Genomic DNA, 117,163 nt, shown 5'->3' with positions numbered 1-117,163 from the left:
CGCGCCGCGGCCCCTCCGCGCCGGGAGGGCTCGGGCTCCGTGCAGCCCGCGGGTGGCCCCTTCCCTTCCCGTCCCTGCCCCCCTCGGAGGGCTCGTCGCCCGCCTGTCCCTCGGGGAGCGGGGCTGCCGCGGGCGGGACGGCGGCGCACGGGGGACGGCAGGCCCGCTCCGTGAGGGGAAGGGCGGCCAGAGCCGGCTGGCCCGCCCGGTGGCTGCGCTGGGAGTGCCGGAGCTGGCTGGGCAGAGGGAGACAACTCCTGCTGCGTGCCCTGACCTCGGGGACGGGCTCCCGGTGCCCTCACGGATGCCTCGGCTGCCACCTCTGTGAGCTGGCTTCAGGCTCGGGGTCAGGGCAGCGGCCCGCCCAGAGGCCAAGGTGTTTCGACAGCGCTGGTGTAGTGCTGCTTCCAGAAATGTTCCCATCAGTCCCTCAGTGATCTATCGACTCCACCAAGCATGAGCTGTGGTTCTGCAAAACTCCTGAGGTGGCAAAACGTGGCGTTCCTAAAAAGTGGCATTCTCAAAAAGCGGCGTTTCCCGAAAAGCAGCGGTCCTGCTCTGAGATTCCCCACGGCCCCCTGGGGCCTGTGGAAGCGCTGGCGGGGCGGGCTGGGGTGGTGACATGCCAAGCGTGAGCTGTCAGTGTCTTTGCTGAGCCCCTTTCACATGGGGCTGCTTCCTCTGCAGCAGCCAGAGGGGATGGGGGCTGTGAGCAGCTGAGGAAGGATGGCGCAAGGGGCGATGAGTGAAGGCAAAAAAAGTTGGTACAGCCACACACGGCTTGCAGTGCAGGCATTCTTTCACTGTGCTCTTCCACTGTGCTTTTCACTGTGCTTTCCCACTTTCTCAGTAGTGACTAAGCCAGGCAAACGTCTCCCGTCAGTGAACAGCAAACTTCATCCCCAGGCAAGGTGCAGGGCAGGCAGGAGGGACGTGTGGACTGCACAGGGCTGTACCTGAGAGAGTGGTGAGTGGGGCTGCAGGGAGAGCGTGGAGACAGTCTGAGCAGAGTTAATCCATGGCTGAGTACAAGGGGGAAAAAATTTAAATTATTGCTTAAAAGCAAACCAATGTAAGTGGCTTAAAGAGGATAGGCACCTACATGGCAGGAGGGAACATAACCATGTCCTGTGCATTAAAGCTTCAGGAATCTGGACTCACAAGCCACAGAGGGTTTTTCCCTCCACCGATGCCCATTTTAACAGTCAAATCATGCTGACAGTTACCTCCTGTATTTAAGAGCTTTGTGTAATCCATTTACCCTACCCAGCCCCCCCCATGCCCACCCAGGTAATTTAACCCTTGCTGGCACCTCCACCAACCACTTTAATTTCCAGACAGACTTCCAGTGACTTTTTTCTTCACCACGCAAGTTCCTGAACAATACAGCAAGACGCAGACATACTCCAAGGGCAGAGTTAAGGTTGCACAATTATCACATGTAGGAAGTGTCATTTTCCCATTGCATCTGCTGTTTTCCAAACATTTTTGCTCTTTTAGATTATAGCTGTAACGTTTGCTTTGGGAATCTGTGTGGGAACAGGAACTTGGCAGTGCTTGTGGGGTCTGGTAAGCAGAGACCTGGTGCGCAATCACTTCCAGACCTTGGTGACAATGGAGAGTGTGGGGACAAGAACAGTACCATTCTTGGGGACAAGGTCAGTGGAGAACATGAGAAGCACAGAAAGGCAGAAAGCACTGAAATTTTGACTTAGGCATGGTCCAGCTTCCATTTTCTGCCACAGGTGTTTCCCTTAGCTCCAGTGTTGTGTTAAGCAGAGTGACAGCCACCACAGGCATAAAGTAAGTTTTTGTGGAAACAGCAGGGAGCTGTGGCCCATTTTTAGAAAGCAGTTTATCTCCTCAAAAAAGTTTCAGGGTTGCTGTTTTCATAGCAAAAGTTGTTTTCTTTCCAAAAACCTGCTACATCCTTCGTTATCAATTCCCCTGGAAACCTTCCTTCCTTGACAAATAACGTCACGTGTTAAAAACTTGGCAAGCCAAGCACAGCATGACTTCATTCAATCCCATGCATCCATCAGGAGGTGATCGTTCCCAATTTGTTAAACACCCTTCAAGCCACAGTTTGGGGTCTCTTCTTTCATGGAGGGTTCTGGAGGAGTGCCATGGCCACCGGTGGGCTGGTCCAGTCAGAGCTTTTGGGATGCTGTGTCCTGCAAGCAGCATTTCCCTGCTGCCCTCTCCAGACACCAACACACCAAGAAATGAACCACTGGCAGAAGTCAGGGCCGAAAATATAGTCAAACTAAAGGGCAATTGCCTTGGTGGGGGTATTCCTTTCACACTCTGCTATTAGCACAGTGAGTTATCCTGCCAGCCTCAAAATTCACTGAGGTGGCACAGGTAGTGCATCCCTCTGAGCATTTGAGGATTTTTAATGGAGTTTGGGCTCTCATGTCCTCACAAGGCAGCCTTGGGCAAGTTATTTAACACTTCTTAATTCCAGTAGTCTGGATTTCAAAACTGTAGGGACTGTATTTTCTAGGCTCCCACATGGCACAAATTTTCAGACTCATTCCAGCTAAATGGTTTGAACTTCACAGTGATGTTCAGCAGGTCCTAAATCCGCCTGAAGGAATTCCCACCCTTGCCTCCAGAAGATGCCACTTTCTCATTGCTGCCAAATGTGTGTTGTTTGAGAGTACTCTCATCTGCGAGAGGGCCCTGTTAACCCACTTCTTCGCACCCTTCCCTCACCATGTGGATTTTTAATGACAAAATCCTTGTAAAGAGACATGGCAGTGGGGGAAGGCAGGTTCACAGCACAGGCCACAAACCTCTTGGGCCAACCTGGCAGCCACAACCTATGCTGGGAGGTCCAGAGCAAGCTTCAGTACATTCTTTATATCTGTATGGAGATGTTGGGATGAAACAGATGGAGCTTCATTCCCCCCCTGCAGCTCAGCATTCCCCTCACCCCAATGGCATCACAGCTACTCCTACTTCCCTGCTTCAGCTCTGAAAACAGGCAACAGTCCAAACCCACAGGGTGGCAGTCCATACCCCTCCCCAGAGCAACTGGCCAGAGATGCTCCGAGATGCACTCCTGAGATAAACACCCTGTTAGCAGCTCCTTCAGCACAGTGAGACCTCCAAAACCCGGGGTGCCAAGAGCTCAGGGGTAGTTCCCTGCACCTGGACCATCGGTATAAAAGGATTTAAAAATAAATGGGGACGCTGCATCCAGCCAAAGTCACCATTCAATGCCAAATATAAATATTAACTTGAGCTTCTCAGCCCCCTTGGTCACTGTGGTAAATACACATTTTTGTAATTTTGCATCAGACGTGCGTAATTTCTCAGAAGTGGCTGCTGCCCTGAACAGCCCAAAGTCTAACGACTAGTAAGTGACTTTTCTGTGGATTTAATAAGGAATTTGTTATATAGGAGTTGGAATCAGGCTCAAGACACAGATCTCTCTATTAGTTTACCCAGACCTAAAAGGATCAGAAGTGATGCTGCCGCTCTCCGGGGCAGGGAAGTTGCGTATCACCACACAATTAGCACCTTTTAGTAGAAGTGGGTAGAAAGGGAAATTAGCAATTGAGGGTAGAAATGGTGAACCAGCTACACAAGAGCGCCTTAACAGCCAGCATTCATTTTGCTGTGTCCTCCTGAAGAGGGTTAAATGCGCTTAGCCTCCACAGGTTTCCAGCATGAGGAGAAACCGTCCAGGGGTGGAAGAAAAAGAGGCTGTGTGAAAGCTGGCAGACTTCATACAAAGCAGCATAATGTTTGCCACGCATAAGAGCATCCTTGGCAAGGCAGGCAGGAACCTGTGCTCAGAAGCCTGGAAGTCTTCACCACAAAATAAAATACCAAACCAGAAAACAAGCATTGCCCAGAGGCACTGGTGGCCAGCATGCTGCACCCTCTCTTGCTTTCAAAGCACAGCGTTAACTGCCATGGGGTTCGAGTACCAATGCCAGAGACAAGTCAGGAGGAAACTACTCTTGGAAATCTCACTTAGCACTTGACAACATCTTTGAATATATGGCCCAGACTGAGTTCATAAGCCTTTTGGGAAAAGCGTTGTACTAGGGATTGTGTAAACGCAGAGCTGGCTAATGGATGGCCCTGGTGCAACACAGAGATGTATGCATGCTCCAGCAAAATTTACTGAATTAACAACCATTTGGGCTTACTACAGGGACACTCAGAGACTCCACTGATAATTGGGGGGGTGGGGAAACAATAAGCAGAAGTTACCACACAGTGTTCCATTTTCCAGACTTCGGGAATGAGTTGGATGCAAGGTCAGATGGGCTATTTTTAGTTGTGCTGGGAGCACAGGCATAGCAAAGTGGGCAAGGGATGAAGCAAGAAGGAGCTGGAGAGATAATTGGTAGAGGTCCTCATAAAACTGCCTAGGGATGAACATTACTTGACACTTCCTTTAGTGACTCCATTAGGAAAAGGAGGGATTGTGCTTATAACCTGAAGATGAGAATGTCACACTGGAAAAAGAGAGCAACCTTTGAGGGAGCAAAATGGAAATGGGGTGAAATATGCTGCTACTGACTTTGATAGCTGGCTGCTTGTAATCAGCCTTTCTCACCTGGAGCAGAAGTTCATTGGTGTGGCACGCAGGAGGAAGAAGATCTGCCTCAGGTGTTCAGATCTGCCTCAGGTGTTTGAGTGCCACTGGTGTGACTTAGCTTCTGGAAAGGCCAATGCCCAGCAGGGGTGTCAGAAGTACCAATGAAGAGACAAGGAAGCATTTAACACCACTGAACAGTGCACAGGAAAGATCTTGTTGGAATTCTCCAGACAATTCTCCAGTTTAAGACAAAAATACATTCAAGCAGGGACAAGCATGGAGAAGAGTTTCTAGGATGGTCAGAGGAATGGAAAACCTGTTTTATGAAAGGAGTCTCTACAAACTCAGCTTTCTCAGCCTGGGGAAACACAGGAGGAGATATGACCACTGTAAAATACACTGGGGAAGGAGGCAGCACATTGCAGCAATGAAAGTGCTCTTAGACAAGAATGAAGAGCGCAACTGATCCATGCTGGACATGTGGGATGGAAACTAGACATCTGTTTCTAACCTTCAGAGGAACACGGAACAGAAACAGCTTCGCAGTGGGAGGAGCAGAGGCACTCAATGTAAAGATGGACCTTGATTATTTGCAGAAGGAATCACCCGGCGGAGCAGCTCACAGTCCCTGTGATCCCTCTGAGGTCAGACCCCGATGCTGTCACCAGAGTCCTGTCTCTCCCTTCTCACCCACCCACACCAAAGAATCTTATCTGGCTTGTTCCCAGCTAACTGATTCCAGTAGATGTTCTCTCTAAGGAAGGGAAGACATACAGGGAGAAGAAAACTCTTCATCCAGCTTTTGTGCCTAGAAATGGATTTCTCAAACATCCTGGGATCTCTGATTTGCTTCTAAATTTGGTATGTGGGTTTTTTCCTCCCAGAAAACTTAAAACTTCCTGTATTCAGCAAAATAAGGGTATTTTTAAAGTTTCCTTTTTTTTTTTTTTAATCTATTTTTAGATAGTCTTTCATGGTTTCTTTGGAAAAAAAGTTGTAGAACTGAATTAGCAAGTGATCAAATGCCGACTATCAGGAACTTCAAACAGCAAGCCAAAAACTTTCTATCAGAAACAGCCTGCCGAAGAGCAAGGAGAAAAAGGATCTGAAAGATGAGGAGCAATATGCAAGCAGCAGCCAGTGCCAGGAATCTCCAGGGTCTGTAAACCCTTAAAATGCCAGACAGACTGGAGTGAAAAACAGCCTGAAAGGTAGAGAAGCATAAAACACTCTGCATGCAACAGCGTTAAATATAAAACTCAGCTGAGTAGTAAAGAAAGCCAACAAAAACTAGAGGCTCTAGCTAAGCATCCTGCATGCTGTACTCTACAGATAGCAAAGGCTGTGCAATTTAAATCTGTAATCCCTTCCCAAGCAAAGAGGCTTTTGCAACAGCGCAATCTGGATGTCACCAGCATATGAATAGGCATCTTGGGACTGATCTGGAGAGCAGAGGTCAAAGTTTAGTGATGTATGTACTTGTCTCCCTAATGGGTCTTATTGATTATTAACCATAGAAACAAGCAACATCTCCAAACCTGCCTCCCCCTTTGGGCTAGATGCTGGCAACCAAGAAAAAGCACCGTGATCTCCTAGGTCCACACTGTTTGTAGAACACTGAAGCCTGTGATAGGGAAACACACGAAGTTGCGGGACAGACTGGTGAAACCCAACAAATGGAAAATGGTCATTAGATCTGTGTAACATCTGCATAGCAGTGATATGTGGGAGCACAGTATCAAAAAATAACTCCTGATAAAATGTATTTAAAAATATTAGGATGACATGAGCGAGGGAAGTCAATATTGCAGTTCAATCACCTAAGTGAATTATGCATTGTGGAAGGGGCTGGAAAGTCCCAGAACAGGTAAAGTCAAATTCACAGTTGTGCAACCACAAGTATTTGAGCCAGGCACCTTAAATACTGCAGTGAAATTGTCCTATCTGTGATACAAAGTGGTGGCAGTCCATTGCTATGTCCACAGCACAAACACCATTTTGTTAAAACATCTTCAACAGGAGAGCAAAAATGGAAAAAGCACAGGAGGATGGGACCAAAAGGACCAATGCTATGTATTCCTGCCACAATGAGCACTGCAGTGGCAGCCAGCCAGCACGGTGGTGTGAGCAAAGCCAGCTCAGGTAGGGCACTGGGAACGCCCTTGGGTGGAGACTAAGCTGATAAATAAGCAAGGTAAGGGTGATTATCAGATCTCCTCAAACTTCTGAGTTTGCAAGGTAGAGCCAGAGAAAGCAGGCTCACTCCGGAGACTTTGGTATTCCCACTTCTAGCTGCTGCCAGAAACTGGAAGTGAGGAAAAAGTGGGGGGAAAAAACCCAATCAGCTCTGTCTGTAGTATTTCAGAAGCTCAGAAGCCATCCCATTTTGGTTCAAGTTCAGGAACCAGCTCAGGCAGCAGGGAGGTCCTGGCTCTCTGTGGAGATGTTTGTCCACCTCCATAAGCAAACACAAGGTCACTAAGGCTGGTCCTGCTGATGTGCAGCCTGAGATCTGGTTGTCTGTTCTGGCCATCCTCATGCTCACCCCTCTCCCAGATTGCAGATTGAAAAGGGGCAGAGGAGTTTGGCAGGGCTTCCCTGGACAGCAACAGCCATTTCCCACCAGTGACTCCTGCTCCTGGCTCTGTGGGATGTGCAGTTTGCTAGCAGGGCTTGCATAAATCTGGTTATCCTGCACAGCCTCACTTTGGAAACAATGAGTCTGCACACCTGAAAAAGCAGAGAAGCTTGGGAGTATAAAGCCAAGTATGGACTGTCATGGATATTGAGCCACAGCACAAACCAGAGCAGCAGTAGCTGTGTTACTCCAGTGGAGCTGTAACAACATGATCCCAGCCCCTGTCAGGAATGTTGTTGTTCAATACACATCTAAGTCACACAACAGCAACAAGCCTGCTGCACCCTCAGTTTCTCCCAGGTACAGCAGATCTGGCTTGCTCTGGGGTGTGTGAAGGCACCAGCTCCAGGCAGCCAGAGATGCTGTACTCTGTGCAGCTGGCATTGGGATCAGCAGCATCTGGGGGAGTGCAGCTACTCACGGCTCACCAAAACAGCAACAACAAAAAAGCCTCTTTTCTCATAGAGTACAGCTGATTTCCCTTCCTCCCATTCTCTTAACAGATGTCAGAAAAAAGCATGAATGGCTGCAGCTCTGTGCTCAACTCACAGATTTCACACTTGCTGCAGAGCTGGCCTTCTGCTTCTGAACCTAGTTCTGGAAGGTGTTGCTTTTTCAAAAGAAAAATAGAGAGAAAGGGAGAAAAAACCCTTAAACACTTAATAGTAAACTCCTTCAAAAGAAAACTTGCTTCAAGCCAAAAAACATTCGCCAAGTTTCAACTAAATGTGGATTTTCACAACTCTGCAATAAACACCTCAATATGGGGGTTTCAAAATGAGAATGCTGAGACAACTTTGCTCCAAGCAGCTAAATATATAATATATATATAATACATAACTTGTTTTTTTAAAAGAAAAATCCAGCTACCCCAAGGAGACATTTTATGGTGTTTCAGTTACATATACATATAGAAAAAAAACCCAACCAAACACAGAATAAAACAAAATGAAAAGCTGTGGATTTGTGAGTTGCCCATCATTCCAGTCAGGCAGGAACAGGACTCTCCCCAGAACCAGGTCATAGATCTGGATGCTATTGGAGCAGATTAACCTGAGAGCACTACAGGAAGGAAGCATTTCCAGGTGAGAGAAGGGGTTCACTGCAGAAATGCTCTTGCAGAACCTACCTGGCCCTTTTACCTCATCCAGACACCAGCCAGGGTTCCCATGGTGTCTGTGACTCTGAGCCCCACCAGAGTGGTGCTCCAAGTCATGCCCACTAAGGCTGTAGGTGTCAGAGGAGAGCCAGCAGTGCTCTCCAGTGACAGGCAGGGGTGGAGTGAACCATTTAACATTCCCGGGGCTGGAAGAGTCTCAGTTCCTGACCACTCAGATGTTGAATGGCTTTTCCTGATGCATAAGGTGGGATCCCAGGGAAGCAGAGCTCTGGGTGTGAGGGGTGAGCACATCCATCTCTTCTCAGGGCCACGTCTGACTGTTTTGCAGACAGCCATTGATTGTTTTGGAATTCACCAGAACACCCTTAAATCCAATTTAGTCATTAAAGGAAAAATACCCTACGAGTGCCTTATGGCAGCTTTGCAGCCCCGAAGGAACCTACAGCTTGTGAAGGGACAGAAGTGATCCAAACCAAGCTGCCATCGTGGTGCTGCCAACCACAGCATCCCTGCAGAGAGGAGCAGTGGGACTCTGCTGCCAGGGGACCAATGGCCTTAGGCTGGTTTTAATTCTTTCATTCTTGCCAGCTCCCTCGTGCTGTCACGCAGAGGACGGATTGGGAAAGCTGCAGCAGGAGCACAATCCACATTTCCGCAGGGAAGAGACTGTAGTTACGACTGCAGCCATGAGTTAGCTAAACTTGTCCAAATAAAGGAGGGGGGAAAGCTACTTATGTTGTTTCTCCAGCCTCAGAGCAATATACTTCCCTAGGATCAATTCATAACAGTTTGTTGTGTTCAGAGCTAAAATTAATCTTACACCACGAGAATGAATTAAAACAATGAAGAGCTTCCTGCATTCATTGCTAAAAAATTAATCTTCTGAGAGCTTCCTTTTCTACTTTCCAACTGGCCACCTTGCTTTCATTCAAGGAAAGTCTGAGTAAAAAAATGTAAAACTGCTTCCAGGTGGTTTTGGTTAAAGCAAACAAAGAGCTGTGAATTGTGTCAGAGCCTGGTTTCAAGGCATGGCAGAAGGTGGAGGGTTAGCCAGAAAGAGAGAACCACCACTGCTGAGATACAGCCACTGGCCTAATTAGGTGGAATAGCTATTAGTGATTCCACCTAATTAGATAATTAGATTAATTATCTAATTAACTGAGATTGTTGTTAGACAAAGGCAGGTAGAGCTTCAGAGGTGATAAGGAAGACATCAGGGCAAGGTTACTCTGATTTATATTGATTCCTTTAACAGTTCAAGAACTCCCCTGGTTCCCACATTTATTTACCCAGTCTTGCTCCTCTAGGGTTGTTTTAAAGTGATTAAAGCAAGGAAGAGGGGGGATGTCCTTTTACAAAAAGAGAGGAGAAAAAAAAAAAAAAAAAAGGATGTTTCACTGCAAGTCTCCCCCATGCTACTGAAAATCTGGGATTTGGCAGAGTGGAGAAACCAAATGTGGCAGGGGAACGAGAACTACCTGTGCTCCCTCTACTTCTTGTGTTTGGATCTTGCCGTGCATCCTCCCCACAGACCTTTCTGGCTACACAGCGTGTTTGTCTTTGGGGAGAGAGACAACATGTGAGCTAATGATGCACCAACACCGAGCGGGAGCTGTGGCTGGCAGCTTTTCCTGCATGGCTCGCTCTGTGCTGGCAGTGCTGGTGGGAACCACAAGCCAATTAAGGAGGCCTCGTTGCGGTAGACGTGGCGTAAAAGGAGCATTAGAACATCCTGCCCCAGAGACCCGGCAGTCCTGGGTACCCAAGGGCGAGCGCAAGGCAGGTTTGCAAGTTTAATAAGCCAAGTGCTCCTCGCTCAGGCGTGAAGATAATATTATGCCAGGCAGACCCAGGTGGAGGAGGCAGAACCGGAGCCTCTGGCTTCCACAATTTCAGCCACCTGCTTTGAATTTCACCACCACAGACTCAGGCCCACAGTGCAGCCCAAATTTTAAGAGGCACAAGGGGGCACGCAACTGAATCCACCCTGTCCTTCCCATCCTACATCTATTGTTAGATGCATCAAGGAATTTGACCCACTTTGGGAGTTTCTGGTGGTTTTTCGCATTCCATTTCTCCTTTCTTACATTTTGCACTTGTTTGTCACAGCCCCGGCTCTGCTCCCTGTGGTGGATGCTCAGATTACTGGAAAAAGATCCAGCTGCTGTATCCCACTGTGTTTAGAACTTCTAAGCTCTGAGTGGATCCAGGACACTACCCACACTGGGTTTTGGGGCATCCTCCTTTCTTGCTGAGCTTCCCTCCTCCAGCTGGCTGCTTGAATTCAGATCTTACAGGCTTTGTACACTTGCTCACACCAAAAAACACAAGCTTTGCACACTATGACATAATCCTTGCAGAGGCCCATAACAAATGCAATCCCAGGTGGTCTTTCCCCTGGGTTTTGGAGCTTGCCTGGCCCCGGCTCACGCTGCAGAGCACAACAGCATTTAGTGCTCTGGTGACTAGGATGTCCTCAGCACAAGGGCCCTTTGGCTCAGCTCCCTGCAGGAATCCTCACAAATCAGCCATATGGCAGAAGAAAATGGTTTACACACCTTGTCAGGAGCTCAGAGGTGACTTAGGGTTTATCTCCTCTGGCTCTGGTTGATCCCACAGATACACCAGCCCCTTCCCACAACAAATGCCTCCCCATCTCTGCCTGACTCTGCTGCACACCTCTGAGGTTTCTCTTTTGTATGCCCTCCTATCACTTGACTTCTTCATTCAGCCTTAATACCTGTGTATAATAATAGCTTAATAACTTTATAATAGCTTCAGCCTTTCTCCTGGGAGGTACAGAAATAAGCCTGTCTTTCCTAGTTGCAGACACTATGTTAACAGATCTGTTATTGGTCACACCAGGACCATTAGAACTCTCAGCACCTATTGCCCCTACTCCAGTGTATGTGCCCAGGCATCCTTTTTGGCAAGATGCTCTTCCAGACCACAGCAGCATCCCATGGAAAAGCTGCAGGGTGTCACTGCCACGGCAGTGCCTTGGGTATCTCATGGGGCTGTGCAGGCTGTGCCCTGCCAGGTGTGGTATGTGGGGTTCCCACACTCCCTTCCTGCACCCCAAAAAGCCACAGAGGCCACAGCCACGATCTCAGGCAGAACTTGCTGTTTCCTGACAAAACAGCCACGTCTCCACGGGAGCTAAAGGGTTGCAAACACGGACCAGCCACATCCCTGTGAGCCGTCGGCCATCTGGTAAGAGTATTGGAGCGAGGGACTTTCAAAGCCAACAGACACTTATTTTGCAGAGCTTTTCCACTGTAGAGAAAAATCACAAAAATTTCTATTTTGTTGCGTCATAATCCTGGTAGCTAAGAGAGATTTTTATCAGTTTCAACAAACTCTGGAACCCATTTCAGACCTTGGGGAAGGAGCACTCTTCAGCCAGCCATGGGATGTGGTGCCCAGGGAAAAGACAAGTCTTCAGGAATCCTGGAGGGTCATGTCCCCTCTGGAAAAACTTTCCCCAGTGGTTTAGGTCTCCTTGGAAATCTATCACCAATGTGCCGAGGCTGTCCCCCATTATCCAGCAGGACAGAGGGAGACCACAGGCTGAGAGAAATGAATTTAAAGCAGATTTTCAGTCCCTATCGCAAAATCTGGCTGTTCTGCTACAACAGTAGTTCAACAAGTTGCAGGAACCAGGCTGCAAGAAATCAGGCAATAAAGCTGGAGGCTGATCATCCACAGAATCCAGCAGCAGTAATGTGCTGATCACATTTGGTGCTGAAGGACCCAGGTGGGCAGTTATTTCATTTTTGGGGGCTTGGAAATGGACCAGCACATCTCACTGGCATCCCCAGAGCTCACACCCCCAGAGGACAGTAAATCAGGGAACGGTGCACAGGCAGTACATTGACACTCCTCGGCATAAATATTAATTTTCACACTGTGGTCAGGTTCTGTGAGTGTGGGGAATTGGTGTGGCAATGGGATTTTAACGAGGTCTGGCTGCGATTAATCCCTTTCTAGGCAGTTCCTCTAAAGACTCCATTCCTTGCTCAGGAATTACAAGACTAAAGTGAACTGTAAGAGACCACAGTGAACACACAGATGAAACCATCCAAGGATGGAAAACAAAGGTACTCGCTGGAAATTATTAAAACAGCACAAAAACATGGAACTTACCCAAAATGGAAGGCACATTGGAATGAGTAAGAAATATCATATTGCAATTAATGCAGTGCAGGACACGAGAGCAAGACAGAGCCTACCTATGAAACAGCATTCCAGTACTGGAGCAAAACCTGTGGCCAAGCCTGGCAAGCGTGCTGGGGGACACCCATCCTGGCCTGGGGCAGATAGGAAGCGGCAGCAACCCGGACCGGGTGAGATAAAGCAGCACTCTGTAAATAAACTGAGATCGGTCACTCAGGTTCTTACATCACGCACCCTCCCGCTTTTACCCCTGCGGCAGAGAAGATTCCCTGCCCAGAAGGCAGCCTGGCTGCTGCCAGAGTACGCTGGGAAAAGGGAGAGCGAGTTTGCTTTGCAGGGGAAGCAAACGCCTTCCTCCAGCCGATCTCCATCGCTCTTTATCTGCCCGCAGCTGCTCGCAATCTGGCCCCGCAGATAAGGAAGGCAGCGCTCCCCATCCTTCCCGTTCCTCCAGCCGGTGAGGTCTGGCAGCTCCGCGTTTTCTGGAGCTGGGGACGGCAGCGCCACGTGGCAGGCGAGAGCATGGCCAAGTCCCACGGCTTTGGATGGAAGGTGCCACGGAGTGGCAGCTGTCCATGGGGATGTCAGGCATGGCAGAGCAGGCACACGGGCTCCACACACATCTGCTCCATCCCACAGCCCTCCTGTGCTTCAGGAGGGTGCTGAGGGCAGGGGCTGCTCTGGATCCCTTCCCAGACCCATCCCTCCTCTCCATCCTTTTTGCCATCCCTTTCCCAGCTGTAGTAGTAACTCAGTACCTTCCTTCTTCCAGCTCTGTCAAGTGCATCCACTGTAAAAGGGCCAAATTCATCCCAGGTGTCCACACAGAGGCTTAACTGGAGGGACGCTTGGGATGGATTTAGCCCATTACACAGCGTGTTAATCATATTACTGCAGAAATCTGACGCAGTTCCCAAAGCACAAGCCGATGAATCCTCCTGGAGCCCAACAGGCCTCGTTCCAGCATGCCAGAGGTTCTTTTATTCATTAATCATATTTGCTTAATAACCTTGTATCTCTCCAGCGGAGGGAACTGCCAGGCTCACAGAAGGTAATTGTGGGATGGCTCTTCTGGAGAGCTGGAAGTACTGGCATTTTCAGCCCGTGTGTGTGGCACAGCCCTGGAGTAATTTCCCTCCTCATCCTCAACCACAAGGGCACGGGGAGAGATGCGAAGCCCTGCAGATGCTTCACACCCTTATGTCAGTGCTTCTCCCTCAATCTGGCAGCAAAGTTTGCGACAGCAAATTTATGATCTGGGTCTGAGCTGCTCTTGATTGACAAGCCCCCACCAAACAGCAGCAGCACATTTAGTGCAGGTAATTACTGATGATGTCAAGGAAAAAATTGCAGAGAAGATCCTGTTCGCAGCCTGTTAATTGTAACTGTTCCTCTCGCTAAAAGTTTTGATAGGTGTAATCCATCAAATATGCTTTATGCAACTTTGTAGTGCTTGACTAAAGGCCGATTTTATTGCTTTAGCAATCAATGGGGGCTGCACTGTTGGAAGCAGAAGATCCCACTGGTGTTTCCCCACCTCCTGTATCAGCACCCGGTGGAAGAGAGGAAGGTGCTGATTCCAGAGCCTGTTTCTCTCTGCTGCTCACTCGCTCCATGAGGTATCTGCTGCTGTCGTCCCAGGAGCATTTTTTAGCTCTTGTAGACTATTAAAGCCTGAGATTAGTGTTCGTGTTGTTCCAGCATGTGGTCTCGCTTTGTAGCTGAGGTTCAGGAACTGCCCTTTTATTAGGCTTGCTGAGAATCAAGCTTTTTAAATATCCTGTGATTATACCACTGGAAATCTTTAACTGGCACATTTTCCAAAGCCTGTGCTGTTTGTATGTGGTTTGTTTATCAATCATCCCAGGGCTCTCCATCCCTCAACACACTTGTTTCCATACAACATTTCCTGGGTGTCAGTCCCAGAGCAAGGTGGAGTGACACCCCACTACAATTCCCAATCTCCAACGCATTTTTTCCCCACTGTTGTTCAGCGAAAGGATTCCCAGCTGGCAAATTCTGGGGCTGGAGCATGGAAGGAGTGCTATATTTGATTGCTCATTCCTGTTCAGTGTTGTTCACCTCACCCACAACTCAGTTGCCGCCCAGCAGATGATGCACCATCCCTCGAAGGGCCAGGGGCTTGTAGGGGACAAGCAGTGGCCATCTGGCAGCTGCTGCTTCCTCCTCTTCCTCCTCCCAGATGAGCAGTTTCACATCAGCAGTCTCATGGATGCTGTTAAACTACAGCCTGGGCCAGTTTTAAATCAAGCCCAGATGATCCCTCTCCTCCTTCCAAGGGGTGGTAAATCCCCTTCAAATCCCACTGACCTCGGAGGAGCTGGGGAAGACCCTCAGCCTGGCAAGGTGCAGCTTTTACCAGCGCTCCCTGTGCTGCCAGCACTGCCAGCTGCTTGTTAATCCCTCCGGCGAAGGACTGCCTGCATTCCCGGTTTCCAGCTGGAAAAATGCGAGAGGACAGGCGCCCAGGGACAGCCGGGCAGCACACGTGAGGGGTGCTGCTCGGGGCACAGCAAAACCCTCCTCTGCTCCTCCTCCTTGGCTCATCCCACCGGAGCAGCACATCCCGCTCCAACGCAAAGCAGAAGTGACGCTGACGGAGGACGACGGGAATGTCAATGCTCTTCCCATCAACAGCACAGGGAAAACAGGGAAAGCATATGTGTGTGGAACTGTGTCACTCTTCTTCCTGAAATGCACTACCCCAGTCCCCATTCTGGAAATAGAAAGTCAGGGACCTGCTGGTACATATGTATGGTGGGAAAGAACTTGGAAAATTCAATTTAAATGCTTTTAAAAAGTGAAGGGAAAGCCTACACCCTCCCAAGACAAGGAGGCTAAAAAGTGCTTCAGCTACTGGGAACAGCCACAAATACAGGCTGGTTCTGGCAGAGTCATGATATTGTTTAATAACATAGCTGGAAAGCTGATTGCATGGTTTAAAAGCAGCCTTAATAAGAAGTAACTACAAGAATGTTAGTTTTGAAGTTACAGGATTAGGAGAAAGCAGACTAGTCTATGCTGTATGTTAATGGCTGAATCAATGCATTAGAACAGGAATCTGCACTTGGTCTCACTGTATAAACCTGCTCGATATTTCAACAGCCAGATATTTTTGCCTTGGTTCTCACAGAGAAAAATACACTCATTTATTTCTCTGAAATACCATATTATGATGGATGCAACTGCCAGGTTACAGCTAATGGATGTAACATGATGGAAAACATCATTATTTAGGTGTGGGAAATTGTTCTTTAGGAATCTGGTGTCTGTAGCAAACCTGCACTCCTTGAACCTCAATTCCACAATGCATTTCAGATGTGGATTTTAAGTGACTGTTTCTAATTAGTGTATCACAAAGCCCTGTCAAAATACCTTTTGGTGAATGGCAATAACGTGTGCACAGGATTTTTAAACCCTGTCTAGAGAGCAGCTGTGGAACTCGATGCTTGGCTGAGCAGCAGGAGCACAAACGTGGTGACCACCCCCAGCACTCGTGGGTGCTGCTGCTCCTGTGGCACTCATCCCCCCACGTCCTCTTACAGGGAAGGTGCCTGGGGACACAGAAGCTGGCAGTGCAGATCAGACTGCTAACATGACATCTGCAAGATGCTTCTTCCAAGAGCCCTGCAGCTCCCGAGGGCCCTGCAGCTCCTCTCTCCCACAGCACGGGTACCCAAGGGCCACGCTGTGGGGGTGAGATGCCTGGCACTGCTAAGAGACATTGCCAGCTGCACAGGGAAACTGGGAGCTCCCCAGTGGCACATGGCACGGGGGGAAGGCGTTTTCTACAATTTCCCACAGGAAAATGAAAAGGAGCGATCGAGGAATGTGAGTGCAAGCATTCCAGCTGCTGCGGTGAAAATTCATCCCTGGTTTGGGATTTCCCCTTGCTGCCTGGGGGTGATGGAGTCAGCCTGGTGTAACACCTGAGGAGAGCTCCAGAGCCAGCCTGTGCTGAGCTTTCTTTGGCCATTTATTCACAGTCCAGCACTGACTCACTGTAATGTCCCATCCACTGCCCAACCCAAGGGTCACAGGTCACAGATCCACGAGCCCAGCAGCCCCAGCCCCAACACACTCGCTCACAGTTCTGACACCATTTCCTTGCAGCAGAAGAAACCCCTCTCTGCTCCCCAGCAAGGGCACAGCTATAAACATTTGCAGCTGGCTCCCATCAGCCACACAGAGGCGAATGCTTCAGGTGTTTGATAAATGCTCCTTGCTTCCTATTAATGCTTCTGCTGTGTATCAAAAGAGGCATTAAACCTGCCTCTGCAGCCCTAGCAGGGGCACTCCTGATGGTTTCTGCTCTGCTGGAATAACACGCTTTGCTACTTCAGTGCTCGTTTGTGCTCCCGGAGCTGCGCAGGCAACTCCCACTGAATCAGGGCTGTTCAAGGGATGGGCTTCTGAGCACTCTTGTGGGTGCCTTAGCCAGTTTGAGAGGTGCCAGCATCCAAAGGCTGGGTGCTTTGTGATGCTGCCAGATCATCCCTGTGCTCAAACAGGAGCGAGACTCCAGCTGCAGTTAATGTGGGCTGAGCCTTTCTGGTCACTCAGGCTTGGCTGGCACCAGAGGAGCCACCAGACCTGGCTCTTACCAGCTCTGCTAGCATTGAAAAGGCACTGGCAATATTGTCTCTCGTTAGCTGATTGAGAAATTAATGCTAATCACCTCGCACCAAGCCTCCATCTCCAGCCATGTTGTGACTGTTGCTGTCTTGTGTACAGTTCTCTTCTGCTTCTGCAAAATTGCCCCAAAAAGCCTGGTCCACGCGGAGCTTCAATTGACCACAGCACAAAAGAATGAAGCAGCAATAATTATTTTTTTGGAATCCCAATCTTAGATCATTTCTAGCACCCACTATATAGTTTTAAACAGTTGGCAAAGTCCTGACTGTCAGAGAAAAATTCACCATGCTGGATCCAACAGCCCGAGAGGGGAGGCTGCTGCTGCTCTGTGCCCTCAGCACATGCACAGCATAGAGCCCACATACAGAGAGATACACTCATGTACACAGCTGGCCACACACCTCACAGACAGCACTCACACTAATGGGGCCAGCACCGATGGCCTCATCCTGCTCCCCTTTCTGGCTGGGCAGGGTGGAATTCCACTGGTAGCAAGGTGGCCCATGGACCCCCTCACCTGCACAAACCTTGCCAGGGAAGCTGTCATGCTGCGAGCCAGCAGAACCATAGACTCACAGAATGGTGTGGACTGGAAGGGACTTTTAAAATCCTCTAATTCCAACCCCGTGCCATGGCAGGGACACCCTCCAGTAGCCCAGCAATGAGAAGGCTCAGTTGGCTCACGAGCCAGCACACAGCCCCTCGAGTTATCCTCATTAAAGCTGGTACCTGTTGCAGAGCCAGGCTGGAGGGAATTGCATTAGGCTGTTTATGGATGAGAGCAGAGCTGCAGGGAGGAGGAGGAGGAGGGGGAGGAGGGGGAGAGCTGTGCCGCAGCCACCGCAGCTTGCCGAGCAGGGAAAGCCATGCCAAGGGGCAGCTGGGGAGCCACAGCCACCTCCCAGGGCTGCAGCACCCACATGGAGCCAGCCCCTGCCAACAGCCCTTGTGGAGGGGGTCCCTGCCCCAAAGGAATGGGGAGACCCTCTCCAGCAGGCCCAGCACACGGGTCAGGGCATTGTTCTGGCCACGCTTTTCTCCAGCCCGCACAGAGGGCTTGCAGCTGCTGGGGGCTTTGTTTGGCTTTTTCTTCTCTCTCTTTCATGGCTGGGAGCTTATTGTGCATTTCCAACAGCAACCGAGTGACCCAGGTGATAATTCAGCTGCCACTCGGCCTGGCACCGGCACAACTTGGACGTGTTTCAGACACCTGGCATCACGCAAGGAGGGAGGGAGACAAAGGGATCGATACCCTCTGCCCCAAAGGCAAACAAATGGCATCGATTAACTCCAGCGGCCATGGAGACTTGCAGGAATTATCTGGGATTCAGCAGGTCTCACGGACACAAACTCCTCCACGTGTTTCTCTCCGTAGGGAAGTGGTTTCATCCCCCTGTGCCTCCTCCCCCGAGCAGTGCTGTGGGGCGAGTCCCCATCTGCTCCTGCTCTCAGATGTCCCAAACCCTCCACAAGCACACACAGGGGCAAGAGGCCCCAGAAACCTGCCAGCCCCCCTGGGATCACTGCTCAGAGACAAACATTAAGTAGAAAACAGGGGGTTTTTGCTGCAAATAGCAACGATGCAGTTACAGGATTTGGAGACAGATGTGCAGAGAGGGAAGCAATCCACGCCTGTAGCTGCCAACGCCTCATTTCAGCTCCAAGGCATCTCTGTGTGAAGCAGCTGATGGCTCTTGGGATACACACACAGCTCCCAGCAGCATGGTCTGGGACCACAGGCTTCCCTGGAAAAGGGCCCTGGGGTCTTTACACCACATTCTCCTCCTGGGGAGCTCAGCCTCAGGCTCCCCCCTCAGCCCTCCCCTTGCTCATGGTCCCTCCCAGCATTTCCTGCAATTCATGACTCCAGGCTGCTGGATGGAGGTCAGGAGTTAACACTCTTCTCTAAACTAGTCCCTCTGAACTGAACTCCCCTCTAAATTTTGGAGGTGCTGATGTTCCCCTGGCAGAGCTCAGTGGGACCTCCCAGCCAGGCAATGAGCAAAACTCCCCAAATCCTGCCTGTGAACAGTCACAGCCCCCTGAGAGGGGGACACTGCTTTGTGGCACAGAACCTCATCCTCACCAGTGCACTGGCAGCCTGCTGCTGCTCTTGGTTTGTCCCAGGGGCTTCCCTCAGAGCCGCTGTGCTCCTGTTGCCTTTTCCTCTCCTCTCCCTTCACCCTTGCACTGCTCTTCTCGCTGCCCAGCTTGATACTCAGCCAGCGAGGACATAAGCCACTGATAAAAGGCTTTTATTTATTATTCAGCCATCTCCAGGGTTTCAGTGCCACAATGCATTACCCTACTTCCCATATCCATTATTTATTTCCTGGTTCAACACAGGTAAAGCTAAAGTGAATGTGAAAGATGTTTGAAGCCCATACACAAAAGATTAATCCAGCCCAGCTTCCCCAAGCTGAAATCCCTTCTCTGCTCAAAACTCGGACTAAAGATGAAATCTGGCTCCTGCTGAAGCCAAAGAGAGTTTTTAATAATGGATTTCAAGGGCTCAAAGCCTTCACACATATCTGAAGGAGGAGTGCTCCTGGATGCAGTCTTCTCCTCCCAGGTGGGTCTGCCCCACCACCCCTGTGGTGCTGCCCTCACCATCTCCCACACAAATAGTTCTGAGCTCACAGTGCTGTGAGACCAAAGCATCTTGGGATCTTGCTACTTCTTTCTTTTTTTTTTTTTTTTCCTTTTCCTTTTTTTTTTTTTTTTTTTTTGGCATTGAGAATTCGAAGGGAAGCAAATTCAGGAACCGGAGATGTTCCCGAGCCCTCGGGTCACAGCCTTACTGCCATCTGCAAAGGAAGCAATCGAATTTCACCTCAACCCCCGTAAAGCCCAGGCTGGCGCCGGGGCCATCCCTGCAGGATGCTGCCCTGCTCCCACCTCCCCGGGCTGGCCAGGGCTGGCACCTGCTCTGGGCACCAATGCTGAGCTCCCCTGGACAGCATTTCTTCAGAGAACAACAGGATTTCTTTGGATAAACTGTGTCTCCAGGAAGGAGGGGGAGGAATTTTATCTTCCACACCTCAGTCCCAAGAGGAGGGTGAAGAAAGATCAGCTGAGATTATTCAGGCATTTATATTCTGAAGAAAGCCAGCACTCCAAGAAAAGGCAACAAATCCTTTAAAAGGCAGGGGGAAATCTAAAAAAGGAAATGTTCCCCTTTTTTTTGTGCAAAGGATTGAGAAAGTCAGAGCAGGCAGGCTCACAACACAGCCTTCAGAAATGCTTTGCCATCCCTAGACCTACAGCCTGGGACATGGAAGGGGAACTCCTCAGCACAGGGTGGCTGGCTTCCCTCCCTGCCTTCTCCCACCCCTTCCCACCTGCTGTCCCAGCAGGCCCATGCAGCTGGGGCTCCCCAGGCAATGTCCCTGCCAGGCTGGGCTCCAGGGACCCCACGTTTCCATGTCAGCTCATGCCTCACCCTGTCCCTGCCTCCTTGCTCCAGGACTGCCTTTAGGATTCTGACTTCACCTTTTTAGCCCAGGTTTCAGCTGTGCCCGGCGGCAGCAGGGTGTGGGAGATGCCCCACATTGCACGGGGCATGAGCATCCCAGCACCCTCCAGCTCCCTGCTGTTGGAGTCAGCTCGGAGGAGCGATGCCCCTCGGAGGGCAGGGACACGGTGCTCAGCGTCAGGAATCCAAAATCCGTGTTCCCCTCGATGCCCCTGCCCTGCTCACCCAGGGCTTGCTGGAGAAGCGTGGCAGAGGATGGAGACCTGCTGGGCACCTCTGTTCCCCACCTCTGCGAGAGCCGGGTCAGGAGAGGATGCTCCCCCTGCCCCTGCCACCCCCTTCACTGTGACAAAGCCAGCTCCGGGGGGCTGCAGCCCTCCTCAGATATGCAAGATCTCCCAGGCAGGAGTGTTGATACAATGATTAGCGTGTTTGTTATGTTAAATACCACTACTTAAACACGCGGTGCCCTTCAGCCGGCGCTTGGGAGCCCGTGTCAATATTGGCTTGGGAGCAGCAGCAGCAGATAAGCGGGAGGTGAGGAGTCCTTTCCCATGTACCACAAACAATGCCTTCCCCGTAGCTTTCAAAGCTTCTTTGATCACTCCCCACAATTGTCTTGTCATCAGGAGAGGACTGTATATCTTTATAAATAACATCAGCTTTGATGTAATATCGCTACGTTTTCTCCTAATAAAACGGCCTCGATTCAGCCCAGCTCTGAGTAAAGCCCATAAGTATTGCTTTTCCCTCCTTAAGAGCACACTTAAGTCCCTCGGAGAGCACGGGAAGGTGCACACATGCCCAGCGTGGGGAGGATTCATACACGCTGCAATTTGAACGTGCACTTAAGTGATTTACTGAACTGCAGCGTTAAATGGGAAGCAGCGATTTCTTTTAACTGCCTATAAATACCATAAGTTCTTCTCATAGCTGGAGCTACTTTTAATGGCTGGTGCTTAGCTACATCGAAGTTTTAAACCCCGTGGAAAAAAATAAAAAATAAGCCCTATTCCAGCACATGGCTAACACAAAAGCAACATTTCTTGTCCATATGGAGAACATATTGGCTGAACTGTGCTATGAGGCGACCTTTATCTTCACTCGTGAGATGAGACCAATTAAGCCGGAGGTGGCAGTGCTGCCGGTGAGTTATCACTCTCCTTCCTCGGGCAGATAAAGGTCAGGCGTGAGGCGATGGGATGCTCCTCCACCACGCTGCCTCTGCTACCTGTTGCCCTGAGACAGCTGCGGATGCCCACCGGCTGCTGCTCCCTGCATGGCCCGGGGGCTAATTTCCAGCTAATTGGGAGATTTTCGACCCCCTCCCCCCCCAACCTGAGCAGAGGGTCTTTAAGTGTATGTGTATACATAAATATATAAAAATGCATATATACACCCCCTGGCACTGTGCACGGCAGAGCTCCAGCCCGAGCAGCCTGAACCAAACCCTCCCTGCAGTGCCAGGGGTTTCTCCCCCCGCTGCCAGCCCCGTCCCACCGCGGGGCACAGCTGGGGACGGCGGGGCACGCGGTGGCCTTCGAGGCATCCATCAGCACAGCCGGGTATCACGGCCGGGGCGCGGGGCAGCCACCTCCCCCCGGGGATGAATTACAGAGCAATAAACCACGCTCAGTCTCAGCGGCAGCGTTTTATGCCTGCCATCAATCAGGAGACACAAACAGCTCTGTTCCCAGCAGGACTGGCAGAAAGCGAGGCAGAAGTGGGATCCTGGGGATTTACGGGGTGTCCTGGTCAGCATGGGAGTGCTGGGCACCTTTGTACCTGTCTGCCCAAAGCAAAAAATTCAAATCACAAAGTAAAACCCCAAATCTGTCAGGAGGAGCCGGGGAGGTTCAGGAGCTGGGTCCAGGGGAGGCTTTGGCAGAGGTGTTGCAGGTGCAGTTTTGCCATCTGCTCAATAGTTTGATCTCAAATTGATGAAAGAGCATCATGTGAAAAAAACCCCAGCATTCTGGGATTTGAGGTTTTGGAGGAAGGGAATTGAATATGTGTGTTTGGGGCTCACAAACCCTTCAGTGGCCATTAGATACCTCAGTGCCTTGTTGAGTATGGCCCTAAACATCTGCTTTCCCATTACTTACAATTAGGAGAAAGAGCAAAATCCAAGCTGGCTCATTTAATGCCTGTATTCTAAGCACAAACACCTGGACAGGGAGAATATCTTCACTTGATACCTGCTCTCTGGTGAATTTGCATTTTCCTATTAGGCTTGTTTCTCCGGTGGAGCGGAGCAGCTTTCTGAAGCATCCCAAGCATCCCAATTCCAGTGCTCTGGGGCAGCCAGCCTCTTGTGCAGACCTTAACCAAAAGGAAAAGGCAATAAAACTACAGACCCCAGCTCATTCTTCAAGAGGAAAGCTCAGATCCCCGAGCAGCACAAAGTCTGCAAACCCGTTTCACTGGGGTGCAAAGGTTAAAACGAGCCGCAGCAGCGCAGTCACATCTTAACCTTGAAGCCCCTCGGGTCGTGCCCCCTGCACTCCCTGGGCAGAAGCGCGGCCTGGCTGGCCCAGGTGAGCAGCAGAGCAGCTCCTCCCGTGCCCCAGGCAGATCCTCCCCCGGCACTGGGAGCACCAGCCTCACACATCTCCACGGGATCCCAACGCGCACCTTGTTTCCTGCAGGAGACACTTCAAGGACATGGATAACAAGGGATAACGACACAACAAAGAACCATTCAAGTACTTATGAAAGGGCTGTTCCCTGGCTCCAGGTAGCTTCTGTAAAGCCATCAGTTTTAATGAGTGTTTTGTTATTACCTAATGTTTCAGGACCTTAAATTTTTCCTTGCTCTGCTAGGAAAGTTTTCCTTGTTGTATAGATGTTTTTCCAAGCTAAAAATAGGACTATCTTTTTACCAATCAAGTCTGTCTGGGATTATGTATTCAAAGAGCGTGACATAGAGATGTGGAATAAAGGTTTTATGAATCACAAAATTGAATTCTTTAGGGGCTGGCAGCATTTTTCTGAATAAAACAACAACTTAATGTCCTACGTGTTGTACTTTATGAACTGGGACCTAAACTTATCTTGTACAAAGGAAATTACAGAGGCAATCATGGGAGGTCTTTTATTAGTATTTCTTCTCTCCCTGGCACAGAGGAGAATATGAATTGATTGTCAAAGATTTTTTAAGTGCCTTTGATTGAAGAGATGATCTCTGATAAGCTGCTGGAGGAAAATAGAAGCCAACAGCTGCTCCATTTACCATCACTTAGCCTCCAGCTCTGGCAGTTTGCTAAATAACTCTTTTACATTCACAAACGCATCTCTGTGTCACGGCCGTGCCACACACACCTCCCTGTCCTGTTAGTGTGGTGGGTGCCAGATATTCCACGGGGCTGCAGGAGAAGTTACATTGTGATGCTGGGAACACACCCAGGTCCTTCCCCATCTCCCCAGCCTGCATGCTGCCTTTTTCCAACAGTGCTCCATCCCTTCTTAAGCTGGGAGAGAGAGAAAATCATTCTTGTTTTAGAGCCCAGGAGAGAAAATAAGCCACTGGTTGTCCAGGGCATTGTGTCTAGCAGATAATTAAAACATCAAGACTGAATCTTTGCTGTTAATGAATTTTGAAGGGGTTGCTGATCCCTGCATAACTCTGCCACGTGTTCCCCCCTGCGTCTTCCCCTCACAGCTTATTACACCGAGCCATTGTCAGACCCATCTCATAACTCTGGTAGCTGCTTATTGCCATAAATCACCTTTGCCCATGCCACACAATTTGTTTTTATTTTAACACCTTCACTGCCCGTGTACTTCCCGGGCTATGCATGGATCACAGCCTGCAGGTGCCCAGCAGGAGGGCACTGTCAGCTCCCCTCCCTGCCCAGCCTTTGCCTTCCCCGGGCTGCCAGACTGGGACAGATGTGGGCATGAGCTGCCCCAACCCGTGCCAGGGTGCTGGGCAAGAGGCAGCACCAGACTCTGCTGCTCAGGCTGCTGGTTTTAGGGAGCCACAGCCGAGATCTGCTCCCTCCAGGGAGTATTCCCCAGGGAGACCCTTTCCTGCTCCATCTCATTTATAAAATTAACCTAAATGACCTGCGGCTCATCCAACAGTGCCAAGTGCAGGGTGCACATCTGCAGCCCCCACCTCTGCACATGGAGCAGCCCTACATGAGCACAGCTGGGGGAGAAGAAGCCTCTCAGGCTGCTGCTGGTGACTCCCCCACCCAGTCCTTGACAAACAACTGCCCTGGGCACAGGATCACCCCGCAGATGTGGGAGCAGGGCTGGAGCAGGGAGCGGGGCAGCAGCCCCACACTCCCTCCTCACCTGGCTGCAAAGCCTGACCCAAGAGAAAAATTTACATCCCACACCTCTCCTGCAAGAGGTGCCTCGAGGCACCAGAAATCAATCCCTCTGCACAGTTTTATTACTCAGTTCAAAGTGCAGTCAGAAGATGTCCAACACATTTCCTCCTCCTCCCTCCCTCCCTCTGTCTAAAGGAGAGGAGGAAAATTAAGTTGCTGGCTGCTGTTGGCCCCATCCCTGCCCCGGGCACTCCCGAGCTGGCTCAGCAGCACTTCCACACGTGTTGCAGCCTGGTTTCTTGGCAGCCTGCATTTGATGCTATCCTGGAAAAAAGGCTCTGAGAAGCTCACAGGCTCTGCATTTAGCACAAGCACTGCCTTTTCCAAAGGAAACACTTAAAGGGTTGTGCAAGAATAAAGCTAAAAGGGCTTGTAATTAGTCAGAGTTGGGCAGGGGCTAAATTAGCCAAGCAAAGTCATTACCCGCCTGAGATCTTCACTGCAAGGCAGCAGAGGATGCACACACATCTCTTCAAGGTGGTCTGCTAGGAGGCTTTATTTATCCCAGAAACCCCCAGTGCCCCAAATGAAGCACAGCTGCAAACCACTGGCCCTGCAGAGCCACCACCTCGTCCTGCTGCAGCGCAGGAGGAGCTGATGGGAGCAGATAAACCCTGCTCCAAACTACCCTGACCCAGCCTGGCCACATCCTGCAGAGGGCTTCACTCCCTCTGACCTCCCTCACAGCCAACTCCGGGGCTCTGGGGCAGATGGGAATAAAGCAAGGATGCACTTTGGGGTGCAGCAGCCCTGGGGGGCTTTGCCTGCTGCCCCCATCATGCCCCAGATGCTGCGGCTTTGAGAATGAGTGCAAGAAATGGTGGTGGATTTTGGCCATCGCTCCTGATGGGGCACTTGCCAAGGCAGAACTGACTTTTTCCTTCTGCCACAAGGCTCTTTCTGCTGGAAAACATCCCTTGGACAATGCCTGGGATCGAGGGATCAGAGCAGGATACACAAAAGATACCAGTTTGGGCCAGAGCATTGTGATCAGACCGTGCTGGGAGCGTGGCTTTCAGGGAAACCCCTCCAGCCTGAGGGGAATGGAACTTTGACCCACTGCCGAGATTCCTGAGCAGGAGCAGCCATGGCAGGGCTCTCCAGGATGGCTGGGGGCAGTGGGGATGGAGGAGCCAGGACAGGACTGCCCCCACAGGTCAGAGTGGCCCTTACCTCATTTTCCTAACAGAAGTGGGGAGGAGCTGTTTGCACCGTGGGTAGGTGTGAGATTACTGGACAGATGGAGGGAAACTGAGGCAGCACTCTCTGCAACACAAACAGTTCCCAAGGCGCTGGAGGAGCATTGCTCCAGTGTCCTGACCCAGACAGACAACTCTCCTGGTGGATGAACCTGCCTGCTGCCAGAGGCCAGCCCTGCAGCTCAGGGAGGCACTGTACCAGGGCCAGAGCTGCCAACACTGTGACACAGTGGCTGTGGGACACCCCCAGCTGTGCCAGCCAGCACCCAAACACTGGAGATCCAATCTCCTCCTGGGGGGGTCTCTGAAGCACAGATACAAATCTGTTAGAAATTGATTTCAGGATGCAGTTCCACCATAACTGATACCATAAATGTGGAATCAAACAAGCCCTCCTGCTCCCTCCGCACTGGCAGTGCTGCTGGCCAGGCAGGATCCTGAGCTGTAGTTATAGCAACAGGCACCGTCCTGATGGCAGCAGTTACACAACTCCCAGCTGCTCCTCAGAGAGTGCAACTCACTGCACAACCCTCTGAGCAGCAACAGCCACAAAAGCCCCACAGGCAAGGGCTTGGGTATCCCTGGAAGTGGCCAAGGCCAGGTTGGAGAGGGCTGGGAGCAGCCTGGTCCAGTGGAAGATGTCCCTACTTGTGGCAGGGGGTTGGAATGAGGTGGTCCCTTCCAACCCAAACCATTCTGTGATTCTGTGACACAAGCCCCCTTCCTGCAATACACCTGCCTCAGGAGCCTTGGGAGTTCCCCAGCCACTTTCACACTGCCACCTGTGTGCACAGCCCCCCAGAAAAGCAAAACACCATGTGCCTCCTTTGCCTGCAGAGGCCTCAGAGTGTTCAATCCACATGATACAGAACATCTCCAATGCCTGCTGCTGCCCCTGGGAGTAACACTTTCTTTGGCACCCAGGGAGTGTGGGGTCAGCAAGGCAGGCAGGATCTGTAAGTGACACTTTGCTGATTTCCTCTTCTCCACCACACGCAGCCAGGCTAAAGAGCAATTCTCTTGCTCAGACACCCTGCTAGAAAATCAATAGTCATTTGGTGATACTCTGGCACTTGGCTGGCTGCATCGCAATGCCTTGGGAGGAGCAGCTCCCATTTGCCAGCCTCCCGAGCAGGCAGAAACCAGCAAGAGTCAGACTGGCCTTGGGCAGATACTCTGAGGCCATTTGAGCAGCACAGCCTGATAAATCCATCCAGACCTTCAGGAGTCTCATTTTGTGCCTGTCCAAGGGGCTGCCCCAGCCCATCAGATGGCAGAACTGGAAACATCCCCTGGGCTCTCTGCATCCTCCCCATCCGGGCAGAGCACATCCCACTGCTCCCAGCACACCCATCCTGAAAGTCCTGGAAAACAGGGACCACACCTTGCATCAGCCTCACTAGAGCCCTGGGAGGTTTAAATGTCAGATTTACATGGAACACATCCCAGCCTAGACCAGCAACAGGTGGCCCCAGTGTGGAGCCTGGCTACCTGGAGCCTCTGTGGCAGGCAGGAGAGCAGGCAAGAAGCATCCCAGGACCAGGAGAAGCTCACGGATCAGCCACAGGCTGACCCAGAAAGACTACAGAGCACAAAGCACAGGTACCAGCTTATTTACCTCACCTTGGCTTATTTACCTCCAGAAAGAGAACAGGAATTACAGAATTCAGTGCTAGAAGCAGGATCACTGCTTCAGGGCTGGGAAGTGCCCCTGGATTCCTGAGCCAGTATGGGACCAGGCTAAAGCAATGTGATTCTGCTCGCTGGCTTGACCAGGGAGCCAAGAGCAAAAAAAAAGTGGGCATCAGCTATGGTTTAAAAAAATCAGGAAGCATAAAATAGCTTTGAGCTGCTTGGAACCAAACCCAAAAGCTGATGGAGCGGATGGCATCTTTGTTTAATGAGGAACAGAAATTGCTCTTTTCTGCAAATCCAGGACAGCACCAGCAGGGCTGGATTTCAGCAGGTTCCAAAGGGCAGCAGACACAGTACTTTAAAATGATAAATAAAATGTAATAGCCCGACCTCAGGAATACAATTGTCTGTTTTCAATGCTCCCCTGTTCCTTTAATTCTTCTCCATCAGTGCAGATATATGAACTGCCAGAAATCCCTGCCTCCTCCCCATCTGTGTGGCACAGCCACAGCACAGGACCTGCTCGGGGTTCCAGCTGCATCGGGAAGCAGATCTCTCCCGGAGAGCAGCAGGGGAAGGACATGACTCTTTCCCCTGGGCGCTGTCTGTGATAAGAGGAGAATTAAGACTGCCAATCTATTTCTAATGGAGAGGTTACGACAGGGCATTTTGGAAGCAATTGAAAGGTTGGTAAAGGGGCTCAGCCAGGAAATGTATGGAGTCCCATTACCTTTTATCTTCCGAGCACATAAAGTTTGCAGAATCTCTGTTTAGGTTAGCAGGAAAGCTCTGCAAGAATTATATATGCTGCCCACATGCTTATCAAGGAGAGCGAGCTGTGCTCTATCAGCCAGCTGTGGGGCTCGGCAGAGATAAAGATATCCCCCTGCCCAGCAGGGACTGGGGATAAATCATCCTGTCCTCGCTCTGCCATTAGACCTAACCTCTGCCTGGCCCCTTCCAGCCCTCACACCACTGAGCTGCCACAGCCAGGGCCAGGGAGCGTGCCTGGGGCTGCTTCCATCACCCTGGGGCTCTCCCTGCAGGGAGGGAAAGCAGGGAGTGCTCAGTTTACAGCGCAGCTGTGAATGCCTTGTTCTACAGAGCCATCGGGACTGCGGCTTAAATATGTGCACCAGGAAAACCAGTGTTTGGGTCAGCTGGCTTTCAGGCTGGATGCCCAGGCTGGAGTCTGAGGGGCAGCTGGGGACCAGGGGCTGGCTGGGCAATACCTGTTTTTCTGCAGAGCACCATCACCAGCTGCATGGGTGTCACTGTTCCTTTTTGCCTTCAACCTGGCTGCCCATCAGGTCCCATGGATCCCAGGTCCATCAGCTCCCCCAGCACCTGCTGCTGCTCTGCTCTACCACTGGACACCATGGAAACATTTGGCTCCACCACACACATTTCCCCCCCGAGACCTTTGACAGCCCCAGACCCTCCATGAGATGCAGAAAACCACATGGGCCAAATGAGATATTCCCAAAATGGATGATCCCAAATAGCCAACCTAAATCTCTCCAGATGTACAGAGATATTTAGGATGGATATTTGGGAAAATTTCTTCAGGATGGTCAGGCACTAGAACAGGCTGCCCAGGGAAGTGGTGGATTCACCACCTCTGGAAGTGTTCAAAAGAGGTGTGCACGTGGCTCTTGAGGACATTGGTTAGTGGCGAACACGGTGGTGCCGAGCTGACAGCTGGACTCAATGATCTCAGAGAGCTTCTCCAAACCAAACAATTCTGTGGTTCCGTGATCCTCCCCTATTGCTGTGGCAAAGAGGGTTTGCCCCAGCCCAAAGCACTGCTGGCAGGGTTGGCACTGTGCTCGGTGTGGAGGGGGGACAGCGGTGACAGCCTCGGCTAGGGGACAGTGGTGACCATCTGGGCTGGGGGACAGCAGTGGGGGACAGCAGTGACCATGTGGGACAGTGGTGACCATCTGGGCTGGGGGACAGTGGTGACCATCTGGGCTGGGGGACAGCAGTGACTGTCTGGGCTGTCAGAGCAGCCCAAGCTCCACGTGGGCGATGTCACCGCCAGCACTTGGGGACTGTCAGAGCCATGAAGGCAGCACAGGGATGTCCTCAGGTGCCAGAACCTGCTGCAAATCTCAGGATGTGCATACAGAGAGAGACAGCCACCGCCTGCAGCGTGTGTAACTCCACAGTGTGGGCACAGACAGCGCTGAGGGCACTCAGAGCTGCCACGGCCACCCAGGGAAATCTGTCCCTTCCAACGTGTCCAGCAGCGATCACGAGGAGTGTGCTGCTCAGGAGGCTCAAGCAGAGCTGGCTGGCCACAGGCTGCTGTGTTTGCCATCAGCCACCAAGGCATGAGAAGGAGTGATGCACATAACCCACGTCCCAGAAGACTCATTGGTTTGTTTAAGCACCGTATTTACACCCGGAGAAGAAAACTGCCCGCGAGAAGGAGAACAAATTAAAATTCAATTTCGTCTATACCAAATAAACGCTCTCATCAGTGGGAGGATGGTAGAGATATATTGGTACTCACATAATTCCTTGGTGGATTTTATGGGCCAATTGATAAAAAATATTCTCATGAGAGCAATGCACATTATTTCTAGAGCTCCAGTATTTTACTAGCGAGGCAACGTAGAGCTGGGTGATTTACACACTGTGTGCAGAGGGCTGCCCCGGCATGGGCAACAGAAGCACAAGTGCTCCGTGGGGAATTCTCCCCTGGAATCAAGGCACAACGCCTCTGTTTGGCCTGTGGGGAAATGACAGCCTAAGCCAGGATTTTTGTGGGTGTCTGTTGTGGGCCAAGGTGGCACATGGAGCACACAGGCACTGTAGTCACACCTGCAGGGCACTTTCTGTGTGCACAGAGCCTTTCCTTACCCATCGTCTCAAGGGCATGAACAGTTAAATAAAAGCGAACAAACATGATTTTTCTGAGCTCAGAGTTTCTGGTTTCTTTGAATCCACAAGTCCTGTCTGTGAGGAACAGAGCTCATTTAGTTAATTTGTGTCATCTACATAGAAAAGAGCACTCTGAAGCTCAGACTCCGGAGCACAAACTTGAAACTCACAGGAAAACTACCCCGAAACTTGGAAATCAGGTGCTTGACTGATAAGAGCATTTTTGTATTTTACTACACCCCTGCTGTCTGCCCCTGCTCTGCTGCCCCTGGCACATCAGCAAAGGCCAGGACTCCAAGGAAATTTTTCTGTGGGATTCTCCTCACCCAGCTCAAACTCTCCACCCAGGCACAACCTCTCACCTCTGGGACAGGGAAGGAGACATGGCTGTGACAGAGGGCTGTGCCAGGAAATATTTACTGGGCTTCAACATCCACCTGTTGGGTTTTTTTTATTTATTTATGCACCTTTGCATTAATATATATCATAGCTCAGCCAATGCTTCTTGGCATAAATTTTAATAAAATAATCCAAAATGGTTAAAGCCAAAACTGATTTCATTACTTCTGACTGTACCAGTCACTGTAATCAACTTTGCCATGTTTTAGGCCACTCAGCAGGTTTGTCTCTGCTCATCTGTACTGACACATGTAGCTATTTTATTAAAATCTAATCCAACTACAGAATAAATTAAAAATCCAATAGTAATAATGAGGTCTAATTAAAGATAAAAATCTGTTGCCATCTTTCTAGATTGAACTGTCTTCATTTTACTTCATAGATTTGTACTCATGTCAATCAGCTCATCAGGCTTTTCTAGCCATGTAGACAATTTCAGGGGAGGGACAGGGGCCCTGGAAAGACACCCTGGTGATGGTGACATGACCTGAGCACTGCTTGGGCAGCTTCAAGTAATAATGCAGCATTTGATTTTGCTGATTACATCTTGGGTTTCTTGAATCAAATCTTACTTTCCAAAAGGCATTTCTGTGGCTTCAAGCTGTTCACCATGAAACAGTGATTTTTGGTATTTATTGGGTATTTTCAAAGGCAGGAATGGCTGCTGCATCCCTCAGCCAGAGATACCAAATTTAGCATCTTGTGGGAGGCAGCTGGTCACAGTTTGCAGGGCTGCCTTGGGGGCTGCAGCCTCTGTGTCTGTCACGAGAGAGCTGAGTGTTTGCGAGCTGGCAACATTTGGGTCTGTCAGATCTCAACAAATTGTGCAGGTCCATGTGCAAAGCAGACCCAGCAGATCAGACACTCAGGATTTCCAGGCAGACCACTGGGTTTGAAATCAGATGTTGCTGCTGTGTCAGCGTGGGTCCACACTTGTATTCTCCCTCTGGCCTCCCCTTCCTTTCTTTAAACTGCAGGAGTAGCTTCTCAGAGCCCCCAGACTGACCCAAACTGTGAGAAGACACAAGGATGTGACCAGACACTTGCAAATTGCTGCAGTGAGCAGCAATCAGAGCCTCCAGTACCAGCACCACATGGATTTGCACCAGTTCCCTCCAACACGATGTGCCTGTGCTGCCTTGTGGGACTGGGGGACTTCTCTGGCTCCCCAAACTACAACAGACACACATAAAAACACATCCTAATCAATAATTTATTACACTGAGATGGCAGCATAATTAAGTAACCGGAGGGCTTTGGGCAAATATCTGGTAGCATAAGGTGCAACGGGCTTTTGGCACGGGTTTTATTTAAACACGTTGGATCAATTTGAATCAATCTGACATGTACACACTTCAGGGCATGGCTAGTTTCAAATCAATTAAACTCCTTATGACTTTATGATTAGAAACCTGAGGTTAAAAACATTAATATAAAATCACAGTTTATAAAGTGAAAAGTAAAATCCCAGCGTAATGTTTCATGAAGATCACAGGAATCATTATATAAGCTTCATTAAACAAACAAGGTAAGAGTAATTAGGCTGTACATTGAGCACAGCAGTTAAAAAAAGAGGAAACTATAATTAGGAGGTGATGGCTACTTAACTAAAGATAAGGAAATATGGAGAACTGTGCAATTTCAAACAAAAACACAATTGATTTCCTCGTGGGATGGTGCTTCCAAACGAAACCTTCCATGGCAGAAGCTGGCTGGAGCAAATAGATGCAGGACAAGCAAGCAAAGAAACTGAAATTGGCCTGGAAAGAGAGAAAAACACCACATTAGGCAGCAAAGTTCTGGTAGTTCTGGTATAAAATAGTGAATAAAATCCTAATTTGTATCACAGCCACAAGCTGTGCCCTGATGCTGTGACTCTGCAGGGTACTGAGCAGGTGCTCGGGTCTTCCCTGTGTGGAGAATGTACATGTAAGTCCCACTAACGTACATGTACAGGAGTAAAACGTGACCATGATCACCTGGACTGATGAGGAATGGTTCAAGGTGGGTGTTCGGGAGCATTTCTAGGGGAAGGCCTGCCAGTAGATTTTGCCCTCTTGGGCATTTAGTGTAGGAATTGCCAAATTCAAACATACCATCTCCTACTAAGACAATTAACAGAAGTCTCACAAGAACAAAATCCTTCCAATGAGCGTTTAGAGCATGATGATTTTGCTGCTTCTCTGGCTTGGCACAAGTGATCCAAAGAGATCCAAACCATCCCCAGCATAACTGCACCCTCAAGCAGATTCAGGCCACCACATCCTTCCAAACACTGTGAGAGAGACTGTAAGTGATTCTCCTTCAGAAACACGGATAACGATGTTGCATGTGTTTTATCTGCCCTACCCAAAACATATCTGTTAATACAAAAAACCTCTGTGGATGAGAAAATGGAAGGGGCTTCCCAGCAGCTCCCTCTCTTACCCGTCAATCCCTTCTGAGGGCACTCGGCCACAAGTGCCAAAGGGCAGCGTCCAAAGTCCTCAAAGTTATCAGGAGAACTCATCAGCCTCAGTGAGCTTTGCACAGGGCCTGGTGCCAGCAGATCTCCTTCACTCTTTGTTTTCATGGGGTTGAACAGGGGAGGCCCACGCACGGCTGTGGGAAATTAACCTTTGCTCACCCCTAAATGGATGTTTCTGTAGTGATGTGGAGGAGCTGAAGAATAAAAACGCAAAATCTAGAATCAAAGAATCATTAGAAGGGACCCTAGAGATCACTGGGGACAATCCCAACTGATTCCAGGCAGAGGAAGGACTTCCAGCAGCCCCTGCCAAGCAGGCAGCCCAGGTCAGGTATTGTCCTCTGTGTGGTGGTGTCACAGGAAACCCAGTGTGCCCAGTGTGCCCAGTGTGCCCAGTCTCACAGCCAGGTGAATAGCAATCTTCTCACATCACAGCCCAGGTGTTTCCAGGCAGCCCAGCTCCATGTCCTCCTCTCTCCATCCTTCTCCTTGGAGAGCCCCTGCCACCCACCCAGGCCCACACAGCCCAGTGTGGGATGTCTGTCTGTCTGTCTGTCTGTGGCCAGATGGATTCACTTCACACATAAAGGCATCTGGTCTCCTCCTCCTCTCTCCTCCAGGCTTGCTGGGGGCTGCAGCACCGGGTCAGGCATCATCCCCTGCCTGGAGGGGTCTGAGCAAACACAGGACCTGGTTCCCAGCCACACACTCAGCCAGGCCACCAGAGCCTCCCAAACTCCATCACAGCATCCCAACAGCTCAGAAAATAAGGTGTCAAGAGTTGAAACAAACCCCAGATCTGCCACTTTGAACTTCTTGGCAACCGGTTCAGAGCCTTTGAAGCTGCATCCCGCTCCCACCTCCCTCCCGGTTCAAACGCGGCCTGCACGCCTCCCTCAGCTGGCCAGCACATCGGGACAGCACATGGACGGGCAGCTGCAGCACCCTGGCAGACCACCAACACCACAAGAGACCCTCCAGCACCCCAAAAACCCCACCAGCACTTCACCAACACCCCAGGAGATGCACCAGCACCCCAACAGACCCGCGGGCACTCGGCAGCACGAGCTGCGCCTCGAGGCTGTGGGGAAGGCAGAGCCTGGGGGTTATTCAGGGAATTAATAAACAGAAAGAAGGGATGGGCCACTGTGGTGAGGCATAAGGCCCCTGGGATCAGACCCCAAAGGGTGAGGTATGTGAGTCAGGCCCCACAGCCGTGACCTGGGGTTAGAGCACGGGGAGGTTTGACTCGCTGCCTGAGCCCTGGCCGGTTCCCTGGTGGGTTTTGGCTTGGTTTTCAGGGGTGGGATGAATCACTTCTCCACGCTTTTCCTCCTGCCTGGAAAGGTGAGAAACTGCTAAAACCCAGAGAAACCCCTGAAGTCGGTGATATTTCCTGTGGCTTTGCTGCAGGCGCCAGAAACCATCTGACCCCGGGGAAAGGGCTCCGTGTGTGCAAACGGGAGGAGAAAAACTGGTTCTGTCACACAGGTGCTGGGGCCATGGTGGCCGGGTGACACTGTCCAGCCTCCTCCCTGCAGAGGACAGGGTAATTGGCCTTGAGTACAACTTGGGGGGCTCAAGAAACCCCCTTACCTGGCTGTGCCACCACAGGGATCTGGCGTGGGGAGTGGGACGGGAAGGGGAGCCAGCATGGGAGGATTTTACGAGCTGGCACAGGGCAAGTGGCCAGGGACGCCTGAGCGCTGGCCAGGAGCCAGCACGACGCTCCTGCATTTATTAGGGGACCCGCTGGCTTGCCAGGAAATTACACAACAGTTAAATACTTTATATGCTGCACTAGTTTATTAAGGAACTGCTTGAGATTTTTTCCTAGAGGGACCGTTCTGGAAATGATGATGCTGCGAGCAGGAGCTGGGCCCCGCGATGTGGCACAGGCTGTGACACAGTGTGAGGCTCAGTGACACACTGCTGCTGTGCTGCTGCTCCCAGGGAACAGGAGGAAAAAGATTCATATAACGGGGGATCTCTCCCAGGAGTCTGCAAACAAATCCAGAAGAGCAAATCCCAGCAGGCAGCTACAGTTTCACATCAGCAAAGTCGTGGCTGCAGCACAGGCTGGCAAACCCGTGTGGGTTTTTAATCTGTGAGTGTGGGCACTGGTGGGCAAAACCCACAGTAGGATAAATCCCACAGGAAACAGATGCTTGTTCCATGCCTGGAATGGACAGGTTCCCACCAGGGCTCCCTGTGACGGCACCCCTGGCCTGCTGTGCTCTCTGGAGATGGGATCAGACCCCACTGTGCCTTCTCAGGTTTCCACTAATTTTCCATGGCTGCAAACCCAGCTGTGACTCAGCCTGGCCTCACACTCCGGGCAGGCTCTAGAGGCTGCCAGGATGGTAAATGCCAGCACAGAAACTAATGAGGAATCGTCCCTGCAGGTGAGGAGTGACTCAGGGGCAGACCCGGGGCTCACAGGTGCCAAAGCCAACACAGATAAATGACAAACAGTAAACCTTGAGACTAGAAATGAAACAATGCACTGAGTGAGAAGGTCACAGAATGGACTGACCAGAAAAGTCATCAAGGATGTTGTAGATAAACAAAGAAAGGAGAAAAATAATCCTTATGGCAGTGAAGGAGCGCTGGGCTCCTGTCTGACACCACGTGCTGGTGGCAGAGGGACTTTGCAGAGGGACATGACCACAGCCAGGGGGTTGCACACCCATCCCTACAACCCACCCAGCCCCAGGGAGCACCCAGGTTTTGGTCAGTGGCCTCAGGCACAGCAGCAATTGTCTGCAGGGACAGGGAGGGGAGTGCAACCTTTTCTGATTAGGCAGGATAATCAGGGAACCTGTAACTGCCAGGGTGGCTCCGACAGGGAGCTCCTCAAAGGAGGGCATGAAAATCAATCACAGATTGGATATTATACAGGAAATTATCTGAGACTGGCTATTAGGAAAATGTTCTTCACTTGAAGGGTTGTCAAGACCTGGAACGGGCTGCTCAGGGCGTTGCTGGAGTCATCATCCCTGGAGGGATTTAAGACATGTGGATGTGGCACTTGGAGACTGGCACTGGCAGTGCTGGGTTAGCAGTTGGACTTGATGGTCTTAGAGATCTTTTCCAACCTAAATGACTCTGTGATTCCATGAAAGTTGTCTCTGCCAACACAAACCAGAAAGGTGGCGCGTGGCAGGAAGGGCACAGCCATGACTGAGGGAACGGCAGCCATCCTGCACCTCCCAGTGAGGAGCAGCAGAAAATGAGTTTTCCATGGCCACAACAACTGTCAGCACAGTGTTTGCATCTCATCGATCACCTCTGGAGAAAACAGGGACGGCGAGCGTGCTGACCTTTCCAGGGAAGCACCGCGCATCCGCGGGCCGGCCGCTGCCGAGCGGGAGCGCACGGCTTGGCTGTTATCCTGAAAAAAGGACTTGTCTCACTCCCCCCGGCCTCAAGGGCACAGGAATCATGTCCCCCCAGGACTGGAAAAGTGGATTTCCCCTTGGCTTTGCCCAGAATTCAATGCCTTGCTGCACAGGGCCTTCTCCCAGCACCTGCTCCCCTGAGCTCCCGGACTCCTCTCCCTTCAGCTTTGAAGACAAGGTTGTGGGAGGTGCTCGTGGAGCTCCAGAGGGCTCTGCCCTCAGCCCCCTCTGCTCCCGGACAATCCAGGCACACACAGCCCAGTGGGCACTAGATCATGTACAACTGCTGGAGTGTCACCAGCAAGGATGTGGCAAGCAGCAGCTATGGCCACTCACCCATGAAATGTAAATTTAATGTAACTATTTGCAATGTAAAGTGCTTTGCACTTTGAAAAATACGCTATTATTTGTGCCTTTTATTGGAGAGAGGGGGGAAAATATATTCAGAAACAGTCTCTTGTGCATGTTCAGTTCTTTCTGCCTCCAGAGTTATGGAGTTTATATTGAAATTTAGCAGCTGTGGGATCCCTGGACCAACAGTGCCATCACCACTAAATCATCTCTTATTTAGCTAATGCCCTTCATCGCTCGCACTCGCCTGCAAAAGCTACATCTGGAATAGAAAATTACCTGCCAGGCTCCCAGCACTGGTCAGGAAAATTCCTCCTTCCTTCAGTTCCTCCAAAATGCATCATCCCAATAATACCAACAATGTATTTGTAAATATTTCAGGACTAGTGGGTTTATTTTTAGGCAGTTATAATATTTTCCTAAAAGTCCTTTCTTTTTTTTCTGGTTCTCATTCCCCTTACCAAAATGTCCACCTCCAAACAGTGAAATCCATTGTAAAGGAATAAATGCATTAAAGACTGTTTAATCCAGTCACAAAATTTTTATTCTATTTAATAGTATGATAAAGACTCAACTTCCTAGTTAATATCATGAAGGAGCTATTTTTTTAAACTGTAGCTTTGTAGTTATTAACAAAACAAGAAAAAAGTGTTCACAAACAGAAATACTTCAATTAATTCAAAATATCATGGGTTGGTTTTGTAATTTCCTGACTTTCAAATACACAGAATCATAGAATTAGAGAATGGTTTGGGTTAGTGGGTACCTTAAAGGCCATCTAGATCCAGCTCCTGTGGCAGGTGGCTGCAAGGGACATTCATCAGAGCAGAGCCACCCCCAGCCCAGGTGAGCTGCAGGAGTTCCCTGCATCAGCCTGGTGGCACAGAAAATTGAAGATTGATGATGGTGAAGGAGATTTTTATCATTTAGTGAGGTAAGAGGCAGAGATAAACACTCCTGGGGGCTGCAAGGCTGGGGGGAGTGGTCTTCCACCTCGTTAGGTTTCCAGAAAGCTCCATCTGCTGTCACTGAGGGCTGCACAAGGGGACGTGGTGGTTTTCCAGGGAGCTGGCTCCAGAAGAGAGAAAAAAACTTAATCCGAGCACTCTCTTAAGCCACAGCCTTAGTGATGACTAATAGGGGAAAAAAAAAAAAAGGAAAGGGAGAAGAGGAAAATATGGGTCAGTAAAAGCTGTACAGGTGGTTCCCAGAGCAAAAAAATCCCAAAACCTTATTGCCAGATCTGCAATGCTTCTGGCATAGGAAGCCAAGGAACAGAGCTCTGCAGGGCAGCAGAGAATTACTATGAAAAACCAGCGTTTTCTGGCTTAAATGGGTGAAAATTGGGAGTTACCAAGGTAAAGGCTAAAGCAACAACAAAGCAACAGAAATATTCATCCCAGAGAGGCAGATTGTGCTGAACTGACCCCAAACATGAGGGTGGTGGCCCAGGTTCCCTCCCTGGGTGCAGAGGTGACACCTGTACATGTGCAGGGTTTTGGGCAGGGCAGGCTGGACTTGGGGAGACCCTGCTCATGGAGCCACAGCCTTCACCCCCAAACACTGGTCCCAGTGGGGGCCAGCAGAGCTGTCACTGCAGGGACTGCAGGACTCAGACACCCAGTGCTCGTGTAGGACCTTGCAAGTGTCCAGGGCAGCTGTCCCCAGGGATGACTGTGGGCAGGGAATTGGGTCAGGCTTGGGCTCAGCTCCCCTCACCCCACAGACCCCAGAGAGCTGGGGCCATGGGGTCCCAGCACATCCATCATCTCCTGCCCAAGCTTCTGCCACTTTTCTGCCCGGTTTTCCTTCTCATTCAGCACACCCAGGGATGGGTTAAAACCTAAAGCCATTTATAGTAATTATGCTGAAGGTTGTCTACAGATAATGCAGCAAATAACACTGGATTTGGAAAAAAAAATCTCCACTCTTAGCTTTAATAAAAGCATTTCAAAGCCCTGGAAGGTTATTTATAGGGTGTGTAAATGTAACTGGAGGGGAGGCAGAGTAAAGGGAGTTCAAAGGGTGTCTGTGAAAAGAAAAAAAACCCACTGTGTTATTGACACTGCTTCCTGCTTTCTCACACTCAACAACCTTCTTAAAACAAACTAGAGGAAACAACAACAACAAAAAAAAAAGCTACTGAGAACTATTTGAGATTAAATGATACTTTTTGACAGCTGGTAGGAAAGGGACTGATTCTGCACTCATGCCTACAGTAGCATGCTGCTCCCAGCCCTGGCTGGCATTGTAGAAACATCTGAAAGCCCAGAGGGAGCTGCAGGTCGGGGCTGGCAGGGACACAGGGATGGCAGGGACACAGGGATGGCAGGAAGATGGGGACAGGGGTGGCAGGAGGATGGTGGCTGTGGGAAGAGCTGAGCTCTTTCCTGCAGCATCAGTGGGCTGAGGTGCTGCCACAAGGTTCTCCCTTGGACCATCATCCCCCAGCATCACCCACGGCTCCAGGGGTATCTTTGTGGGGTAAGTGGTTTTCACTCCTCCAGGCTGAGCTCGCTGCTCTCCATCTCGTGAGGACCCCAATTATTTTGGGATGCAGCTCTGGCCTCCCTGCTGCACTCGCTGCCACTAGGCTTTGGTGGGAGACAGCACCAGCTGCTGGGGGCTGCCCACGCAGGCTCAGTTCAGGATACGTGGGAGAAATTTTCCTGGCAGAAACTTGGCTTTAGGCAGAAATAAAATCATGTAGTGCCATCGTTTCCTCACGGCTTTGGAGCATCCGTAGGCTGAACAGGGTCAAGAGCAAGGCTGAGGTCTGCCCTGCAGACCTCAACTTCTCCAAGGAGCACCTTCCCACTCCTGATCCCTGGCCGTGCCTGGCCCTCAGGAAAACCACCCCGTGCACCTGCGGAAAGCCCTCGGATTCCTCCTCCAGCAGCTCGCCTGCAAATCCATCCACAGCATCTTCTGTGCAGGATGTTTCCAAACCCAGTGGCTCAGCCCTTTTCTTCTGGTCTGTCTGGGGGATGGCCTGAAGATCTTGGCTGGCAAGAAGCCTTTGTGGGGATGTAACAAATGTTCTCTATTGTAGCAGAAAGGAAAGGAAAAAAAAAAAAAGAAAAAAAAGTGATGGAGCAGGAAGAGAGTTAAATTCCTTGCAAGAACCAGGGTGGGGAGGGAGGCACACCTAGACAAGGGCAAGGATTTTATCCCTTCGGTTCATCCAGCCTGAAGGGGGAAACTGAGGCAGGTGCCCTGCTATGTCCTGAAGTCCCGCCTGGAAACCTGCCCCAATCCTCCAGAGCTGACCTTGCCACTTCCAAAAATTTTTGCACTGAGTGCTGATGAATCCGGGAGGATTGGAATCACGGGACAGGAAAGCTGCACAAACCCAGATCCTTTAAGGTGCCTGCATCTTCTGCTGTTCCCTTAAAATACAGACGATCAAAGCACGTTACACACGGGACTGCAGAACGAGCGGAGAGCCCCGGGGCACGCAGCCCGTACTCCGAGGAGGAAATCGCTGTGGCCGGCCAGGACCAGCTGTCAGCCCCGGGCTCTGCGGATGAGCAGCTCCCCCACGGCCGGGGTACAACAGCAGCTGTTTGGGGGGTTCATCCAGCCCTCCTCCTGCCTGGTTCGGGGCAGAGGCATCCTTGAGCAGAGGGGAGGAGGGTTTGGATGTGCTTGGCTGAGCGGAGCAGCTCGGAGTGGAGCGATGCTGGGTGAAAATATCAGGAACTGAGGCACTTTGCTCTTTGCAAAAGCCAGCATGGGGCAGGCGAGCTCGGCTGGCTGCTCCCCTCCTGCTCCAGAGAGCCAGCCAGCGTGTCGGATATTCATTCATTTTGGGTTAACTATCTTTTCCATTTCTGAACAGCTTCAATTTTCCTGATGTCTCGGGGAATGGTTTATGAGGAAATAGAGCCTTGAGGGTGGACAGATGGAGAAAAATCTCCCTTCTCACCAAATTGATCACTATAATCTTTCATCTGCTCAGCGCAGGCCTGGGCTGCTGGCATGTGGAGGTGCCACAGCTTTACCTGTGGATGAGCACGTCCAGAGGAGAGGAGCCTTTGCAGCAAGACTGGGAGGAGGATGCACAGCACAAGCCCAGACCATTTCACCTGACAGAAGGAAGAGGAAAGGAGATGGGAGGGTTCAGATCCAGAGTCCTGAGCAGCCTCAGGGTTTGCCCACAGAGAGCACTGACACAGATTTAATTGCTGCCCTTGCCCCCTCCCTCTGCTACTGCTGTTCTAGGGGATGAAAGAGCTTCACATCACTGCTGCTAATAAGGAGAGAAGAGAAACCCGCTGTCCTTGCTATGAAGCACTTGTGTAACAACACATCCACGCCACAGGCTGTAACCAAAACTCTGACAGCGCTGGCAGGGACACACTGTGGGACCTCCAGTGCTGGCAAAGTTCAGGAAGGGGTTAAATAAACAAACAGCTTCAGGGAATTATTTGGACACAGATCAACCTGCCTGAGGGCAGGAAAATAGACCTTGCAGGGTCTGTTCCCTTGTGGTGTTCCCTGATGCAATGATGTCATAGATAGGTTTTTCCCTGCCGAGTTCTAGGGTTGCTGAAAATGTGACTGGCTCAAGCTGGTGCCAGTGGAAGAAACATCTTCCCTCAATGGGAAACACTGGTTAGCTGGCATTGAGCAAAATAAATAAAAAAGGAACATGCAAGGAACCCTCCTGATACCCCAAATTCAACCAGGTCTATCGGGAAGAAGCGGAGCCTACAGCAGCCTACACATGGTGTAACTCAAGTGCCTGCACCCAGACCAGGTGACTCGTTTGAGCATCACCCTTCTGGCCCCCAGGCAGTTTCTTAAACCTCCTCCTCCCTCAGGGCTCACTTTTCACTTCCAGGCTGTCCAAGTTGCTCAGGAGAGCAGCCCCAGCCTGCCCAGCTGGCCCCAACCTGCTCAGTGGTGGCACCCAGGACGGCAGGACACTGGCCCAGCCACTGAAGATCTCTTGCCAGGATCTCCAGCAGCAGAGGTGAATCCACACCTGGGGTGAACACATCCACGGGAGGTTGGTCAAGCCATGGGGTGAGGCAGCCTCTGAGACAGCACCCAGGGAGATCCCCCACATCCTTCTCTCCTTTGGCTCCAGCCACTCCCAGGACTCTCAATTAACATTTAAGATCTCACTGAATAGCTGGCTGATTTATTTCATTTCTAGGGCCAGTAATTTATGGAAATATATTCTTAAAAATCAAACAGAATGCACTTTACTAATAGCTGGGCCATTCTCTGACATTTTACACAGTAAATGAGCATTTGTGCCCAGTGGCGTGTTGTCCCATGACTGAACCCCTATAAAGGGCTTAAAAAATATCTATTAGCCAAGCTCATTAGCTTAAATATCATTAAAATAAATTATATTTCTCTACACATAGGCCCCAAAGTGAACACTACTCTCAGCAGTTACAGGTCAAACGCTCACTTACTCTAAGGACTCTGTGCTGAAAATAGAAAGGGTGTTAAAATTAGTTTACACATCTGCAGTGGTACAGAAATGATGTGCCCGTGCCTCACTGATCAGTTTAAAAGCATTAACATTGCATATGCTGAATTTTCTTTTCCAGAAACATCAACTTAACGATTTCCTGCTGGTTCTGTGAACATTAAAAAGATCTTTACCTTTATTGTTCAGCTTTTTAGATTTATTCATGTATCCATTTCTCCTGTTTAGAGACCCAGCTGAAGGGAATAATTCAGAGTGGGTTTATTTTGGTGTAGCTCCGTTTCTCCCATTTCTGGTTTCATTTCAGGGGGGCGGTTTGTTTATTTTCCCATTAACCAGGCGTAAAATAAACAAAAGCAGCACCAGCTCCACTGCAACCACACCAGCTCAATTAGGCTGATTTAAAGCACTCCCCATCAGCGGGGCTGATTTACGGCCCCTGCCCGGCGCCGCACGGCCCCGCTGTGCTCCACGCTCCTCTCCCTCCAAGGGACTCGCTGCCCATCCCGGCCCTTGTCCCCAGCCAGGATGTGGCAGTGGGCTCCCTGGTGGCCCACAATCCTCTCTTGAAGGATTCATGTGATATTAAGCCTTAAACAATCCCCGTTCCTCCACAGGTGCTCAGCAGAAGCTATGTAATTATTTTGCTTTGAACCACTGTTAACAAAAGTTTTATTTTTTTTTTTTGACAGATACATATCTAAAACTGGAAGACGAGACCTGTAAGTTTAATAAGCCCTGCATAATGGATGTAAAACTAGGTCAGAAAAGTTATGATCCGTATGTTTCAGCGGAGAAGATACAGCAGCAGGTCAGCAAGTACCCGCTGATGGAAGAGATTGGCTTTTTGGCTCTTCACACAATAAACTGTGTACAGTTTGTGTACAGGAAGTACAGTTTGTGCACAGGGGCACCTGGAGATGATGCAGCAGCAGGCAATGGGCCTTCAACCCACAAAGCAGGTATTTCTGAAGAGCAGAGATGATGATTTAAGTTGTGGTGGCTCTGTTGAACCCGGGCTGCCAAAAGGGAGCTTGTCCTTCTCTTTCTTGCTATGCCTCAACACCGAGCTGTTCCCAAAACTCAAAACAGTTGCATTTGTGTGATTGTAGGGGCTCAAAAGGCTGGAGAGGGACTTTTCACAAGGATTGTAGTGATAACCTGAAGGAGGGCAGGTTTAGATTTTACACTAAGAAGAAATTCTTCCCTGTGAGGTTCTGAGGCTGTGGGTGCCCAGAGGAGTTGTGGCTGCCCCTGGATCCCTGGAAGTGTTCCAGGTCAGGCTGGACGGGGCTTGGAGCAACCTGGGACAGTGGAAGGTGTCCCTGCCATGGCAGCAGAGATAGAACAGGATGGTCTTTAGGATCCCTTCCAATTCCCAGCCTGTGATTCCATGATTTTTGTTAGGCTGTGGAAGTTAACAGGATGCAGTGCCATCACCAAGGACATAATTGGGGGGGTGTGATTGCAGAGAGGACACACAGCCCTTGCTGTGCTCTACTCGACCCCCTGTTATGGGCAGGGAGATCCGGGGTGGCTCCAACGGCCCTGGGCTGAATTTGCAGAAGTTCAAGTTACTGATGAATAATCTCGTCACGGCACAGCGAACACGAGAACCCACAGAGTGATTTTCACAGCCAGCTCCCGACAGGCTGAAGCAACGAGACCTTTTGACCTCGAATGAACACCCTCCCAAAACGCTGCTTGGGCAGGTACCTGCACCCCAACCCCGCAGCTGCTCTAACTGCAAACCAGGGCTGCATCTCAGTCACCTCGGGAGAGAAAAGTACACGTTACCACCAAAGCAATCTGTGTGTTGCTATTCTCAAAGCATCCCATGAGTTGTAGTTTCCTTGTTAGCAGCACCTCAAGAACATTGCTGGCAGTGTAAGAGAAACCCAGCACTGAGGTCCCCCCGCCCAGGCTGTGACAGATTGCTCGAGAAACAACGCGGTGATTGAGGAGCCGGACTAATCACAGCAATTGATATAAATTACCGTGTCAGCTACGCCGATGCCGCAGTCTGCAGGTTCACACCTCATTAAGCTTCCAAGTGCCAAATGAATCAACAGGGTTCAGCAGAACCATTCTTAATTAATTGTTGTAGCAATAGGGGAAAAGTAACGGAAAAAGAGAATCAGAACTCCCGGCGCAGGCGGGCGGGCTTGCACAGACTGAAACTCCGCTCCGATTTAGCATTTGAGATTAAAGACGCCCACGGATTAATCTCAGCCAGCAAAGAATTGCCAGGGGTCGGTTTTGGTCTAGGGTGGGGTGAAAATTCAGGCTGGCGACTTGCAGGCGTTTTTCCTCGAGTTGTGCAGTGTGTTTTGCATGGAGCTCTTCTGTCGCCTGTGAAATCTCCAGGTTCTGATTTCCCACCCCACCCGCAGCGGGCAGAGGCCACTGCTGGGCACCTCGGAGCCTCTTGAAGCTGATGGAAATTGCAGTTCAGCAGTTTATTTTTAAGCCAGTTGTGTCCATTTTTTCCTGTCTGTATTCCCCAAAGCAAGATGCAAACTTACCAGGGAGGGAAGGGGCCAGGAAAGCTGTGGTCTCACCTCTGGCCGAGCTCCCAGCCTCTTTCTCCATGGACTCCGCCGTGCCAGGCTGCTGGAAGGACACAAAGTCAAGCTCGGGACAGAACAGCAGCAGCCACAGCTGAGCTTGAAAAGCAAAGGACTCTCCAGTCACCATGTCCTTGTCCTCACAGGGGGCTTTCCTCCAGCACCTGACAGCACCCAGAGGTCTCATCAAAGCCTGGAAGTCCTGGAGCTCAGGGAATGCTGAGGAAAGGCCAGCACAGCCTGTGGGCTCATGGCATCTCCTGTGGCTGAGCACAGAGCCAGCCTCCACAGGCACTTCTTGTGGCATCTATAGGATGGATCCTACCCAGCAGCAGCATCCAGCTCCCCAGAGTGGAGTTAGAGCAGCACGCCCGTGGAGCGGATCCAGCCGGGACCGCGGCGTGCGCGGCTCACGCTCTCCAGGGGAGGTTTGGATATCTTCTCCTGCCTTCCCTCACGCGTGTTCCGCCAGCTTAAAGCCTCCCTGGAGCTCCCATCTGCTCACCACACAGCTTGTAATTGTGTGTGTAATGCGAGGGGCAGTTCAGCACTCAAACCACATTCCCAGCATTGGATGTCTCCGGGTGTTTGCACTTTCCCCACCGCTGCCACTCATCCGGCCCCTCACCCCCAATCTATAAAACATCCATCTCCTGTTGATATCCCAGCAGGGCCCCCACAGCTTTGAGCTGTCACTGCTTGGCTCCAGCGTTCAGGCCCAGCTCCACCAGATCACCCAGTTTCTCTGCACCACTGATTAACCTGCAACCTGCCAGCAACATGAAAATGGAAGAGAAAAATGGAATGTGAACGCAGATTTCACCTCTTTCCTGCCTGTGGCTGGGGAGCACCACTGCCTGGCAAGGGAGCTTTACTGCTGGAATCTTAAGGGATGTGGGGTGCCAGGAGTGGAAGGGAGGTGCCCATGGTCACTCAAGAAAATGGAGTAATGAGTCAAAATTACCCATCCTCAGCCCTCACCGTGCCTGGGGTGGGATCCAGTGGAAATACCCAGCCAATTTCAAGGAACTCGGGGCTGTTTTAAACATCAGCAGCCAGGAAAAGCTGATACTGCAGCTCCAGCCCTTTCTGCAGGGCTTGGTTGGGTCAGAGCCCACGGGCAAGGAGGATGTGGATCCCTGAGCAGCCACATGCTCAGGGCTGGGCATTCCCAGCACAGAGCTTCCTGCATTCCCACAGACACGTGCACCAGGGTATGCTTCACATTATCAATGAAAATATCTTCTCATGACTCACCAAAATCCATCAGATTCTCTTAATGGACTGGTCTGTGACTTTCCTCACATTGAATCACTTCTCCTACCAAGTTAATACATCACTATTTTCTTTAGTTCCTCTTTTCCCTGTATAAATCTCTACTTAATTAATAAAGTCATCAATTCTTTAAGAAAAAAATATCTAAACCACATTTCTAAGCCTCAGAAATACTGTTCTAGCAACCAGCGGTATTTAAAAAATAAATTAATAGCAGTTTGAGAACGAGGTTTTGATAAAGTTGGGTCCAGAAACACTTGTATTATAAATATTTATATTATAAATATTTTGTTCTTTTACGCTTATTACTACAAATCAGTGCGATAACATTTCTGCCCTTGTTTTATTTTAAGGGAGTTAAGGTGCAAATTGGAGGATTAGCAATCCAAACAGAATAGCAGGAGTACAAGCAGGCTCCCAAGCCCACGTGTAAAAGCCAATTGCCAAAGAGTCTGCTCTCAAGCGAGGAGCCCAACACGGGAAGGCAGGTTCTTGTGTGGAAAGTCTCTTCACACCTTAATTACAGCTCCTGCCAACCACTTCAGCTCTGGAGTGGCATGTTTTCTCTGGTGAGAGGATACCATTAGCGCAAGGAGCAGCATCCAGGGAAAGCACCTCGCAGGGGGAACTCCTCAGGCTGCTGTTTTCAGCCACTTTGAAAAGCAAATTGATGAACACACACACGCGCTTGTGCGGGCGCACACACGCCCTTCCCTGCCCCTGCTGGCTTTGCACTGACACCCAACAGCTTTGCAGGTTATAATCAAAGTGTGATTTAGGACTTTTCATTAGGGTCATTAAGAGCAGGCTATTAAGGCTCCACGAGCTGTTTCAGCTGTCAGAATCCTGGAATATGCTGAGTTGGAAGGGACCCGTACAGATCATCCGAATCCAGCTCCTGCCCTGCACTGGACACCCCAAGAGTCCCACCCTGTGCCTGAGAGCATTGTCCAAACCTGCTGTGTAATAAATAGATTCAGGAAAGGCGTATCACTGCAATTATTCATAGCCCAAACCTTCAGGATTTCAGAGCATAATCATGTTAGCACGAGGATCTTCTTGGAATAGAGAATTTCCCCAGTTTTTAGGCAGGGCTATTCCCCCTACCCCCTCCCTCCACCACCGAGACCGATGGGGTTTGCTGTCGGACATCTGAAGGTAAAAGGCAACTTTCCACTGGCGCCCCATGCCAAATCCTCGTCTAATCCTTCACACCGTGGATAAAGGACTGGAGCACTGCCAGGCACCTCGGTTCAGTTTCACAGCTCCTGAACGTGACAGCCGCAGCTCTTTGATGCAGCCTGAGTGGATGCAGCTGGGACCCTCCCACACGGTGCTGCAGGATCACCTGGACACAGCCAAGCCTGCACAGACTGTGCGTGACTCCTCGCAGCACTGCCCCGCCGTGCAGAAGCCCACAAAAAATAGTGCTGAGGCAATTTAAAACACCGCCGGATACACACCACTTTAACTTGGATAGTGTTCCCCCTCCAGGTGTGTTATTGCCAGGGTGTCACAGCCCCTGGGTGTTGCTTGTTACGTGGCACACAACAGGTTCTGGGCAGTTTTTACCCCTCAGATATTCTCCGGGTGGGCTAACAGGCTGATTTGCTGAGTTACCAGCAGCAGGAACCAGCAGGAGAAGGAGCAGTTACCCTACTGCCACCCCTGATCCATCAGCCATCCGGGAGCGTGGCAGGGAGAAGCAGCTGAGCAGGAATAAAGCTCCTTGCTCAGGACAGCAACTACTGACAGCTCATCCCATGCTCTCCTGGTTCTCCCTGCACTGGCTCCCAGAGTCCTGAGCAACTTCCTAAATCCACAGCACAGAGCACGCTTGCTGTTTGTGTAATGTCATCACTGGAACTCAGATTCACAGCTCGGATGCTTTGACCTTGTCTGCTGCACTCCTACATTCGGATTTTAAAATTAATCATCTAAATTCCGGGTAAGTGCTTTTAAATTCGGCCGAATGGGGCATGAATCTTGCTGGATGGGAAATGCAGGTCTCTGCAGTGAGATGGATGAAGCCCTGCTACACTCCCCGATTTGTTTCAAGGCTTCAGCGGCAATTGCCTGCTCTAATTCGAGATGGGAAGACTCGCTGTAGGGTAATTAAGCACGTGGGGAGCTCAGGAGAGCCGCCTGCCAGCACCTGGCAGTGGGATTCCCCTTCCAGAGGCACCTGCACTAAATGGTAATTCCTTCCCTCCATTTCCCACTTCACTCCCGACGCTTCTCCCGGCAGCTCGGAGGAACAGATGGAGCAATCACCCTCCTCCTCTCCCCAGCACGGACCCCTGCTGCTACCCAGCGCCTCGTGCAGTTGTAATACACATAATTAGGCAAATCAATGGACAATGCAGCGTATTAGAGGAGGTGGAGTTACATCAAGGCAAAACACGGATCCCTATTTATTTACCGCAGGAAACGGGACATTTCTGCTTAATTGCCAAAAATTGCGGGCAGGAGATGAAATGTAATCACAGCCCTGGCAGGTAGGGTGCAGCCAGCAGGTCACTCACCTGGCTTGTCTGGAGCACAGCTGAGGGGAACTCGGCCTCATCTTGATATTCTGTTGATTTATACTTTAAACATCTCATTACCATTGATGGGTTACACTCCCAAATCTCTCACACATCCATAATTAGACAGAGGGATGTTTGCAGCCGCTCACGCCACCACTGACTCCAGACCAAAAGCACAACTGAAGGCTGCAAAACGCAAGCAGCAGCAGCCCCTGCCCTCGCTGGGAAGCCGAGCACACACAGCTGCTGGCTCCTGACTGAAGTGGCTGCTGAACCTTCTCCTCCTGGGGCTCCCCAGGCACAGCTTTGTTTAAGGCCAGCGCTGGCTCGGTGCTCCCTGCTCAGCAGCTTCTCTGCTCTGCTTCTTCAGCCCGTGCAGCTCCCACCCCGTGGAAAGCAGGACATGGTGAGCTCTCACCATATCCCAGTGGCGGAATGAGAAAATAAAAAATAGTATGGAGTAAAATATATTGACCTAAAGAGCGGGTGTGCTGCGGATGAGCAACCTGTGAGCAGAGGAGGGACCTCGTGGAGCAGGGCAGCACTCAGGAATGGGGGTTCTACGTGGAGAAGAGGGGTACAAGGCAAATCAGTGATGAGTGAGAGAGGCTTTTACATTTCTGGGCTCTTCAAGGAAGGTGATCTGTTTCCAGGTCTTGCACACAGCCAGTGGGTTTTATCCTGGGTTATGGATGAAGTCAGCTGTGCCCCTGCCTGAGAAAAGGATCTGTCCCAGAGAGCCACCAAAGTCTTGTTCAGGTGCTGCTGAGGCCTCACAGATGCCCTGGGCAGAGGGCTGAGAGGTGTTTAATGGAGGTGCTGATACACAGAGGAACAGAGGCCAAGCCTGCAGACACATTACATTTTTTAGGAGGTTTCTGGGATCTAATTTTGGACAGCTTTGTCAAATTTCCAGGGATTTAGAGGAGCAGTGACTGCAGCTGGTGTGGGTGAGCACCACAGCTCCCAAGGCACTGATGGCCTTGAGTCACTTGGATACTGATACACAGAAAGGTGTTTAAGAATACATCAGAAATTGCAGATTTTAGCTTCTTGCCCTTGCTCTGTACAAGTCAGTAGCAGAGAAATCTCCACTGTCAGATTTGAGCTTTACTCCTTTTTACCCTATTTCTGTGTTCCCCTTCCAGAGTCTGGTCCTTCCTCAGTTAGGCCTGGTACCTCTGTGAAACTGAGGAAAATTATTTCATTTAAGTCACTCAGCACATCAGCATTAAAGAGAGGGACTGAGCACAGAGCTCCTGGGGTCACTGGGCAGTTACATTATCACCTTCTGACCTGCTGCTTGCTAGACCTGAAACTTCTGGTCCTTTTCCATGCTTATCACTTCTCCCACAGAAATGAGCTGCTCGTGGGTCAGAGCTGTCCTTCATGGAGCTCTGCCAACATCTTAGTCCTCACCTAAGGGACAGAAATCTTGTTTTTGTCTCCAAGCATCCTCACAGTGCCACCAACTGTGCTCAGTTTCTGCTTTGTGGTGGCTTAGGATAGGAGAAAACATTTTAAAAAATGCAAACCAACATTACCAAGTGAATTTTGGATCTGATCTCAGTCAGGTCACCAAATTCAGCATTTGTCGAAGCGGGACTGTTACTTCTCCAAAATCTAAGTATATAAAAATAGTCTGATTTATGGGTACCACACTACTACAAACCCAGAGTTGTTGGATCAATGCAAAATCATGCCTCACATGTGCCCACATAGCCACGGGCTGCAGCCCACGTACCACGAAAAAGGGGAGGAACAGATCCACCACAGGCTCAGGGAACACTTGGGTGACTCAGACAACTGACACAGACACCATTTGTTTGTTTGCTGTGAAGGTATAAATATCATCCACTGCTGAAATCCTTAGGAAGGGTCTGCAAGTTCCCATGAGACACTTCCCTGGTGCTCACCCTGCAGACACCCCGGGCTTGGGGACCCTCTCTGCTCCCTGTGCCACCGCCCAAGTGCCACCACAGCGGCTCCACATTCATTTTCTTCTCCCAGCTTATCTCCCCCCGGCTTTGGAGTGCATTCTTCCTTATCTTGGAGACAAATGGCCTCCACGGAGAGCTCTAAACAGCAGAGCCATTTATCTGCCTGACATGTGTTTCCCTGTTTGTTTTCTGCAGCCTTGAGCCATCGGCTGGGCTGTGACAACGCTCAGCTGTGGCACTGCTGGAGGGTCACCCGGCCCCTCCACTCAGGGCTCTGAATCAATGCCTTGGCCATATTTATCATTTATTGCAGTAAATCAAGTCTAATCGATGCTTTCTTGTTTGGACGTGCAGCAAAGCCCTTACAAGCTTTTCACAAATCTGTTTGGAATTTTAAAAAGCCAGAGGAAAAAAGGTATTTAATCAATTCAGCTCTTCTAATTTTTGAATTGGGGAAAGAGGAAAATGTGGCACTGCTCCCATGAGAAAAAGGAATAAAAATCAAAACTCACTTCTGTTTAGCTCCTTCTGATGGTTTCCAGTATTTCACTTGTTGCTTTTAACACCTTAAAGTACTACGTGAACAAGTATGTCCCTAAGACATCTCCATCCTCTTCCAGCCAACTCCTGCATGCAAAGGCCTCCCTCCCTCCCTCCCTTCTAAATAAATGAGACTTCTTAGGAGTTCCTTTTTGTGTGTCTATTTGTTTGTTTGGGGTTTGTTTTCTTTTGGTTTTTGTTTTTGTTTTGTTTTCCCAAGCGTTGATACTTCACAGACTCAGTAAACCTCAATTTTGGCTAAACAGTATTAAAGCTCTACTTTTCTTTTAGAAGTTTCTCTGTGCATTCTTTCCAGAGAAGCAAGGCTTCCCTTTCACAGACACTGCTCATCCGGAGCACTCCACGTGTGCTGGGTAGTTGAGCCTCAGGTGAAATTCTGATCACCCCACAGGCAAAAACTTCACCCCCCACCCCTACAGAGGTCACATCAAATTGCCATCAGTCAATCCACAGCAATCAACACCCCTTATCAGCTCCACAACCAGAAAACAGAGTTTTACACAGCTTTCTCCAGCCCCTGGGCAGCTGCAGAAGTTCCTGAGCTCACCCCTGGAATTTGGGGAGAGCAGGACCATTGCTCTTTTCTTCTGAAGTGCATTTCCCCCCCCTTCTCTCAGACTTTGGCAGCTCCGGTGTGGATTTTATTGCTGGCATTTAGAAGAATAAGTGCTCCCTGCCACACGGGATGGGAAAGGTTTCTCCCCCAGGGAACAGAACACAGAGACTGATTAAGCGAGCAGCAGGTATTTAAGAACATAAAGAATATTGGCAGGTGAGGGCTGCAGCTCTCACCGAGCAGGAGCTGGTGCAGGAACAGAGCTCACCTGCTGATTTCCAGCAGGGAACAGCACTGATGAAGAGTAAGTGCTTTAGCTTAGGATTTTTATACACTTTTTAATAGAAAAAAAGGTTGAAAAGTAATCAAAACTTGCTTCTCCAGAGGAGAGAATCAGATGCTCCTGCCGAGCCACACGTGGTGATCCACGCTCCATCTTCCCAAATCCTTCTGCAGAAATCGGCCAACAAGAACGCAGATGACTGGGAGCAGCCATCTGATTTCAGTAACATAAATCAGCTAACCAACTGCATTAACCTGACTGGATTATTTGAACATTTTAAAGGATAAATAAGTTGGCCAAAGCTGTGGGCCAGACTAACAAAGCCAGGACTACCCAGGCCAGGTTTGCTCTCGGTCCTGTTCCAAGATCCACAAAGGGTGTTGTTCCTTCACTCTGGTTAACACTGCTGTGGTGGAACTGAGAGCATCTGCAGAAAACCATTCAATAACTGGGATTTCTGTTCTTTAAACAGCAACAGAAGTGTCCACACATAGAAACTGCTCAAAAACAGCACAAAAAAAAAAAGAATACATGGCAAAACTGCTGAAAGAGCTTATGAAGACCTGCAGAAATAGAAACTTCTCTCTCTTAGACATAAAAGACACAACCACTGGATCTTGTATTGATGGCATAGAAATTTCCTTTATTTTGTACAAAAATACAGAATTTGTATAATTCAAAATAATTTGCCATCACTATTTAAACTTTTAAACTTATAACCATTATTTCAAATGGTTTGCTATGAAGCATTTTAAAGTAACAGTACAATGTCATAAACAAGTTTATACAAACATAATGAGGATATTTTTCAAGTAAATCCCAACAGCTAGAGAAAATTAAAATGAGTAATTTTAATTGTATTTGATTAGGACATCATTCTATCACTGAATAAGCTTAATGAAAACCGTTTCTAGAAGTTTATTGAAATTATACATTCTCACATGAAATATTAAGACTGTTGAACTGGAAAAAAAATTAAAATTAACTGTGAGAGTATCACACAGTCCTATCAATTCTTTTCAAAGCAGTCTTGTCCTCCAACAAAAAAAGAAAAACATCTTTGTGCAGCACAGGACAGCCTTGGGACAGCTCGTTACAGAACAAGCTGTGAGCCTGTGGGTCACACTGTGCTCCTGCACAGTCCTTTAGTCTTCATCTTCATTTGTGCTGCAGAGAAAAAGCAACGGGTTTGGCCTGGGAGACACCTCCAAGAAATTTCCCTTCCCAGAAGCATCTTCTGAAAATCTGTCAGGCTCGGGTACAGGGTTTTCTTCTTGTTCCTGTGAAATGCAGCCTGCAGTAGCCAATCCTTCAGGCTGCTCTGAAAGTCTCATTGCAGACTGCATTTGCATTTCTAATTCTTCTACCAGTTTTCCAGGAGGAGTCGTAGATTGCAAGGAAACCTTTGATTTTCCATCACCGACCTGCATCGCCAAAGTGGCTGTGCCCTGCCTCAATCCATTACAGTCAATAAGTGGAGCTGTCCTCTCCTCCTGGAGTGTGCCTTGGAAAGAATTTATTTCCCCATCTTCGCTGGTCGAGGACTCCTGCTCATCTGAATCAGAGCCCTCTGTCTCAGATGATGAAGTGCTGCTGGATTCTTCAGAGTCACTCGTCTCAGACTCGGAGCAAAGCAGCTGTTGCTTGGAAACTGTGCCAGCAGCTTTTAACGCCTTCTCTTCCTCCTGTACCAGCACTGCTGCTGCTTCCAGCTCTTCCAGCTCCAGCCCCATGTGGGATTTGCTGAGCGTGGTTTTCTGCAAGGACTCACAGAGTGCAGCCAACTTTTTTGACCTTTAACAAAGAACAAGATATGTTATTGAACCTGCCAAACAGAGCTTTCCCATTCGATAACGAGAACACAAACCTTAAACGTTTCTTCCACTTGCTTGGTATGCAAACAACTTTCTTCTGCAACCCTGATTGTGAAAGTGGATGTTACAGGAGGAAAAAAAATCAGGATTCCCAATTACAATTATTTAGGGTAACTTTTCCCACAAGGTTAGACAATATCCCACTGGAAGGCTTTGAGGATACCTTCCTGAAAGATCCTGCTGCCGGATGCTTCAGCCGCGCACAGTGAGGGAAAAGAGATTTCAGAACAAACTTTTTCAGGTTTGCTGAGTTTAGCAGCACACTCTGCAGCACAGGGCTGGCTGGCTGAAGTTTATGTGCAGCAAAATCATTTTGGTTTCCTACCCTCCCAGATATATTTGTGAAATGCATATGAACCAAGAGAACGTTCTGATTAGTGATCCATGCTCCTCCTCTCCCACCATCACAGGAGATGTTCAATAACTCTGGCTGCAGCTGTACTTCACCCTTCTCTTGGAATTCAGCTGAAATGTAATTCAGCAGGAGTACCAGGACCATTTAGAGAAATGCCCCTAATAAAGCAGACACACCACACTGGCTTCAAATCCCTGGTGCAGCCCCATCCGTTTCCTCGAGAGCTGGAGGGCAGCAGGTGCTTTACCAGAAAAGGGCACTGTGGATTTATAAACAGAGACCAAAAGTAAGAGAGTGCCTCGAAATGGAGGGGGGCGAGGGCAGAGGGGAAAACGGGCATAAAAACCCAAACATACATCCTGTTGCTTGTTGTGGAGCTTTGCCTGAGACTATCAATCAGCTTTTCACCACTTCCTGCAGCAGCAGGTCTGCTATAAATCCTGCAGTAACTGACTGGGTTTCATTTCCTCTGCCAGGGCACCTGCAAGGCACGACACACTGACACTGGAGCAAGGAGCTGGGATGTAATACACGGCTCCTGCGAGGCAAAGTTAAAGTGCTTGTTCTCTCACTTGAATGATTTTAAAGATCTTTATATTCTATTTCCCAGGGGGCATAATTACTCAGTATAACATAGATGCTTCCACTTTTTTTTTATGCTCCTAAAGGAATTGCATTTTTAAATGGAAGAAGGGAAATTCAGTGCAGCTTCTTACACGTTTTACAGACAGTGCAACATTTAAATGCTTTAAAAACTTGGAATAAAACACACTAGACTTCCTTAGTTCAACCCACTGACCAGGAAACTGAAAAATAACTTTCTCAGAAGTAAAGCAACAGAAAATCATTTATATTTCTAGAATTTTCAAATCTAAAGCTAAGAATTAAATGCAACATGATCTTACCAGCCTCTAATAAAAAAAGGGCACCAAATTTTAAAAACTTATGAGAATAATGTTTTCTTTCTGGCACCTTATTTCCATTTTTTTGTCAAGGACTGACATTTTTCTTGAAAAGTTACGGGAGATTTGAGAAATTGCCAACTTAACTGGGAACAAAGCAAGCATTCTCCCTGCTCCATCAGAAAAGAGAAAGGCAACGCAGCCAAGTGATGCACTGAGAGGTTGATGGAGCCTTGCAGGTAGGTGGGAACAGAACAAGTGGCTGCAGGGAAATCTGCTTCCTGAGCACACTGATTTATACCCTGAGTCACAAGAGTTCATAGCCCTTTCAGAAAGCATTTTGCTTTGCTTTTCCAACAGCCTCTTTCCTTCCTTCTAACTGTCTGTGAGAGCTGCTCAGACCATGAAGGTTCAGTTCCTTTTCCTCTCCTGTTCCCTGCCTGTCCACAGCCTCAGGAGCTCCAGAGGCTGGGTGTGCCCTGCCACAGATCCCTGTTTTGTCCCATTTCACGTGGCTCCCTTTCATTTCACTGATGCCATGAGCAATTCACCACACACCCTCTGGCACAACATTTCCCCCCAGTTCCTACTGCATGTCTCACCCCTATTTCACTGCTGCCACGATGACAGAAAAGCAATTTTCAAAGTCCTGTTTCTCCCCACCCTTCCATTTTATCTGTCAATTTGTTTCCTAATTCCATATGTATTTTCTTTTACTTTTTCCTATTTCTGCCTCTTTTTTCTACCTTTTCGTGACTATTTCACCTGCTCCAGACTCTCAGTCCTTAGAATACTCTCCCCTCCCTTCACTATTTTCTTATAATGCAGTATATATATTAAGATACAGAAATATATCACAGAACTGCACCAAGTATTAAGGAGCTGTATGACACAATGTGCTTTTTTGGCATTAATACTTTGCTGTGTCCAGGTTACCTAATGCCAAGTGTTAAGGAAAAAATAGACAGTGATAGACTTGTTTGACTCAACACACATTATGCTGCTAAATTCAAAGTGGTCCTGCTGACAGATAAAAGAATGATCTCCCTAAAGCAATTATGTTGGTTTTTTAGCTCTTGGCCAATCAGGTATTTGCTGTCCCTGCTCACTGCAGGAGGTTGAACTAGATGACCTTTAAAGGTCCCTTCCAACCCCAAATATTCTGACTACAAAAAGTCTCATTTCAGTTTTCTCAGTAGGTCATATGTTCCCAACTTTCACTCTTCTCATGCAGTCTCTATCACAATCTACAGAGCTCAACTTTTAAATATGAGACAAACTCAAAACTGTCACCCCTTAACAATTTTATACATAAACCCAACTCTACAATCTTGTATTTAAAAAAAAACAACAAAGAACACTTGAAGAACAGGGTTGTTTCTTTTCTGCCCCTGTGCAAGAGATTAAGAGAATTACAATTAGCCATCAGTTCATCTCCTTTATGGCAATTATCTAATTTGAAGGAGAACCAAGTTTCACGAGTGCATTTCACATCAGCCTTAAGAAAAGGTGGCAGCACTCCCTGGACAAAAAAAAAACCTCGAGGCAAATAGACTAAAAATCAGCATGGAAATGCTTTCAAAGGGAGGCTGTGGGTCTCTGAGCTGATGGTTTCCCAAGGTGAATGACAAGCAAGTACTCAGGAAAACAAATATGAGACACCAGAAACAAGATCTTGTGTATGAGAGACCTGCAGTAAACAGGCCCTGCTGGTTCCAAAACCTTTCGAGTAGTGTTTGAGAGATTAGACAGCAAATACTTTAATTTTTCAAGTATGATTAATGGAATCCATGATTACTTTAAGACATGCTCATTCAGTATGCACATTTGTGGTAATGATATCTTATTATTATGGTAATAGTGTTCTTACATAAACATGCATAATAGGTTTTAAAGGTGCTACACATGATAATTATTAGTTATCACAGTGTCAGTTGCTTAAGGAAAATGTTTAATTACAGGTTAAACTGATCAGATGCATGTTTTGTTTAATGCATAGCTTTGAGGAACAGATAAGAGAAGCATCTCGGGGCTTGTCCATGTAGTCTGGAATTCAAATTCCAAGCCAGAACTACAGTAATCCTTGTCTAGGCACAGGAGAGTTTCTTCAGGTGCTAGAAGAAGAAAAAAAAAATCTTCTTCTACAGATCTTAGATTATAAAGGAGTGAAAATGGGCTGAAAAGAACAAAGAATCAAAGGAGATTTAGCAAATAAAGGGAGATGGATAAAACTCTTGAGAAAAATAAAAAGAGGATTATGGCAACAGGAAAGGGAGATCATTAGAGGCTTACAGCAAAGGCCACCTGTGGCAGCATGAAGAGAAGAGATGGCGATGGCACTGACTGCAGGACTGGGACACCAGTGACAAGCAGGGTGGGAGCAGAGCAGGACACAACTCCAGGTAAAGCCAAACTCCTACAAGCTCCAGTTCTGCTTTCTGTTCCAGGGAGTACAGAGAGCACAGGATCTGAAAAGTCAAGATAGCTGCTATCTCCAGAACATAGAGCTATGAGGAAGAAGTCTGCAGAGAGACATCAGGGATTTGATTGTTTCCAAGGAAGATTTCACATAAGCTGGGAGACAAAAATCAACCCTGTCACTGACAGTAAAAAACAAATGCAGGGCTTGGGGGGGAGTACATCCAGCCACAAAATCCTCTCATTTTTCCCAAATGATGAAGATAAAAAGAATTATGCTTCTGTATACCGTGTCCATCAGTCAGCACTACGTAAGGAAAAAGGTTCAAAGAGTGTTAATAGCTCAGACTGTCCCATCTGCCTGGTACTTCCCTTACATGCAGTACTCTTGTTTTAGCAGCTATGTTAAAAAGACCAAACAACTCAAAGAGAACTTGAAAATATAAAAATCAGCAGTCTGCTCCTCATTCTGAATGATGGTGGTACTGCATACACAATCACAGCAGAGGAATTACCTAAAACACTCTGCAGATGATTTGCAAACATGGGAGTGAATGTCACTGCCCAGAGCAGGATCCTCTGGATCCCTGCAAGTGTCCAAGGCCAGGCTGGACAGGGCTTGGAGCAGCCTGGGACAGTGGAAGGTGTCCCTGGTTGAAACTGGTTGATCTTTGAGGTCTCTTCCAACCCAAACCATTCCATGGTTCTATGAAAGATTCACACTGGCAGCCCAGCCTCCCAAAGCTGCAAGCAGTAACACCCTGCTGGGGAATGGAAAGTGACTTTTCCTGCAGAGGCACAAGCTCCAGCTTGCTTTTGTTTTTGTAAACAATAGAAGGATTATTTCTACTGGCTCATCAATTTGGCTTTGCATTCACAGATGCACACAAACATCCCCTGTTCTGAAGTACTCAGTGTAAACAAGGTGTAAAACATGGCACAACCCAGCAGAGTCTCCCTGCTATCTCCCCTGGCCAAGTGACAGCTCAGAGCTGCCAGGGCACATCAAGGTTCTCCTGGCCCAGCACAGCAGCAAAGGAACCAAGCACAGGACCCTCAGTGTCACAAACACTGACAGCAGCTCTGCTGGCCAGCCTGGTGTTTGAGACCAAACTGATCTTGGAATTAACGAAAAGTGATGCTCACATGTGGTTAGGGCCCACTCAGTGTTCCAGTGGGAATCAGTGCTCCACGCTGGCAGGGCTGACAAGCCCTGTTTTAGAGTGTAAAGCACTTTACATTAATTATCTTTAAGCCTTGCAGGCAAGATAAACAAGTCTCAGAGGCAGCAGAGCCGTCAAGCACAGACGTGCCTTGGCCTTCGGAGCGCGCGGCTGCAGCGCAACGAGCGCGGCTGTGTCCGGCCCTGCAGCTCCTCGGGATGCACTCAAACATCCAAACACAAACCTGCTGTGCCACTCTGCAGGGCTGACACACACAGAAAGGGCTGTTATTTAACTTATCTCCACTCAGCAGGAGCTCGGGACACACAGGATCCATCTCATAGTAAAGCTGCTGCATTAAGCAAAAGGCTTCCTGCCTGCTGCATCACAAGAGCCTTAATTTTCTATCTTTAACATACAAGGAGTTACTAAGTTTAAAGAGAAAGCATCAGGCTATATTTACACTACCTTTCTCCACAAGGCCTGGCAAAACTCAGGAGAGAAAGTTTCACAGACAGCCTCTTTCTTTGATAAAACACCAAGCAATACAACCAGACCAGTATCCCCACTTTAAATGTGTTCTAAATTACATACCTGCCAGCACTGCTTACAATTTCCCACAATTATTCATTTAGCCAGAGGCACTGCAAGTATTAAGACAATTCTAGAGTTAATATTATCTCAGACATCACCAGATATTATCCCAGAGTCTCAGCAGTTCAGATACAGAGAGTGTGCAAATTTACTATCTGCGAGACATTGAAATGTCAGTTAAACTATAAGGAATAATGAAATTTCCTGCCTTGCCACCAAGACTGGTTGAGGACAGGCTGCAGTAGCACATCACTGGTGTTTCTGCAGTGTCTGTCACTAGTGAACAAAAGGGCACCTGCAAAGGGACAGGCTCTCCACACCCTTCAGATGGTCTCATTCTCCCCCTGCTCACTGTGGCTCTTGCAGGATTCCATCCATCACTGTCTTCCAGCCCAAGCCTTATCTGCCCAGACATCAGGGGTATGAAGAGACATTGTTCAACATCCAGTCTCCTGATAATGCCAGATGAGCTCCCCATGGAACTCTTGTCAGGATCCTGATGGAAATTCATATCCCTATGGCAGTAAGTCTGCAGCTCAAGCTCTCTCAAAGCAGAAGGCTCAACAAGTTACAGCCAAACACAGAAGCTGAAGATAAGAAAGTGAGCTCATACAAGAATGACACAGCTGGCAAAGCACCCAAATAGTCCATCAAGAAGAAAACTAATTGTTCTTTGCTCTAAAATTCAGATGCAGCTTCTATCTAGTCCCAAACAGCTACTGGAGAAACCAAACTGGTGATCTTTGGGGAAAGCTTGAAGCTGGTGACTGGGATCACCCTGGTCACTGATCAGCATATTCTGAGAGCCAGGGGTGGAGGATTAAGCAAAGCACATTCAAAAAATGGCTGTAACAGAACTTAAATTTCAGGAGTTTAGCCCCAAAGTAGCACAATTCCTTCAGAAAGGCAACTAACAGTGAGAAAAATCCCTCCACACCTGATGTGTGCTTTCAGGCAGCTTGAAAGAAAAAAATAAGAGATTGAATTCTTATGATACAGAATTGACAGACAATTTGATTTTAATAAAATATTCAAGACATGAAAGAGTCTAGGTTTGATCAGCCCTGACTGGTAAGACACAGGAGCAATAATGATGATGGCATTGAATACTAAAGCAGAATTCATTAATGCAGAAACAGCTCGAGTCAACAGGCACAAAATTGCATAAATGGTCCAACAATGAGGTTAGATCACAAAACCCCTCCAGTTCAGGAAAAGAACCTTTATAAATGGACATTTAGGTGCAGTAATAAGAAACTCATCACACTAAAGGCACCATCCATTTGCCCCAAACCACTCTTTAAAAAGTCATGGGTTACAAAAGAACTTGAGCCTCAGAATCTGCCCAGAGACAAGAGACTAAGGCTCAATTACACCTTTTAGAGTGTGTTTTATAGCATCTCACATATTTCATCATTTATTATTTCACTTTCAAGGTTATTTATAATGAGTGCTTCAATTATACACTAGTCAGTGACCTCCAATCATAGTGAAATAGCTTTGAAAAAGCAAGTTCAGGATCAGGGAACAAAAATACTCCAAAGGAAGTTCTGAAGGAAATTCAGAGCAGAAAATAATCTTGGTAAGTATTAATAATGCCACCCACTTTGCCTGCCATGCACACTGCTGTATTACAGACCATGACAACAACTAACTTCACAGTTTTTACTGCTGAAGTACCTTACTACAGACTTTTACCCCAATTCCCCACAAGTCTGGGCCATGTAAGCACAGATTTTATTTCATCCACATGTGGGAACACAACTATTCCTTTCAGGCTAAAACTTAAAGCACAATACTACCATGAAGTTTAATGCATGAACTGCAAAATACACACAGCACCTGAACCCTTCCATGGCAGCAAAAGGCCCTCACTCAGAAGAGCACAGAAAATCTTTTATAGTCATCAGAAAGATGAATAAGTAACATCTACTGAATTTCTTTCCAGCCTTTATTAGCTGGTTAGCTCATCATAAGTTACCTGGCTTAGGAGATCTGAAAAAAATCACAGAAGAGATAAAAACAAACAGAACCATCCAACAGTTTTGTGTGCTCAGTTTATTATACACTTTTATAGTAAGAGGGAGAAGCCATAAATAACTCCATTAAAATCTCATTAGCTCTGATCAATGAGTACAAAAGATAATGGAAGAATGTTAGTACAGGAAAAACAGGATCATTTTCTTCAGAACTTAGGTAAAAATTGACCTAAACTTTAACTAATCTTCTACCTTATCTGCAAGGAAAGACAGATGAGTGTAAACACAACAGCAAAAACACAACATTTGTTCACAGGAATTAGTCCTGGATTAATCACTGTTTTCATAGGAAAGAAACAAACCACCTCCCCAACACATCAAAGACTACTTGATTTCTAAACTTCAAGTCAGTACTCAAAAAAATAAATGCTTAGTCTGTGCAAGATCTTTTAGGCAACTGCAGGTAGGAATTCTTGCTTTCTGTCTCTCAAGATGATGGACTCTGATTTTTAGCCTAAATAACCCAGCTTTACACAGTTACACTGTCCATGTCCATACTGACTGTTAATAATTTCCTCTCTAACAGCCCCTGGAAACAGCAGGCAATGTTATCAAATTTAAGAGCAACTAAAATTTAAAGATCTTTGAATTTGTATGTATTTCATGAAAATAAGCAGAGGGATGAATAATGAGCCTCCTGGGACAAGGCTGGCAGGACACAGCTATTGTAGGAGGTCAAGGCAGGCACCCACCAGCCAGCTGATCCATGCTAATTCCAGATGTGGATACACCTCGTTCCCGGTGAGCTGTCACAGGATGTGGGGAAGGACAAGAGCACAAGGCTTGGGTTGGGAAGTTTATAAAGTCTTTTTTTCTCCTTTCCTTATAGATACCAGACAAAGAGACTGGAAAAGCATTCCCTGCACAGTAAATCTTCACTGCAAACATGAAAACCACATTGAAAAATCAGTGCTGGGTTCAAAAAAGTCTGGAAAATGCATCTCCCTGTGAGCAGCATGTCCCCACTTCAAATGGAGAGGAGCAGAAAAGCAGAAATGCAGCACCAGGAGATTACTCTGGGCATGAGAAACCCCCCCTTCTGTGCAGGTGACAAAACACAGCCCTGCCCCATAAACAACGGCTGATGGGGAGAATCCAGCAGGCTTAAGGGGAACATAAAATGCTTTAATCTTGGAATTCTGGCTTTCAAAGGGCATTACATGGATTCTGAAACCAAGAGAGTGATGTACTTACAGTGCAATCCAACTGGCAGTCTTGTAAACATGAACTGCTATCTACATAGCTTAAAGTATTACAGTTTGTTAACCATAAATCAAATAGAAAACACAGCACCAGCGTTTCAATTTAAGTGACTTCTTTTATGTTAATAAGTCTGAATGTTTCAAGTGACTTTCCCCCCCTTATTTATTCTGGAATTCCACAGTGCTTCTTTCATAATGAATCTAAATACTGCATGAGCTGAACTTCACATTTATAAATATTTTAAAAAAAGATGAAGCTTTCCAATATAACATCTTACTTTCATTACTTGGTCTTTTTGATAAGTTGAAACCAAACAGATCGTGGATTATAAAAGAAATCAAGTACAGCTTACTTATGTAGATGATATTATGAAAATATTCGTAAGAGAAAACAGACTTAGAATTAATATTGGACTATAAAAAGAAACTGAAGAGTATTTATATGTTTTAAGGATAGTTTAACGGAGCTCTGTTGCCAAAACAGCTCCAGTGAGTTGCAGCCAGTCCAAACATCTAATAATGGCACAGCTTCCAAAGTCATATATGATAAACACAAATAATGAAAGATGAATAGATAACCCACCACAAAACAGATGCAGAAAGATTTTATAAAACAATAGTAATATTGGCTGTGTTACAAAAATGGAACACTGAACTGTTCTGTATTAGCCCCATTTCCCTCAAGTTTCTTTGCTGCCATTACCTAGAATTTGGTCTTCACCATCACTGCTGGTGATCTAGGAGAAAACTCTTCTCATGCTGCCCAATCAGACAATTTGTGTTACAGTATGGGAATGAAAGGTACTCACACAGCAGGGCAGAAAATGTGAATTTTAGTCTCAGGATAATGCTAGCAAAGTCCTGTATTACAAAAATAACAACAATGGCAGGGAACAGGCTTAAAGGCACAATTACAGATATTTCTCCAACATGATCCTACCCCTTCACATTGGAATTTATCCACCAAACAACACAGTGGGGCTGATCAGAGTTTAACTCTTCCACTGCTCCATCGCTGCAACTGACACCTGGAACACCTGAAGGGAAAACTCCACCTGCAGCCCCCTCACTCTCAGTCCATTCTCAACTCACAGGCTGAACAGGAAAAGACACCAAACCCGAGCACCTTGCAAACTCCTGGCAGGAAAGCAGACTTTTGCAAGGGCATGGAGTGAACAGCCTGCTCCCAGCTCCTCCCACACCCCCTGTTGTGCTGGGGCACCTGCTCCCAGCTGCTCTGGGGCACCACTGAACAAGGGGATGGTTTGAAACTGCAGCAGAGCCCAGTTAGGTTAGATACAAAAACAGTTTTTAACAATGAGGGTGATAAAACACTGGAAAAGGCTGCCCAGAGAAGCTGTGTCTGCCCTATCCCTGGAAATATTCAAGGCCAGGTTGGACAGGGCTTGGAACAACCTGACCAAGTTGAAGATGTCCCAGCTCGCAGCAGGAGGGTTGGGCTGGATGCCTGTCACTGTCCCTCCCAACCCAAACTGCACCATGATCATGCCTCATAGAAATAATGATTATTCTTAAGCCAGCAGCTGAGCAGGTTGGAGACAAAGCAGGAAGATGTTCCCAGCCTGGAGCTCAGCTTCCCCCTTGGACCAGAGCTGCTCATTCCACCTGCTCAGAAAGGCAACGACTGCACGAGCTCATCCTTCCCCCCATCAAACCAGAAAAGCACTCAGCTGAGCTGTGCTGCCTGAACAGACACGACACAGATCACTGACCCTTCTGCAGGCACACAGGAGCTGCCTCCCAACAACTTTGGAAAATCAAAGCAGTAGCCTGAGGGGGGGAAAAAAAAATGGCTTTCTTCTTTGCCTTCTCTGCCCACAGCAAGGTGCATTCAGACACAGCCTGAAGGAATCTGAGCTATAGAAAAGTGATGGAATAAATAGGAAAAAACAGAGGGCAGGAGAGCAAAAACATCAAAGGAAACTGCAGCTAGCAGCTGGAAGGAGAGATTAAATCCCTTGTTAAAAATCCATGTTTTTCAGGGCTTGCTAAAACATACATGAGGGGGAATTTCTGGTATTATACACACCTGTCTATCACCTTTCTGAGCCCTCAGGGCAGTGTTTTGCCTTAGGGCTCTTAGGTCAGTGTACTGTGTTAGTTGGGTATTGTTATTTACAAGTGCTCTGTGTGCACCTCCTGCTTTACAGACACTTGAAGTGACAGCTCAGGCCTTAAACAGAATTCAGGACAAACAAACAGAAATTGTATTAAAAACATGCATTAAAACACTGAAAGAGACACACAGGATGGGCCTGCAAATTATTATTCACTCTTCTTAAATCCAAGAACTGTGATCTAAGGTGGAAGAGCAGATGACTTGGGATGAAAATAAATAAATGTGGAGGTTCTACTCTGATGAACTGGTAAAGTCTTGTCGAAGTTTTAAGGAAAATGATAGCATTTCCTGTTTTAGTAGCATAATAAATTGCTCAGAATCTCCAACACATTCTGCATCAGACCCAGAACTCAGGTTTGAGCCTAAAAGTGTTTATCTGAGCTGTGCATTTTTGATAGAAACAAGAAAGACTGTACAGAATTACCCAACAACACAGGAAGAATGAGTCAACTCAATTACTTTTCACTAGGAAAATGTGAAAATTTATTGCTGTCTGAATTTTTCCTGTTCAAATAGACTGTGTGATTTATTTTTTATTTAATGCAACTCAGTGGCTAAAACCTGAAATATCTGTCCCATCACACTTGTAGACAAGTCCTAATCAACCTTTAATTTTCTTACCAATGCTCTCCTGAGTTTGATGTCTTAACATAGGTCACTCAGACATCTACATTCATGAAGTATTTTGCCCCCTAATCCTCTCCATTTTTCAACATCTTTTTGAACAAGCACTAGAATTAGTGTTTTAACACTGTCTTACAAATGATGCATTTTAAGGTCATGCCACTTCCTTCTTGTAAATGATACTACTCTGCTTCTTCAGCTGAAGTGCACTCACCCTCTCACCTGCTCAGGTTCAAACTGTTCTCAAGCATGACCCAACCTATTTTTCTGAAGCTGTTGCCCTCAGCTGTCTTTTATTCTCCAATCCATAACTGTGCTCTGCAAGCTTTTACTGAGTGTGTCATTTTAGCCTCACTTGTATTAAAATGCACATTGTTCAAATAAACACTTATGGCCACTCTGGGGCAGCCTGGGCATTGCATTTTATACCTTTAAATAAAAAAATAACATTTAATGCCACCAAAAAAAAAATACTAACAGGACACATTATGTATTTTCTTACAGATTTTTAAATATGCATTAAATTAATCTCAAAGACCATCTGAAGCAGCCACTCTCATTATTGGCAAGAGCAGCTGGGACAGCTCAAAGTTAATTCAGCACTCCAGGCCACCAAGGAAGCAAATGGGAAGCAAACCCAGCACAGCACGAGGACTCCAAGGAGGCAGCAAACAGTGCTGCACACTGAACTGCCTGCCAGCAGCAGCAATGCCAGCTTGTAAAACCTGCTAAGAAGGAATTACAATAATTGGGGATTGTAGTCCTGAGCTCCAGTAATTGGGGATTGTAGTCCTGAGCTCCTGCAGCAAGTCCTCACAGGACAGTCAGGGTGCAGCCCCAGCTGCCTCACCGTGTTCCAGGTGTGACCACGAGCAGCACCAAGCTTTTGGGGTTTGTCCTTGTACCTGCATGGCTCTCAACAAAGCAGAACAGCAAAGGAAAGAACAGCCATCAAACTAAAAACCTTCAAAATATGAGGGTTTTTGTTTTGCAGGGAGTCGGGGAAGAGAATTATGTGGCTTCAGTGCATCCCACAATGCACATAGCATTAAAAAGCTATAGTCAAAAATATAATCCTCTCACTACAAAACAGATCAAAACAGATCAAGTTAAGGGGTTTTGTGATGGGGTTGTTACACTACCTGATAAGAACACAACTGGCTACAGCAGAACATAAGCTAAAAACACATGCTAATGGCAAAGCTGCTTTCAAAGCAGCACCATGAAAGCCATTTGGCTTTTCTCTGCACCACATACTCTGCAAACTGGAGTCTTTATCAAACCTGAAACTACTGCAGCCTCCACTCAGACATTTACATTCATGAAGTATTTTGCCCCCTAATCCTCTCCATTTTTCAACATCTTTTTGAACAAGCACTAGAATTAGTGTTTTAACACTGTCTTACAAAAAATCTAAGACATGGTTTTGCTGACACAATTGCTGACATGGGCAGCAATGAAGGTGAAGCCAAACCCAAAGCCAGCCAGAGCAGGGAACAGCTGCCCATGACCCTGTAACACAACACCACGAGGGGCATTTTCCCTCACTCCTCAACTGGATGAAGTGCTTTAAACGTGCTGTACAAATCAGATTAATCCCACAGAGCCAAGAGGCAGGATTTTCATCCAGAATATATTACTGCTTATGTCTTTGTTCTTTGGAATCACGGCTGCTGGATCCAGGAGGTTAACAGCTGAAAATTAGCATACTCCTCTAACATTTGAGAATGCTTTAAAGCACCAGTTCATTCTTATTATGTGTTAACACATTCCCTCTTCCCCCCATCACAAATCAAAAATTTGATAACATTAACATTAGCAGTGCACCATTTGAAAACCTTTTAGGACAGTTTTGTTCCTGAATTCTCCTATTTGAACTCAGTATTTTCACAGCAGAGGTACTGAGACTACAAGAAAAAACTCCATTCACTCCTCATTTAGTGGGATAGTCCTGAGTTTCAAAGGTTTACAATTAAACCCTTCCTAGGAACGTGGAAGAGCCATAAAGGTGAAATAGGACTTCATGAGTGCAGGCAGGTTTAGATGGGATATTGGGAAGAAATTGTTCCCTGTGAGGCTGGGCAGGCCCTGGCACAGGTGCCCAGAGCAGCTGGGGCTGCCCCTGGATCCCTGGAAGTGCCCAAGGCCAGGTTGAACGGGGCTTGGAACAACCTGGGATAGTGGAAGATGTCCCTGCCATGGCAGGGGGTGGAATAGAATCACCTTTAAGGTCCCCTCCAGCCCAAACCATTCTATTAATCTATGAATATCAACCCTACAAGCAGCAACACAGCAAATATCAAAAGACTTTTAAAAGGCTGGCTTGTATCTTTTCAACTGTTTTGGGTTTTTCAAAACCTCAAAGCACTAAAGAAAACAAAAATGCCACGAAGAAACAGCTGCAAAAGTGGCACAATTAAGATCTTTTCTGCAGACTTTGAAATGTTTCTCAAAGTTTTCCAGATTTTAGCAAATAATAACCAAATCAAATTTCTTCAGTCTGCAGATAAATGATCCATTTCACAAATTATTTTAACACACCATCAGAATTTATGTTAAAATTCTATTTACACTCATAAAAGATCACGTTTGATTACAGAAGCTTGAAGATGTTTACACGTTACAAAGTATTTTCCCAAATCTAGCAAAAGCCTGAGGTAAAACCAATGCAATGGACTGAAACTACAATACTTAAAGCTGAGATCTTTACTCCCTTGTGCACTTTAGGATCTGATGTGACACAGGCAGTAAAAATCCTGTATCTCACAAATCTATTTTTCTTTCCTCAGAGTCCTGGACTCCTTCATGCCTTAGCAGCATCAGGCCTTAACACTTCAGGGCAACATTACATTGTATTGATTAAACAAGGGATTCAGAAAACCTGGGGAAAAGAAAAGGGGGCCTGAGCAATCACAGTCGATCTCATCACCTCCGTGACATGCTGTGAATGTAATTAATCCTACATTTATTTAGGAGAAATTCACATCCTACACATCAAGCAGCAACTCCCTGCTGGCTTCAGACTGGGTAATTACAGTGTAACAAGGACAAGGCTTCCATTGTAAGGAAGAGATGAAAAGGAAAACAGACCGATGAGGCCAACCCACCTTTCAGGGGCTGTCTCACCTGCAAACCAGGAGAAGCAAATATGACACACTCAGGAAAATCTGATTTTAAATTAGTACCAATGGAGACAACAGCTTCTACAGAGACTGTATAAATGCCACCAGGAATCCTGGTTCTCACTTTAAATCAAGGAGTTCATGCTCAAACTGGCATGTTACACCTACAGTCACCAAAATTAGCACCATCACATTTGTCTCAGGGTGCAGAGCACGTATTTGTGTGAAGGATAACAAAGCAAGTTGCAGAGACAGTTCCACAGAACACAGCAAGGCAATTTAACAGCTCAGCTGTCTCAGCTCACAGCTCTCCCTCACTGCACGTGTTGAAGCTACTACAAAATACAACACAAACAATGATCTTTATAATCTTATGCTAAGTTAGAAAGTAGAAAACCATACAAGGGATCAAACATTCTCCTGCACACGTTGTACCTATAAAACTATGAGAAAACCCCAAGTGTACAGCAGGCAGGCTGGATGGATGAGTAATGTGGATGTGGAAGTCTCCCTGCCCATGGCAAAGGGTTGGAACTGGATGATCTTCACAGCCCCTTCCAATCCAAACCATTCTGTGATTCTGTACTGAGAGCACCAAACCCTGGGAAACTGCCAGGAACACTCACAGCTTCACCTCCAATTCAGGAACACAGATAACACACATCTGCAAATATTAAAGAGTACAGGTTTAAAGCTAAATATGCATGTAAATATTAGGTAGAAATACTTTAAATTGCCATGGGCTGGAGCTGTTCCCTTAAGCAGGGGTGCAGAACTGCCTGTACTGCCTGCCTGGCCAAGGACTCGAGGAAGCTGTCCAGCCTCCCACCCAGGTCATGGCCAGCAGGCACATATGTACAACAGCAGCCAAAAAACCCATGTGAATAGAGCCTGGCACAAAGGGGAACACAAAACACTGGAGAAAGACATCAGGCCACACAAAGAAACCTCAGCACAGCAAGAGACAGTGGGTAAACTATTCTGACTTCTCTAAAGGACACAGCTCCTGTGGGGTCACAGACACAGACTCCTGACAGGAGGGAGAAAAAGCTCTCCTGAAGTAAATGTACACCTGGGTTACCCTGGCCCTAGCTGCCCATATTGCAGCCACCAACAGACCAGTGGTTTCCCCAAAAACCCTGCTCCTCTCCTTCATCCCCTTCTGCTTCAAGGAAGGTGTGAAAGACGGAGAAAACCCCAGACTTAGAGCAGAAATTCAGTCCTAATTTCATGTTGGAGAGGTTGCCATATGTATCGGAGTGGCTTGTAAAAGCTCGGACCTGAAGAACAAAAGCATGCAAACCAGGCAAATTAAATTTAATTTTATTATGGAAATGAAAGCAATAACAGAAGTGACAGCAGGGTGGATGATAAGCTCACTTAGCAGGGGGATCAAATGAAGTGATGACATGTCATTATGACCTCAGGGGTTAAAGATGCAATTTTCCATCTGGCTGCATCTGGCTTTTCAACAGAAATGTTGACACCACCTGCTGAGATTTACCACAAGCTGCCTTCATAGGTCTTTGTCAAGCTTTTGTTACCCAGGTTAACATTTACTTTTCCCTCTTTTCTGATAAGTCTGGCCAAGCAACATGCTCCTTTTCTTCAAAACCTAACAACACTTAAAAGGATTTACATGCCACCTTACACAATGGATGGAATTATTAATAGTCACTTCAGTAGCAGCTTGAAGGGAAATACTAGGAACTTAGAAAGCAGGTGAAACTGTCTTTAAGATTGCAAGCAGAAAGATAACATAACATTTTAGCTACACTTGCTAATATCTTCCATTGTCTAAGACATTTTGGAATCTACTTTTCTCTTAGGAACAGGCACCTGAATAAAACAATTTTTCTGGGGAAAAAACCCACAAAACAAACAAACAAAAAAAAATCCTTAGAATTCCAGACCTAGCTTGTACTTTCCATCCCCAATTGACTATTAGCCACCTGTGTGTTTTGTTCAGCATCTTCATCATTTCCAATTCCGGAATAAACTGTGCTTAAAATAAATCAGCTTTTGCCAGCCCAGTGACACATTCACTTATTCATCTAATTTACCCACAGCCAAGCTATGATCTCAAACCAAATTTGTAATCAGCTATTGACACTCTGCTGGCCATAAGGATTTTGTATCCACATGGCATATTTAAAAGCTAGTACCTACCAGGGGTGTTTCTCTTCATCTGGAATGGGGCTGTGTGCTCTCTTTCACTGGATACATCCATTATGGTTTTACCTGTGCCAAACTTTCTTCCTAAACCTAGAGATCTGTGCCAGCAGAGGTGAGCTGAAGAGCTTGTTTCCAGCTGGTTTTAAAGTGCCTAGATTCTTCACTAAAAAGAACCTACAGTCTGTTTAAACTGTTTAAACAGAGGCCCCCACCTCCACCAGGAGTTTGTTGTTTACAGGGAAAGAGGAGAACAAAAGGAAAACCCTCCATGGATTTTGAGAATATCCTCAGCCACAAAAGGACGGAGGAAATGGAGACAAAGGAAGTTAATGAAGCCTGTATGGGGCAAATAATAGTTAAGAAACAAAACAGGGGAAGTATCCAGACTGACTGGAGATGGAAATAACTTTAACACTGAAAGAACACCACAGTAACATCTATAAACACTTTCCCCTCCCAAAACTCTTCCACTATACCATCATTATAGAATCACAGAATGGTTTGAGCCAGAAGGGACCTTAAATCCCATCCAGTGCCACCCCTGCCATGGGCAGGGACACCTTCCCTGGCTGCTCCAAGCCCCAGTGTCCGACCTGGCCTTGGACACATCCAGGGATAGCCACAGCTGCTCTGGGCACCCTGTGCCAGGGCTTCAGAGGGAATTACCAGAGGGTTATGAGAGAAGGTTGTGACACAACCTTCATCCCCTGAAAAGGAAGATGTATCACCCTCCTCTGCAGGAGCCTCACCTTGGGGAGCTGGGACCCCTTGCTTGAACAGACAAATCACCCTTCTGTCAAGGTATGTCCTGAATGACAAGTAAGTTTAGTTGTTCCCTTCAACATAAAGGAACAAAACTGAGTGTTCCCATTCCCTTTGCACTTGCTGAACTTCAAACACTGCTGAACTGCACAGCAATGACTGCAGCATATGCTTAAATGCTGTCCTGATTCAGGCCTAAAAATAGGACTGGGTTCTGCAGCTCCTCTCTCTCTCTCTTGCTCTCCTAATGACAGACAGCCATTGTGCCATGTCACTCTGACAATAAGATAGCTTAATTGCCCTCTTTCCAGCAGCTGTCAGTTCTGCTTAACTGGGACATAATGTGAGAGTCTGGGAGGAAATGTGTTAATCTATCAGTCACTTAGAGCTACTGTGCATTTTCCTGGGCTGGATTTAAAGAAAACTGGGTTTATCACTGACTTGCTAGTCATTATATTCATTGATATGGGCAGCAGAGGTATTACTGCTTAATGACTCATTTCTTTGTCAAACACCCATGAAATAACTTTCTCCTGTATTTATTGCACTTTTTCTACTCAACTTCGACCTGAATTTCCCCATACTTGGTGAATTTCCCACACATTTAAGGTGTGGTTGAAAAAGGCCTCTTCAAATTTGACAGTGTAAAATGAACTGGCTGTTTCAGGAACTAAGCAGGATTGAGGAATCAAAATGTTTGGAAACACCTGTAATCGTTTTAAAGTATTTTATATACTGTTACCTATAGGAACAGAGTCATTGAAAGCACACAGAATGAGAATCAACATCTACAAAACATCATGAACAGCTATGAACTAAGGGTCTTTAATTCGCCAAGAAGTACTGCTAAGGTCACACCTAAATGTAACAGCCTGTGCAGGCTGCCTCAATTCTGTCTCATTCCCCCTTCTGATCACAATTATTACCAAATTCCCTCTATATCTCCTTCACTGTCTTGTGCACTTCAGATATTTTATCCCCCAGAGTCTCCTGTTAAATACAAAGATTATTTTAGCCACTGGTTCAGGAGTCTGCATTGCTGTATTAACAAATAAGACAATAACATTTTTGTGTGTGTATATTAGTCATGCCTGTTCCAACTCACACCTTTTGTGGCTTTCAGAGAAGGCTGTGAAGATATAAAAAGGAAGGAAAAATAATACAAAAGCTGTATGAAAAACAGAGTAAATCTGACAAGAACAATATAAAGCTTAGTAAGATTTGAACATGCAGCTTGCTTTAATCATTTAATCCCTTTCCCACTGTTTTCCTACTGATACTTCTGGTTTTAAGCCATTAAAACATGCTGGTATTCCAACCAGTCTGGCTGCAAACTACCCAAAACTCTGGAAATAAGCCATGCTGACTCCATTAAAAGAACACAGGTGAGACACAGAACTGCAGGGGTTTTGTCTGCAGGTGGCAAAGTCCCTCCTTCCTCTCAAGTAGCGGAAGCCAAATCTTCCCACAGTGCCAGGGAGAGCTGCAGGGGCAGGAGCACAGAGCATATGGGGATTTGTGACACTTGTTCTGGTGTTAATAATCAATTGGTGCAACTGCTACAGCCCATAAATCAATGTTCCATGCAGCTGGGAATGCTTTGCATGTGCTGTCAGTTTTGAACTGGAAATTCCTTCCAACCTTTATCCCGAAGTTACGTAAGTGCTACATAAACATTTCACTTCATAAGAAAGATCACAATAGAATGAGAATTCCCCAGAAGCTGTTTTTTCCCCCCAAACCCCTATTAATATATTAATGAAAATCCACGTTTTTATTTAAAATCCAATTCCTTCCTCCCTTCTCCAATGGTGTCCCTGTATTTAAAAAATGCACAGAATGTCTTTGCTTCTGTATCAAGAATTGCTGGACAGACACAGTTATTAAATGAAAAAACTGATCATATTCCCACACATTGGAGACAGAATTTATTTTACTGATATTTGTTCACAGATGAAGTGTGCTAAAAACATCTCCCACACAGCAACTACTGAAGAACTTACTTGACTTTCTGGATCCAGATGCAATAGTCTGTAATGAAGAGATCATTAAGGATGTAGGCAGGGTCACTCTCCATAAAAATCTTGTGAATGTCCAGCAGACACTTCAAAACTGCAGCTTTCCCTGGAAACAGATTTTTGGTTTTGTGATTCACAAGAAATCATAACAGATCATCTTTATCGTCTCCCACCTGAGGGTTTAATAACCACAGCATCCACAACCACCTTGGAAACTGGGGTTGATTGCCAGCCTGGGAACAGCAGCACTGTAACTGTGTCCTTCAGCATCCACATCCCAGGGGATGGGGAGCCCCTGGATTCAGCAGGAATCTCTGCAAGAGCAGAGCCTGCAGGCCCAGCCATGCGTGTAATTCTCCACAGCTGAAGCAGCCCCTTCCCCCAGATCCTCCGCTGCTCCAAACTCCAGCACAGGCAGGCAGGGCACTGCATTTAAAAAGAAACAAACTAAGCTGAAAAGTAGCTCACAAACAACACGAAGTTATGGCCCACCATCTCTCTAAAGAGGAGCATTTTCCCCTTTGTGCTGGGAAATAACAAGGCTGGGAACACAGCTCACAGCAGGGCTGAGCACATGGAACTCTGTGAGGCAACTTAAGGATTACCTAACAGCAGACCAGGGCCTGGAATTAGGGAGAACTTTTCCTGCTTCTGCTAGTCATAGAATAGTTTGGCAGAATGAAAGAAAAAACTCACTTCATGTTCAGGAAGGAGCTATTTGACACACACTCAATAAATACAGGACAAGATTAAAAATGTGTTCTCAGTCCACAACTAGAAAACCTTCTGTTGTCAGTTCGACTTTTCCTTCATCTGCAACATTCCAATGAGCTGGAATCTTCCCCCTTAGTTTTCTGATGATAGTTGCTAAAGGGTTAAGTGCTGGAACACTTTAAAAAATTATTTTCACCGTTTAATGGTGGGGAAAAAAAACCCCACATTCAAATGAAAACAGCCACCACTGCAAATGGAATCTAATAACCCTCTCCCAAGAGGCTGGCTCCTCCTAGGCTATGAAACCTGAACAGGGATGAAATTACATTTTACAGATTTAGAGGAGAGGGGGAAAAAAAAAGAAAACAAAAAAGATCAGAACTCCCCCTGCTGTTCAAGCACAAAATTTGTTTGCTTATTTGTAAGTAATTCCATGCTGAAAAAACACAGCCAGAGAACGAAAATTAAGGGTGAGGGAGATGGCAATAAGGAGGAGGAAATGGAGAGAGCAGAAAGCCATGGCAAACAGAACAGAAAAAACCCACAGGTTTTGGAAACTCAGTCAGCAAAGAAAACCTAAAACCCCAAATATAACTAATAACTTTTAAATTGTATCCCCATCAATGCTTGTCAAACATCACTATTTTGACTAAAAAGAAGTGTGCTCTTTTACAAAGAAATGATGTGTGGAATTAAAATTTTGCTGATTTTTTCAGATTCCAGCTGTCAAGCTGTCAGCCCAAACCATTTCCAACATCCACTCCTGTTACTCATCTGCCAAGTAACAATGTACATCAGTGAATATTACACTAATTCCCAACTAAAAATGTCTTTCTTCATAAATTCAAAGTTTTGGATTATAGTAGCTTGATAGGTCTCTAATGAGAGGCTGCAAATCTTGCCAGACTTGAAACAGGGAATCCTGCATCAGGCAAACTATCAAATGTCTGCTTTTAGAACATGGGCCCATGATATTTAACAGCTTTTGCATAGTTACAGCTCTGCATTACACTGATCAATAAGTAAACTGCTTTTTTATGTGCAGATACTACTTCCTGATTAGTCAAAAAAACTCACTCGTTGTGAATAAAAAAGCTTCCAATGTGTGTAACAGGAAAGTCAGAGAAGGAGTCTGCAGATCACTGGATCCTTCTGGAGCTCCTTGCTGAGAGAGCTGCCAGACAACAGCCTGCAACCTGAATTTTACAGACCCAGAAATCCAGTCCTCTTCTCACAGACTATTTCAAAATGAGGATAAAATTTGACCCCAGCTCTGTATGTGCCATTTGATATGATCATCTGATTTTACACCATCATGAAATTCTACCAGCTTTCATCCTGTGTATTTGGAAGGAAAGTTTAAGATATACATCTCTATTTTATATTCTTTTCCCCCCACAGACTTCTATGTGTTTTTCCACATTTTCAAGGAGGAGCATTCATCTAAAGATAAACTGAACTTTGCTGTTATTCTCTCTTTTTAATGGAACAGTAGTCTGAGACACAAGGAAAGAACTCTACAAACTTTTAAATTAAAACATCCTGGTAACAACTCACCCAGTCAGGCTGTATTTCACTGGATCACTGAATGTTCACTGCAACATCATTTTCCATTGTGACATCAAAAGAAAAGCAAATTTTTTACCTCTCATGTACTATAGTTTCCTCAGAAAAAAACCCAAATGCTTTCAGCACTGCATCATTGCAGTTTTGTTATCAGAATTTTCTTCTTCACATTTATGAACAGCAACATAAGGCAGTGCAGATAAGTGAGGAGGGACAGCATCCATCTTCCCCTTAAAACTTCACTCCCTGACTGTTATGTCAATGGTATTTTCGTCAGCAACAGTTTTTGGCAGTAGTAAAGATTAATATTGCCATTTGTGTGGGTTTTTAATCCTGCAACTCACAAGCATTTAAAATAAACCACTGAAGCACTGCTTCTCAGTGATCCTTCTGTCCAAAAAACAAATCTAATGCTTTTCTCAAAGAAGTAACTCATGCTAAACAGAGAAGTAGTAGGCAACTTTAACAAGCCAAGGTATGAAGATGGTTGTGTCCCTAAACACTCACCCAGCTGCAGAATCATGACTGTGTCACTGAAGGCACGTGTCACCAGCTCAAAATGCCTGTACAGGGGATAGCACAGCACTCTTCTTCCAAAAGATACCAGGACATCATGGATGCTGGAGAAACTCTGTGTGCATCAGTGAAAAATCTCAATTAGTCTGTGTGCTTGTTTTCCTTTAAGGAAAAAAGTCATAGCAGAATAGGGGGAAAAAAAAAGCACATTTTGATTTATTATGCCTCTAAAAATCTGTATTTGAATAGATATGGAAATGTACGTGTTAAATAGAAACAAGGCACTGCACACTGAGTTTGCATGGAAGATAACAAATTCTGTACATTTTAGTGGTTTGGGATTTAAAAAAAAATGTAGAGAACATGGGAATAAAACATCTTACTCAAGACTTTACCATCCTATAGATTAAAGCAATAAATTACATCTGTCCCACATTATTATATATATTAAGGAGAAGCTATAAAAAGCCTTTTAAGAATAAAGGAAAATTAAATCCATATGATATTAACCAAATACATGTGTACATGTAAGATCTTTAAAAATGATACATGACTCTGCTTTTCATGAAAATTCTAGATAGGCAAGACAGGGATAAATATACCTGCCTGTGGAGAACAGCTCATTGTCCTCCTTCAAGAGTGAGGAACACTTCTAATTTACTCAGGCCAGAGGCATTAAGGAGTTATTAAAGACTTTCTTAAAAGTGATTTCCCTTCCAGCTTTCACTTTTCAAGACAAAATGCTCAATTTATTAATGAATTAAAAAAAAATACCCATTTCATCTCTCAATCTATTAAAATTAATAAAAGCACTTTGCTGACAGCCAGCACTTCTCTGCATTCTGTGACTACCCCAACCCATTGTTCATTTTAATGGATCACCAGCAAGCATTTAAATCATTTATGGTTTGTGATTGAATATTTAGAGGCTAAGGTGTGTGTACATGTCATGGCCAGAAAAATGGCAGTCAGCTCAAACCAACCAGAGCTGAGGCAATTTTTTTTGTACAGAATGATGAAAAGTCCCAGCCCTAGTGGTTTGTCTAACAGAAATAGCTATTAACAGTTTGGAGCCAGGACTGGGAGCTTTCTAGGTGTGAAATACACTGTTGGCACAGGCTGCAACAAGAACTGCTCTATCATGGGGTAAGCACATGCAGAAAACTCCTTCACTATGTTAGGACATGGATATGGAAAAAAAATAAATTTTGAATTAAGACAGGGCATTTTAACTGCACTCCTTTGTAACCTGCCACTGCAGAACTCAAAATAAAACCTGCTGCCACAGGACAAGTTAAAACTGAATATAACATTCAACACTATTGGAAAAGATTGAAGGATTTGACCCAAAAATCCCATCCAGTTTCAGTTTTGATCCTGCAAAGTGAGACTTGGCTCAGCAGACTCAGCCCAGAGCTGGGACAGGCCTTTCCACCTTCCTGCATTTTATGAATGAATGGATTTCAGGCCAGGTCAAGTCCTTTCCACCTCTGTAATAATTTCTTCGCAGGCCTGGGTGATTTCAGTGAACAACCTGAACGTGGAGAGATTGGAATTCAGGGTTTCTGCAGGTTCCAAAGGATGGGCAGCAACTCAAACAGGGATGTGGCACCTGGAAGTGGTTTAATGGTGAACGTGCTGAGTGTGCTGGTAATAGTTGGACCTGAGGACCTAAAAGGTCTTTTCCAACCTTTATTATTCCAAGAGTAAGGCTGAAAAGAAGGGGGCAGGTAAAGCAACATGTGCCTACTAACTTCCAGAGCCCAGAAAAAAATTTCTGGTACCACTAAAAACAGGATATATAATGAATTAATCTTCAATACTGAAAGACCAAACTTGGCACAGAAACAACATAAAATGCAAAAAAACCCCTCAAGTAATCCAGCAAAAACAGAACACAAAACTTTACTTTTACCTTACCTCCAGCCAGCACAATGTTGCACTCAGTTTCCTGATGTTCCAAGATGATTCAACCTGATTTTAAGAGAAGACAGTAAAACAAGTGTTATCTAATCCAACACTGCTGGCAAACTATTTAAGATAACATTCTGGCAGCAATTTAAGAACCTCTGTGAATAAGAAGCAGTAATTACATTATGTGCATTGAAATGGCCACAGGACAGCATTAAAAATTATATTGCAATGCAGATGTTGAATAACTGAGTTGCTTTCCATAGTAGGATGATCCAGCCCATGAACAAAATCTTTAAAATATAACAGCAATACACAGAAAAATGGTATTTTAGAGGAATTCTGTCCCTCTGCACAAAGCAACAGAGACTTGAATCAACAAAAGCTAAGCTCAAATGCCTTGTTTCATGAAAACAGCTCAAGACTTTTGGCTTGCAGAGAGGGTCCTGAAGCCAGCAGTACATGTAAAATGTCATTATTCTTAATATGTGACAGATTCATAGTATTTGAGTGGAAGTGTGGTCCAGTGGGATGATTGGGGCAAAAAGCCAGAAAGCCTTGATCTATAATCCTGCCTCTAGTAAAGATTTGTGTGGCCTGAATGTCTTGGTTTTCCTATTAAATAGGAATAAAAAAAGGGCAGGGGGAGAAAGGAGAAAAAACCCCAGAGTGTTTTCCACACACATCATACAGTTACTGCAAAACCAATAAAGAATTGCACAACTGTGGTCCTGGCAGATTTGCAATTCTGTGCAGATCTAATGTGCAACATAACAACAATCCCAGATTATTCTGGTGAATCAGCAGGTCTGGACATTTGGCTTGTCACGTTACAGTCCGTGCCCTGCGCGTCAGTCTCATTAAGCCAGAATGGTTTTGATTACATGTGCCAATATTTTGCTTAAAAGCATTGAAAAAAAACTTCCTTGGTTCATATCAGCACAGGAGATGTGAGGCACAAAGTTGTATCTGGGAAGCAATTCCAAGAGGGCAAGGTGTCCACACAGAATAAAAAAGAACAACTATTCTGTTAATTTGCATTTGCATAAACCAGGATACACAAATCAGAACTATACAGAATTGTCTGGAACCTCCTGCTACTCCACATCTCTCCTGTTACAGTGCTGCTGCAGAAGAACACAGTTGTTTAGAAATCCTACTAATCCTCACAGGCACCAAATCTAGAGATTTAAAGTCTTTCATTTTAACTTCATCATGTAAGTTAAATGCCTGGAAGCAAGTTCATGTTAAAAGGTATGTTCCCTAAATGGCAGTACAGGGTCCAGCACTAGGTTCCTGAAACATATTCTATTTTTTACTTTTTTTAACTTACATTCTTGTCCCCTTCATTGACACAGATCTCGTAGCAATATGCCAGAAGAATATCAATTAATCCAAGATATACGTGGCGACGGCTCCTTTTATCCAGAAGATAAGATTTATTTGTGAACTTTCTCATCTGCTCTCTCTCTTCCTCAGAGAAGCCAACTATAAAAAGTAAAAGGATAATTGATTATGAATTTAAAGCTGGCACATTCACTTTAATAGGTGGTAATACTACCTCAACAGTGTCTTTAAAAAGGAGCGTGTAACTAATCACAAGTCACCCATCACTCAAGAAAAAAGCCTAAATCACTCTTACTTTCCTTTTTAACTTTTATTGAGCTCTAGTATATTCATTTCAATGTCAAGCTCCAGCACAGCACTGCATGTACACACTGATGATTTTGAACCTCTCCAGGTGCCAAGGATTTCTGTGGATGCTTGGATATCTTATACAGGGATAAATGCACAATCAGAATCCAAGTAAAATGAGGATTCTTAAGCCCACATTGTATGGGACAAAAATCCAGAGGCAAGTGATAGTTTAGAAAGAGTATGGCAGTTCTAACTCTGTTTTTTCTGTTCATACTAAGCAGGTCAGTATCACCCCTTGAATCACAACTATTGATGATGCATCTCTATTCCGTCAGTAAATTTCTTTATAAGCTGATTCTTCAATGTAAACATGAACCACACTTCACTTTCAAACAGCAAAGAAACTCCCAGTGATATTAATGAAATAGAGCAGTAAAATTTTCTTCCTTTAAAATTCAAACTCTGAAGCATCACAATGTCTACAACTGGACCATAAACCCAGAAATTAAAAAAGAGCAAACAAGATGTAGACTAGACAATTCCCAAAGGTAAATGTTACAAGATGCACTTTAAGTTGCTGCAAAGGGCCAGGTGTTCTAAATAAAATATCCTTCTCTGAGAAAATACTTCATTGTTGAAAAAAATTGTATCCATTGCCTATAGTTTCTGAAAATTAATTATCCAGGCCTGAAATTCATAATTAACATGCCCAAACCACCACCTACTTTGTTTTCCCGTTCAAAACTTCCAAGTACATGGTGTGAAATTATCAGAACAATTAAAATTGTAATTACACTTCTGCTGTACTAAGCCTGTACACTTTTGTGCACTTACACTGCCAAATTTCAGCTAACAATCTGTACCACAATCAGTATTAATCTAATGCAAAGCAGCACTTGCTGCTACTTATCAAGTAAGCTAAATTGGCAAGTTTTTTGTAACTTTGATTTAAAATGTTTGGTGTATTTGCCAGTGGCAAAACCATGCCAGAATAGAAATGTGTGTTAATATACCCACCTCTAAAGGAGTCAAACAATCATCTCACAAAGTTTCTGACAGATGAGACTGCAGACATTACCTTTACATTTTAATCACCTCTTTTACTTGTTTTAAGCTGGCCATTCCTCATGTTAAAAAAGAAGATACTTCAAATTGTCCTCCAGTAGCAGAGTGTCAGTGAAAGCAGAGTTTAATCTCTGAGGGGAGGATGAGGTCTGACAGCCAGAGGGTGTTTTGTTACAGCCCTACTGCTATTTTACACTGTGATAACACCACTTAAATCACTGGGAGATCTGTATCTCCAGACTCCTATGACACTTCCAGCTCTAAATGTGTTAGGGGCACTTAGATAAAATGTGCTGGACCCACACAGAGAGCTGACTCAGTGGTCACTCAGGAAAGTACAGGTCAGGAAGCACCTCTGATAATCTGCTGGTGAGAGCAGAGCTCAGTTTATGATCCTGTCAAGCCAAGTCTTGAATCCCACAGCTCTCCCAAAGGGAAAGAACTGAGGAGAACTGACCTCTCCTTCTCTTTTCCCTTTAAACTAAAATATTATGTTACAATTTTAAGGTTTTCAAATGTGTGCTTCTACCCCTGTAGGTTAAGGAATCAGCAACATCAGATGAAGGAGGAGAATAGTCAGCAGAGAGCACATTAGTCAGAATGAAGTTATTGAGATATATATTGATATATTGATATTTAGCTTGCCTTTTAAATCTTGAAATATTTTGCAGTGGAGCCTGATCATTAAGAGTTTTGCATGAATAAAAAGCAGAATTTCCTCACATAACAAAAACTGCTCTGCAACAGAGCAGTGCCAGGAAGGAACACAAAGCCCTAAAAACTGAGAAAAGCAGGTAGAAATTTGATAAAAAAAGAAAAGTAATCCATCTTAAACATATGACTCCACCAGTAATGGCATATATTTGAGCCAAGCCTTACTGAAAGGTGGAACTTTGAGAGGAAATTGCTTCTCTTTCTATAAAGAAATAAGAAAGAGAACAGTCACTGTAAGCATGAGAGGTTACCCTGAACAAAATAAGATATCCTTGGAGCATATAAATGCTAGATTAAATACATATGTCAGCCTGAGCCTTTGAAGATTATTGTGCTGCCTAAAGAGGAGTTTTTTTACAGTAGTGCAATTGGAAGTAGAATAAAAATGAACTTTTAACCAAGCTGAATGTGACTGTTAGAAAATACAAACCCTTTCATCTGGAATCTGTAGAAGCAAGACACCAATGTAAACTTCAACAGCAGCAGCAAGGAAGCTTTCCAAAAATGTTAGCCCCTCATGGGAAAAGCTGTGTAATTAATAAGGCTTTATGGAGTATTACTTGACTGGAATGAGACATTCTAAGTGTGAACAAAAAGGGCTGGAAGAGAATACACAGTAAGATGTACAAAAAGGACAAAAAGAAAAGGCATTTGGAATAAGAAAGAATTTTAAAAAGGCAAAATACACAAACCACACAAGCTGGAGAAAAAGTAAAAAGGTCAAATAAAAATAGATTCAAAGTAAGGAGAGAAGAGAGATGAAAACTTTAAATGTTAATGAGAAGAACCAAAAAGAGAAAAAAATTGGTAATGAGACATTAGAAGAACCTGATGATGTAAAAACAAAGAGAAAATAACCAGGGATAAATATAAGAGCAGTAATCAACTAAAGAAAATCTTCAGTTAATTGCAATGTCATGCAAAAAATAAAAAGGCCGTCTGTACTTCTAATTACTTCTTGCAGCCAAAGACATTATAAAGACAAAAGTAATCAAGATTTTGGTTCCAAGAAACCAATGAAGATAATAACTGAAAAAATATCAATATAAGTCAGGAAAAGGAAGAAAAAAAATTCTCTTTATTCAGTGTTTCTGAATAAGAAAATAAACTTTTAAAGAGTCTGCTAATTTTAACATCTCTTTCCCCATAAACCCACTTTACATTTAACCTGAGGAGCAACATGTCTTTATTCAAAAACAAATCCTTCCTTCCCACAGGAACTGCTGATTAACTGCACCATTCCTCTGGCTGGGTAAGGCACTATAAAACCACGGGGGATACATCCTGCTGATGATGAGATCCCAGGTGGAACAGCCTGGAGCCACTCCTGCCCATCTGCATTCCCATTCACAGGAGACCTTCAAGTGGAACCTGCACTCCCTCTCATGGTGGCTTCCTTCACCACAGCTCGCTCAGGGTTAGGAACCTCCACTGATTTCAGTCACTGTCTCCAACAGCACAAATGTTACCAAAACCGAGGTCTTTCCAAGGAAAAGGGTGGGTTTGTTGCCATTAACATCTCCCAAACTCCAGATTGCCTCTTTTGTTACTTAAATTTCCTCAAGATTCACAGAACAGCATAAGCCTCGCCACTCAGCCCCATGAAGGTGAGATTTTAAAAATTAAATAGATATCTGTTATTACAAATGGTATGGAGAAAAGATGATCCCTTATAAAGTCTCTTTTCTGTGTAATTTCCAGGCTTTTGCCAGGCTTTTGAGGAGTTTTTCTGTTTTTTACCCTAAAACCCAACAACAGACATGTTTTTCCTCAGTACCTCAATTTGGAGGAGAAACATTCCTTATCAATAGAATCATCCAGCAGCTCTTCATTTTAATTATATTCCTCAAGCCAAGCCAACAGGAGTAGTGTTTCATTTACTAAGGAATGAATGGATAAAAACAAACAAAGGAAGCCCTCATTATTGTATTTTCAAGCCTCTTGTACCTTTGTCCAATGTTTTTCAAATCAAGTGTTTATGATGGACATAATTAACAATTTCAGAGGCTGAAAAGACACCAGGAATGAAGATCAGATTACATTCACAGGAAAATACACAACATCTATCCAAATTCTATTTTTCTCCTAGAGAAAATGGGGAAGTGCAGGTATTATCAGGGCACTGAGAACCCCTGGTGAAGGATTATCACCATCTGCTTCAGGAATATCAGATTTTCATACAACATAGGAAATGAACAAAGAACAATAGAAGAAAATGCACAATAGTGACTTGTAGTGCTCTCTGTAATCACTGTGTGCAGGGAGGCAGCCTCAGTTATCTGTTAGCAGTGCTCCCACAAGGTCACCTACTCACCCTGAAAACATCCCTTTAGATTTCTAAATGGACACAAAGAGTTTTCTTTGAAAAAAGGTCTCTGAGATCCATAAAGTAATGTAATAAAGTAATGAATATTAAATGTAATAGAGTAATAAATTTCCTTTAAGAACAATAAGCTATAACATGGCACCACAGCAATTATCACCCAAGCAACAGATGTGTGTGTATATATAAATTTATATATAATATATGTGTATTCTCACCAAATGCAGGACTGTCATGCTCCTGATGACTTTCTCCCTGCAAGGCTGTCATCTTTTTATGAGCATCAATCCACCAGGGTTTGTACTTTAAAAGATGCTTAATAGCTTCATCTTCAAAAAAATCAGCTCTAGGGAAAATAAAAAGAACTTTCATATGCTATTTATTTCAATTCATATTATATGTGGGTACATATTAACACATCCATAGAATACATCTCAGTTGGCTTCAGGTTATTTTCCATGTTAGAAATGTGTTCTTTGACTTTAAAGCAGAAAATAGCAGTTATTTTAAAAACCCCAATGTTCTCCTATCTTCCAGCATTCCTTCCTTACTTCCTCCACCTTTCCTGAGCCACCCAGAACCCCAGGGATTAATGAGCTTGCAGCATCACACGAAGCTGAACCAACCTGATTTGTTCTGAATGCAGCTAAAGGAAAACACTCCAAAGGCTTCTCAGAGAAATAATTGGATTTTATTGGGTAGCTCTCCCACTTAAGAGACAGGGAATTGGTGGGAAGAAAGTCGTGCAGCTGAAGGGTAAAGGTGAGGCAGGAAGGAGGATGGACTACAAGCAAGGACATGCAGCAGCAAGGTGGAAAAAGAAGAGTTGTACATGAATTCTGGAAGAGAGATCACCTCCATCTCAGCACAAAGTCTCAATCTAGTAATTCTGGGAGGATTTATCCTAAAGGATTCAAGTTCTAAGCCTCCTCTTACCATCTGAGCTTTTTCTTCAAGCCAAACAATGGTATAAATACTGAGAATTGAAAAATACCACAGGAAATTTCTCAATACCTTCTTCATCACCACACAAAACCTGAACACAGAATGCAATCTGCTTCCCTCTCACACTGACAGATTTTTTTGTTGCCTCCCTTCAATGTGAAAGCAACTTATCAGCCAGGGTACATTTTTCTCAAGGCCACCAGAACAGTTGTTTGCCCTCATTTCTACCAGAGCTTCTGTTCTCCTCAGGAAAACAATTTTTGTTGAAGAAAGGCTGGTATCATCTGTTCTGAAACAACCAAGACACAGCCATTAAACTAAATGATGTAGCTCTACCAGGCCAGAACACAGTCTAAAATTGAAACTTGAAATTACTGCAATTTACATCCCATTAGAGGTTAGGAACTACTCCAGTTCTAGTGAAATGTAGTTCAAGAAAGCTCTTCTATTTTTTGTGTGTTACAGGAAGACGTGAGGATGCCTCTGAAATATGCAACTGAGGAAAAACTCCAGGTTTGCAAAGTTACCTTCTGAAACAACCAAAAATGGGTTAAGCCTTCCTGTTCCCAAGAACCAACACAGTACTAATTCTCCCTACTGGGGACTACCCTCTTCTCCCACCAGATCCATTTTGCAGGAAACAATTTATTAATAAAGCTCATGGCCCTCATTTACTTTACTTATCTGAACCTAACTTGACCTGAAATACTCCCAACCTGAAAGGCACAAAGAATCATTTTCACCTCACTACAAGCAATGAAGCATAAAAGAAACACAAAGTTTTGGTCTGGACATTTTCCTCATTCTGTTGTAAAACAAGTTTCACATGATGAAGGCAAAAACCAAAGTAGCCAAGACAAAATTTCATAACTTCAAAATTCAGATTCCCCCCTCCTAGACAAGTGTGGCTTATTAATCCTTCTTTCACAAGGTGAAAACAAAGTTCTGATTTTGTCAACCCAAAATGCCAGCAGGGAGTGGCTGCTCAGCTGCTGAAGAGGTAAAGTATGAAACAAGGTTCTGCAACAGCTGACAGCAGCTCCCCTTAAACACAGAGTAATTAAACAGCCGAGTAACCCCAAAACAGGTGAGCAATGTTTTGTGTCAGTGTCACACTAAGAATACCCACCAAGGCCTGCTCTGATGAGACAAAACCAGACCAAAAGTAAAGCTGTTCTTTCCAAAAGTGATCTTAAATCCAATCATTTCTGAAAAGGGAATGTGTTTCAGAGGTACTTGGCCAGGTGAAGTTAATGAGTACTCACAGGTAATGATCAGGCTCAAACTTGGCAGCCTCAGCTGCCAAACGTTTCCTCCTACGTTCCTCTGCAGGAGTTTGGTCTGGATCCTTGATGTCAATAACATCACTGAGCTCATCCTGCAAATGGCAACAAAATTACAGGACCAAGCCACTGGTATGGCACACAAGATTTATTCAGGGAGAATTTAACAAGGATGCTTATCAGCATTGCACTGAAATCCCTAGAAAAGCTTCAATCTCCAAATTCAGGCTCCACTATGCAAATAAAACATCAAAATTCCAAGGAAATGCAATTATTTGAAGCTCCTTAGAACTCACGACATTATCAAGTCTATTCAGGCCATTTTATCATAAGGCAGGGAGGTTATTTTGCATTATGATAAATTTGCAATGTTAAACAAAAGCACACAACCCCAACAAAGACAAGATAAGAATCACACATCATCTATGACTTTTGAGAATACTCTCACTCTCTGAAGTGGCTGTACATTAATTAATAGGCAATTGTAGTGCCTTTTTAAACATCATTAGGTAGTTATTTTCCATCCCATTTATGCTGATGGGAAATGCATTTCTTCACAAATTTCATGGTAATAAAGCAGCATGCATGTCCAACCAGAATGTAAATACTTTATTCATAAACAGCAATCCTGCTCCAAACCCTGGGAATATTATAATTCATACAACAGTAAGTTAGAGTTACGTAACTGAGTTGCACTTTTCAGAAGTTGTTGTCTTGTGAGCTAGGAAGCCTACACAGGAAGTCACCCAGAACTTCTAGGAGAGAAGAACACAAAATGCATCTACCTGCAACCTCTGGAACACCCCTGAGCGCAAATTCCCAAATCCATAGGGGTGCTGCAGTGGTGGAGGGCTTTCTTCATAAGGAATCTGTTCCATTTCCCAGTCAAATTCTTCTTCATTCTCTTCATTCTCTGCCTCAGCAGAGGCAGCTGTATCTATGGCATGGTCAGAAAAGGAAAAATTATCACATACAAAAATATATATTATTTCTTCAAAAGGCTTATTGTGCTACTGCTGTTTGCCTTTCTTATTTTACTGCATCTTTTAAGAAATCTCACTCAACACTGGGTCATACAGATCTGTAACCCACAGGTCCCACTTCAGACTCCCCAGCTTTCAAAAATGAGCATCAGGAAAATTACATTTTAAATGCACTCCCTCAGACTGAAATATTTGTCCTACTGAATTCAACAAGATCAGCATCTGATGCTAGGAGAACCCTGACAGAACCTAAGTGATGTTATCAATAATTTAAGGCAGGAATTAAAAAAATCAGAGACAGCCAAACATTTTTGTCTGTTAAATACTGATGTTAAGCAAGACATGCACCAGAACCTGTGGTTTTAATTAGCTTCTCACTTGAGCTAATAGTCCAGCTGTGGTTTGTAAAAAGCAGAAGACTCAACTGTGTGTGTGTGTTCTACAGCCACTAGAGGGGTACAAAGACCGACAGAGCATTAGCATATTTTAAAAACACATTTTGGAAAACTTTAAACATAACTAAACCTCTAAAATTGACATGTGTATCATCTGCAACATATTTATTTCTGCTCTTACCCATACTTTGATTTATTCACACCCTTCTTGTACCTTGGACTAGCCAATAATAAAAATATTGTACTTTCCTATATGTATCACTCTAGAGATCAATAACTGTTTCATTACACACATGTATCGTCTTGTATAAACAAGATTGATTTTGTCATACCCATCTCTTCTACCAAAGGTTTTGCTGATCTTGATTTCTTTGGTGCTAAAAGAGATGTCAGCATGTCCAGCCCCTCAAAATATTGGCCAGGAACCTCCTTGGGCAACTGAATTGTAAAAGTACCTTAAAAGAAAGTGGGAATATAATTGTTGCATTAGAATATCTGAGACAGGCAAACATGCCTTTTTCCTCTATAAAAAAGGCTCAGAGGAAGTAGGACACATGCAGGTAACATTTCATTTTTCATTGATCCCTGAGCATGTTTTTAACCTTATTTCATAACAATTCAGGATTTTAATGATAAAACATGAAAGAGAATATTTAACTACTTGAAGTCTCCTGACTTACATTGTATAAACACAAACCAACTGAAGTAAGCAAGCTTTATTTCATTTTTAATCCTTACACCAAACAATCCAGAGAAGCTACATTCACCAATCTGATTATTGTTTTAAGTCATGTAACAAAGGTTCTGCAAGCAACAGATTTATTGCTTTTTTTTATTATTTGTTTTAAAGCATAAATTACTGGAAATAGCAACATTTTTTGACACAGATACCAGTACCTTCGTCTGTATTGTAAGATGCTTTTTCTCTGCCATCCTCTACAATTCTTCCAGGAAGTGTCAATCTGCAGGCAAAAAATGAGATGCCTCACTGAAAGCCTGACTAATTCTGCAAGTTAATGTCTCAGCCTATAAAAATGTAAGGCACATTCCAAAAGCAGCACAAAGGACTTAACTAAACTCCTCTTCACAGTAATGGAATCCATGCAGTTCAATCCCTCAGATTCCTCCCAGGAAAAGACACACTCTACAAAATTTACACCCAGAGAGTTGTCCGGCCACTTATAATTAAAAAGCCATTGTATAGTAAACTCAGAAAATTATTTCTTTCTACTCCCTTTAACATGGTTTAATGCCTAGGAACAAAGAGGGCAGATCCAAAACACCAAATCTTGGCATGAACTGAGCTGTCTGTAGTCAGCAGAATAAAAGCTGCAGATGAAGAACATTCTGAAGGGACCAAAATTAAGTTCATTTCCTACCATGAAGATCAACTTTCGGAAAACTTTTTCCATTACTTGCCTGAGAAAGTATGGCTTAGCATAAAATTTGAAATCTTCCCCTTCAAAGTAAACGTCAAACTCTGAAGCTCTGGCATAAGGCACTCTGATTTTTACTGTAAGGAAATCCGGGTCCTGGGTCAGTTCAAAAGCTGGAGTTATCATGATGAATCCAGCAGGAAAAGCAAACACTGCTTGTGTGGCTCTATAGAAATAGGAAAAAAAATTATTGTAAGTTCCAAACTCTCCAAAATTCTGTAAAAAACATTTCAGATTCCCACATAATTATCCTCGTGCTCAAGAAGAAAACACTGATGGCAACAGCATCCAAGTGTTACCAAAAACACGAAGGAACCACCTCTCTGCACCTTAATGAAACAACTGAATGTAGGGGTGGAGCACAGGAAAACACCTGTTACATTCCACATGAAAACCACATTAAATTTCAGTCCTAAAACTTTTCAGCTTTTCATAACTGTTATTTATAATTTCACACATAGCAGATCTTAGACCTGTTACATTCCACATGAAAACCACATTAAATTTCAGTCCTAAAACTTTTCAGCTTTTCATAACTGTTATTTATAATTTCACACATAGCAGATCTTAGACCTTCACAGTTCTCTAGTGAACTGAACACAAACCACTATTAAAAAATCCTAAAAACGAGTAATACTTCAAAAAAAATAGAGCTGTGTTTTATAATTCACACTCATATTAGCCAGAATATGAGCAACAGATTCAAGGGCAGTTTAGGTAACACCCCTCAGAATCATATGTATGTATATACACTGGCATGTGTACATATTTAGCACAAGAAAAGGAATTTATATAGTACTACTCACCTAATATACAACTGTCTGACCTTTCAATAGCTTCTCATCTCAGGTTTAATTCAGAACCCAGTTATGGATTGTTTGGGGATTTTTTTTGTTTGTTTGTTTTGGAAGATGTGTTTACAAAAGGTCACACAGTTTTGAAAGCTAGCTTTTCAAACCAAAAATATTTTAAGTATTTAAACAAATAAAAACAGAATAGAACTATTATTTGGGAAATAACTACTTTTCACTCACTTGCAGTTACCTTTACTAAACATATTCCCATTCTGATAATTTCATGAACAGCCAGAAATCATTAACCATTAATGAGGCTAAATTAACAGAGCACCCTTTTTCTCATATGGGTAATTAGCCTTATTTAGCACGTATGAAAAATATTAAAAGCTCCCATTTGCATGATTCCTGGGGGCAACATTCCCAGCCATTCCAGGCTGAGAAGCTGCCAGGTGTTTTGTGGAATTGTATCTAAATAGGAAACACCTGTCTTGTAGAACACCTACACCTGTACACCAGATGTACTTTCCTGTGCATTTTCTTTTTCTCTCAACACCACAAGCACGGCTAGGAGGTACCAAAACCCCAACAGCTCATTTGGACTCTTCAGGGATGATGTGCCAGTGTGCATTCGTATTTTCCCCAGCCAGAGTTTCGCAAATAAACAGCAGCCCCAAAACCAGGCCAAGCTCTCCCTGCCCTGCACTCAGAGCATCCCTGTCCCAAATTAATCACCCCAAACCCCTCTTGGGGGCTCCTACACAAATCGCTGACATCTCACAGCTGAGGAACCACTGGGACACAACACTCGGACCCCAGGCATCCCAAATAATCACACTTCCCAGCCTCTCCTGTGCATTAGGGAAAGGCAGGGAGAGCAGGAAAAGGACAGGGACGGTGCATGCGAGGCTCGGCGTTGAACACAGAGCCGCTCGGGTTGAGGGGACCCCTCCAAGGCAGGGTCACCTGGAGCAGGAACCCCCGGTGGGCTTGGAATGTCCTCAGGGAGGGAGGCTCCACACACCCCGGGCAGCCCGCTCCGTGCTCTGCCACTCGCCATGCCAAAGTTCCTCCTCACGTTGAGGCAAAACTTTTTGCGTTTCATTTTACGGGCACTGCTCCTCATCCTGTCGCTGGGCACCCCCGAACAGAGTCTGGCCCCGTCCTCTGACACCTCTTGGCGGTATTTATGCACGTTAATCTCATTTTTCTCTTCTCCAGCCTAACCAGGCCCAGCTCCCGCAGTCTCTCCCCATCAGAGAGACGCTCCAGACCCCTCAGCACCTTTGCTCCCTCCGCCGGACCCTCTCCTTGTCTTTCCTGCGCTCAGGAGCCCAGAACTGAACGCAGCCTCCCGCCGGTGCCGTCGCACCGGGCCACGCGCCGACCTGCGGCCGCACCCTCCCTTAGCCACGCGGCAGCGGGCCCTGCAAGGGGACAGAACCCTCGGGGAAGGCGGCTGGCAGCGGGAGAACCCCGGGAATATCGCCCGGGAGGAGCCCCGGCCGTGCCCGCCCGCGTCACTCACTGAGCCCCACGCCGCTTCCCGCCGCCGCTTTCCGCGCCCGCCCGCAGCGAGGCGGAGCCGCGCATGGGCGGCCGCGCGGGCCCGCCCCGCTGCCGCCGCTGCCCTCATGGCCGCCCCTCAGCGCCTCCGGCCCCGCGGGCTCTGCCCCGCCGCTCGGTGTTCGTAGCTCTGCTCCTTTGCGGGGCACGCGCCGAAATGCAGAGATCTGCTGTGAACTCTCGCTGCCCGTAAATTTGGTGGAGTTTCCTGATGTTTGCGGGAGTTGTTGGAAAGGGAGTGATTAGCGGGCGGTATGGATGCGGGCAGAGTGGCTGTGTAAAGCTAGGTCGTTCAGGGTGAAAGTCATAATCCGTCGTCTGGACAAATGAAAAGAATGAGTTCTTATTTGCGATTGCATAAGGCATCTTACACAGACTGAGCATATTTTATTTCAGCAGCTGCTTTGCATAAAGAAGTGTGGAAATTGAACTTGAGTGTGCTGGGGAGATGGTTTGTTTCTTTCCTGTGACACCACTGGTTAATCCAGTACTAATTCCTGTGGACAAATGTGCTATTTCTGTTGTGTTTACACTCCTCTGTCTTCTCCTTTGCTGCAGATAAGGTAGAAGATGAGTAAACAGAAGGGTGACCCCGCGAGCGCTGTCAGAGTAGGAATTCCCAATTACATAAAGCTCTTCTAAGCTACTGGATTAATGCAAACACTGACAGGGTGAACAGGGGACAGATCCTGATGGATCAAAACAAATTCAGCATGAAGAACAAGAAGATCCACAAGCAGAAAAGTTAGTTTAAGAGCTGTAATTTATTTAATATATCACCTAGTATAGAATTAATCTAATTCTTCTGCCCTTGGACCATGAGTGGTATTCTGGTTGTAGATAATTTTCTGTATTTTAAAATGCTGCTGACTGTCTTACTGCCCCCTCTGAAATGCACTCAAATATTTTTCCTAGAGGGAAAAAGTGTAATTATGTAACCTCTCCTAATAAAGTTTTATTAAAAGCAAAAAAAAGAAAGAGTAAACAAACAATCCTGCAGACTGGAAATCCAATGAATACGTACTGAACTGAACCAGCAGTTCAAGTACTGCACAAAAATGAAAGAATTTCCTTCAAAATAGATATTTCTCCCCAGTGATTTAAAATTGATGGATGGTTTTGAAATTCAGCCTAAACTTCCTTGTGTCCCAGTTTTTCACATGCAGAAACCGAAGATGTGTCGCATATAAAAAGTTTTTTTTTTTTTTTTTATGTTAAGAAGTTAATGATATCTTGTTTCAGATGCTGATTTGTTTTGGACCGAGGCCTCAGTCATGTCCTCAGAAAGTTTTGATGCATTTCCAGAGAACTTCAGCACTAATTAACTTTTAGACCTTACAAATTAATCTGCAATAAGTATATTGGACAAGAAGCTGCATTATGAACCAGTAGGCACCATCTTCTCTGGATAAATTCAAATTTGCAGGACATGCCTGTGAAAGATAAAGAAGTTTTATCTGAGAATTTATTCTTGTCTGACACTCTCCAAGACTGCCTCAGAATTAGTTTTTTAGAGCCTAAGAACTCCCAGCTTTTTCTTTTTCTTTTTTCTTTCTTTTTTTTTTTTTTTTTTTTGCTAATACTTTCCTTGTAACAGAACTATTTATATATTGATTTTAGTGAAGAAAGTGGTGCATCAGCCATTCTGCTTTTCCATCCAAGTAAAGGATGAAGTAGCATTTCCAAGGAATGAGTATTGCTTTCTTCTGTAAAATATATACTGAATTTGTATAATAATAATAAACAACAATTAATAATTAATAATAATAAAACATGAAAATGTTTTATTTGGAAATTTACAAAGGCTACATCTTTCAGTGCATCTTTCTGATGAAGGGAATTTGGCTGGTATATATTTAATGGAGCACAGAAGAATTAAAATGCATTATCTACAATGTTTTGGGCAAGTAATTAGGAAAACTTGCTGTTTGCTTGAGAAATAGAAACATGAAGCTTTGCAATTGATAGGCAGAATTGGCTCTACATTGCTAATAATGAGTAAATCTGGCAACCTTGGAAATGGTAATCCAAAACAAAATAACTAAGAGGGCGTAATTGACAAATCTAGAGAAGAAAGCGATTGTATTGATGATACAAAAATCACACATTTGAACAGCTCGAGGATTTCAGTCTTTTCCATTCAGTATAAAGTTTGGTAGGGTGTTATTATAGTCCCTATATTCTTGGGAAAGAGCATATGTTTATGCATTGTGGTTTTGCTGTAGTTTCTCATTTACTATTGCTATTTTCTCTTAGCATGAAGTAATTTACATTTTCATATCTGGCCACAATCCGAGTTGGATCAAACTCTTGAAACAGTAGTTGTTCATTGCATTTGGACTGATGCTAAGGCAAAGGACATTTTGGGACAGCACTGGTGAAGGCCTGTGGTGTGAGCAGTGTAAAATGGACAGGCTGTACAGTTCCACTGCCAAGTGAATGCCACTGTCACTTCCAGTGGCTCCACGAGGGACACGAGGCTCCTGCTGTACTAAACTTGTGAGGCTCCACTTTCCCTTCTGTCCCCTTTCCAATGTTGGTGTCTCCATTCTTTGCACAACTTGTGCTCCAGCTCCATGGGGCAGCAAGAGTCCTTGTATTTCTGTCACTCTGTACATTTCAAGGTCGTAAATCAGATAATGACCCCAAGCAGGATTTAGTTCTGTGAAACTCAGTGTTGCCATTTCTGCTGATGTCCCACAGCAGACTGGCTAGGATGGGTCACACGGGGACAAAGCCACCCACAAGCGAGTGAGCGCCTTGTTCCTTCTACAAGTATTGCACTTTATCGTTTACCTGCCTTCGGTGCAGGTGGAACGAGGAGTGCGCACTGCCTGCAAGGGATACTGGGGCTGCAAGGGATAAACTGGGGCTGCAAGGGATACACTGGGGCTGCAAGGGATGAACTGGGGCTGCAAGGGATGAACTGGGGCTGCAAGGGATGAACTGGGGCTGCAAGGGATACACTGGGGCTGTAAGGGATGAACTGGGGCTGTAAGGGATACACTGGGGCTGTAAGGGATGAACTGGGGCTGCAAGGGATGAACTGGGGCTGTAAGGGATACACTGGGGCTGTAAGGGATGAACTGGGGCTGCAAGGGATGAACTGGGGCTACAAGGGATACACTGGAGCTGCAAGGGATAACTGGGGCTGCAAGGGATACACTGGGGCTGCAAGGGATACACTGGGGCTGCAAGGGATACACTGGGGCTACAAGGGATACACTGGGGCTGCAAGGGATGAACTCGGACTGCAAGGCGGACGGAGGCTCGGTTTCCCCGTTAGCGCAGGCAGAGGAAATGCGCTGTCGAGACGAGCTTCCCCTTTTTCTCCTGATCGCACTCGCGCTGTCCCAGCACTGCCCACCCGTGAAACCAAAGGTCCCTCTGCGTGCCCGCGGCCCGTGCCCGGCGCTGCTCGCCGTGCCGCGTTAGCGAGCACCCCACCCGTGGCACGGCCCGGCGCTCCGCCGCGCCCGGGCGGTCCCGGGGCCGGGCCGCTACTCCAGGCAGTACGGTAGGCGCGGCCCGGCCCGCCCCGCCCCGCGCCGCTCGGGCCGGGCCGTGCGGCCACGTCCCCGCTCGGGCCGGGCTCCGGCGATGCGGCCGGCGGGACGCGGCCGTGCGGCGCTGCTGGCCCGGCCGTGCCGCCGTGCGCACCCGGCCATGCGGCCGTGCTGACCCGGCCATGCGGCGGCCCTGCAAGGTGGCGGCGGCCCTGCTGTGCCTGGCCGTGCTGCTGCTGCTCTATCTGCTGGCGGGCGGCGCGGCCCCGCCGCCCGCGCCCTCCGCGCCCGCCCGCCGCCCGCCGCGCCTCGGCCGGAGCCCCCCGAGGAGGAGCCCCGCGGGCGGCGGCAGCGCCAGCGCCAGGTAACGGGGGCGGCTCCGTGCCCCGGCCCCTGCCCTCGGGACTCCCCCGGCCGCTGTGCCCGTGCCCAGCCCCTCGTGTCCCCTCGGCGGTGTCGCTTTGGTGCCGGTGCGCCGGGCGCTTCCCTCTCGCAGATGTTCTTCCCCCGCTAGTGATCGGCGATGAGAGACGCTTGTGCAAACTGCTGAGGTTCGCGAGTACAAACTTTTCCCCAGCGCGTTTCCCCTGGCAGCGTAGTTGCCAGAGGTGCCACGAAAGGTTTTTCCTGTGCCCGAGCGGGGCGGGGGTTCCCTCCTCTGCGGGAGCAGCTTTTGAAATAGCGGCTTTTCCCTTAGTCCTGGCCTTGTTTCGGAGGCTGACGTGGGCAGTGCGGTGCTCGCTGTCTGCAGTGAGGGGCTGCTGTCACCTCGGGAGCTGCGCTTTGCGGGTTTGCCAAGGGAAAAGGGAAGGCGGCTCCTCATTGCCCTGTGGTGCCACTGGGTTCCAAGTTGCGGAGGCACTGGCAGATTTTAAGCTTTCGAGCTTTTTGTTTTGAATGTTTTTTAGATGTAAATTAATTCAGCAGAACTTTAAAGGTGTTTTAAATCGTGGTGTGGTGTGTTTCCTGTCCCAGCACCTTACAGGCAGGGTATTTTTTAAAAAACTAATTAGTTGAGAACGGGCAGCTTTCAGTGGGTGGAGGGCTTGTTTTCCCCTTTGCATTCCAATTATATTATGGCCAGTGTGACCTCATATATCTAATTAACTTGGTATGTCTTTGTGTCTCTGATTCATGATTTCACAGAGATGCTCTGAATGAAAGACTATTCCTGTTTCTTGAGCTCTTACTCCTTAACTTATTAAAGCAGTTGGTTTCTCCCCAGCATTGTTACCCCACTGAATGCAGGAGATGTTTTCTGGGGCTGAGAGTGGGCCACGGACAGAATTTAAATGCCGGTATTAAAGCAGGATTATTTCCACTAGCAACTGTACCTCCTGAAGTCATTTTTCTTTAAGGCATATCTCTGTGATTATCATGGAAATCAAGAAGAACACTGAAGGAGGGAGCCCGGAAAGTGTGGAACTGCCAGAGAGTGTAAACAACCATTCCACTTCAAAGCGCTTCATGTTTCACAATTTGACATTATCTAACTTTTTGATTATTTGTTGACTTTGCAAGTCCTTTTTACAAGGTCTGCAACACAACAGCAAAAAAAAAAAAAAAAAAAAGGATGAATTTAGTATTCAAAGTGTGCATTTTCTTCAGAATTTTGTCTGTGGGGTTTTCCCTCGTCATCCTGCACCATTGGCCCCAGCAGGAGTTTGTATAACTGAAAAGCACAATTCTGTAGGTCCTGTTCAGCCATTTGCTGAAAGATTCTGTGTTATATTAGTTACTACTAAAATTTATTCAGGTGAGGGTATCCATAAAAAAAGAATTTTTGTGGGGAGGGTGTGACATAAGTGGTTCAAGCGGAGGTGATGCTTGCCTTGTTGGAAAGGCATCAGGTGTTGGGATCTGCTGGGCTTAAAAAGCCTGATCCAAGCTAAACTGAAAGCACTGTTAGGGGTTTGAATTTGGATTGTAAGAAACAGGCCATGATTATCATTTTAGTTCCTCCTTATGAGCAAAGGATCATCATTTTTTTATTTGATGCAAGAGATCCCACCTTATCTAACTGATTCATTCAGGATGAATTCATTCAACAAATCTGATTAGGACTGTGAGATCTTGTGAGGTGATCACAGTGTACATGAGACTGCAGAATTGATTAACAGAACTTCAGTAAAGTTCTGTCTGTGTGAATGTAAAACATTTAAATTCAGCTTTGTCAGGTTGGTTTGTCAGAGGATGCAAGATTTGAGCTCAGCTCAGAAACAGCTGTAACTTTGTGTTTGCTTAATGAGAATCAGCATCGTGCAGGGAAGAAGAATTGTATTTTGACTGGGATTTGTAATATTGCTTTCTGTTGTCCCATAATATCAGAAGACATCAGGTTTTAAGTTTTAAGAAGTGCAGAATTCTTTTAACAAAAGAAGCTATACATAAAGTTTAATGTAGGCATATGTCATTAGCTGGCTGGTGCCTCACAAATGTTAGCAATGACATTCATGTGTCCTGCTTTGGTCATTAGATAATTTTGACAAATCTAGGTAAGGTTCTGGTTAGCTTTGAAATTTGATTTTTTGTGGTGGTTTTACTGCTCATTCCTGTTGGAAGTAGCAAGTTCTATGCCGTTGGTAAGACTTTTTTATATGAAGAATTTTAAATACGTGCCAAACCCATGTGTACAAAGTATCAAAAAGGAGGATTGTTTTACATTTGAAGGGCAGATGTGACCATGCTCTCTCTTAAACCAGCATGGCAAGGCAGGGGAAGGGAATCTTCACCTTCACCAGCACATTTAGGTCCCTGAAAGTAACTTTTCCAATGCAAAACATCCCTTGCATGGCAACTTGTCAAGATACTTTTTCTTTCTGTGTGCACAGCCTGTGTGCACAGACATACGAGTTTGGCTTGAGTTTGGTAATAACATGCTGAAACCCTAAGGTATTTCATACTTGTTTCATAAAGAACCCACTTCATAAAAGGAGAGAGAAACATCTCTTCTGTTTTTGAGTGGCTTTTTTCCCTTTCTCTGAGTGGTAGGAGAAGTTTGAAACTTCAGCCATTTTTGGATTGACAGCAGCTCCTGTTGGTTTTGTGCAACTGCTGCAAAGTGAGCAAGGTTGACTTAAAAACATTTGTATTTCAAGAACAAGAACATTTGTATTTGAAAGTGTGCAAGAAAATGTTTTTTCACATCACGGGGCTGTTGTTGGGACGCTGACTCAGGGGTGGCTGTCAGGGAAGGAGCCTGTTCAGTGAATCACCAGTTTTGATACAACGCCTAAATCTACCCTTGTTTGTGCTGCAAAAGTAAATGAGATCATAATGGGAAGAATGTTTCAAAAATCAACAATTATATTGCATTTTGGAAGCGTCTGCATGCGTTATCTTTCAGGAATAAATTTGAAGGCTTGAATAGATTAGCAGGCTCTGTAATGAGGTGGGAATGCATTATTTTGAATGGATTTGGATTGATTTAGACAGGTTTTGGGTTAATTATGTTTGAGACACTGGCTGTGACTAATAAGAAAATTACATGTAATCTAAACTTTAAGACCTAGGAATGCACACTGTTGTGCTTGAGCACTCAGGCTGCTCCTGCTGTGTCAGTGCCTTTCTGAAGAAATTGTATTCAGTAAATAAAATACGAGTGAGCAACTGGATGGGAGTTGCTCTGTATTGTTGGGAGGTCTTGGCTGTAAACATTTTATTGTGCTCCATCTTACGGAATTCAGTCTTCAGCCACTCTGTGGGGATGTGTTCTGCAAGTATTTTGTGATGCTTTCTGGAGTGCTTAATCTTTGCTTGTGTATTTGTTCTTGTCAAACATATCAAACTTTAGGGCCCAGGTCTGTACATTGCATTCAATGTGCTTAAACGTTTAATTTAGGTTATAAAATCCAACTACAGTGTGTTCATAACAGACAAGTTGAACTATAACGGAATGAATTTAAATGAATTGGCTAATGACAATAATTGCATTACTCTGTGGATCTTTGGGCTTTTTAATGTCTTGGGAGAGTTTTGAGGTGGGAAATTCTTAGAGCTGTAACAGCTGTTCCCCTTCTACAGGTAGGACAGCTTGGCTGTGTCCTGCACATCTTCAAGGGATGTCCTTCCATCCAGCTGTTGTTCTCCCTGTCCTTTCCATTCTCCTTGCCATGTATGGGGTGCATGCATGAACAGGGCAGGGAAGGGGTGCTGGGATGTTCTTTGCCTTGATCTGCTTGTTTGCCCTCCAGGCAGTTTGACTTTGCCTCTTCTACATCTGCCCCTTCTCAGACTTCTGGATAATTGCTATTTTTTAAAGCCTAAGTTAAAATTGCAGTCAAATGCATCCTGCTGTGGCACTGTTATATCTCCCATTGCAGCTCACTTCTGTTTTCACTGTCCTCTTAAGTTTCTTTATGTACTTACAAAGAAGATGCAAAATGTTGTGTCCCAAAATTCTTCTGTACCTCATGGCTACTTCTCTCACTGATTATTGCCCTCAGTGTTCCAGATTATGACTGATGTAGTTCAAATAGCTCCTTTTTCTGGGATGATTATTCCAATTCAGGCCACTCCAGGCTCCTGAACCCCTGCAGTGTTGGTAATTCCTCACCTCCCAGGCTCAGCTTTCTCCTCCACGGTGTCTATGTTGGATGTCTGTTGTTATCCCTACTCCCATGGGCTTTCCAGGCATTCTGCTTTCACCAGGGATTGCTTCTGCACAGTCTGTCCTTCGGAAGTGTTGTCTACACATTTTTTTCCCTGCAAAACAGCTGCATAATGCAGAGCTCACTGTGGCTAAAACTGCCCGGGAAAGCTGAGTGCTTTGGTGTGGAGTTTTGAAATGTTGCAATAGAAGTGCAGGGTTTAGTCCCTCTCCCAGTGAATTCCATTGCCAGAATCTACATCAAAGCAGCTCCCAGCCTGTGCATGGCTTGATTTAGAGACTCAATTAAGGGGAAACATTACACAGATGGAGAGAAGGGGGAAAAGGTGATCTGTGTGAGCAGCTAATTATTCCCTTCAATAATTCAGCGATTTTTACACTAATAGGTTGCAAAGTAAATACCACTTCACATAGATGTAATATTCCATTATTTATACACTGATGAAATTGGGGGTTAATTAAGATTATAGCAGAAGATTTTAAACCCTTAATGAAACATGTTGCTTTGTACAGTCAGTGAACTGCCAGTGCCTGGTGCTCCTTTACACAGAGGTGGGTTACTCTGAAGGGTAGAATGCTGCTGTTACACAGAGCAGCACGTCAGTGTCTGGAAAAAAATAATAACAGCTTAAAACTGTAATTTTTCTCCTTATTTAGAACTTCTGTTTCTAGCATTAACTCCAGTGATTAATTGTGTGTGTGTAATTGTGTGTTCTGAGCAGGGCTGGGATTGATGTCCTCTGCTCAGAGATATGTCCAGAGCAGGCAGTGATCAATGATTTGCCTTTTGAACTCTCCAGGAATGATTACTGTGCCTGGGATTTAGTTGCTTGGTCAGCTCCATCCTGTGTGATGGAGGCTAAATGCCATCTCTGTTGGAATGTGGATACACCATGGTGCAAGCATTCCTCGAGGATGCAATTTTTACCTCCACACTAAACACAGAACCAAAAGATTGCTTTCAAAAGGTCTTCAACTCCCCAGGAGAAACTGATTTTTCTGGCTAGCAGGAAGCTTCATTGTGCCTCTTACTGTGTTCCCTATATCTGGATGAAATATATTTAAAGCCCACACAGGTGGGTGCTAAGTGAAAATCCCACAGTTTGGCCCTTGGAATATAGTCTGATTCATCTGGGATATGTAACTGTATTTGTTTTCAAAAATCTCTATTTTAGCAAAATCTCATGGATTCCATGGGGTGAAATGGAGAACAGTCCTTTGAAACTTTGCCAGTATCTTCAGGCCAGGATTAAGGCATGCATCTTTAATAGCAAAATTAATTAACTGTTAGAACAATTTACATATGGATGCAGTGGGTTTTTTTAAAAAAAGTGTGGCTATCTTCTTCCAGTCTAGCCATTATGGGCTTGGAAATGAAGTTGCTGGATGCAGTTGTGTGATCTGCATTGTGTTAGAAAGTTGGCTGGGTAGCTGTAACTCTGTTCTGGCTTTGTGACCTCTGGGCTGGGGAAAGAGCTGTCATTTGCACAGAGCAAGGTGGTGTCTGGTTTGAGGTGCTGTGAAATTGGCTTTATCTGTGTCTGTAGTGCAGTGATTTTTGCAAACCCAGAAATGCAGGAATAACAGAAAATAGCCTTTCTCTTTATCTTATAATTGTAACACTATTGATCTATACCATGGACAGAAACTACCATGCTATTTTCTTCTTCTCTAAATATCTAACCAGAAAAAAAACTCCTGATCCTTTGCAAAACGATGAAGAAAAAAACAACCCTGATGTCTGTTAATGGGGGATTCTCTTCATGTCTACCACAGTAATTTTTATGTGCCTATCCTTGCATTTTCAGGAAGCCTGGAGAGCAGAAACATCCACAGGAGCCCTCATCCTTGCAGTGCATGCATCTGGCAGTGGTGGCATGTGGGGACCGGCTGGAGGAGACGCTGATCATGCTGAAATCAGCAGTTCTCTTCAGCAACAGGAGGCTCTGCTTCCACATCTTTGCCGAGGATTCCCTTAAGCCTGAATTTGAGACAAAGGTGAGTTTCTTTGTCATTTGGTAAATAAATAACTAATTATAGTTATAAATAAATAAATAATAGTTACAAGTTTTGGATCTCTGAGAAAAATTACATTATCAACAAGTAGCAGCTGAGCATGTTGCTTACTGTACACACTTATAAATTCCTTATGCATGCATTTTTTTTTACAAAAGCTCTGTAATGTGTAGTGTCTGATTTCCTCCCACCATGTCTTTCAGTTAAAGGAGTGGCCTTCCTCATATACTAAGAAGTTTGAGTCCAACATTTACCCAATAACCTTCTCAGTAGGAAATGCTCAGGAATGGAAAAAGTTATTCAAACCATGTGCTGCCCAGCGCCTGTTTCTTCCGGTAAGGCACCTGGATTTCTGAGTAGATTGCTTCAGGAAAAGGTTAATTCCACAGAAAGGAAGCTTTGCTGGTATAATATTAAAACCATTTTAAGGCTGAAACATCTGCTTAAAGATAATTTTAGTCTGTGCTTTAAGACACTGTAAAAAAAAAAAAACAACTCAGAAATTCAGCCTGGCTTTTTCCTGGCTAACAAAGGATGTGTGTTTCTGATTTGTCTCTGGTTCCATGAGCCTCTCAGGCTCTCCAGACTCTCCAGACTCCAGAGAGAATGTGAGAGCTCTCTCAGGGCAGATCTTCTGGGGTAGAAGCTGCGTGCCTTTTGTAAATAACATTCTTTACAACATGCCTGCTTTACCCACCATCTTCCCTTCCATATGTTAGCCCTTAAACTGATGCTCTCAGCATTCCCTTTTCCTTGAGTTTTACTTCTTTTTTCCAAGACTGTTAGAATTGCCCTTAAGGTAGTAATTCCAGTGTGTTTGAAGTTGGATTTAATGAAAGAGCTTGGTCTATCCTGGACTCTTCAAGTTCACTGAAAAGTTATATTATACTCAGTGTCATAAAGTTGGAGAGAAGGGAAGTGTTGATACCAATTTTGCATATCAGAAGTTGAAAGAACGTTTGCATAAAGCAATTTCTGTGGAACTGAGAACATCTATCAAAAAAAATATCTCGTGGGTTGCTGTTGATTGGGGTGACTCCAGTGAAGTGACAAGCTGTTCACATGATCCAGATTTCTTCATCGCTGTCTTAGGAGAAGTGGAGGGGGGACAAAGAAATGTTTCCCCTCTCAGATGGAAGCAATCAGAGACAGCTGCATGTCCAGATACGTAGCCTGCGAATACATATGTGAGAAAATATGTGCTGTCAGCAGTTCTGCTGATCTGCCATTTAGGGGTGGACTATCAACAGCACAAAGGCCAGATGGGCTGGAAGTAACTCCAACTGCAGCAGGGATCCTCCCGTCCCCTGAGTCAATATTTGTATCACCTGGAAGATAATCCCTAAGCTCAGTTTGTTCCATACAGAGTGTCACGATGTCCTGGGTAAACAGAAATCTCTGTTCTTCTGGGATACTTTCTGTCATTTTGGGAGACTAATCATAAAAATGACTTTAACTTTTATTTCTCCACTGTTCTGATGACAGAAGGGGGTTATGTATTCATGCTGACTCCTTCAGGCTGGGCAGTGCTTTTAGTGATTCCTTTTTGTCACTCACACGTTGCTGAAGTTCTCCAGTAACTTTTTTAAAGGAATATTAGACTGTTGTTTGTTGTGTTAGCAGAATGAGGGGGCAGCTGTAGATGTTTGTTTCTCTAGGGGCAGTTGCAAAATGCTGCGTGTGGTCAGGCTGAGGTTTATGGCTTTGTGTAGGAGGGGCTGTCCAAGAGGAGTTGCAGCTGACACGGAGTTGATGTGGGTATAATAAACATGCTGCCATCATAGCTGAGGTGGCAAATGTCCTTGGGGACCCTCAAGGTTTGGTGCTCGAGTTCACAGACTGGCACAACCTGAGGCTGTTTATGGATAATTCCAGCCATTACTTTGGTATTTTGGTGTTTGATAATGGGTTCTGATATCCCACTTGAACTGTAAGCACACAGTGGGAGCACAGGGTTCCAAGTGTTCACTAGTTCACTATTTAGAGAACTAGTTTGACTTTTTAATAAATGCCAGCAGAATATCAGGCTATTTTTTCCCGTCCTTCTCAGTACTGAGCACTTTTCCCTGCAGCAGCATGAAATGTGCCTGGATTTAGGGAGGACCCAGGAGAGCAGTAGTTATCAACTGCTTAGCTCTCAGTTGTGCAAATTGTCTTGCTCCTGATAATGCTAAGCCCGAGTGGAATGCGAGTCTTTGATTCACAAGTGCTTTTCCTGCCAAAGAAATCTCCTCTGCAGCACCAGCAGGCATGTGAAAGTGGACAGGAGGGTCTGAGGAATGTGTTCAGGGAAAATTGGGTAAGAACCTCTCAGTGGTTTTACCCAGTGGTGAAAGTAGAGCTGTGGGATGTGACCCTGCAATTTGCAGTACTGAACTGTTCTGTCCTGGGCAACAGGTTGAAGTGCACATTCCCAACTTGTTGACTCTACCCAGAATTCCAAAATATAAAGGAAGACTGTACATCATCCTGCATTTTTTCAGAGGCATTCTGAGACATCTGATTTGCCACTTAGATGCAGGGGACGTAGGTGGAGCCTCTGTGTGATCTCACAAGTCAATCTCTTGCTGCACTCTGCTGCAACAAAACCATCCAGGGCATTTGTAGAGACACAGGGTGGAAGATGTAGATCTTTTTGTAAGCACAGGGTGAAACTTTAGCATTAAACTAGGAGGGCAGTGCTCTCAGCAGACACTGGGAACTGGTTTGTGCTCCTGACACGGGTGTTAAGACAGCAGGTGAGGAACATCCTCTGGTCCCAGGGATGTTGGTCCCTCAGGGCTGGCTGCAGCTGTCTCTGTGCTGCTCTTCTGGAGCTACCAAAACAATCAGCTAAAGTATCCTGAAATGCCTAAGGGATTTTTGGATGATTTTTGGATGAACATTTAGAGCCCTTCTCAAAACACTTAATCTACTTAAGAGCTTTTAAGATAGATGAGCAATATCCCTGTGTTACATCTTTCCTCTTGAGGGATGCTCAAGTATCCAGCCCAGTGGGAATAGATGCCAGGGCCTTAGCTAGACAAAAGTCTCTGCTGTAACTTGAGTTAATCTCTTACTACAATGAGGTTTAGTAACTCAACTTTGTGGCACTGTTACTCTAGCATTAAGCTTAGTGATTTGTCCCTAATTTTGGGTAAAGCTGTGCTAAGCTGCCACATGAGCCCTCACAAACCCTTAGGTAGCTTCACAGTACACCAGTGTGTGTTTACTGAGGAGCGTGTTATTCTTTGCCAACCTTGCTAAGACAGGGAGAATCTATGGAGACAGAAGTTGTGAAATCAAATTACAGATAATTGAGCATTTAAGTGAAGTGCCAGGCTAAATATAGCCAGTTCCATGCAGAACTTTTTGACAGATTTACTAAGAATACGCTGTATTGCTGCAAAAAAAAAAAAAAAAAAAAAAAAAATCACACTTTTAAGCTGTAAGTGCCTGCAGAGCAAGGGGAAGACAAGCAGAGCAAGGCATGTTTCTGGCCATCTCTTTCCAAAATCCCAGGCTGTCAGGTGTGTCTGCATGGTTTGTGTGAGCTCAGTCCTCCAGACACAGCCTGGCACAGCTCCTGCTCTAGGTCACTGTGTCACTCTAACCTGCACTGCAAGCTCCTGCTCTGTGAGGAACGCCTACAGCTGCAGTTGGTGAAATTAAATCCCCCCCTTCCCAAGGCACAGCCAGGAGAGATGTGAGCAATTCAAACTGACATCTGCAGCTTTTAAAGGAGTCTTAACACTCAACATGTGAAAGTGGGAAGGGCTTAAAGGAGGTAGCACAGCTCTTTTTTTAGCCACTCGGGTGTCATTGCAGGACAACACCTTGGACACAGGAGAGAGGAAGAATCTTTTAACCAGCAGAAAGGAGAGCATGTGACTCCTGAGAGGTGGAATACAAGGTGGGGTCAGGTGCTGGTAGGCACTGCACAAAGAGCTGAAATACCTGCTGGAATCTGTAGGAAAATTATAACAGTCCATAGACTTCCACAGATTTAAATTTATTTGCGTATTGAAAGCTGCTGAAAGAATGCTTTTCTGCTGGAAGAAGCAGTGGCCAGGCTGTCACTTATGCTTGGGAGGGATGAGGAGGGTCTGTAGGTACCTGTTAAACTTCCCCCTCAACTGGGGTGAGTTCTTCCTGCTGAAAATGCTTTAATTTGCCTTTTTACCAGGGCTCCCTTAGACAAAAATCTTACATGGTCTGCAGTGTGCTCTGGATCCACAGGCAAAGTCTGCTCTGCTTGTATTCCAGTGTTACCTCCTGTCTCAGACTAAATTTGGGGGTGATTTTTCTTTTTTTATTGTATTTTGATTTTATGTGACTTCACATAGCAGGTCCCTATGAATCAGGGATCCTAGGTGCTGCAAAATAATTAATACACAATACCCAGGATGTCCTTAAACTGAAAACCTTTCTTCCTTTCAGACTGTCTTTCTTCTATTGATTTATTCTTACAGTAGCTGTCTTTTTTATTGGTTTGGTTTTTAATACTGGGCTTGAGGATACTTAACATCTGCAAATATTTACTTTGAGCTCTTAGTGTATTACTGAACAATTTTTGTCACTTACTTACTGATACCTCCACGTGCTGGCTTGTGGGGTTTTTGTGGGGAAATGCTGTATTGCTATAGAGAGATCTGGGCTGTGTTGAATGTGTTTACTTAGAGTTTGTTGTAACCCTAACTTCTGTTTAAAATGCAGAGACAGTTCCTTCTCCTGCTTGCCCTGTTCTGTAGGAAGAACGTGTAGTTATCCTGTCAGAAATACAGGTCAGGGATTTGTTAAACTTGACTAAATGTCAGTCTGAATCCCAATGTGTTGAGTCAGGTGAAAAATCTCATTTAAGTCTTTACTCACGGATTTGGCATCTTAGTGGGTTCCTGTTGAGCATGCTTAGAGGTGATATTTTTCACCCATCAATCCTAATGTTGTTCACTCTTATTTCACAGGTAATCCTCAGTCACAATACATTAGAATTTATGTAAAACTCAATTTCTTTGGTAGAACTTCTTTTAACCTGCATAAATAGGAGAGTTTGTCATTAATGTCATTGCAGTTGGATGAGAGAGTGATTGTTGTGTTCTACATGGTGAAAATCCAAAACCTTTTGGGTTTGCTTTTCAAAGAAAGAGAGAGAAGTAGATAGGGGTTTTGGCTAGACCAAAGTAAGAAAATTTCAGTACTTCCAGAAATTCTGGACAGTTTTAGCAAATAATGACGAAGAGCAACAAAAAATGCGGTTGGAACTGGTGGTCAACTCTAGGTAATGATCTTTCTTACTTTACAAAGACTTGAAGCAGCAGGTCATTTGTCCCACCGTGGATATTAGGGAAGGAGTGTGTAAGGATTTGGGCAGCCACAAGGGGGAACATGGTCAGCAGGAACTGCTGAAATACCCTGGCTCTAATCTGCAGTTCACACCCTTCTGACCTGACCAACTTTACTGTGGTTATTCCTCATGCAGAATCTGGTAACAGAGCTCAGAATACAACCTGGTATGTTTTAATGTGACATTTCTGTTTAACAACCCAATTTTGTTCTTCAGGGGGATGCACATATGTTGGTGATCAATGGGGTTGTTTTAATTAATGTGAACCAGTTGTATATATTAATTATATGTGAAGGGAAGTCTAAATATTCTGGTCTCCTGGGTTACCTGGGTTACTCTTTCTGCCAGTGGAGATCTTGAAAATAGCTCTGTAAATATATTTTATTTACATGTAATTTCTGAACAGGTACTAAATAGTCCTTGCAGGTATTTCAGGAGCTCGATGAATTGCTGCATCATAAGAAGGGTAATCCAACCTCAGTGCTCTGTAGCTGCTTTATTGTGCAGTTCAGAAAAAAACCCCACAGCAAACAACAAGCCAATGATCTGATAACTGTTGTTCCTCTGTGTAATTACATATAGCTGATAAATCAATAGCCTCTTCCAAGTGATCAGTTTAAAGTAAAAGTCTCTTTTGCCAATAACCTTTGTGTTTGATGTCTCTCTGATTTGTTTTTCATCCTGCTGCGCAAACAGGTGATTTTAAAGGATGTGGATTCCCTGCTTTACGTGGACACTGACGTGCTGTTCCTGAGGCCCATCGATGACATCTGGCACCTCCTGAGAGAGTTCAACTCCACCCAGCTGGCTGCCATGGCCCCCGAGCACGAGATCCCCAAGATTGGCTGGTACAGCCGCTTCGCCCGGCACCCCTATTACGGCACCACCGGCGTCAACTCCGGGGTGATGCTGATGAATTTGACACGGATCCGCAGCACTCGCTTCAAGGTGAGAGCAAATGCAGCTGGTGCAGAAACTCAGGATTGCTGTGTTTTTCACATCTTGGAAAGCTCAGTGTAGAATTGCATGAAGTTCGTAATACAAAGAATCGGAGAAATATGGAATATGTGTAATTGGATACCAAAAGCTACTGTGAATGTGATTATTAAAATAAATGACACTTCATCAAGGTTGGAGCAGTGAGAACTGGCAGCTGAAGGAGTCTGGTAACAGTGTTAAAAATGGCTTCCCCAACTTCTTATATTTCCCTGAAAAGATACATGAAAGAGCAAACTCAAGGATATTCAGTGCAGTCACTGTATTGTGTTTGAAATTGGAAAACTTGATGTGAACACCCTGAGAAACTGGTGATTTTTGCATCTGTTGTGAGTAGACTTTTGCATCCTGCTGCAGATAAGTGACTCTGTGAACTGGTGTAAGTGAGAAGGGAACGTTTTCACAACAGATCCATGTTGATGAGCACATATTCTGTAATCGCTAAAACTTTGCTTACCCCAAGGAGTTCCTCAGGCAATGCCACGGGTTTCCCACATTGCTACAGGAACAGCTGGAGGGAAAAAACCCCAAGCATTGCTCTTACTACCATAATTCCCAGGGAGGATCATCTTTAGTCTGTAATTTTCCTTGCTTTTATGCCTTGATTTTCACCTTGTCCCTGCATTTTCCACTTTTTTCCCCTCCTGTTACTTGGAATAGGAAGATTGTGAATAGCAGGAGCTGACATCAGAGCTGGGCCCAGGAGATCTTGTTTTCCTGTTTAGATAAACACAGTGAGTTCTGCTGTTACAGCCCTGTCCAGGTCCAGCATTTCCTGGCAGTTTTTCAGCTTTCACCTGGGTGTCCAACATGGCTTAGCAGAACTTAGAGATTTGTTGTGCCCACTCTGGGTTAGATACCACAGCAATGATCATGATATTAATCCCTTACTTCTGTTTTCGTGCCCTGCAGAACAGCTTGATACCAGGTGGCTTGACTTGGGAGGAAATGTTATATCCATTGTACCAAAAGTACAAAAATTACATCACGTGGGGAGACCAGGATTTGCTAAATATCATTTTTAACTTTAACCCAGGTAAGGAATGATTCTTGGACTCTTCATTATCTGCGTTGGGAAAATATCTTGAGCTTGATTTTTTTAAACTGCTATTTGTTATTTGTAATATGCATAAATACTCTGGTATGGAGTTATTGTGTAACTGCATCCTCAAAGGATTTATAACCTATGCAAATATTTCTGCAGGTAATGAGGCTTGGACTTGGTTCCATTGAATATATAAATCTGTTTTCTGGAGATTTGAGAAAATAATGAGGTGTAAAAGTAATGATGAAGTGAAGGGATGAAGTTCATGTCGTGTGTGTCCTTCAGGGTGTCACTGGACCAGGGTGTAGCTGCAAAAATGTTTTTGTTTCAGATATTTATCGGAATGTAAAAGTGCAAAACTTTCTGCAAAGCTAAGCCCCATTTTTCTGAAATTCAGCTGACTTGTGATGCTTATGCAAATCAGGAACAAAGCTAATACAGACAGAAAGTGGACACTGCCATTGGGATATCTCATCTAAAGCAGTTTCCAGCCTCTGAGCTGAGTGACCCGGCCTCAGCAGGCACCAGATGATGTCATGGATGTCCTGCTGGTGAGAAATGCAGGATTTAAACACTGGAGCATAGCACACACTTCCCACAGAAGCTGAGAACCTCATTTCATACTTCTACATGGATGCTGAATATCCATCCCTACTGCTTCTCCTGGTTTCCTATGTGACCTTGTCACCTTAACTTATCCAAAGAATAAACCAAGTTTGGAATTATCTTTATTTATTCTGCTCCCTTTTCTTTTTCTCTGAGGAGCGCAGGGTAGGTAATTGGATATACCCAAATCCAGGCAAACTGCTGGAGTGAGGAGAAGCAAAGCAAAAAGCAAACATCTGTTTACTGCAGACAGATGTCAAACATCGGTGTCCCTGGTACACCATAGATTACCCCCAGTCTAGGGAAAAATAGAGTGGGAATTAATTTCCAAAAATAAACAAATGTTATGGGAGTATGGTCTCCTGGAGAAAGAAAAATATGGAGCCAGATTAGTTGTGACATCAGACACAAGCCGTTCACTGAAGTGTGCAGGAAAAAAACAAAGGTTGCAAAAATACTTCAATATTGTGATGAGTGTTCTCTATCAAAGCTACATGTGAAGACTCTTCTGCACCACAGTCTGTCCTTTCCTCAGAACTGGTAAAGAATTTTTTATGAATTGCATAATATCAGACTGCTCACGAAAAGAAAAAGAAAGAACTGTGTACCACTGGCACAGAAAACTGGATTTTCTGGTGTCTTAAGCTCTGGGTTGTGGAGACTGGCTGGGGAGGGAATTGGCCAAGACTGCTGCAGGTGCCTTTTTATAGATGTGAGTTAAAACCACAGAGAGCTCTGTTCCCTGGGCCTGAGGAGCTGCTCCCTCTGCCCATCTCCAAAGACTGCTCTCCCTTTCTGGAGAACTTTGCTGGAGAGGCCTTAAGGAAAGAAAAGTTCAGAAAGTTTTTCTTCTGCTTTTCAAGAACTGCATGAGACCAGCTGCAGGCTTCCCGGGAAGCTGGGAAAGGCCAAGGGAAGGATTCAATCTTCAGTGCTTCTGCCATGCCCTGCTGGCACCAGCCATGATTCATTGTTCCCCAGGGCCAAGGCAGAAAGGTTGCAGGGACTGGAGTGATTTATGACAAGCAGATTGCAAGCACTGTGTGCATGGAGTTTAAAAGAAATCACCAGGAGAAAGGGAGTTATGAACCCTTTTGAGAAATTAGGCTCATCTCTAAATAACCTAGACCTGTGAAATTAATGGCTGATGACTCTTTGGAGGGCTGTGGATAAAATACACCGCCCCTTTTGCTCTGCTGTGTAACAAATTGTCATGGCCTCTGTGACAGCTTCAGCAGCAAACACTGGATATGCTTTGCAAGTTTTCCCTTGCTGGCTTCAGGAGGAGTCTGGATTTTTCATAACCCCACTGCTGTGTGTGCTTCCCCAGTCGCTCCTGTCACTCCAGAAAGTCCTTCTATGGCAGAGGGTGCTGGGCAGTGCCACCTGCTGTGTACTCTCTGCTGTGATTCTTCCACTACAGCTTTCTGAAGGGCTCCCCTAGCTTGTCCCAGATTTTGTGTTGTCCTGTGTTATAATACGACACGAAATAACTCACACACGGACGCCAGATGCAAAAGAGGGAAGAAAATAACTAAGAGAGTGATTTTTATTTTCTGACTCTGCAATATATAGAATCTCAAAAGTGACAGTGGATTGGAGGGTGAAATTGCCACCTCTCCAGTCACACTGGTCAAATCAACAGTCCATCCATTCTCTCCACGCACAAAGAAGAATGCAAAACAATCATTATTTATATAAACATGCGTGAAAACTCTGGTAAAAATATGTAAACATCAGAAAGCATAAAAAACTTTTAGAAAAACTTCAAAACTCTCAAAAAACCAAAACAACAGTCCTGTCTCTTCAGGACCAGCAGCTGGGGAGTGTAGTCACCCATGAGGGAAGGAGGTGTCTCTGTTGGGGATACTTGCAAAAGACGTGACTGGACATTCCCCGATCATCGGTCCCAGGCTGGTTTAATTTGTTTTAACTCTTGTCTGACGTGTCTCTTCTCCTTCCCTGTGCCCTGCTGGCGTGGGCAGAGTGTCTGTACGTGTTCCCCTGCCAGTGGAACTACCGGCCTGACCACTGCATGTACGGCAGCAACTGCAGGGGGGCGGAGGAGGAGGGGGTCTCCATCCTGCACGGCAACAGAGGCGTCTACCACGACGACAAGCAGCCCACCTTCAAGGCCCTCTACGAGGTGATCCGGGATGTAAGTGCTGCCTCCGCAGAGCCACTCCTTGTGCCCCGGGGTGGGTTCACTCAGATTGCTCTGCCAGCCATCAGGCTGGGTAGTTGTGTTTGGGTAAAACCCACCAGACACAAATGAACATGGTTGCTTTGGCTTCTCATGCATTTGAGGTGGTTTAAATGTTTCTCCTTTGTATTATAGTAATCAAAAAGGCTGATAAATTGCTTTTCTGTAATACTGAATGTAGGAAAAAGATGCTGGAGTGGAGTTTCTCATGCTGGGGCTGCAGCTCTGGTCCATAAATTCCCAGGGAAAGCTTTTCCTCCCTGAGCACCTCAAGCCTCCAGGCACACGGAGGGCAGAAGCTTGTCCGTAGGCACAGGCTGGGATGTTGTGTGTGTGCAGCTCTGCTTGCCAAAACTCCTGTTTCCTTACAATATCCTTATATTAATAAAATTCTTGTCAATGCACACTCTCAGGCAGGCAGGGTGTGAAGTGATGGGGTTGGTGACACTCAGCAGGTGAGGGACAAAATGTTCCCTACCAATGGAAGGTTTTCTCTTACAGAAACTTATAAAATGCCCTTTCACAACTAGCGAGAACTAAAAATTATTTTTTGTTTCTTTTCCTTAGTTTCCATTTGAAGACAATCTCTTCCAGTCCTTGTACTACCCTCTGCAGTCGAGGTTTCTGGATACAGTGCACACTTTATGTGGGAGAATTCCACAAGTATTTTTGAAGCAAATTGAGAAAACAATGAAGAAGGTGTATGAAAGTCGTGTCATTGTGTACTTGGGGGCCAACCACAGATACTAACTGTAGCTCTCTTACACAGAAGTTAAAAGTCTTTCATGAAGGATATAAATGAAGAATATGAACTCTTTTACTGAAACTCCGAATTAAAATATTTCTTTTTTTCAATTTTCTAATAACCCTTGAAATTACAAAAAGCAGGAAATCCTAGAAGCCTGCTGAGATTGTTGCTGAGAATAGCAAGAGAACCCTTTCCTTGTGGAGTACAGTTGTGGCCTGCCTCTCCAGTCCCTTACAGTTTAAGAATGTATTCTCTGGCTTGGTAATGTGAATAGTCCAAGACTATTGTCAATGAATAGTACAAACCCATATGAATAGTACTGTTGATCCATCCTCCTCTTTTAAGTGCTATTCCCTGCACAGTAACAGCAGTATTCCACTGCCAGACAGTTTTCCATCCTTGCCTTGGGAGATGGCCAGTGCTGCCCCTGACTCCCCTCTCCCGCATGGAAATGTATTTCTGCCTGGCACTTCCATTTCTGGGATCACAGAAGCACAGAATTCTAGAATGGTTTGGGTTGGAAGGGACCATCATGGATATCTTGTTCCACACCCTGCCATGGGCAGGGACACCTTCCTCTAGGCCAGGTTACTCCAGCCCTGTCCAAGCTGGCCTTGAACACTTCCAGGGATGGGAAGTTGAGACCTTTATGCTGGGATCAAAATGAATAGCCTCAAAGTGGAAGAGGATACAAAATGGCTTTGATGTTTATTTAAAATACTTAATTTAGCTTAAATTTCTAAGGTATAATCATCATCTTGTGATATGCACAAAGAGCTTATTTAAATTGCAGTAGCTGAAAGATGCTTGGGACCATTCCCTGGGGAACTGGAAGTGAGGACACTCCTACAGAGCAGCTATCCAAGAGCAGACTCACTCCTAAAGAGCAGTGATCCAAGAGCACACTCCCAGAGGGCATTTTCTAGGTGTAAGCCCTATGGGTGTGTGTAGGAGTGCTTCAAGGAGGCAGCAGAGAAAATGATGTTACTTTTCAAGTCTGTTGGGCAGAAGACATCAGCCATTACTCAGAACTGCACATTTTTGTATCTAACAGGCAAAGTAGGAGCAGGGTGAGATAATAGAGCCTTCCCCTAATGAAAGGAAAACTGGCACAGATGGGATACCATGTACATGTATCATACATTTATTTGTCAGAGAGAAATGCTTGGGGACTGTGGATGAGGGAAAGGATATGTTCCCAAAGTTAAAATAGGATTTCTGAGCAATTGCAGTTTTGGGCATTCTCCCCTATCCAGTCAGGACTAATGCAGGGTTTCATAAGAAAACACCAGGAGTCTCCCTCTTGTCTCACACATTTCTCTCTCCTTGTGTGGCAGTTCCTGAGAGGAGGGAAAACACGACCTTGGTGCCATCCCAGGCTGCCAGATAAGAGCCTGTGCACGGGATGGAGTTCCAGCAAGCTTTTCCCAAGCCCTGGAGTGCGAGAGTGTCTGTGACACAGCCTGGCAGAGAGCAGGGCTGCAGGCAGCTGAGCAGGGGAGCAGTGGGACAGGAGTAAGGGACAGCAGAACTGCAGGACCTCACAGTGTAACAGGAACAGAATCCTTGTTTGCACCCCTGCTGCAAATCGTAATCACAGCTTGGTTAAACAAGGTGTTCTGACTCCAGCCCTTATCTCACAGTGTTTACCACCTGAGTGTAAATTGAGTGAAGGACAGAGGCAGCTCGACTGTTGTGATTGAAAGCCTGGGACCCAGAAAATCGCTTAAACTTGAGCAGAGATGCTTTTCCAACTTGCCTTAGGATTTTCTGTTTCAGCTGAAATAGAAAAATGTTTAAAAATTGGCAACTGAAACTTCAGCTGAAGCTTCAGTTGCCAATTTTAAACAAGAGTACATTTCTACCTACCTACTGAGAGAAGTTTGAAATGTAACCCAAATGAGTATTGAAGATTTCAGAACCATAAGGCAGAGAAAATAAGGTAAAGCTGCTGATTTAAAAAGTTTAAAATAGTGCATGACAGGTAAACCTTTACGCCTGCAATTCTGAGAGCTTGTATAAAGTATTAGCTTGCTTTTGGTCTTTATTTTCAAGTGTCAGGGTAAAGCTGACACAGGTCTGACGAGGCTGGTGGAGCTGCATGCTGGGCAGGCCGAATTCCTGATTTCCATGGTGTCTCCAAGGCACAGACAGCTGCAGAGCAAAGTCTTGCTGCCCAGACAGCTGCAGCCTCAGTGCTGAGGCTCTGGAGTTTCAGAGGCTGTGGTTGTGTAAGCTGTGATTCAGCAGAACCCTGCAACTACAGGCACATTCAAATGAAGGAGTGGAATTCATTACAAAACAAAGGCATTATTGCATATGAACTGATAAGAGATTAAAGCAATGCTTTTCATGTTCACAGGAGGTGCTACATTTTGTTTAGGAAGAACTGAGTTGTGTTCTCAACAGCTATTAAAGATATGAAGTACTTGCTTTAACATGAAGACTCTTGTTAATGTAATATCAGCTGGCAGGAAGAATGGGGGAGGCTCCCCCCTGCTGGGCTTTTTCTGAGGAAAAAAACAATAATTTGAGCTCTCCAAAGTGTTTTAAAACAATTACGTAACTTTGTTTTTTGTTGTTGTTAGAATTATTAATTTATATTTCACTACAGCTTCCAAAACTATGTTATATTTTATTTTTAACAGTAGTTGATTGTAATATTCATCTTACTTAGAAACCAGTTTTAATTCATTTTGTATTTCATACTTGTGGCTAATTCCATGTTAATTAGCCTTCATTTATCTTAATAATGGGGTGTGTAAATACTTACAAAGACTTTATGTCCTCATTTCCCCTTCCTCTCCTGTGTTTTAGTTATTTCCAATGGTATAATGGATAGAGCTCACCAGCATTTTGCTTACAGGGGAAACTGGAAACTGCTCAGTGTGTGTGTGTGTGTGTGCACAGCACGAGCATGTGTGTAAAAAATGTCCCTTTTCTCTGTCACTGAATTGCTTGTGGATTTTTCTTTGACAAGTGCACTGATTGTTACAGCTCCCAAGGAGGCTGAGCGGTGCATTTCTGAGTTGAGGATGATCCCTTGGCTTACAATACAAATAAATGAAATTTTAAGCAAGCTCTATAATTTGCTAGTTTTCTTTTAAATACAAGATTTTGTGCTGGTCTGGTTGGGATAGAGTTTTGTAGGTGGGATGTTTTAGTGTGTGTATACCGGGTTTGACAGCAGGGAACACAGATAAATGTTCCTCTTTTACAGTTTTACTGTAGTGAAAGAGTCTGATATTGGATATAAAGAGACAAATGCATTTAACTTCCCCCAAAGTGCTCGTGTGTCATGCTGCAGCTCCAGCTGTGTTACAGTGAGCATAGATCAGATCAGCATACTTCTCTCAAAGGAAACTGGAGTTTTATCTTTTACTCTTTACTGTTTCTCCATAATGTTTCACTCCTTGGAGATCATTTGTCATCATTTCCCCTCCCTCCTTCTTGTATGCATTTTTTGACATTCTTGTATGGTCACTGCTGTGCTGTCCTTGTTGTGACATCTGTGTGTGACAGAAGCTCCTGGGCTGTCTGTTCCCAGATCCTGCTGCTGACACTGTTCCCAGCTGGGTGATGTGTTGGGCTGAGCCTCAGCTCTCTGGAATCAAGAATGGATGGGCTGAGGTGGGCCAGCTGTAAAACACCAGCCTTGTGTGGGTTCTGGGAAGGCTCTGGGTGTGTGGGGTGTGTGACACACTCACAGTCACACTGCTCAGTGATCCAGGGTTTTTCACTTGCCAACGTGGCTCCAGCCACTATTGCTGTGGGGAGAAGAGAGATTTCCCAAGCTGGGAATAAAGTACAACCAACTGAAAGAAATAAATCTTGACACTTTCTCGACTGCCAGAGAATGCTTTTCTCCTCTCCATCAGCTACAATAAAATGTGATGGTGGTAAATAGAGAGGGAGCACCCCTCCAGAGGTGAGATGGGATGGGGTGGCCACCAGGATGGTCCCTGCAGGGGCTGGAAACATTCCCCAGTGCTCTTGGGGCAAGTGCCCGTGTGTGCTGGGATCAGCCTGCACCTCCCGCTGGCACGAGATGAGGAATTGTTATCTCAGCTTCAAAAGAAAGAGTGATGTTTGGAAATTTTGCTTTCATTCTGGATCAGAATAAAAACTAAACTGTCAACACTTCCTTTGAAATGAAAATGGAGACAAAACACCAAATTGAGAATCAGCATGGAAGAAGAACAAAGCACTTTGTTAATGTTTTCTTTTGAGGTAAAATGTTTTGGTTTGACTTTCACATTTCTGTAAACATACCTTAATTGTTGCTGTTACTTTGTGAAAACTCCACTATAGCCCAAAAGTGTAGTAATTTCAGTATTAATTTGTATTAATTCAGTCTTTCAGTATTCATTGGTAATTAATACTGAAATAATGACACAGAAATGACATG

General features: G+C 45.7%; 2 protein-coding genes and 3 long non-coding RNA genes across 11 annotated transcripts; 3 read left to right on the top strand and 2 right to left on the bottom strand.

Annotated features, from left to right (window-relative positions):
- Positions 1 to 37,921: 37,921 nt before the first annotated feature.
- On the bottom strand, positions 37,922 to 41,718 carry LOC128794178 (uncharacterized). 3 transcript variants are annotated; one of them, XR_008433018.1, is made up of 4 exons: positions 41,312 to 41,718; positions 40,456 to 40,696; positions 38,301 to 40,350; positions 37,922 to 38,181 (listed from the first exon to the last, which is right to left on the bottom strand). It is a non-coding gene; the product is annotated as an uncharacterized LOC128794178 (long non-coding RNA). The 3 variants fall into 3 exon arrangements; XR_008433017.1 differs by having other exon boundaries at positions 37,922 to 38,440; positions 40,174 to 40,350; XR_008433016.1 differs by having other exon boundaries at positions 37,922 to 40,350.
- Positions 41,719 to 41,854: 136 nt separating this feature from the next.
- On the top strand, positions 41,855 to 43,641 carry LOC128794294 (uncharacterized). The gene is made up of 3 exons (XR_008433049.1): positions 41,855 to 42,069; positions 42,154 to 42,285; positions 43,449 to 43,641. It is a non-coding gene; the product is annotated as an uncharacterized LOC128794294 (long non-coding RNA).
- A 9,519-nt stretch (positions 43,642 to 53,160) lies between these two features.
- Positions 53,161 to 91,744, bottom strand: SHQ1 (SHQ1, H/ACA ribonucleoprotein assembly factor). Of its 3 annotated transcripts, none has more exons than XM_053954084.1 (12): positions 91,666 to 91,744; positions 89,327 to 89,509; positions 88,805 to 88,869; positions 88,240 to 88,362; positions 87,315 to 87,466; positions 86,512 to 86,624; positions 84,520 to 84,647; positions 79,895 to 80,049; positions 78,571 to 78,624; positions 76,642 to 76,765; positions 73,840 to 73,960; positions 53,161 to 54,260 (listed from the first exon to the last, which is right to left on the bottom strand). In XM_053954084.1, the coding sequence occupies exons 1-12, from the start codon at positions 91,728 to 91,730 to the stop codon at positions 53,612 to 53,614; spliced, it is 1,932 nt and encodes a 643-aa protein (XP_053810059.1). In that variant the 5' UTR covers positions 91,731 to 91,744; the 3' UTR covers positions 53,161 to 53,611. The 3 variants fall into 3 exon arrangements, with proteins under 3 accessions (XP_053810059.1, XP_053810060.1, XP_053810061.1); XM_053954085.1 differs by lacking the exon at positions 91,666 to 91,744 and adding an exon at positions 91,422 to 91,649; XM_053954086.1 differs by lacking the exon at positions 53,161 to 54,260 and adding an exon at positions 70,254 to 73,319.
- A 25-nt stretch (positions 91,745 to 91,769) lies between these two features.
- LOC128794326 (uncharacterized) lies at positions 91,770 to 93,293 on the top strand. Of its 2 annotated transcripts, none has more exons than XR_008433055.1 (3): positions 91,770 to 91,892; positions 92,262 to 92,447; positions 92,946 to 93,293. It is a non-coding gene; the product is annotated as an uncharacterized LOC128794326 (long non-coding RNA). The 2 variants fall into 2 exon arrangements; XR_008433056.1 differs by having other exon boundaries at positions 91,770 to 91,901.
- Positions 93,294 to 95,338: 2,045 nt separating this feature from the next.
- GXYLT2 (glucoside xylosyltransferase 2) lies at positions 95,339 to 115,834 on the top strand. Of its 2 annotated transcripts, none has more exons than XM_053953985.1 (7): positions 95,339 to 95,573; positions 101,627 to 101,816; positions 102,038 to 102,169; positions 107,854 to 108,105; positions 109,066 to 109,189; positions 111,790 to 111,962; positions 112,575 to 115,834. In XM_053953985.1, the coding sequence occupies exons 1-7, from the start codon at positions 95,392 to 95,394 to the stop codon at positions 112,755 to 112,757; spliced, it is 1,236 nt and encodes a 411-aa protein (XP_053809960.1). In that variant the 5' UTR covers positions 95,339 to 95,391; the 3' UTR covers positions 112,758 to 115,834. The 2 variants fall into 2 exon arrangements, with proteins under 2 accessions (XP_053809960.1, XP_053809961.1); XM_053953986.1 differs by lacking the exon at positions 95,339 to 95,573 and adding an exon at positions 95,716 to 95,760.
- The last annotated feature ends 1,329 nt before the right edge of the window (positions 115,835 to 117,163 follow it).

This window comes from Vidua chalybeata, chromosome 12, assembly GCF_026979565.1.
Source record: "Vidua chalybeata isolate OUT-0048 chromosome 12, bVidCha1 merged haplotype, whole genome shotgun sequence".
Taxonomy (NCBI): Eukaryota; Metazoa; Chordata; class Aves; order Passeriformes; family Viduidae; genus Vidua; species Vidua chalybeata.
Note: the sequence above shows the minus strand (reverse complement) of the source record. Positions and strands in the feature narration are given on the sequence as shown.

Coding starts and splice junctions, on each gene's coding strand:
- SHQ1 (XM_053954084.1), bottom strand. CDS start 91,730: ATGCGCGGCTCCGCCTCGCTGCGGGCGGGCGCGGAAAGCGGCGGCGGG. Junction 87,467..88,239: donor ACCTTTGGTAGAAGAGATGG/GTATGACAAAAT, acceptor ACCATGCCATAG/ATACAGCTGCCTCTGCTGAG. Junction 84,648..86,511: donor TTTGAGCCTGATCATTACCT/GTGAGTACTCAT, acceptor TATTTTCCCTAG/AGCTGATTTTTTTGAAGATG.
- GXYLT2 (XM_053953985.1), top strand. CDS start 95,392: ATGCGGCGGCCCTGCAAGGTGGCGGCGGCCCTGCTGTGCCTGGCCGTG. Junction 95,574..101,626: donor GGCGGCAGCGCCAGCGCCAG/GTAACGGGGGCG, acceptor TTGCATTTTCAG/GAAGCCTGGAGAGCAGAAAC. Junction 101,817..102,037: donor AGCCTGAATTTGAGACAAAG/GTGAGTTTCTTT, acceptor CATGTCTTTCAG/TTAAAGGAGTGGCCTTCCTC.